General features: G+C 29.3%; 3 protein-coding genes across 7 annotated transcripts; 2 read left to right on the plus strand and 1 right to left on the minus strand.

Moving 5' to 3' along the window:
- The first annotated feature begins 52,923 nt into the window (after window positions 1–52,923).
- LOC138942385 (sodium channel protein Nach) lies at window positions 52,924–79,699 on the plus strand. Of its 2 annotated transcripts, XR_011448300.1 has the most exons (9): window positions 52,924–53,170; window positions 53,628–53,834; window positions 53,925–54,090; window positions 62,655–62,803; window positions 68,965–69,070; window positions 71,041–71,347; window positions 76,219–76,269; window positions 79,288–79,394; window positions 79,656–79,699. XR_011448300.1 is itself a non-coding variant. In XM_070312587.1 (8 exons), the coding sequence occupies exons 1-8, from the start codon at window positions 53,016–53,018 to the stop codon at window positions 78,665–78,667; spliced, it is 1,338 nt and encodes a 445-aa protein (XP_070168688.1). In that variant the 5' UTR covers window positions 52,924–53,015; the 3' UTR covers window positions 78,668–78,698. The 2 variants fall into 2 exon arrangements, 1 of the variants encoding a protein (XP_070168688.1); XM_070312587.1 differs by lacking the exons at window positions 79,288–79,394; window positions 79,656–79,699 and adding an exon at window positions 78,471–78,698.
- Window positions 79,700–90,450: 10,751 nt separating this feature from the next.
- Window positions 90,451–107,734, minus strand: LOC138942230 (FHIP family protein AGAP011705). 2 transcript variants are annotated; one of them, XM_070312311.1, is made up of 13 exons: window positions 107,046–107,734; window positions 103,352–103,563; window positions 103,023–103,274; window positions 102,803–102,953; window positions 102,467–102,712; window positions 100,240–100,287; window positions 96,772–96,939; window positions 95,370–96,674; window positions 95,024–95,222; window positions 93,504–93,515; window positions 93,268–93,418; window positions 91,815–91,977; window positions 90,451–91,161 (listed from the first exon to the last, which is right to left on the minus strand). In XM_070312311.1, exons 1-12 carry the CDS (start codon window positions 107,193–107,195, stop codon window positions 91,818–91,820), a joined length of 3,054 nt encoding a protein of 1,017 aa, XP_070168412.1. In that variant the 5' UTR covers window positions 107,196–107,734; the 3' UTR covers window positions 90,451–91,161; window positions 91,815–91,817. The 2 variants fall into 2 exon arrangements, with proteins under 2 accessions (XP_070168412.1, XP_070168413.1); XM_070312312.1 differs by lacking the exon at window positions 100,240–100,287.
- Window positions 107,735–108,287: 553 nt separating this feature from the next.
- LOC138942251 (solute carrier family 35 member G1) lies at window positions 108,288–115,646 on the plus strand. 3 transcript variants are annotated; one of them, XM_070312349.1, is made up of 3 exons: window positions 108,288–108,493; window positions 108,690–108,774; window positions 113,321–115,646. In XM_070312349.1, exon 3 carries the CDS (start codon window positions 113,323–113,325, stop codon window positions 114,367–114,369), a length of 1,047 nt encoding a protein of 348 aa, XP_070168450.1. In that variant the 5' UTR covers window positions 108,288–108,493; window positions 108,690–108,774; window positions 113,321–113,322; the 3' UTR covers window positions 114,370–115,646. The 3 variants fall into 3 exon arrangements, with proteins under 3 accessions (XP_070168450.1, XP_070168452.1, XP_070168451.1); XM_070312351.1 differs by having other exon boundaries at window positions 108,288–108,419; XM_070312350.1 differs by having other exon boundaries at window positions 108,288–108,415.
- Window positions 115,647–118,014: the final 2,368 nt, after the last annotated feature.

The raw sequence follows: 118,014 nt of genomic DNA on the forward strand, positions 1-118,014 counted from the left end.
TCGCATCATGTCACAAAATTCGAAATACTCTGAGAACTTTTAAATATTTTTGATAATCCAAAATAAAAATTATACACAATGCAAAGATATTAGAAAATTATTATTAAGTTATAATATATTAATTAATAACGTTATTTTAATTATATATTATATATATAGATATATATATCCAAAATATACCCGATTTTATCCCGAAAGTAGAGTAAAATCGGGTATATTTTGGATTTGTCTTCCTACAAAAAATCTGAGAGTAAAAAAAATTTTGCCGACCATCAGTAGTCTTTAGTGAACCTTAAACTATGAGGAAATAAGGCTAGTTGCTGAAAAAAAATCTTTTGCTTACCAAGAATAACAAGATTTTACGGAGAAGTCAAAGTACCCGGTTTTGTACTATCGGTAGGGTCAAACCGGATACCCATTTGAAAGTATGCAAAACGCCGTGTAATTACAAAATCTAGATTTATTTTAATCAAAATACAGATAAAGATATATTCTATTCGCAAACATCACAAATAAAGATATCCTCTTATGCGACATTGCTGCAGGACTTCCTTATTTAACTTTTTAACTTTAAAGGTCTCAAAAAGCTTTTTTTTAATGGTTTCGTTTTCCGAGTAGTTTTTATTTCCAATTGCTTTCTGTAGGGAATAACAGTTCTTCCTCTTTTCATAACATGAGATGTGTAAGTACCCGATTTTGCCCCAACACGAAGAAAGTAACAAATACAGCGGTTGTAGATTCCGGCGATCTTTTTGGGGCTAAAAACTTTGAACTTCTATATTAAAAAAGAAATATCGTGTTCATAGGGGCACGTTTTGTTTTAAAATGATGATGGCGCCAATCTACAACTAATAACACAAGTTAGCCATAGATAGCAGCATTTATTACGAAAAAATAGGGTACTCGGTTTGACCCGCCTACCCGGTTTTATCCAACTTTCCCCTATATATATAATAGATATATGTGTATGTGTATATATATATTTATACAGAGTGTCCCCAATTTAAATGGCAAAACTTCAGGAGTGTGTAGGGGATCGAAAAGCTAAAACAGAAAGTCCTTTAAAGGTTTGCTCGTTTTTACTCCATTTTGGAGAAAATCACAAAAAAAGAAACAAAACAAGTTTTCGTTTTTTTGCTTATTTATTTACATTTTATTTATGTTATTATCTATTTAATGCAGATATTGTTCGAAATGTTGCTCTCTTGCAGCAATGCAAGCATTACATCTAGCATTGACCTTATTAATTGCAGCTAGACATTGTTCTAGTGATATTTGGTGCACTGCATCTATGATTCGGTCTCTTAATTGCTCTCTTGAATTGATTGGCACCGTAAAGGATAACATCAAGTGTTTACATATGTAAAGAACTTTGAAGCAGTAAGTTTATTTTGTGCCAATCAACTCAAGAGGGCAACTGACAATGAGGGATTGAATTTTTGCGATTTTCTCTAAAATGGAGCAAAAACGAGCAAACCTCTAAAGGACTTCTCGTCTTAGTTTTTTGATCTCCTACATGCTCTTGAAGTTTTGCCATTTAAATTGGGGACATCCTGTATATATATTGTATACATATATACAGGGTGTAACAGAGCGCCCGTATCAGCAGTTTTTTGAGAAAACGACGCATTTTTGTGAAAAATGTTTCATGCATAAGTTGTAGAGTTCTAAGTGGCGCATTTTATAATAATATTAATATGACCTTGGATAACACCGTCAAGGTCATATAAAAATCACTTTGAATTTTTTAAATGGAATCCTTTATTTCTCATTACATATTCTTGTAGCTTACCTCGAGAGCTTTCCAAAACACTTTAATAAAATATTTTTTCTCATTAAGTACTTTTTGAGTTATTTTATATTTTAATCTGACATATTTTGATATCAAAAATTAAATGTCTCGTAAAATATTTAGTTTTCAATAATCTTACCGTAATACTTTTATATACAGAATAATGAGACCAATCAATAAGTATAAAAAATAATTATTTTTAAGAAAGTTATTTACAATGTATTTTTTTAAACAATTATTTGTTTTTTTTTGCACTAATTGATTTGTCTCATTATTCTGTATATAAAAGTATTACAATAAGATTATCTAAAACTAAATATTTTACAAGATATTTAATTTTTTATATAAAAATATGTCAGATTAAAATACAAAATAAGTCAAAAAGTACTTAATGAAAAAATACTTTATTATAGTGTTTTGGAAAGCTCTCGAGATAAGCTACAAGAATATGCAATGAAAAATAGGGGTTTCCATTCAAGAAATTAAAGGCGTCCTTGACTTGACCTTAACGATGCCATCCAAGGTCAAACCAATGACACCATCTTATGTTTTCCTCAAAATCACACAATTTTTGTTGAAAACGTTTTTCTCTAAAATGCTTAATTTTTGAAAGAAAAGGAGTGTACGGATGGTCTAGGACACTCTGTATATATATGTATATATATATGTTGTATATATATTTATAGGATCTTTAATTAATTAATTAATTAATTAATAACTAATTAATTGAAAACATATTTCAAATAAAAAATTTAAAGATTAAATCTTAAAAATTTGTTTTTTTAAATAAACAGTTAAGTAACAGAAGCTTTGAAATAAAGTATATTTCTTAAAGAGAAATTTCAATAAAAAATTGATGCTCTCAACTAAACTTTATTCATATACATTATTATTTATTATCATTATTTTATGTGAACGTAGATATGATGTTATTTGAAAATGTTTTAATCGATTGTTGCTTGTATGTATCAATTCTCTGTATAATAATAAATATTGCTTTTTTGTTCAAATATTGTCAACAATTTTATTAAGTATGAGTATATAAATGTTTGAATATATGTGTATTGTGTGTGAGATGGAACAATAACGGGTGAATTCGTATTGGACATATCAGTAGAATTCTATATCGAAATGGTCCGATAGCCGTGTGTAAGCATGCGTACATGCGTATCCAGTGCGCGCGACGAGCCGTTTCATATATTAAGTCGTATGTATACATAACTGCGTGTATGCGTTTTCCCATAAAGATAGTGCTCATGGGATAGCGGGGTTTGCCCGGGACGATCCTCTTTTTCATGAATACACTCGTATACACGAAATTATTCTTTGTCACAACAAATATGATCCATAAATATATATAGATATGATCAAACCGCGAAAATGTTATACTAAATATTTAATAAAAAGTTTAAGTAAATATTTATACATTAAAAAGTTAGAAAGGGAACATTTTTGTAAAAATATATATAAAATTTAAAAAAATATTTATCTATATAATTTTTACGAAAAAAGCGAACAAAAGAAGAAACTCTAAATATATAAAAATGTATGCAAACTTGTACTATAGACACATACAAAAACTAATTTAAAAAAATAAAATATATATATATGTGTGTGTATACCAAAAAAAAAATTTTTTTTTGTTTTTCTTTCACCGAAATTTTAAAAAATCCGGCCTTTTCGCGATACGTTTTGAAGAACGCTAACACCGTCGGTATTATCATCAAATTTTGGTAAAAAAAAAATTTTTAAATAAAAAGAACACCAAAACAAAGTATTATAAAAACCTTTAAGAAAAGTTTTTCGGCGAGTTTGTAAAACTTTGTATATAATATCAAATTTTTTCTATATATACTTGTCATATTATTTTTTTGTAAGGATTTTTGGGATTTTACTGCTTTTTGCAGCAAATTATAAAAAAAATTTATTGCTATAAAAAAATTGTAAAATTGCAAACAAGTAACCGCAAAATATGAGCTTGCCAATAAGGTGCTTAATGAAAAAATACTTTATTATAGTGTTTTCGAAAGCTCTCGAGATAAGCTACAAGAATATGTAATGAAAATTTGGGGGTTCCGTTTAAGAAATTAATGGTGTCCTTGACTTGACCTTAACGATGCCATCCAAGGTCAAACCAATGACACCGTCTTATGTTCCCCTCAAAACCATACAATTTTTGTTCAAAAAAACGTTTTTCTCTAAAATGCTTAGTTTTTGGAAGAAAAGGGATGTACGGGTGGTCTAGGACACTCTGTATAATAGGATTTCCCAGATCTGCATGTTCAAACTGAAGGAGGAAATTCAACATGCCACAACAAAACACTTTCCTATTAAGCGCTTTGGTCAAATCTTAAAAATAGCGTTTCCCCAAAACAAAATTTAATATAAATGGGGTATTACTATTTCTAAATTCAAGTATGAAAGGCGTAAAAATCGAAAAAATCGTCGCTCTTTTTTAATATTATCATTTGTTGGACTTGCAATACTTAATTGTAGCGTGTCAGATTATTTCGATTGTGGAATATGTTTCAGCATTGATCTATTTACGAAACGGCGAATAAAGTTAAATAGGTGCAGATTGAGTCGAGAACTGAAGCCTCACAATGTATGATCTGAATGAGAGAGATGGAACCAATCGCTGCCGCTTCCCTCCAACACCGTACGTTATAAAATTGAAGCCCCACTGTGTGATCGTAACCTAACCTAACTGCGGATATACTCTCGAATACTATACGCATATTCAGCGCTATTAATTCTTATTGTATCAACAATTAATTGCAAGTTGTACACTGGAATTATTAATTCAATCATACTCGATCATATTCGATCGACTGATATTACAATAAGAAAGAAAAAAGATTAAAGTTTGAATATACAAATCGTCCAATAGAAGAGTCGATATTACATTTTACAATTATTTATATTTTCATAATGTTTTTAAAACTCTGCTGCTCAATCTGTATAAAACTTTGACTTATTTTAACTTTATATTTCTATTATGACTTTGCAACATTACATTTCACACTTTAGTGTTATAATGTAGATGATAAATTTTTTACTATGTAAGTAAAAATTTTTCTGAAAATCTTTTTTTTTAGTTTTCAACCAAACATTTTATTTTTGAGATATTTAATCAAAATATATTGTCAAATATTAATATTCTTTATATAAATAAAAAATATATTCACGTGTAGAAAGAAAGAAAGAGAATTTATTAGTTTTATAATAAATATATATCCCATATATACCCTATAAAATTATATAATAATTGTAATGATAAAAAAATAAGTCGTAATTGTTAGTTAGTATTGTATTAGATGGAAAGACAACTTTTTTATATTTAAACTCAATACGTCAAACAATTAAAAAAAATATATATAATATAATAAAATCCATATGATATACAGAATTCATACAAAAGAATTATTATATCTTAAAATTAGATACTCGAGCTTATTGTTTTAAATAATTGAGCAGAAATTTTTAAATAACATTATTTCCATTATCGGAAATGAAAATGATATATTTATATTGAGACAATGTACATAAGAGAACATTTATAGAAAAGAATGACGCGTTTTGAAAGAGAAAAAAAAAAGGAACGGAGTAATACACCAAATTCAGTCTTAACGAAGCTAATAATCTTGTCACGATCCAAACGACGCGACATGACGTTCTGACTTCTGACGCGTTATTAACGTCGAGCTTCGTGACGTGCAATACAACTGTTGAACGTCACATTGACGCGTCGCGATACGTTGTACGACGAGGGTAAGCGTTAACATTGTTAAATACAGAACAAAACCGCTCATTATGATACGAATGCGACGCGCAATTCACGTAAAACATTAATAAATACAAAAAAATTTTTTTTTTTTATTATGCGCTATTGTAGATAAATAGAAATCTTGATTATAAGACAAAATATATATATTATCCAGTTTTACATTATACATTATATTACAATTCTAAATTATCCCCTACATTTTCTCTACAATCTACGTATACAAGGTGTCTATAAAATCTGTCTCCCATCCTCTATATTTCGGAAACGGCTCAAGATTATTCGGGAGTGTTATTTAGGGTCAAAATTTGAAAAAGTCAATTTTCAAAAAATCTTTATCTTGGTTTTATGAAAAAAAAAATTTTTTGGCGTCATCTTGAATTTAACAGCTTTTCGCGTATCCTTAAAAAAAAAACCCGAGGTCAAATTTAAATTTTTTTACGAAAAGGATTTAAAAAGACAAACACTTTCGCACCTCGAACGTTTTTTTAGAATTTTCCAAACGGGTGTAATCATTTTTTTAAAAATTGACTTTTTCGAACTTTGACCCTAAATAATTCCTGAATGGGTCAACGTATAAACCTTCGGTTTGCGCCAAAAATTTTCTTTTTTTATGTTCTTTCAAACGATTTATTATGATATGAGGGATTTAATTTGAAATTTTTTACTTAGATCTCCCTAAGGCACTCCTATATATATGGGAAAACAAGTTCTCCAACCCTCTTGTATATTACGTTAAAAAGTCGTTTTAATTTAAATATGTTTGTCTACTGCCATTTTTGTAAAATTTAAAAAATGTTTGGACTCTTCAGTGATTTGTAGCACTTTTTTATACTATCAATTTATATAATGTCATTTTTTTTTAAGAACTACATATTATTTTGATTAGAGAAATTCCTCTTTTGTAAACGATTTCAACATACTTGATTATTTTTATGATTTCTTTTTCACGTCAATATTTTATATTTCTATTTTAATGCAATTTTTGTAAAGAATCGCTTTTCTTTTTTTTTTTTTGCTGAAGAAATTTTTTTTATTTAATTTTTTGGAGGGAAGAGAGAGAGAAAGAGAGAAAGGATGTTATTATTCTAAAAGTATTATTTATTACCGATTAATTCATATTATTATTTCTAATAATTTTTGTATTATGTATGTATAATGTGCTTATACCCCCTCTCCCTCCCCCGCATGCAGCTCGCGTTTAATAATGTTTTTTTCTTCTTGATATAATAAACATTAATTTTATTTGTAATAAATAATACAGTCTATTTAACTGAAATACGATGTATAAATAATTTTGATATCTTATAATAATTATTTTCTTTGATGTCACTTTTTGCCTTCTTAATCAAGTCGTTTTTATGGATTTATGATAAATTTTATTATCTTTTTGTTATTTTAGTTCTTTTTGAAAAATGAAAAACATATATACATAATATCTATTAATAATTATTATCATTGTCATTCGAAAGATTATGGAAATAGTCTAAGGAGCCAATGTAGGATTTCGCCAATATCCAGAGAACATAAATGTTTTACATGCAATAAGGCGTTTGTCCCGGATGGTCGAAACTGCCCACAGTGCGATTTTATTACTCGACCGTAAAGAGGCTTTTGTGAAAGAAAAGCGACAAGATAGAAGCTGGAGGTGTTAAAAAAAAACTCTCGCATAAATGTGAAAGATGTTTTTTGTATTTGTAGATTTATATTCTGAATACTCATTATATCAACATGAGCATAATACGCATAATCTATCACAGGTAAAACCGTGACTGAATCTTTTTTTCTTTCCCTTTCCCCCTCTGTCTTTCTATCCCTTCTCACCTCTTTCTCTCAATTTCTCTTCAGCTTCCCTTTCCCTCTCTTCCTTCTTTTTCCTCTTTCTCCCTCCGATCTTCCTTCTCTTTCCTCTTTTTTGTTCTTTCTCTACAATTTATTCCTCTCTTTCCTCATTTCTTTTTCTACCAAATAGAAAAACATTTCAAAGATTACATAAACGCCGACATAAATTCGACAAATAAAATGGAATTTTTGAAAAATTGAGAAACTTTCTTAATACGATGAATACACACACACACACGCACATGTGCATATAATTTAATAACATTTACATTAATATCTCTTTTTCAAAGGTGTTTTTTTTTTTGCAAAAAAGTTTTATTTTTTAGAACATTTTTTCTTTATAGAGCATTTTGTATATATATTGTTCTAAAAATTTTGTTTATTATCGATTGATTCACACACATATATACATATATATATATATATATTGTATTCTACACAATTGGATGAAGTTATGTTTCTAAAACGTTTAAAAACAGAAAGAATGTCGACAAAATTAAATGATTTTATTTTTTAGATATTTCACACATCTCTATGTTACTTTCACAGATTTTTGTGCATGGATTTATTATAAAACGTACAGTTCCCATACAGCACAGAACATTGCAATTATGCATTACATTGCAGCAATGTTACAATCTTGCAAGTTGCAATGAAATATTGTTGAGATATTATTGGAATATGGAATTGTAATATTTTATGAGAATGTTACAGCAACATTTCAAAAATGTTACAAAAGACAGTTTTTGATAATCGCTACTTCGTTCATTTACCGCTATGCGGCGCGCGTTGCGTTATTTATCCCGTATTTAAGTTTTTCATACCTTTAAACTTGGGCTATTTTTAAACCACTGAAACTCGACGAAAAATCATTGTAGATAAAAAATTAAAACAGCGTTTTGTGAGTAGAATGTTGTAGTTTATAAAATTTGAGTTGATATTTTCGAGAAAATTTTTTTTTAATTATATATAAGAAAAAGCGGGTAGACTGGTCAAAACCGGGTACCTTCATTCGTGATAAATGTTATTATCTTTGCCTAACTTGTGTTATTAGTTGTAGATTGATGCCAACATTATTTTAAGATAAACCAAACGTTATTTCTTTTTTGAGAAAAGTTCAAAATTTTCGGGCTAAAAAACGATATCGATATCGGGACAACAATCGAGTCGTTATGGACTTTTTCTATACAGAGGATCTGTTTTGGTAAATGCAGCAGTGCATTGTGTACATATTGTGTGCATATTAAAGAGTATATCTACACTAGTTTTGATTGTCACTTTGGACGCCGAAATATACAATCGTCGTATTTGTTACTTTCCTCGGGTTGAGGCAAAACCGGATACCTACACATCTCATGTAGTGAAAAAAGGAAGAGCTGTTATCCTGACTTTGTCTCTCTAAAAAAAGCAATTGGAAATGAAAATTAACACTCAGAAAAAGAAATCACAAAAAAAAACCTTTTGAGATCCCTAAAGTTAAAAAGTTAAATAAGGAAGTCCTGCAGCAATGTCGCAAACAAGAGAATATCTTTATTTGTGACGTTTGTCAATAGAATATATCTTTATATTGTATTTTGATTGAAAATAAGTCTAGATTTTGCAATTGCACGGTGTTTTACATATTTTCAAATGGGTATTTGGTTTTACCTACCGGTAGAGCAAAATCGGGTATTTTGACTTCTCCAAAAAATCTTGTTATCCTTTATAACCAAATTTTTTTTTCAGCAACTAGTCTCGTTTTCTCATAGTTTAAGGTCCACTAAAGACTATTAATGGTCAGCAAAATTTTTAATACTATCTGGGTTTTCGTAGAAAGTCGAATCCAAAAGAATACCCGGATTTACTTTACTTTTCTCTATATATAGGGGAAAAGTAGGGTAAAACCGGATAGTGTTTTGAATTTGTCTTTCCACAAAAAATCTGAGAGTAAAAAAAATTTTGCCGACCGTTACCCATACAGCACTGAAGCTTGCAAGAACATTGCTGCAACATTGTAATATTGCATATTGCAGTTTAATGTTGCAGAAATATTGCAAAGACATTATTTTGCAATATAACTTTAGCAATGTTACAGCAACATTTCGAAAATATTACAAAAAAAGTATTCAATAATCGCTAGTTTATTGGTTTACCACTATACGGCGCATGTTGCGCTATCTACTCCGCATTTAATTTTTAATCATGATGATTATATAAAGTTTACAAAGAGCGGCTAGTAAGATTAATTTAAGTCGTATGATATGACCCTAATACAGGGGCTCAGACATTGGACTAAGAATTCTTTTAATAGTTTCCATTCTTATATAAAATCAAAAATTTGATAATAATTTTCTAATATGCAAAAAAGATACTTCAGATTTTAATAAATAAATTTTGAGATTATATAAAGACAAGAGAGATGTGAAAAAACTCGTTGTATGCGTAAATTCACCACAATCTTTTTGCATCCGGATATCTGAATATTTCGGATACAAAGAAATTGTGAATTTACACAATTGCAAATTGAGTTTTTTCTTATTTCTCTTAGATATTCTCTGTCACTGAAGGAAGTCGAATGTGTACTGAAAAATTTACATTTTATAATTTTGTTATTATTATAATACAGAAAAACTATATACACGCTAGATCCTGACTTTTATAGGCCTAATTTATTATTATTTTTTTCATATGTTAAGGATATTATGTCGATAAATATACATAAAGCATTATTGCATATATATTATATTGCTATGTTGCTGCAATATTATATTGCAATATTTCTGTAGGCGGACATTTTACTGTTGCTGCAATATCATAACAACGTTGCAGCAACATTTCGCAATGTTTCTGCAATATTGCAATCTTGCAGAAAAATGTTGCTGCAATGTTATTGCAATCTTGCGATGCTGTATGGGTAGTAGTCTTTAATGAACCTTAAACTATGGAAAAATAAGACCAGTTGCGAAAAAAAAAATTTTTGATTACCAAGAATAACAAGATTTTGTGAAGAAGTCGAAGTATTCGGTTTTGTCCTACCGGTAGGGTCAAACCGGGTACCCATTTGAAAATATACAAAACACCGCGTAATTACAAAATCTAGATTTATTTTAACCAAAATACAATATAAAAAGGTATTCTATCGACAAAAATCACGAGTAAAGATATCCTCTTGTTCGACATTGCTGCGGGACTTCCTTATTTAACTTTCTAACTTTAGGTATCTGAAAAAGTTTTTTTTTTAGTGATTTCTTTTTCTGGACGTTAGTTTTCGTTTTCAATTGCTTTTTGTGGGGACACAAAGTCACGATAACGCTTTTTTCTCTTTTCATTATATGAAATGTGTAAGTGCCCGGTTTTGCCCCAACACAAGAAAAGTAACAAATACGGTAATTGTATATTCCGGCGTACAAAGTGCCGATCAAAACTAATAAGATATACTCTCTAATATGTACAGAATGCAATGCTGCACTTACTAAAACAGATGCTTTATATAAAAAGTGCTTGACGACTCGATTCTTGCCTGGATATCGATCTTTTAGGGGCTAAAAACTTCTATTAAAAAAGAAATATCGTGTGCATAGGGATACGGTTTGTTTTAAAATAATGATGGCACCAATCTACAACTAATAACACAAGTTAGTCATAGATAGCAGCATTTATTACGAAAAAAACCATTTTGATCCGCCTATCCGATTTTACCTAACTTTTCTTTCTTTCTCTCTCTCTCTCTCTCTCTCTCTCTCTATATATATATATATATATTTAATTTTTTTGAGTTTTTTGTAAAGGCTGTATTAGAATTGACGGCGCATTTATTATGCAACATTTTTTTTTTACCTGATACACGCACAGATACAATTTGCAGAATGCGAATTGTCATAAATGACAGTCGGCGCATGTAAATACATATATGGGTTCACAGTATGTAGCACATACGATTTATGACGGTCAGTTTATTGAAATGGGCAGCCCCTGCCTTCATCCCCACGACACTCGCCAAAATCGTTTCTTGACTTTCGCGCATATATAGAAGAGACCTATAAGGGATATAACTTTTCTGTGCATCCGGCGACACATTCCGCATTCAGTTAGATCGGCCAAACTTGGCTGCTGTTGTCTTCTGCGCGCTAAATCTTTAATCTTCTATTTAATATCTCGCTTCTCGCGCATTCACTCCCCCACTTCTCTCCTCCGGCATCCTTTGCGCCACGAGTGCCCGCGAACATATAAATCAAATGGAAGATATTAGTCGTTTTTTTGCCGGCGCGGCGGTTAGAACGTACCAACGCGACCTTCCATAATTGTTTTTCCGGATTATAAATTTTCTTTTTCACCCCTGGTAGCGGCAAAACCTTCTTCCAAATAGGTAAATACTTTTTCTTAATCCGTCTATCAATTTTCTATGAACGCTTCTGCACATTTATAAACTTTCTTTGCCAATTATAATTAGCGCTGAATGTTGAGACAAAATCCATAAGATTCACTTTATCAAGAAAAATAAATATAATTTATGAAAAAGATTCTTGTAATATTTATATTAATAAAATTTACTTTTATCAAATATTTATTTTATATAGTTGATATGTTTAAAAAATATATTAATTAATTGTACTTGTAAAATTAAGTTGTTTTATAATATAGCAAAAAGAGTAAGATATCTGCTACATATTTCATTGAGAAAATGATAATATAAATGCATTCTACTTAAATCCGATTGAATTGAATTGGAGTATTAATTTGGCTATGAAAATACTATTTTATCTTGAGATAAAGAAGAAAGAGGGAGAAACACAAAGAGAGAGAGAGAGATAGAGAGAGAGAGAGAGAGAGAGAAATAATTACATAAATTAGAGAATGTTGCGGTGATTAATACAATATATCAGACGTCTTTATTTGCAACATAAAAAAAATATTAAAAAATCAGATATATTAATTCTACAAAATTATGTTAAATCGATAAATTTGTCAATGACATAGTATTTCGGAAGTGCTCCGTAATCGTCTATATCGTTGCGTAACAGACACCCATATTTATATCAAAGTAAAGGAGCAGATAATATTTATAGGGTATCCTCGTTCCTTGCCCCCTTCGTTCTTACTCGGGGAGACCGGTACCCGTGATACAATATCATTTAAACGGGAGAGTTCAGGGGGTTAAGAAGAGAGATTTTGGGGTCGCGTTAATTAATACCGTAGCACCGTTGGCGTCCCCCCTCCCCCCCCCCCGCCCTTCTATATCCACGCGCGCGATACTAACTATATAACTTAAGCTGCCATTAATTCACATCAACGTCTTTCTACCGCGTTAGGGGCCGGTGACTTGCATCCTTATTGCTGAACTGAGATAAGTGAATGGATACTCGAAAGGAGGCACATCGTAATTTTACATGTTTCTTTAAACATAGAATCAACGGCGAAAATAATATGATATCCCAAACTTATGAAATCTCTTTACGTATGAAGATATTCTTCGTTTCTTTTTTAAACATAAATTAATAATTTTTTTAATTACAAAATTTAGTAGCTAAAATTAAAAGATTATTATAAAATTTATATATATATATATGTTGTATATATTATCAAAATATTTTTTTTTCTCTACTTGTGAGGTGAATTTAAATAAATCAAAGTGATATCGATTATATATATAGGATGTCCTATTTTAAAGGACCCATTCAAATATCTCAGAAACACTGCGTTAAATCGAAAAATGTTTCAAACAAAAGTTGTGTGGCTTCAAGGGGGCCATAAGATGGTGACAATGATTTGACCTTGAAAAATCATTTGAAGGTCATGTGAAGGTCAACTTTAAAATCTTAAATAGAAATCCCCATTTTTTATTTAGTCTTCTTGTAGCTGATATCGAGAGCTTTCCAAAACACTATAATAAAGTATTTTTTCATTAAGTACTTTTTGAGTTATTTCATATTTTAATCTGACATATTTTGATATAAAAAATAAAATATTCTGTAAAATATTCAGTTTTCGATCATTTTACCGTAATACTTCTATGTACAGAATAATAAGACAAATTAATTAGTGCCAAAAAAAAACAAATAATTGTTTAAAAAAATACATTGTAAATAATTTTCTTAAAAACAATTTTTTTTTATATACTAATTGATTTGTCTCATTATTCTGTACATAGAAGTATTACGGTAAGATTATCAAAAACTAAATATTTTACGAGATATTAAATTTTTTATATCAAAATATGTCAGATTAAAATATAAAATAACTCAAAAAGTACTGAATAAAAAAATACTTTATTATAGTGTTTTGGAAAGCTCTCGATGTCAGCTATAAGAATATTAAATAAAAAATGGGGGTTTCTATTTAAGATTTTAAAATTGACCTTCACATGACCTTCAAATGATTTTCCAAGGTCAAATCATCGTCACCATCTTATGGCCCCCTTGAAGCCACACAACTTTTGTTTGAAACATTTTTCGATTTAACGCAGTGTTTCTGAGATGTTTGAGTGGGTCCTTTAAAATGGGACACCCTGTATATGTATAAATGGTTTTAGCTTCCTGAAACACAATATAAAGATATTAGTTAAATGGATTCCATCGGCCAAGATTGTTTGTCATAATGTGATACAAGTATAAATGTAGGAGCTATGCAGAAGGTTCTTTGAAGAAAAATAACAGAGATAGCAATCATGAGTGGGTTCGCAATACTTGATATCGCTGAGCGATAAGCAATTTAGGTTTTCGTCACGCACGCGTCTCATATGACCCATGAATCTAATCTTTGTCACCTTTAAAAACAAGCGACTTGCAACATCTTTATCTCTAGTCTCTCGATCGGTTTGCATCATCCAATATTGAATTAGACAATGTTTTATGAGTTTTGCTACAAAAAAAAGTAAGAAAAAATTAATAGGTAAAGATGTGCCAATCATTATTATTATATATTGCATACGTAAATTCATGCAAATTGATATATAAAAATATCTCTCTTATTTAAATTTAAGATGAAAATTCTTAATAGAAGATTATCAAAACATTCATAATCTTTCAACTATAATCAGTTGAAAATAAAAGGTATTTCATGATTTAAATTCGAAGGGGTTTATTGCGTAAAACAATTTGATTTAAATATAATTATACTAAGTTATATTGAAAAAAGAAATTGTAACAAATAATTATCTTTCTCGACATTTTTTGAAATAAAATTTATCTTTATTAAATCTTATCTTAAAAAAAAAATTGCTGCGGAAGATAATAGAAATATAAGAAAACACACAAAATATATCTTTTAACACGAAAATAAACGTTTTTTGCGATAAGACACATATACATTCACACATATGACATTTTTTAATTCAAAATAATTTCTCGACAAATTATATTTTATATTTGTTATAAAGCAATTTATGTTTCTCGTAAAAAGAATTCTAACCAAATGATTCCTCAGGAACTACATTAGAATTTTATATAAATTCAAGTATTTATTTAGATAAATCAAATCACATAAGAATAAGATTTGCACATTCGGGATCAATATCAATTTTTTCTTTTATAGGCCTTCTCGTTCAGTGATAATAAATTCCGCGAGGCAGCTTGAATCAGAACGAATGTCTCTGGCAGTCTTATGGGAAGGGAAAAACGCTGTTGACACGCGTGTCCGACGTTCCGCAAGTCCTAGTACATCTGGATGGATCTTTCCCGTTGGTTAAGCCGATCATTGCCACAGTAACAAGCCAGCTATTGACAGGTCCTCGTCTGCCATCGTGGTGCGTAGGTAGTGTGAGTGTATCCTAGGTTGGCTTTGTATAGGCACGGCCAAGGGGGACGATCGGGACAAACCGCAGTTTGACCGCCGCGCGGTGGTGTTACTACGGACTCCACATACTAATGGGGCATTACCTTAACACCCTCTATCCGGGCTCTCGTTCAGTTAGTTACTCCTCAGGGATGTGAAAGAAAGGACGAGAAAGAAGAAAGAGAAAGAATATCTCGGTATCTCTCTACCGATTCACTTCTTTTCATTCGTCGAAAACGAAGGCGGGTGGACTTCCCCCTCTCCACCACCCAGCTCTCCTCCGTCGCTTTCTTCTCTTGTCTCTGGTTTTGCCCCCATTTTACTCCTTTTTGATCGATTGCTCGGGAAATAGCGCCCCAACATAAATCGTTATCGCTATTCGACGTTCCGCTATGTTCCACATTAAAGTTGAAATGCAATCTAATTGTATAAAAATCACTTCTATTATCAACGCACGAATATATATCTTTAATCGATATGTGTCGGAGATATTTCCCGTATAGGTATAGTAATTGTGCAAATTGTTGAGGAACAATTGGTAAAAAATTTATAGCATTTGTAACTAATAAATTCTGTTTTGCTTTTCTAAAAATATTTAGATGCTCCATGTTTAAAAATATCATATCTTTAATATTGTAAATTAATTAATGAGTAATTTATTTATATATATATATATATATATATATATAAATCTTTCACAAAATTTACATGTCAAAATGATTTATATTGTTGTTTCCATATGATAAAAATAATTAGAAGAAAAAAAATAAAAATAGGTATTCAATTTTGCTTTTATTTTTCTTTAAATAAAAGTCGCCATTTGTGCGACAATAGCGTCATGGGTCACTTATCAATGTTCTCAAAATACAATTTTTAAAAAAGATCAGTCTTTTTCCAAGACACGCAAATCTTTTTATATCCTTCCGTTTCTCGCCGCCAAGTTGTGCCGATATTCCGGATTGTGATTTCCGAAGGATTCGACCGGAAACAATACGAGAGGTACGATTGGCGATGGCAATAGCCGGTACCCAAAGATAGCGGCAACGGTAGCAGGGTGACGAATTGCATGAATTTCAATCGACGTCTTATCTGGTGCACAAGTGAGACTCGAGTGCCGCTGGATCGTGATCAAGTGGATCGCCATGGTGAGGACAATACACAACCACGACCGCCAAGCGACAACGCTATCAAACTCGTTGAGGCGTATTGCTCTTTTGTTCGGGTCTTTCACTGCACCTGCCGCATACACGACGATCGAGATGCTGCCGTGAGAGCGTGCAAAACGCTATACAATGTAAATGCATAAAACAAAATTAATAATTTCTTTTTCCTCGTGAAATCTATTATTGTATAATAATAATAAAATTAGTAATTATTGATGTTATGATTAATGATATTAAAAATTATATCTATTACAATAATAATAAGATATTTATAAATACTGTTTTTCTTCATCTTATTATATAATAATAATAATCAAATGTAAAATATATACTGGGTGGCCCATTTTAATCCATTCAGTCGAATATCTCAAAAACCAAGCCCGGAAGAGAAAAATGTTTCAAACAAAAATTGTGTGGCTTCGAGGGGGCCATAAGATGGTGGCAATGATTTGACCTTGGAAAATCATTTGAAGGTCATGTGAAGGTCAACTTTAAAATCTTAAATGGAAACCCCCATTTTTTATTTAGTCTTCTTGTAGCTGACATCGAGAGCTTTCCAAAACACTATAATAAAGTATTTTTTCATTAAGTACTTTTCGAGTTATCTTATATTTTAATCTGACATATTTTGATATAAAAAATAAAATATTGTATTTCGAAAAATATTCAGTTTTTGATAATTTTATCGTAATACTTCTATGTACAGAATAATAAGACGAATGAATTAGTGCCAAAAAAAACAAATAATTGTTTTAAAAAATACATTGTAAATAATTTTCTTAAAAACAATTTTTTTTTAAACTAATTGATTTGTCTCATTATTCTGTACATAGAAGTATTACGGTAAGATTATCGAAAACTAAATATTTTACGAGATATTTTAATTTTTATATCAAAATTTGTCAGATTAAAATATAAAATAACTCGAAAAGTACTTAATGCAAAAACATTTAGTTATAGTATTTTGGAAAGCTCTCGATGTCAGCTACAAGAATACTAAATAAAAAATGGGGGTTTCTATTTCAGATTTTAAAGTTGACCTTCGCATGACCTTCAAATGATTTTCCAAGGTCAAATCATGGTCACCATCTTATGGCCCCCTTGAAGCCACACAACTTTTGTTTGAAACATTTTTCTCTTCCGGGCTTGGTTTTTGAGATATTCGACTGGATGCATTAAAATGGGCCACCCAGTATATATATATATATATATATATATATATATATATGTATGTATCTCTATTAGAATAATTTTCATATTAATGTAATGGATAAAGCTTTTGATATAGCAACACTCTTCTATTTTTTATATAAATTCTCTTTTAAAAAGTTGAAAAGTTTCTTTTTACGGTTGAAATATCACATTTATTTCTATAAAAAAAAATTCTTTCTTTTTGCTGCTATTTTATACATCGTTATATCATGAATACAGAGCTTATGTTACGTAAATATAGATTATACAATATGAGATTTAAATTCGAACATAACATTTGAGGATAACATTAACGATTTTATATATATTCCATCTTAATATAGAGATTATTTATTTAAAGCTGTGTAACATTTTAATAAATCCATTGCGATATAAGCAGCGATAAAGGATAACTTTTCAATTTTCTTACGTATATCCGAAACGTTGTCTCCTCTCTCCCTGGTCAATAGAATACTAGTTATGGATTTCGTAAAAGCGATGTGACTGCTACCGTATTAAACCCATCTCAAGACTATAGTGCAACTTTAAGACCTCACATATATTCGAAGCTCCGATGTCTCGGCCCCCTCTCCCAGACTATGTCAACCCCTATACGGTTATACGTTTCGGGACTGCTAAGGGGTAGAATGGTACAGCATCCGATAGGATTTACTGCCGCAGACATATTTCAGGTTCGATCCGAGGATTTCGGTCATCGGCGGACACACGCGTTTCCTAATGTATCTCATGTTTGCCTCTTTCAGCTGTTTTATACTTTTGTCATAATATTCGGAATGATTCGGATGAAATATGGAGTAAGTATTCGATTAATTTTTACAAATATAAATAATGAGAAAGAAATTTATATGATATAGCTTGTTAGTTTATACTAAATATTGATTAAATATTTATTTATGTATCGTCGTATTTAACTATTAGCTTATTAACGTATTAATATTTCAATAATGTAATAACTTAACATCTATTTATGATATTTATAGAAGGATTCGGATATGTTTTTGTATATTTGACGTGTTTTTCTAACTTTTCAGAAAAATTTTTAGACATACAATATTATAAGAATAATTTATAAACAATAATGAATATAACTTTTTTATAATTACGTACTAATACACATACATTAATCTAATTAATGGAATTATAGTATATATATATATATTTTTTTAGTTATACACAAATAATAATTGAATATATAACTTAAAGAATAGGAATAAATCGATATAATTTGTTTATTATTTTTCTCTTTCCGATACCAACATGTGAATGCCAATATAAGCATTAGAGAATACTTTAACAATTCTTCGAATACTCGTTCTTTTGTGAGATCATCATGAAAGTAATTAAGTAATGCACTGTGGGGAGTATGGTCCACTGGGATCGAATAAAACGGAAAACATTTGAAGATAAACGACAATCAAAAGCTTGGAAACACGCCTGATTAATCGCGTTATACTTAAAATAATGTTAGATATTGTAATGCTTGAGAAAAATAAATTGACACTTTAATAAATGATACGTTTTTTTTTTTAATTGTAATATTTCACAAATTTTATTTCTCCCTTTCAAACGTATTTAATATTAATAAATACTAAATAAAAATGTAGCAAATATTAAAAATTTTAAATACACTTTCTCTCTCTCTCTCTCTCTCTCCTTCTCTCTCTGTTCCAAATATTAAAAATTTTTTATATTCTTTGAGATATTTTGTAAATACAAAATATTTTTTTCACATTTAGAACAAGGAACTTGGAAAGTTCTTTTAAGTCTTATTATATTTTTATAATTTTCTCTACTTTTATATGTGTGTGAAAGAGAGAAAGAGAGAGAGAGAGAGAGTGACACAAAAGTTTAAAATACAACGTGTCTAGACCATAAAATTAATACATGTATCACCCGAGGAAATTAATATATATAGGTTACTCAGGAAGGGAATCTATGAAGGAAAAGCAAGTGACCAAGGATGAAAAATCGAGTTAGCTGGTAAATTAAACGACAATTGTTCGCTCTTTTCAGAACTAAGAAAAGCTGCTAATCAAGAATTTACACTTGGCCTTTTTCGCCGAAACAAATTTTGTTCTTCCACAGTAACGCTCGAGCTCTCGATTTTGTCCTCTTCCCTATCCGTTTCCCCACCGTTACGTTCCCACACTCCAGAAATCTTTAACTCGTGAGGACTCGTGAAAGTCAGAACTGGCGCTAACTTGAGTCCACTAACGGGGCAATCAGATCGCCTCTGTTGGGACAACAAACTGCTTCATCGCCCTTGCGAGCGAATGCCGATGCTTGTATGGCTTATTTATCGAAGAAGTTTCCGGGGGTTAAACAGCAGTAAATCCTTCCTCCCTTACCGCCTACTCGCGCCCCTTCTCACGAGAAAAGGATACGACGACTTAATTGCAAGAGCTTAATACTATGTTTCATTGATTGGATAACGATGATTTGTGAAACTGCTAATCTGAGAATAGAAACAAATCGACTTACGAGAGAATATTACATATATAGTATTTTCTTTTCAATAAGTTTTATTATTTTTAATTACTTAATTCTATCATATTTATTCCATATAGCACCGAAAGATTGCAAAAACGTTGCATAGATCTTACATTGAAACATTGTAATATTGCATAGAAGTTGCGAAATGTTTCTGCAATGTTACTACAAGCCTGCGGCAACGTTGAAATGTCCGTCCTCAGAAATATTTTAATGTAAGACTACAGTAATGTTACGGTGCAATGTATTTGTAATATTTAAATACATTGCTACAAATATGCAAAACGCTTCAAATTTAATACATAAACTTTGAAAACATATAAAAACATCCAAGAGAGATAAGAAAAAAGATTGTGAATTTACGCAATTACAACGAGTTTTTTCTCGTCTCTCTTGGATGTCTTTATATATTCTCCAAGTTTATCTATTAAAATTGAAGCATTTTGTATATTAAAAAATTATTATCAAATTTTTGCTTTTATATAAAAATGGGAACTATTAAACAATTTTCTGTTATCTAATTAACATCGCTATTTTATAAATTATTTACAAGTTTAAGAAATTGATAATGATTAATTAAGTTAATTCATAAAAATTAAAATTTTATTTATATAAATATTAAACTCCATATCTTAAGTAGACAATAAACGGATAATTTTAACTTTTTCGGATAATTATTTGTCCGATTTCTGAACACTCAATTCAATATCTGAATTTCCTGTGTTGAGATTGTATCTGACAAATTAATCTAATAAAAATAGTTATTATACCTTTAATATTACTAACCGCTTTTTGCAAGCTTTATATAACCATCGAGATTAAAACTTAAATAAGGGATAGATAACGCAACGCGCGCCGCATAGCGGTAAACAAACGAACTAGCGATTACCGAAAACTGTCTTTTGTAATGTTTTTGAAATGTTGCTGTAACATTCTTATAAAATATTACAATTTCATATTCCAATAATGTCTCAACAATATTTCATTGCAACTTGCAAGATTGTAACATTGCTGCAATGTAATTGCAATGTTCTGTGCTGTATGGGTTATCACAAAAAACATCTCATTGCACCGTTACAAGATTCCGATCAAGTTAGGATTGATGGTGTATCTTTACAGAGAATCCATCGCGCAAAGAAACGACCACGTGTTCGTCGGCAAAAAAATCAACCAAGAGATGATTGCGCATGGTATGGCAGAAGCAAAGAAGACCAATGGACTATGCACGATTCTTTACGAGTCTAATTGAGCGCAGAGATAACGCGATTGATTCCCACTAGGCAATAACGTTTCCTTGTTTCCGCTCTCTTTAATGGTCGAGCTAATCGCTGCTGGTACCTTAACTATACTCAAACATACCGCATTCTACCCGCGCGTTGTTATCGACTGTTTCAGAATCGAATCGTTTGTCATCAGGATTCATTTTGTGTAAAGATTGCTAAATCTATTTGACCGTATTTTATTTTATTTAAGGTTATTTTTTTTTCAAAACAGTGATTAACTTAAAAATATACAAATTTCTAATTATTCATTATTGCAACTAAATTAAATCATAACATTAAAATAAAAAAATAATATGATTTTGTTTTTTGCATTCTATCCACCCATCCATTAGTTTAAAAGATATAATGTTTTAATTTTAATGTTGCAAAGTGTAGTATGGCTTCTTAAAATTGATATTTAAAAGAACTTCCTTCCAGTCTGGATGTAAAAATTTACTTAATCCTTAAATGATCTATCAACGTTTTCAAACATTTCATTTTATTGTACTTGAAGGATTCTCAACTTTAAGTTATTTGAAATAGATTTTTCTTGATAAATTTCAGTTTTTAAATAATCCCATAGGAATAATACTTCAATGTTATTGGTATAAAAAATTATTAAACAATAAATTAATTATGTAGTAAATAACTTTAAAAAATAAAAATAAGAATTTAGATTATAATAATCAATTTATTCAGAATTTTTTAATAATATATAAGTAAAACAAGTGATACAGGCAATAGTTATAGATGACTTTTACTATGATGTTTATAGAAATTTACATACATATACATATAAAATATACATATACATATAAAACATGTACATATAAAATAGATAAGGATAAAGTAACATTTAATGTAAATCTCATAGTCTGGTCTGGTATAAGTCTGGTTATTCAGTTAATGTCTGTGTTAATAAATGTGTCAAACGTGTGAAGTAACTTATCACTATGGCATTGGTAGACATTCATACGAGAATAACATTGTGTACAAGAGTTACCTACGGGACCTCAGAAAACACGTGAAGCTCGATCGCCACTGGATATATAAGTATTCCCGGAGGCGAGGGGCAATTTGTCCCGGTCATTTGGCGAGTCCACTGGGACTCCCTGACTGTAATCCAATCACTAGCCACACTCTTTCTCTTTCCACTTTCTTCTCTCGCTCTTTCCTTTTGCCCCTTCTCCATCCATCTTTGTCACCACTCTTCTACTCCAACAACTCCCCTATTCGATCGTCATTGAGTCTCCTGCAATCTTGACCGAGTGACGCGACGACTGTTCCAAACTGTGCAGGAATTCTTCTATTGCAAGTGCAATCGAAAACCATACATGCTAGCTTTTATGTATTATGGTTATGATAATCAGTATATAATAAAAGGTATTTTGTTGATGTAGAAAAGTTGGTGATAATATTTTCCTTTTATCAGACATAGAATTCTACGTCCATAGAATTGTGTAAAATTGCTAAGATAGCTTCTAATATTTATTACTTACAGATAATAAGTATCTTTAGTAAAATATTACAGCAAGGATAACTGATGCGCAATTGATTTGTTAATAATTTTCAAAAAACGTAACTATTTGCAATAAATTAAATATGAAAAAATAAAAAACAAATGGATCTTCTTGCAAACATATATAGAGTGTATTAACATTAATAACTGTATAATAACATTATATTATTTCTAAACGATATATTACATCTTTATTTTTGCAAAAATTTATATATACATACAAAAACTTATGTATATACTTTGAATTCATCAATTTTGACATTAAGTTTATAATCAGCGGCCTAAAATATCTTTATGTTTGTATAAATATAATCGAAAACTATTTGATAAATAATCCTCAATAATCTAATTCGCAACTTTTCCTAAAAGATTCTCCTATCTGTAATCATGGATACCCATACAGCACCGAAAGATTGCAGAAACGTTGCATAGACCTTGCATTGAAACATTGTAATATTGCATGGAAATTGCGAAATGTTTCTGCAATGTTACTGCAAGTCTGCGGCAACGTTGAAATGTCCGCCCCTAGAAATATTACAATGTAACATTACAGTAATGTTACGGTGCAATGTATTTGTAATATTGAAATGCGTTGCTACAAATATGCAGAACGCTTTAAATTTGATAGATAAACTTTGAAAATATATAAAGACATCCAAGAGAAATAAGAAAAAAAGATTGTGAATTTACGCAATTACGAGTTTTTTCTCTCTTGGATGTCTTTATATATTCTCGAAGTTTATTTATTAAAATCTGAAATATCGTGCATATTAAAATCTGAAATATCGTGCATATTAAAAAATTATTATCAAATTTTTGGTTTTATATAGAAATGGAAACTATTTAATAATTTCCTGTTATCTAGTTAACATCGCTATTTTATAAATAATTTACAAGTTTAAGAAAATAGTAATGATTAAATAATTTTATTCATAAAAGTTAAAATTTTACTTATATAGATATTAGACTCTATTTTACATCTTAAGTAGAGAATTAACGAGAATTTTCTGGTTCCAGAGATACGCGATTTTAAAGTGTCATAATTTTCGTATCTACTAGTATCATTTTTCGTTATATCCTATTAATATTTAATATTTTGAAAAATATGTAATATTTTTCTTATTTTACCTGAATAGTTCATTAATATTTATCATTATATATAAAAATGACAAGTAAATCTTTAAATAAACGCGTGGGTGGGGGAGAGGCTCCACCCATCGTCTTGCATACCATTCTGAAATAATCTAACCTAAGCCAACCCTTATGCCAGAGGTGAATTATTCCTTCAAATAATAAAAAATCACTCCATGGGTTGGGTTAGGTTAAATTTTTTCGGGATGGTGCAAAGGGAGGAGCGGAGCCCCACCACTGTTCGCGCGTTTATTTTATAATAAATTTGTGCTGTATCAAGATCAAGGTCAAGATTTCGGCTAAATCCCATTTTCTTAAAGTATTATTTTTATGATATTTCAAAATTGCATATCTCTGGAACCAGAAAAGAGCGCTAGAAAATTCAAAGCATGTATTACTTAGGGATGTATCCTCTACAATATGTGTAAAAATGAAAACGATCCGTGAGGTGTAAGTTAATCCAAATATTTATCTTGAATTTTTTATAAATTAATTTTGACATGAAATTTGTTTTAGCATTTTAAGAAAATCTTTAGCCTAAATAAACATCGTATAAAACAAATTTTTAAATAATTTCTAAATAAAAATAAAAAAATGTTTGCTCAATTACGTTTGTGACCATCAACGCTCAAATTTACATCTTTCTCATAATTAATACAATATTTAATCATGAAAATCTTATTTTTTTTAATTTGAATAAAGCCTCTCTCTAATAATTTACTTTATTTTAAATTATTAATTTTTTTTAATGTACTTTACTTTTCTAACATCCCACACATACCTTAACTGTGGATGGTAAGGTATGTTAAAACAATCTTTTTTAAATTTGAACTACAAAGTTTTCAAAATTGACGTAAAAGTAAAAGATCATATTTAGAATTGTAAATCGGAATTGTATCCAATATAAAAAAAAGACAAAAATTCTTTATTTACTGAGTTTACAAAGAATTTTTTTTAGATTGTATAATCTGTTATTTTTGTAATAAAAAAAGTAATGCGTTATTACACTTATTTCCATATTCTATATGTGATACGGGTTGAAAAAAAAATATTTTTTTTTAACTCAATAAATAAAGTATTTTTCTTCTTTTTTTTTTATTAAGCAATTATTACTAAAAATTATTATTAATTTTATGAAGAACTTTTTTTTTGTTAATTCTATCATCTATATATTTTCTATTTCAATTCTATAATAAAAAAAGCAATGCGTTATTAAACTTTTATTTCTAATTTTATATGTATATGTGTGGTTCACGTTTCTTCGTCACTGAAGTATATATGAAGATATAGTCAAGTACGCGAATTTTTACCAGGATCGTGCCTGCAGGCGAACGCCATACGTGATGTCGATCTGTAAAAGGGCTGTGCTAGGAATTAGCCTTGTTGTAAGAGCCGCGGACCCTTTATGCTACCGCCTCACGTGCACTTTTCTTTTCTCAGCCTTTAAACTGACCGACCCCCGCGCTCCAATGTACGATGGAAACGTGGCTTGACGTGCCTTTCGCGCAAAATTTTATTTCTTTCCCGTTAACATGCGAATATCTTTTCCTCCTTTATCCCGATTGCGAGAAACAGAAGGAAAAATGTATTCCTCTCGATCGAGGGTGGTTCGCGTGATTCGCATTTTTTCTTTTCTCACGTGCTTTCTTCCATCGTGGCCTACCGCTGGAAAAAATTCAAATTCAATTTTAGATAATCTAGATATTAATAAGCACATTATACAAAATAAATGATGGAATATTATTGAAATACTCAAAACACATATTTTGTTTAAGAAATTGTAATGCATAATTACATTGAAAAACAAATGATAAAATATGACTAACAAAATAAATAATACGGATTAAAATAAATATAAATGTATCATTTGTGATATACTATACGCAAAATATAAATCAAATGTCGCAAATACTTATATGATATGTTAAATAAAAAACAAAATGTTTTGTTTAATATAATACTCTCATCTATTGGACAGTTCTGGTACACCGCACGCAGATCCGACAGAAGCGGTGTCGTAATTACCGTGCCGTGATTTAGGACTCACCCGTTATAGAGTCAAGCGCCTTTGATTTACGATGCTGCACGCTGAAATTAATTCGATATATACGAATAATTCACAGTGGCCGAAACCATAACGACACATACACCCACGCACACGCGTACATACGTACATATATATATACAAGTATTTAAATGAATTCACAAACGTCGTTCGAGAAATATCAAGTGATAATTTTGTACTCGATCTAATAAAGTATTATGCAGTTTAGGCTCTGGTGCAATAAACACGTAATGATATGTTCTATAATCTTATATATTATATTTATCGAAACTTGTACTTTTTACTTTTTAAAATAAGAATTAGCTATCATTATTATCAAGAATTAAAATAATTGATTTTAGAAATATTTCTATTTCACTGAATTTCTTTATCCAAAATTAATTTTGTAATTTATAAACAAATAAATAAAAATTGCAGAAAGAATATATATGTATATATATATGCATATACATATATACTATATATATACATATATATAAATGAATATATTATATTTATTTACTTAAAATTTAGAGCTTAGCTTTTATTATATTAAAAGTAAATTTTCTTGTCACCTAAATGTACGCAATTGCATATTATTATTTTTTTATTGATAAAAACTTGGAATATAGATATAACTTTGAGATTTCATTTAAACGAGTCTATTTTATCCATAATTAGACTCACGCAAGTATAATGTTACATTCTTGTCCTTTGTTAAAATGAGATTGTGGTCTTTGTTGTGCTTGCGTATACATATCCATCCGAATTTTAATAATCCGAGATTTCTCCTCTGTTATAATCTTCGAAGGAGACCTGCCCATCATCCCATACAGCACCGCAAGAGTGCAATAACATTGCAGCAACATTTTTCTGCAAGATTGCAATATTGCAGAAACATTGCGAAATGTTGCTGCAACGTTGTTATGATATTGCAGCAACAGTAAAATGTCCGCCTACAGAAATATTGCAATATAATATTGCAGCAACATAGCAATATAATATATATGCAATAATGCTTTATGTATATTTATCGACATAATATCCTTAACATATGAAAAAAATAATAATAAATTAGGCCTATAAGAGTCAGGATCTAGCGTGTATATAGTTTTTCTGTATTATAATAATAACAAAATTATAAAATGTAAATTTTTCAGTACACATTCGACTTCCTTCAGTGACAGAGAATATCTAAGAGAAATAAGAAAAAACTCAATTTGCAATTGTGTAAATTCATAATTTCTTTGTATTCGAAATATTCAGATATCCGGATGCAAAAAGATTGTGGTGAATTTACGCATACAACGAGTTTTTTCACATCTCTCTTGTCTTTATATAATCTCAAAATTTATTTATTAAAATCTGAAGTATCTTTTTTGCATATTAGAAAATTATTATCAAATTTTTGATTTTATATAAGAATGGAAACTATTAAAAGAATTCTTAGTCCAATGTCTGAGCCCCTGTATTAGGGTCATATCATACGACTTAAATTAACAAAAATAGTTATTATATCTTTTTAATCTTACTAGCCGCTCTTTGTAAACTTTATATAATCATCATGATTAAAAATTAAATGCGGAGTAGATAGCGCAACATGCGCCGCATAGTGGTAAACGAATAAACTAGCGATTATTGAATACTTTTTTTGTAATATTTTCGGAATGTTGCTGTAACATTGCTAAAGTTATATTGTAAAATAATGTCTTTGCAATATTTCTGCAACATTAAACTGCAATATGCAATATTACAATGTTGCAGCAATGTTGTTGCAAGCTTCAGTGCTGTATGGGATCTTTGCAGATCATCATCAAACGCGAATTTTCAATCGCGCAATATATATGAAAATTAATTTCAAATCTACGTAGATTGATACGGCAAGACCTTACGCCTCGTTGATCACGAATGCTGGTAAGATTGAGCCGATCGGAATGAGAAGCTTCTTAGACGGGTTCTCCTGCCTCAAGTCGAGTATATATATAAACCACCCCCTTAAGATGCGTCCGCGCAAGGAGCAGGATAGGAAAGGACAATTCGGGGAGGGGGGAGTGGTCGGTTCGGTAACGAGATTTGCTCGATGTCCACGAACGATTTAAGCTGGGATCACGTACGAACGTTTAACCCTCTTTCTCGTACTCGTGCGCTACTAAAGGACATTTCCCCCGCCCGCCGCTTCTCGTCGCCCTTCCAGCCCCTCCCCCCCCCTACCCCACCTCTTTCCCCCGCGTTCTCTTTTACTCCCTCTCTTCGCGTTTCCCCTTATTTTTTACTATCCTCGCACTCGCCCTCGTATGCGTATATGCCTGCCACCCTATTCTATCGCGCTACGATCGAGATAAAACGGATAGATCGCGCACCAAGAAAGAAGGCTCGGCGTACCGGCAAAACGCTTTCGACCGCCCGCACGTATGATTTATTCCGGCGCGAAGCACCCACCAGAAATATCAGATACCCCTAATGAATTTCTAGACCCGCGTGTATACATGCGCGCGCGCACGTGTATGTATATATATGCGTGCAAATGTCAAGAAAAAGGAAAATATATAGACACAGTAAAGCATGGCAAACGACCTGACGAAAAAAATATTTTTTTCTCCGAGTGGCTTTAGCAATATATGCATGTTATACATATGTATATAATTTAATGAAATATTAATTTATTGAAATATAATTTAATTTTCTACAACTTATGTTTCGGTACATTTTGTTAAAAGCCGCACATTTTCTATGATATTTGGAAAAATATGTAAAATAATCACGATTTCAGAGGTTTTTGAGCGATAACTTCTTAAGAAAACATTTTTCGACCCATGTTTATAGGAAACTTTTTGTTCAGAATTAAATTTCCTATAAGATCTCAAAGTCTGGCTGGAATGTTCGGGATCATCTTGTATATATACAGGGTGTCCCCAATTTAAATGGCAAAACTTCAGGAGCGCGTAGAGGACCGAAAAGCTAAGACAGAAAGTCTTTTAGAGGCTCGTTTTTGCTCCATTTTGGAGAAAATCACAAAAAAAGAAACAAAATAAGTTTTCGGTTTTTTACTTATTTATTTATATTTTATTTGTGTTATCATCTATTTAAGGGAGATATTGTTCAAAATGTTATATTGCAGCTATGCAAGCATTACATCTAGCACTGACCTCGTTAATTGCAGCTAGAAATTGTTCTAGTAATATTTGGATTCTATTGGTCTCTTAATTGCTCTGTTGAATTTATTGGCACCGTAAAGGATAACATTAAGTATTTACATATTTAAAGAATCTTAAAGCAGAAAATTTATTCGGTGCCAATCAACTCGAGAGAGCAACTGACAATGAGAGATTGAATTTTTGCGATTTTTTCTAAAATGGAGCAAAAACGAGCAAACCTCTAAAGGACTTCTTGTCTTAGTTTTTCGGTTCCCTACACTCTCTTGAAGTTTTGCCATTTAAATTGGAGTATATATTTACCCTGAGATTCATCCTGTATATATATTATATATAATAAATTACATTAATTTTTTACAAAATATTCCCCCCAAAATTTCAATTATATTTATTATTAGATTACCCTACAGTATTATAGCAATTTTTCAGCATTCAAACAAGTTTTCTATGATATCAAATAAACTTGCAATGCACCCGAAATTCAATATTTTGAATAAGTCTTGCAGCTTAAGTTTTAAGATGACTCCATAAAGATAAAAATTAATAAGGTAATATCTAAACGAGGGAACCAAGAAGTACAAGAAATATTAAATACCTTAAAACTGATATAATTTGTTAATGGTTGGTTTACGAACTCATGTTTATTAAACTTTTTTTGTTTGTTTTCATTTCTGGAATATAATAACGTTCGGCCGAATGTTTTCGAGACATCCTATATATATTAGTTATTATTTTCATAATACATACATACTTTTATAATACATTAATCTGGATAAAACGTAAATTTTCTATGTAACTTCCTATAATTTCTGTAAAGTTATAGGGAAAAGTTGGGTAAAACCAGGTACGCGGGTCAAAGCGGGTACCCCTATTTTTTCGTAATAATGGCTGCTATCTATGGCTAACTTGTGTTATTAATCGTAGATTGACGCCATTATTATTTTAAAACAAACCGAGCTCCTATGCACATGATATTTCTTTTTTAATAGAAGTTCAAAGTTTTTAGCCCCAAAAAGATCGCCGGAATATACAACCGCCGTATTTGTTACTTTCTTCGTTTTGGAGCAAAATCGGGTACTTACACATCTCATGTTATGAAAAGAGGAAGAACTGTTATTCCCTACAGAAAGCAATTGGAAATAAAAACTACTCGGAAAAAGAAACCATTAAAAAAGCTTTTTGAGACCTTTAAAGTTAAAAAATTAAATAAGGAAGTCCTGCAGCAACGTCGCATAAAAGGATACCTTTATTTGTGATGCTTGCCAATAGAATATATCTTTATATTGTATTTTGATTAAAATAAATCTAGATTTTGTAATTACACGGCGTTTTGCATATTTTCAAATGGGTACCTGGTTTGACCCTACCGGTAGGACAAAACCGGGTACTTTGACTTCTCCATAAAATCTTGTTATTCTTGGTAAACAAAAGATTTTTTTTCAGCAACGGTAATTATTTACTATAACGGACCCAGCTCCGATCATATTGACCTTGATATATGTTGTCAAGGACATAATCCTGAGTAACTTTTCCTTATAACTTAATCGGCGGTCATTAAAAAGTTATTAAAAAGTTATTAACAAATAAAGTTTGAAAAATAAAATATTAATTTTTACATAAGTTTGTAATTTCCACGCAAGAAACGAGGTCCATCTGCATCAGAACCCTGATTTAAATGTGAAACAAGATCTTTACATAATTAATATAATATTAGAAAAAATCAGTGCACATAGGAATCAAAAATTTTATTTATTCTACAGTTGCAAATGTACTGTTTTCATCTAAGGGATACAATGTTGCCATTATTTCAAAAAATTTACGTATTCGTTCACAATATTGATATTTACGTTTAAATATAAACTATATTTTTATTATTGTCAACATAGTTTCGTGAAACTAGATGACTTTCCACGTGAAACAAGGTCGATTTCAACACATTCTCTGTTTACAGGACGAAACACAACAATAGAGGGGGGAGGGGGGACTCACTACGTTCATGCATAAACTTTCCCATTCTCACAACAATTCTGGTCTAAACCTTATTTCGCATTGTAAAGTATATACATGAATACAGTGCGTTCCGCCCCCCCTCCTCCCCCCTTAACCCAAATCAAATTTTAGTTTTAAATAAGAAATAGGTTTGGGTTAGGTTATATCTTCCGGAAGTGGAGTCCCCCCGCAGGGGGGACGGAACCCACTATATCCACGCATACACTTTCCCATTCACACAACAATTCTGGGCTGAACCTCGTTTTGCATTGTAAAGTATATGCATGGACACAGTGGGTTCCGCCCCCCCTCTGCGGGGGGGGGCTCCACTTCCGAAAGATATAACCTAACCCAAACCTATTTCTTACATAAAACAAAAATTTGGTGTGGATTACGTCGTATAACTTAAACCAAATTTTTGTTTCGAATCTAACTTAAACTTTAAATATCTCAAAAATTATAAGAGACCGCCGATTAAGTTATAAGAAAAAGTTATTCAGGATTAAGTCCTTGACAACATATATCAAGGTCAACGTGATTGGAGCTGGGTCCGTTATAGTAAATAATTACCTCAGATTTTTTTGTAGGAAGCAAATCCAAAAAGGTACCCGGTTTTACCCTAAGTTTGGTTTTATACATTTTTATGACATTTAAAAGCAGTTGATATATAGATTATACACAAAAAAAAGAAAAAACTGAAACTTTTATCAAAAGACAAAACAAAGGGACGTTTTAATTATAATTATTTTACTTAAGGGGTAGTTAAGCCACCTTTATATTAACTTATGTCTACAATTTTTATTCTCGTGAAATAATGTTTTTATCATTTTTCTTACCATTACAAATCTATAATGTAATCGGTTTTAGGAACTTCAACTTGCTCGGACATATTTAGATAAAATTAATCTTTTTATTACGTAATTATAAAATTACATGAAAAAAATTATTGTGAATATAATATATATAAAATAAATATATAAACTAATTATAAAACAATAATAAAAATCAATAGCTTTTAATGTTTTATTGAATGATTACTATTTTTCATTTAATGATATACTATAATATTTTTAGTGCAAAAAATACAATATGATAAAAGAAGTCTTTCTCATAAGAGTATCAATATAAGTCTAAAATACGGAGAATAAGAATCTATAGGCGCAGTGAGAATTCCCAACTCCTATGAGATAAATGACACGTGGCCCGCATGAGATTGAGAACGAAGAATATTCAGCTTAGAATTCGCGAGAAATTAGGCGTGAAATGTAACCATGTGCTTCGAATATTCTTACCACGAACAGAATCCAGCCTCTTGTGTCAATCCCCGTGAACGGGATGATTCGTCGATAAAGTTTAATATTCACAAAGTGTTTCTATTCTTTATCTCTCAGTATACAGGATGTACAAAAAGTTCCAAAACCCTTAAATATCTTGAAAACTAAACATTTTTGCATATATATATATGCAATAAAAAATAAGAATCTCCATTTAAAATTTCAGGGTGATCTTTAAGTGACCCTGACAATGTCAAGACGATGGAACGCGTCACTTAAAAAAATGTACAGCTTTTATATTGAACATTTTTTCCAAAAATGCTCAATTGCAATGTATATATGCTTGCAATGTGTATATATATATATATATATATATATATATATATATATATATATATATATATAGGATGGCCCACGTAAAATGTTACAAGCTAATAACTCTAAGAATATTTATCAAATCAAAATTGTTTATGAAAAAGTTTCATGTTTTCGAGAGGCCTTTCTAACTACATAAACATAAAATTGCCTCCGCCCCCTCCCCCATCTAAAGAGGGCGGGGCGTAACTTTAAAATTTTAAATGGAACGCCCCCATTTTTTATTGCACATTCTTGTAGATTATCTCGAAAGCTTTTATAATAAAGTATTTTCTCGTTAAGTATTTTTTCAGTTATTTTATGTCTTAATCTAACATATTTTGATATAAAAAATAAAATATCTCGTAAAATATTTAGTTTTCGGTAATCTTACCGTAATATTTTTATGTACAGAATAATGAGACAAATCAAAAAGCGTAAAAAAAGACAGATAATTGTTTTAAAAAATACATTGTAAATAATTACATACTTTTTCTTAAAAACAATTTTTTTTTTTTTTTTTGTAATTCGAGTTAGTGCTTCCCCTTCCCTAATTCCCTCACCATTGACCTTGATATATGTGGTAAAGATCATGACTGAATATTAGATTAAATTAGGTTAGGTTACGTGCGTTCGTAATAATAAGTTAAAAAAAAAATCACTTTTATCCTAACTTTGTTTAGTAAAAGACCCTCCCACTAAACTCGTGGTGGGAGAATTAGGGGAGGGAGAGCACTAAGTCGAATTACCTAAAAGGGTAAACTCTTATTAGAAAAGTATAATATTATGACAAATATAATATTATGAAGAAATTATTCGAATACATATTTATTCCACATAATCCAAATTGCCATTGGTTCAAATTATACAATCCGGATTGGTTTTATTTTAAATGTATTGCAAAATTGCACATAAAAATAAAAACGAATTATTTGAACTGCTTAAGTGATAATTTTGAATATCAAAGTGCTAATATTAAATAATTGCGATAAGAATTTAAGAAGAAGATTTAAATAATCATATATATCAAGAAGGGCAATAAATTCTGCACGTCCATTCAGCCCTCCCAGCAGTACCACCCTAACTACTGCTTTCTATAGGCAATGGGGTTGAATCGGTGATATATGTCTTCCCTATAACAGCCAGAATCAAAACACCGATCTCCCACCATAGCAATGTTTGTTCTTCGGACACCAACTTCTGCAGTAGACAGCATCGGTAATATCATTATATTAATTACGAATAAATTACTGCGGACAATCACGTCAGAGTCATTTGCTAAATTAGACGTAGTTATATAAAATAAAAGTTATATAAAATCACAATTGTTCTACATTTTTTTTGTACAATGTATCTGAAAGTATACAAAAAATATTAAATTAGCGTCTTATTCACTAAATAAGAAATTGCGATTTAATTATTGGATTTAGTATAAAAAATCACAATTATAGTTTATTATAAATAATAATACTAATCTAATTTAGCTGTGATATAGTAATCAAAACAAAATTTTGAAAAAAAAAAGGTTGCACATCAAATATCAAAACGGTAAAAGATTATTATTAATTAATATTATTATAAAACTATTAAATAATTTTATTATTTAATACTTATATAATTATTAAAATAAACTAATAAAGGCTCATATGAATATATCATGCGGAAGAGATAAAAGGCAATAAAAAGCCAGCGCAGTAATTTGTACGCATATGTTTTATTACAATCAAATTACATTGATATTTTAACTAAGTAATAAACACAATCGCAAAACGCGTACGTTTCAGTTCTTTAAAACCATCTTCAGTTCAATTATAAAGTATATAGAATATATTATATCATATAATTATTAGATAATTTTGTAAGAAGCTTAAAAAATAAATAAAGAAGTAACTATCTTATATAAGAATGGTGTAAATATTTTTCGCATTAATATGTTAATATGTATTTTTGTGCATAGATATTATTAAACAAATAAATATATGCATACATTAATAATAAATATTTTATTCATTTGTATAAATTTGTATCATAAAGATGCATTTAAATAGTTAACTTAAATATACATAAACAATAGAGGATTAAAAGCGTTTATTCGCATAAACACTTACATATAATTTCGAATCAATATAAATACAAGTTTTAATCATAAATTATTTAAAAAAAAAAAAAAAAACATTTTATAGATGTAGCTGAATAGTAATGTGATTATTTAAAATTTTTACTTTAGCTATAGCTGTGAATAATATTGTGATCATTTAAATGAAATTTTTTATTATAGACATCAATATCTATGTATGTGTGTGTGTGTGATAGATAGAAATAAATGCTTATTGAAATAAAAATGTATCTTTAACTCGTAAAGACAATTTTATTTCTCTAATATTTATTATTATTTATTTCTGTTTATTCTTATTACGTAATCATGACTACAAATTTATATATGTCGCAATCCAGTCTTATGCTTATTTAAGTATATCAATGTCAATCTTAAATTAACCAATAAACTTATTTAAGCTTAAACTTATTTAATTTCTAGAAAAATTAAAATATTTCACTTATTACTAATCAAATATTTATCTAAAATTAAGATTCGCAGGAATTTAAGAAAATGTACATACTTATAAGAAAAATTTTAATAGAAAATAAGAGATCTTTTATTTTTTGTTTTTAAAACAAGATTTGATTTTTACAATATGAGAATAATTTAAATTTGTCTTAAATCGATTATAGAATTTAACGAAATGTAGGAATAATTAATTGATTTTGAATTATTTGGCTTTGTATAATTCATAACTAATATCAATTTTTTAAATAAAAATGTTACGTTTAGATTAGAATTTTATCGTGAAACTATAAAATTAATAAAGCAATTTTGAAATGTGTTAAGAAAATATAAAATTTGAATTATTATCCGTATTTTTAATCATTTATATACATATATTATAGATAGTACTAAATAGATAAATTAAAAAAATAAAAGTTAAAATCTATGTTTCTTATATACAAGGTGTCCCATTTTAAAGGACCCACTCAAATATCTCAGAAACACTGCGTTAAATCGAAAAATGTTTCAAAGAAAAGTTGTGTGGCTTCAAGAGGGCCATAAGATGGTGACAATAATTTGACCTTGGAAAATCATTTGAAGGTCATGTGAAGGTCAACTTTAAAATCTTAAATGGAAACCTCTATTTTTTATTTAATATTCTTCTAGCTAACATCGAGTGCTTTCCAAAACACTATAATAAAGTATTTTTTTATTAAGTACTTTTTGAGTTATTTTATATTTTAATCTGACATATTTTGATATAAAAAATAAAATATTCTGTAAAATATTCAGTTTTCGATCATTTTACCGTAATACTTCTATGTACAGAATAATAAGACAATTATTTGTTTTTTTTGGCACTAATTAATTTGTCTTATTATTCTGTACATAGAAGTATTACGGTAAAATTATCGAAAACTGAATATTTTACGAAATATTTTATTTTTTATATCAAAATATGTCAGATTAAAATATAAAATAACTCAAAAAGTACTTAATGAAAAAATACTTTATTATAGTGTTTTGGAAAGCTCTCGATGTCAGCTACAAGAATACTAAATAAAAAATGGGGGTTTCCATTTAAGATTTTAAAGTTGACCTTTACATGACCTTCAAATGATTTTCCAAGGTCAAATCATTGTGACCATCTTATAGCCCCCTTGAAGCCACACAACTTTTCTTTGAAACATTTTTCGATTTAACGCAGTGTTTCTGAGATATTTGAGTGGGTTCTTTAAAATGAGACACCCTGTATATGTAAATTAAATAAAATATAGACTATATATACTACATATTACATATTACACTTGAAATTTTAACATTCTTTTAGAAAACTCAAAAATATATAAATGCTGCCATAATCATATATAGCTAGCACGTATGAGTAAATGTTACGAGTGAAATATTTTTATTTTTCTTCAAATTAGGCAAATTTTATACTACACAGCGCGATGTATACGATCCCTGACAAATCAGAAAAAACTTTAATGTGCACGACATTATGCTCATGAAGCACTTGAGGAAAGGCGTTAAAGCGATGCAGTACCCGCCCGACCGTACCGCGAACATTATTATAATTTCAGTACGGGGTGCGACGTGCTGTATCTGGGCAAGGGTTGCGGGTCCTGGTGCAGAGGAGATTACGGCGATGGCCGGACACTGGCCACTTGACTGGTATTATAGATGTAATATCGTAAACAACGTCCCTCTCAGCTCTCTCTCTCTCTCTCTCTCTGCGCGCGAGACTGCGTTTCTACCCGCACGGAGCCATGGTACCTCGCTCTGCTGGATCGGCAACGGGTGCTCGGCAGCACCCTTTGCTTGAACCCTCTACAAGCGTAACCAGTGTTTACTGTTGAATATTCATTCTTCAGTTCGTGTTCGCTGCTGCCGCACGAGCGGAGAACACGAGGTGTCCACATATTATCCGATCTTATAACGGGGCTGACCATACACTTACCGTAATCTCTCGTTTTATATTGCGAATTATCCAGCTATACGCGATAATGCGCGTATGAACGGCTTGCGCACCTTATGTCATAGATAAGCTTGCACTTTGCGATGGATCAGTGATGTGAATGTAATAAATAGGGTTGCACGAGATATCAAGACAAGATTTTAAATTAATTATCAAGACTATACCAAAACATATTATCAAGATTCTTGATCTTATCAAGGAGTCTTGGTTTTTAAAAAAAGTTATCTAATTGTTCCCGATCTCTGAACGGAGATTTTAATTAATATGGAAATAGAGGCGAGAAAGACAAAAAATTTTATTTATTGTTAGTAAATAAAAACATTTATAAATATAAAAACTTAAAAAAATTTTAATTTAAAGAGTCTGCGCATCATTATCATTACACACTTTAATGTGTCATAAAAATAGCGCAAATCAATTACTTTATATTACTTAATTTATAAAGTTTAATTTCAATACTTACGTTTAAAAATATATCTATCGCTTTTTGTTTTTTCGACAATATTTTATTTCTCATTGCTTTTAATCCAAATAAATCTTCATACGCTTTTTTATGATCTTCCTCCAAATGTTTTTTTAATCCAGTAGCGTTACTATTTTTCATTTTTATTTCTTTAGTCATATTTTCTTTTTCACATAATAAACATACGCCGATTTTTTCATTGTTTCTTGTTTCATACTTAAAATAAGTTTTCTATGTGCATTGTTTAACTGCACTTACTTCCGAACTTTCATTATCACTTTCGGAAATGTTTGCATGTTCAGCAAAAGAACTTGGTTTAGTTTTTAGGTTAGGTTAGGTTAGGTAAAGAACAAACGAAAATCGTGCTCGGCGCTTCGGATAACAGAAGAAATCAGATATACTTACTATTTTCTGTTTTTTATCAAGCTGACAAATAATTTAGTGTTAAATAAAAACTGTTAATAAAAATCATGGCAAGACAAGACAAGACAAGATCTTTGATACAAAAATCCTCTCAAGACCAAGACAAGATTAAAATTTTCAAGACCAATATAATATTTTTGCGAATATTGTCTTGTCTTGGGTCTCGTGCAACTCTAGTAATAAAATAGATATAAATAAGATTTATTTGACATTTAGATGCATGAATGTTTATAGCTATCCCTTCAAGATACGTTCAATTTTTATTTTTTTTTTATTTTTAGGACTAATACATACATATTAGCATTGGCTTTTCGTGTATTTATACCTTTTTCCTAAAAAAAGTATATTTCTATACTTTCTATGGTTTATATATTATACGTATATATTATATGTATATCTGATTGGTCTAACATTGTGTGCTATTTTATATTTAGAAACCGTTTTGTCAGGTATGTGAAGTTGGCATCTGAAAATGCGAATTTTTATTAAAATCATGTGGTGTTCGATTGTCCACTGTGAAATTATAAACAAACAAAAACTGAGCAAATTTTGTCATAAACATTATAAACTACAAGTTTTTTTAAATCTGTACATGATGTTCAATTATTCATAATTTGATTACATTATTGTTTAATATTCAATTAAATTCATGCATTTCTTCGAAAAATAAAAAAGACATTTTTTTTTTCTAAATTGCATTTTCATTAATATCAAATTGCGAAATATATTAAAAGGATGTATATGAATATAAATATTGAATAATGTATCTCAGAAAATATTGAAAATAAAATATTAAAATCTTGATTTCGCAAATGAAAATCTAAAAAACAACAGCTATTGGCATAGGATTAATTACCATACATATACAGAGCGTCCCGAAATTTAAAAACGTTATTTCAAAATATTATATTTCAAAATATTATTTAAATATTATATTTAAAGTTTGCAGAAAATTAAGTAAAAAATTATTTGCAATTTTTCATTCCAAACAGTAGTTTTTGAGATGTAAGGCTTTATAACTGACCAAACACAGACTATGTATAATTCAATCATCTGTTCGTTAGTCGCGTGTAGTATGCTAGTAGAAGAAAAGAGGGTAAAACTGGATACTTTTATGAATTTGTCTTCCTACAAAAAATCAGAGAGTAAAAAAAATTTGCTCACCGTCAATAGTCTTTAATGAATCTTAAACTATAAGAAAATAAGATTAGTTTCTGAAAAAAAAAAAAAAAAATATTTGGTTACCAAGGATAACAAGATTTTTTAGAGTAGTCAAAATACCCAGTTTCGCCCCTACCGGTAGGGTCCATTTAAAAACATGTAAAACATCAATTACAAAAATCTAGATTTATTTTAATCAAAATACAATACAAAAATGTATTCTATTAAGAAAAATCACAAATAAAGATATCTCTTGTTCTACATTGCTGCAGGACTACCTTATTTAATTTTTCAACTTTAGAGGTCTCAAAAAGCTTTTTTCTAGTAGTTTTTTTTTCTGAGTTTCTAATTTTCGTTTCCAATTGTTTTTTATAAGAAAACAAAATCAGAATAACTGTTTTTCCTCTTTACATTACATGATTTGTCCCAATCCAAGGAAAATAATAAACACGGCGATTGTATATTCCAGTGTACAAAATGACGATCAAAATTAGTGCAATACTCTTTAATATGTACAGAATGCAATGCTGTATTTACTGAAGCAGATACTCTGTGTAGAAAAAGTCCATAATGACTCGATTGTTGCCTCGATATTGATCTTTTTGGCCCGAAAATTTTGAACTTCTCTCAACAAAGAAAAATCGTGTGCATGTGGGCACAATCCATCTTAAAATAATGTTGGCATCAATCTACAACTAATAACACGAATTAGCCAAAGATAATAGCACTTATCACGAAGAAATGGAGGCACCTGGTTTGACTCGGCTATCCGATTTTACCCTACTTTCCCCTATTAGTGATGCACATATGATTTACAAACGAACAACTGTTTAAATGTATCCTGTGATTAAATAGCTTTAAACTTTTATATCTCAAAAATTACTACTTGGAATAAAAAACAACAAATAATCTTTTTCGAAAATTTTTTTGCTACAGTATTTTATTACGCGGATTTTAGATACACCCTATATATAAAGATTGTCCGATAATAGCGTATCATGTCTCACGCGCAAGTAAAGCGGGTTACCAAATATACAATATAATATTCCAGTAAACTGAATAGAAAAATCCTCTGTCGTTTGCGATTTTTGCAATAATTAATGAGAAATTAATCTTGAAAATCGACCAATCCGTGCAAGTATAAATGAGAAAAGAATTGCTAGGCGCAATACATAATTAAACATTAATTATTAATCCCAATGCTTTGTCGCGCAGATTGGCCAATTTTTTAAAATTAATTTCTCTGTAATTTAATTATCGTTTAAATAGCGAAAATAGAGACCTTTTTTACTCCGTCTAATCTACTCTACCTGCACACAATTGGGTATTGCTGGACGTCAGGAATTTTGATTAAAGATGTTTTCTCGTATTTTCTTCGTATTATTAAGATACTACAAAATAAAAACCTAATAAATTTGATATCAATTAATTACTTCGCTGATCATAAAATATCCGGTATTTCGAGATATTATAAAAAGTTCAAGATGTTAGATAAATGTTTACAAACATACGATCTTTTAAACATAAACAAAAACATACAGATAAAAAGGAATAAGAAAATTCTATAATAAAATCAAATGCTACTTTACAAACTTATTGTTATCAAATATTTCTCTCTAAATTAAAAATTTTTCAGTATAACTTTCTAATAGTTTGGCGTGATCACGATAATTACGGCCCTCTATGTGAAAAGGTCGTTTCTGAAGACATTTTTGACGAGGAACACGGGAAAAATAGTAAACAAAATTACCGACCAATAGTTCTCGAGATATGTCACTTTGAAGTATTAGACATGATAATAAAACTTTATAAAAACGACAGTTAGATGTCACGCAACAACATTGTGCGACATGGACAATACTAGTCCATGTCTTTTAAATAAAATTAAAAAAAAAAAGCAAAGAATTCTAATTAATGTAATACAAATTAAGATATCTTATTTATTATAATATATTCTCTCTCTCTCTCTCTCTCTCTCTGTCCCCCTCTCCTGCCCCCTCTTCCCATTCACTTTCCCTCTCTGCTCTCTTCTCTCTTCCCCTACTTTTAGAATAAGGTTATGCTAACCATAAATCATTAAATAACCATAAATCGTTAAAATAAAAAAAATAACGTTTTGGATATTACGAAAAAAAATTGTTTTTAATAATTATTTTATTTTATGTTTATTTCCCAGGAAATCTTTAAAATCGATTTTAACTTGTGAACAATTTTTAAATTCTTAATGTAAAAATATTTGTATATGGATGTAAAAGACAGCTATTTATAATATTAAATATTATACAGGGTATGCGACAAGTAAGTGATCAAACGAAAGGTGGAGGTAGATTAGGTCAAACTGAGTCGAAAAGTCCTGAACCGCTTTCTTTCATAACGCTTAATAAAGGAATTATTATTGAGTAAAGTCTGGCTAATCAGCACTAACCTTTAGCCGAGCGCATGTCGGTGAATCGCGCGCCGTGAAGTGTGCGCTGCTGGAACTATCAGGCGCGTGGCTCACCGACGTGCGCTTGGCTAAAAGTTGACGCTGATTGGCCAAACTTTACTCAATAATAACTCCTTTATTAAGCGTTATAAAAAAAAAGTCTCAGGATTTTTCGACTCAGTTTGACCCAATCTAACTTACTTTGGTCACTTACTTGTCGGACACCCTGTATATAAATACCTATTTATATAAATATTTATAAAATTATACAGAACTTTTGAAATTCATATACGAATCACTATATATTATATGTATACAATATATTATAGATTTGCTATATACTGATTTAAAAAAAATCAAAATTTCGATAAAATTATTATGTACAATATCGAATGCACTTTGGAAATTTTCAGCTATTTTTTTTTTTTTTTTATATTCACCACGAAAATTCAGTGCCACCATGTCAAATTGTGAAAACAATAAAATAAATTTATCTGCTAAAGTATCTCCAGCTGCGAGTTACGATTAAAAGATCGACACCAGGGATCCGCCCAGGCCATGTCCCGAATTCTCAGTTCTTAGCAAGGCTCGGTTCTTGGCCCGTAAGGTATTACGGGAACTCTAGAAAGATCCGGCGGATCTAGCCATACGCAAGAGAACTAACCACTAGGATACGCCTCAATACCGAGCAAAATGCGATCCCTCGAAAATTTCTTCTTCCAATTTATGCTTATCGTAAACATCCCCATAAACGTAAACTAATCAGGAATAAAATGTTTTCCTTGTATTATGTGACCCTGAATAAAATAAGATAAGTAGATTTTATGTAGATATTGGATAATTAATGAATAGATTATTAGCTTTGTAGCAATAATTTAGTCTCACTATTCGACACTAATCCTGTTTTAAATCGTAAAAAAAGTAAAATCTTTTGATATAATAGAAGAATGACAAGAGAGTGTTTGAAAAATTGTAATTGCATGTGTATGAATAAAGAGTCAAAATTCCGTAGCTTATAAATACTACAAATTTTCGCTAATATATTTGCTATATAAGTATCATCAAATGTCATCTATTGGCATGTACTTTAGTTATCTAGTTCGATAAGCAAAAGAAGGGAGGTATATAGAAAAAAGGACGGAGTATATAGCAGCTATATATACCTAGGGGCTTGCATGCGATGGGAGACTTTATGGGGGCCCCTGAGTATATTTCCTGATTGAGCGAACTAATCCACGCAAAGGAGGTTTTATCGTCGAGGTATACGCAATCGAGGGGTCTCGTCTGCGCGGATGTCACATTGAGTGAGAACGTTCGATTAAGACGGAGCAATATCCATGTCGATGGAATCGCATTTCTTTCAAGACCTATTCGAGAATGTTTATTTCTAGAAACAAAACGAAATTACAATACATTTTTTTAGACACAAATCAAATGTATATACAGAGTGATTCAGAACGAGTATATAACAAACTTTGACAAATTGTTTAGAAAATCATTCTTATTGCGAGTAAAAAATGTCCATATGAGCTTATATACTATTCTCAATACTACAAAATTATGTCCAACCTAACCTAAATAACTTTTTTGGGATGATACTACCGCAAACGTCGTAGAAAGAATTAATAAGTATTTAGATGAGAATGGACATAGTTGGTTAACATTTAATAAAGTAAAAAAATAGAAAGACTGTAGTTTTTTTATTTAATTTATAGTTTTATCATTAGTTCGAATGCACTCTGCTTTAAAGTTTAAATACTTATAACTTTTGATAGAAGCATTTTTCAAGCAAATATTTCAAATAAAATTTACTTGTTTTTTCCCCCTAGAATCCAAATATGTATAACAACATTTTATAGAAAATTCTATTTAAAATTATAAAGTTACCCCCGGCCCCCCTTGAAGGGGGAGCGGGAGCGACTTTATGTTTACGTAGTTAGAAAGATCCTTATAAAAAAAACAAATAATTGTTTAGAAAAATATATTGTAAATAATTACATACTTTTAGTAATATACTTTTTCTTAAAAACGATCATTTTTTTTATACTAATTGATTCGTCTTATTATTCTGTACATAAAAGTATTACGGTAAGATTATCGAAAACTAAATATTTTACGAGATATTTTATTTTTTATATCAAAATATGTCAGATTAAGATATAAAATAACTGAAAAAATACTTAACGAGAAAATACTTTATTATAAAAGCTTTCGAGATAATCTACAAGAATATGCAATAAAAAATGGAAGGTTCCATTTAAGGAAACATCGATCACATTGACTTCACCTTCAAAACGTCACTCAAGTCAAGTCCATATTTTTCGCGCCGTTCACCGACGTGCGCCCGGCTAAAGGTCGGCACTGATTGACCAGACTTTACTCAATAATAACTCTTTTATTAAACGTTATAAAAAAAAGATGGTTCAAGATTTTTCGAATAAGTTTGACCTAATCTACCTCCACCTTTCGTTTGGTCACTTACTTGTCGGACAACCTGTATATTCAGGATGCCTCACACACAATACCTTACTTTATACAATATTTTAATAGCATATTCTAAAGGTAAAATGGAGTAAAAAATCCAAAAATAAAATAAAAATATCAGGAAATACTACAATAATTTTTGAATTATTATATTCATCAAAGTTTGCCAATGATATCGCGTAAAATTCACGCGCTTAGTAACTGTAACTACACTTGCACGCATACCGAACTGTCATCTCTTATTGATTATTATAAGACAAGTAATAAATAAATTGATTTCCATAAATATTTATCTCATCTCAAATCGAAACTAAACCTTATTGTTTAAACGTATAAAAATATTATAATAAGTTTATAATTTTATTTAAATATAATAATTAATCAATCCCAATTAAATTGTGTTATTTAAAAAAAAATTAAATATTTTACGTATAACGTATTTATAATTATTACGTATTTATAACTTGTTAATATTAGTTAATATTAGTTAACATTTATAACTTGTTAATATTAGTTAATATTAGTTAACATTTATAACTTGTTAATATTAGCTGTGAACATCATAGTATCTTCTTCTTCTTCTTCTTTGATATGGCTGGGAGACTTTCCGAAAGGAATTGTCTATACACCATTAACTAGGTATAGGTATTAGATAGGTTAATATATGATAAACTAATATAGGTATTAGATAGAATAATATATGATAAACCAATATAGGCATTATATAGAATAATGTGTGAAAACCTCTCTTTTTGAGTCATATGGGAGGATGGGACCCGAGCGGAATCGAACCTGGAATCTTTCGATTACCAGCTTGCAACTCTACGCCCGGCGCCACGCATCGCCCCAAATCATAGTATCTATATATATAAACATAGATAAAATTAGCTGTGTGCAGTAAAAGTCAATGTTATCTAATTTGTAAAAATCGATAATAGATGACAGATTGTAGTTACGGGCCTGAGTGCGCAATTTCTATGCAATATCATTGACAAACTTTGATCACTTATAACTCAAAAATTATTGTAGTCTCGATATTTTTATATTAGAAAGGATGGGTGGATAAGGATGGATAAGATCCCAAATTAATTCCAAAATAAAGCTTTTTCTTATTAAATATGTGGAATCGATTTTTTTTTATAGCTTAGTAAATATAGAAGATATGAAGAGTCTTAGAAAATATAAAAATATTTTTTTTATTTCAATATCATCTATTAAAAAATACACCCTGAACATAGATCTGATCGTCAAAAATCACGAAAAGATCATATTTTTTAGCATTTGGTCGCAATTATTTCATAAAGCGCATTTGTATACCATAAAGATTTTTACAAATATGGTATAAATAGGTATAAAGGTTAATTTTTCATAAAAAAATAGATCAAAATTGCAGAACGAATTTTTTTAATTTTATTTTTTTAATTTTAAACTTTTTTTTAGAAAATTTTCAAAAGGAAATGTCGTATCTCATTTTAATTTACATATCTTATGTTAAACTGCGTGCTGAACACTGCAAACAGAAGAGTAAGTGTAAGTGTAAGAATAGTGATTTGCATCGAGATCCGTTCAACGTTTTATTGTTAATCAATTTCACGCGTACTCAACTAATATTTAAAGTCGATTTTACCAAAAATAAAGCCCCATATAAAAAAATTTTATTCTGCGATTTTGACTTATTTTTTTCATGAAGAATCAATCTCTTGTGCCAGTTGTACCACGAATTATGGGCCATCCTATATATACAGGGTGTCCCATTTCAACTTTCACATCGTAATATCTCAAAAACCATGCATTTTCAAAAAAAAATGTTTTAGATACAAGTTATAAGGTTTAGAAGAGGCCATCAAATAAGCTGACTAAATTTTAAGTTCGGCGCCTATTTTGGACCCAATAAGACCAAACTTGATTTTCTTTAATGGAAACCCCAATTTTTTTATAATGGATTCGTATTCTACACAAAAAATAAGAAAGTTTTGTTTCGGTCATTTTTTAGGCCCAGTAAGGGCCCGGAAGGTCCCAATCACTTTTCTCGGATGAAAGTTTCCAGCCCTAGGGTTATTTTGCTATCATACTTTAACCTTTCTTTTCACCCTGTATATACATATATATATATATATATATATATATATATATATATATATATATATATATAAGTGTGTGCGTGTGCGTGTGCGTGTATGTGCGGTGGGGGGGAATATAAGAAATTTTAATGAAGTATATATATATATATATACTTCTTTAAAATGTCTTTAAAAGTCCTACTATAAATATTATACTGTTAATGATCAAAGAAAATTGTTATTTTTATCTTTGGCTTGTTCCATTTAATATAAAACATATTAAACTCAAAATTAAAAAAGAATCTATAAAAAATATATATAAAAAGAATTAAAATAATTTCAACTTTTTGCATATATAAATCTTGCAATACTGACGAAAATTAAAGTGATAACGATAATGGCATTGGTTTCGTGAATTTTTTTGCAGATTATCTTTTTATTATAAAAAAGTATTTTACTATTCATGCGATCTTAATTTCAATACGATACATTCATTGAAGAAAAATCGATTTTTTTTATATGAAAATATCAAGATTGATTTATACGATGAGATTTGGCATACTAAATATGCGAGGCTATTTTCTTATTTGTAATTAAGTTACAGAAAAGCGCAATAAAATTTTTACAATTCCCGATCAATATTTCACAGATGTCGTTTACTATACTATTATTTTATATATATAGCATAATATTTTGTAACTGAAAAATTACAAACAATTTACCGCTAACATAATAAAAATAGAACATGTCTCATAAACACAATTATATTAATATAGGTGCAATAAAACCGAATGTTACAGATATTATTGTATAAATTTTAGCGGTAAATTGTTTGTAATTTTTCAGTTACAAAATATTATGCTATATACATATATAGGGGAAAATAAGGTAAAACCGGATAGGCGGATCCAAATCGAGTACCTCTGTTTTTTTGTAATAAGTGCTATTATCTTTGGCTAACCCGTGTTACTAGTTGTAAATTGACGTCATCATTATTTTGAGATGAACCGTGCCCACGTGTACACGATATTTCTTTTTTAAGAGAAGTTCAAAATTTTCGTAAAAAAGATCGATATCGGGGCAACAATCGAGTCGTTATGGATTTTTTCTACACAGATCATCTGCTTCGATAAATACAGCATTGCATTCTGTACATATTAGAGAGTATATTGCATTAGTTTTGATCATCATTTTGTGATCCGGAATATACAGCCGTCGTGTTTGTTATTTTCTTCGTGTTGGAGCAAAACCGGGTACCTACATACCTCAAGTAATGAAAAGAGGAAAGACTGTTATTCTGATTTTGTCTCCCTACAAAAGCAGTTGAAAATAAAAATTACCACTAAAAAAAAAGCTTTTTGAGACTTCTAAAATTAAAAAGTTAAATAAGAAAATCCTGCACCAATATAGAACTAGGGAATATCTTTATTTACGATATTTGTCAATAGAATACATCTTTATATCGTATTTTGATTAAAATAAATCTAGATTTTGTAATTGCATGGTGTTTTACATATTTTCAAATGGATACCTTGGTTTTACCCTATCGGTAGGGCAAAACCAAGTATTTTGACTTCTCCAAAAATCTTATTATTCTTAGTGAACAAATATTTTTTTTCAGCCTCATTTTCTCACAGTTTAAGGTCCACTAAAGACTACTAATGGTCAGCAATATTTTTCTTACTTTTCGATTTTTTGTAGGAAGACAAATTCAAAAAAATAACCGGTTTTATCATACTTTCCCCTATATATATATTAAACGTCAAAATAGCATTTTTCTACATGTAATTAGAAGCTTTATAATATTTAAAAAAAAATTTGTCATCAGTCCTCACCAAATTCAATACCAATCGTCGTTTAATATTACTCTATTTATATAAAAAGATTTAATTCGATATTTCAAAATTTGCAAAAGTTACAACGTGTACAGATATTTCTTTAAAAACTCAAAATTTTATAAAAAATGAACCCTTTCACCGATCCTCACTAAATTCAATACCAACCATCCTTTAATGATACTCTATTCAGTTTAAATAATTTAACTAGATATCTCAAAAATTGCGGAAGTTAGCGAAGTTGCACAACAAATTGCCAATATAACAGCAATAGTTAACTTTACACTTTCAATTTATTGATGCCATGCTTAGAAGACACAATATCCTCTATATATATTTTCAATATGTCGAATATTAAATTTACGATATTATTACATTGAAAGAGCACGTGAGAGAAGGGTCATGTCCTGTGCGTTTCGTGAAACGGATTTTTTTCAGATATACGATTCGGAGATTCGGTTTCAGAGCTATTTTAAAGTCTGTGGACTCAATGTGCCGCGAAATGCGTTACCCCTTCTCTGCCTTCATCATAATACAGATGCCATATAGATGGGTACAAATCCCCGGGGAAACTCTTCATATCTATAACCGTCTTTCTTTTTAAACTACCTATTTGAAACTGCTCCTGCGATGTACATCGTGTCCTAGGGTAGTTTTAAACAATTCGCTGCTCAACTCTTTTGCCACGCGATTGAGTATATTGCCATTTAATATACCATATTACTATTCAAAGATATGATTACGATATGAAAGATTCTATTTATTTCACTTAAGCTAGAAATTTTTGTATAAATAAATTTTTTTATTGTTTACGAGCAATATGATGCTGCATTAAATTTAAAATTAAGCAATATTATATTACCAATAACTTCAACGAAAATTTTTCGAGAAACTGTAATCACAATCGGTATTTAGTGAGAGAGAGAGAGAGAGAGAGAATCCGTTTGCTTTATATATCTTTCTAAATTTTTGTAGTAAATTGTTCTATATCTTTTTATTCGCGTTAAACATAATTTTTTCTATCTTATTTTATCTATATTCTTCAATTCGGTACAAAATTCATTTGCTTCATATCCACTAAAATTAAATGTAAGCACATGCAAGCACACACACATCCTTATCATTAATTATGCCACAGGAACATTTGAAGTTCATAATTTCATCACAGTTACTTTAAATATATATATATATATATATATATATATATATATACAGGGTGTCCCATTTTAATCTCCTCAGGCAAATATCTCAAAAACCAAGCCCGGAAGAGAAAAATATTTCAGACAAAAGTTGTTTGGTTTCAAGGGGGCCATAAGATGGTACCATTGGTTTGACCTTGGAAAATCATTTGAAGGTCATGTGAAGGTCAACTTTAAAATCTTAAATGGAACCCCCTATTTTTTATTGCATATTCTTATAGCTTATGTCGAGAGCTTTCCAAAACACTGTAATAAAGTATTTTTTCATAAGATACTTTTTGAGTTACTTTATATTTCAATCTGACATATTTTGATATAAAAAATAAAATATTTCGTAAAATATTCAGTTTTCGATAATCTTACCGTAATACTTTTATGTACAAAAGAAACATTTTTCTCTTCCGGGCTTGGTTCTTGAGATATTTGCCTGAGGAGATTAAAATGGGACACCCTGTATATATAATCAAAATATATAATCAAAATATAAAGATGTTAAATACATATCTGAAACAAAACAAAATTTTGAAAAAACCATATGTTTTTTTCACAAAAAAAAAACTGCTCATAAAACTGCTCATTTTATGAAAAAAAAAATATATATATATATATTTAGTTTATTTCTGTTATATTTATATTTTGCATGATATGTAGACAAAACACATCATTCACAAGAAACAATCATCATTTAATCAACAATATGTATTGTGTGTGTGTGCGCGTGTGTCTATGACAAGTCACGTTTTAATGAGCGTACGCTTCGAAGGTTACTGGTTGAAGTCGATTCAATAGCAGTTAACAAATTGTTGGCAAGAGAAGGGTGAATAGGAAGGGCTTGTGGTTAGTGCGAGGGGGTTGACAGAGAAATATATAATACGTTGTTACCCCATCTATCCCAGATTCATCCCTTCCATGAGCAGTAATTTTCCCTACTCAAAACCTCGACATTGGGATGAACTATCTCATAATTAAAATTACCCTACTGGTGACCAACTCAATCTAAATGCACTTGAATCTCTGTCTTTTTTATATATTTATTTGATTATTTTACCTTTTCTTCTTTTAACAAAAAGTACTCTTTATATATTGTATAAAATCAGAATAAATATTTTTAAGCAAATTTATCATCTGTTGCTATTTAAACAGAAAAAGAGAGAGTATTTTTTTTCTCTGTTAAGAATATAAACTATTCAAGCTATTCGTAATTCTGATTAAAATAATATCAATTATGAATAATTATTATAGTAAAAAATATTGACTAATACGACTTTTACCCTCGTCTTTGATCTTAACTTATAATTAAAATGTTTATATACGAAATAATTTTAAAAATTGTTTATATTAAATATTTATGTGTATCGCTGTATTTTTATATCGCTAAAAATACAGTATCTGTTAGAATATCTTTAAATAAGAGAATTATTAAAAATTTTGATAATTTGCACATATAAATTTATAATGATTGAATAATTTAAAAGATCAAAAATGATAAAATTAAAAGGAATTAATACTAAATAAAGAGAGAATATCAACATGATTATTCTTAAAATAATACACATTTTTATTGAAGAAATAAATTAAATTTGCATTATTTTGAAATCTCATTATTTAAAGATACCTTCTAATATTAAATCAGAATAACAATATATACAAATTTTTATATAATACGCCATATTCTACTATGATTTGATAGTGGAAAAATATAGATGCGATCGTTTATGCAACTTACAATTAACCCAGCTCAGGAAACCGCGGTTTTCTTTAAAGTGATTTAAAATTCCTTTTATGATCCAATCACTTATCTATGGAACTTATTTGAAATAAAGTCGCACTCGCGATGATACTCGATTCTGAGAGATATTGAAGACCGAAAAGCCCAGTGATATAAGTATACACTCGTGAAGAAACTACGAGTAGTAGGACTTCGCGGCTAAAAGCGACTCTTCAGTCGCGTCGATATTAAACTTTGAAGATGTCGCTCGTCGCCATATCGCCCCCGCGTCTCGCAATGTCTGACTCAGCTACTATCATTAATAACTTCGAGGAAGCAGATAAAGTGCTAAACACCATGAGCATGTCGTGTGGCGAACATGTCATTACCATGGCTAACCAGAGATTCGATAAAGATTCTGATATATCCACGATGAGTTGTTTCGAATGATCGTATGTATAGTAAAATGCTATACCGTAGGTCAAAAAGATTTCCAATCTTAATTTTTTAAATAAGATATAAGAGATAGTTCTAAAACGTACTGTTTTAAAAATGTCTTCTTATTATTTATAAACTTCGTCAAAAATATGTATTCTGTATTTATAAATTATATATCATGATTTAAAAATGCCTTCAAAAAAATTCGATTTTTCCATTTTTAATATTAAATAAACTTTTTTTAATATCTATTTTTAAATCTCGGGAATGATTTCATTCAAAACAAAGTTACGCTGATCATACAATATTTCCTTTAGAACAAAATAACTGTAATATTAGGTGTACAACTTTGCTTCCGCCGTTTTCCTATAGATGGCTTTAGCGGTAAGTAGTGGTCGAAATAAATAGATCATAGACGTCATGCAATAAACTTGAGCATCTGTCAACATAACCCCATAGAAACATTAGTCGATTTGTGTCCGCATCATAAAGTTATTCTCGATTGAAAATGTCACTTTACGAGCCAAATTCTCGTCATTTGCGGGAGGTTTTAATTTTCTGCTTCAATATGAAGAAATCTGCGGCTGAGGTTCATCGAATGCTCTCAAATATTTATGGTGAAGCCGCTATTAGTGAAAGAACGTGTCGTGAGTGGTTTCAACGCTTCAAAAACGATGATTTTCACGTCGAAGACCGGTATAGCGGTGGAAGAGAGAAGATTTTCGAAGATGCAAAATTGGAGGCATTACTTAATGAAGACTCGAGTCAAAGTCAAAAAGAATTGGCACGATCATTGGGAGTGGACAATACTTTGAATCATAAATGTATAACCAGTTTTTTACAATAAAGCTTCGAATTTCGGAAAAAAAACGGCGGAAGCAAAGTTGTACACCTAATAGGAAAGATGCTTTTCTATAGCTACTAATTGCGAGAAAGATTAACCTAGATCACCCTATATAATAAAGAAAATTTATTTTCTAGAGAAATAAGTTATATAAAAATAAAAGCCTATGTGTTATAAAAGCTAAATGTCATATAAATATTCATATAAAATTTATATTTGTTTATAATGACAGCATTTAACAATGTTCATTTTATCTTTTCTAATCAAACCGCATTCTCACTGATATTCGATAGATAAATATTTTGTTGGCACGAAATGTAAACGGAACGTTACGATATGATGAAGGAAATAATCACGAATGGCACCAAAATGTATAATGCTCGCATTAGTTGTGCTTTAATATTCTCATCGGTTAATAATTAATTATACGCGGATAAAATCGCGACTGGGAAAGTTGAAATTATCGTGCACCAATCGACGGAAGGTCGAATGAATTTTTTATGCCATGTCGCGTGCGCGCATGTACTATTGCATTGTGTGCTTTTGCTATTTATTCGATAACCGCAGTAGTTAGCGCGCTAACGTATCGGTGAGAAAAGATACTCTTTCCAAATTTGCTTGTCCACATATCCACCAATTACCACGATGAACATTTGCAACTTATTGAAACTTCATTCATAATCGATCATTTAAATATGAAGAAGATCAGGACACAAATTCGACGCAAAGCATCGTATTCAAAAATAGGATGTTGGAATATCCTAAAAGAACAGGCCGCCGAGTTTTGCTCCAACACCGGATTACACGGTTACAAATACATCAGTCAAACTCAACGTCCCAAAACGGAGCGGTATGTATAGGCTTCCTCATTTTTGACTTTTTATTATAAACACGAGCTCAATTAATTTGATTTATATTTATACGCAACAGCGTTATCTTTTTTTATTCTGTATTTTATTAATTATGTTTCTTATAAATATCATATATTATCGTTATTAAATTGAAAGAAAATGATTTGTGAGGCGGTTATTTAATTTTAATGAATAATTAGTAATTATTAGGAAAGAGAGAGAGAGAGAGAGAGAGAGAGAGAGAGAGAAAGGAGAAGGAATGCAAACGATATTTTTTATTTTAAAACTTATGAAATTATCTATAAAATACATAAAATTCAAAGTATAATATTATCGTTGAAAATATAAAAATAGGTTTCAATTTCTGCGCAATGTGCGTGAATTTTTTTACGCGTTTGACTTAATATTTAGATGATAACAATTATGTATGTATTTATCGAGAACTTTTATTTATAGGATTATTTGGGCGGTAACAGTATTAACGTCATTATGTTGCGCTCTCGTTTTAATGAAGATGGCATGGAATTATTATGCTACTCATCCCACCTTGACAGTTATCGAATCAACGCATCATGGAATATGGAATTATCCATTTCCTGCAATAACAGTATGCGATATTAATCGCGTGTCTTACAACTTGACTAAGAATTTCGTCAATAATTTGTGAGTGCTTAGCACATTCCATTCTTGCTACTATGTATAATACTGCTAGATTTTTTTTTTTTTTTTTTTAATCAATCGTACGCTTTGCAGAAGAATAACATCCAATCTCTCGAAAGAATTCTTGATTAAAGAAATGCGATTGATGGACGAATTGTTAATACCGGGAATATTCGGATACGATGTTCAGAAAAATCTTACTCGCCTACAAGATATTATAGATGACAACGATATGTCCATTCTTGATGTAGCGAGATTGGTATGTTAAAATTTTTCTCACGTATATATAGAAGAAAGTAGGTTAAAACCGGATAGGCAGATCAAACCGGGATATCTCTGTTTCTTCATAATTTTTTATATAGATATTTCTTTTTGAGAGAACATCAAAATTTTCAAGCCAAAAAGGGATCAATATCGAGGCAACGAATCGAGTCGTTATGGACTTTTTTTTTACACAATGCATCTGGTTCGGTAAATGCAACATTGCATTCTGTACATATTAGAGAGTATATCATAGTTTTGATTGTCACTTTGTACGCTGGAATATACAGCCCACCGTATTTGTTACTTTTCTTGTGGTGGAGCAAAACCGGGCACTTACACACCTCATGTATTGACAAGGGAAAAAACTGTTATCCCAACTTTGCCTACAAAAAGCACTTGGAAACAAAAACTATCGCTCGAAAAAAGAAATCCCTAAAAAAAAGCTTTTGGATCCTAAAGTTAACAAATTAAATAAGAAAGTCCTGCAGCAATGTAGAACAATAGGATATCTTTATTTGTGATTTTTGTCAATAGAATACATCTTTGTATTGTATTTTTCTTTATATGTACATAATATATGGCTATGAAATTCCAAGCATATATTTTTTACTTTCTTTTTTTAAATCATATAATAATCTTGGAAATAATTCACAACTTATGCGTATATGAGTATATACCTATAGAGAGTATATACATAACATATAAAGAGTATGTAGGGGAAAATAGAATAAAACCTGAGTACTTTTTTGGATTTGTCTTCCTATAAAAAAATCTAAGAGTAAAAACAATTTTGCCGACCGTTAGTAATCTTTAGTGAACCTTATGAGAAAATAAGGCTAGTTGCTGAAACAAAATTTTTGATTACCAAGAATAATAAGATTTTGTGGAGAAGTCAAAGTATCCGTTTTTGTTCTACCGGTAGGGAAAAACCGGATAGCCATTTGAAAATATACAAAACACCGTGCAATATAATCATGTCCCACACAAAACAAAATATCGAATAGATATTTAGTAAATATCTATATATCTATTTTATGTCCATGTCTACTGTGGATAATTAGTAGACATCTAATAGATGAATAAAATATCTATATCTCTCAAATAACTAGCGAGAATATCTAATAGATGTATACATATTATCCGTATATCCATATCCAGCAAAAAGCTACCAAAGATATCCATTAGATATACATCCCATACAGCACCGAAAGATTGCAGAAACATTGCATAGACCTTGCATTGAAACATTGTAATATTGCATGGAAATTGCGAAATGTTTCTGCAATGTTACTGCAAGCCTGCGGCAACGTTGAAATGTCCACCCTCAGAAATATTTCAATGTAAGACTACAGTAATGTTACGGTGCAATGTATTTGTAATATTTAAATACATTGCTACAAATATGCAAAACACTTCAAATTTAATACATAAACTTTGAAAACATATAAAAACATCCAAGAGAGATAAGAAAAAAAATTGTGAATTTACGCAATTACAACGAGTTTTTTCTCGTCTCTCTTGGATGTCTTTATATATTCTCCAAGTTTATCTATCAAATTTGAAGCATTTTGCATATTAAAAAATTATTATCAAATTTTTGCTTTTATATAAAGATGGGAACTATTAAACAATTTTCTGTTATCTAATTAACATCGCTATTTTATAAATTATTTACAAGTTTAAGAAATTGATAATGATTAAATAATTTAATTCATAAAAATTAAAATTTTATTTATATAAATATTAAACTCCATATCTTAAGTAGACAATAAACGGATAATTTTAACTTTTTTCGGATAATTATTTGTCCGATTACTGAACACTCAATTCAATATCTGAATTTTCTGTGTTGTGATTGTATCAGACAAATTAATCTGATAAAAATAGTTATTATACCTTTAATATTACTAACCGCTTTTTGCAAGATTTATATAACCATCGTGATTAAAACTTAAATACGGGATAGATAACGCAACGCGCGCCGCATAGTGGTAAACGAACGAAGTAGCGATTATCAAAAACTGTCTTTTGTAATGTTTTTGAAATGTTGCTGTAACATTGTCATAAAATATTACAATTCCATATTCCAATAATGTCTCAACAATATTACATTGCAACTTGCAAGATTGTAACATTGCTGCAATGTAATTGCAATGTTCTGTGCTGTATGGGATGTGTTATCCATATATCCATGTCCATCAAGTAACTATCGAAGATATTCATTAGATATTCACATGTTATCCACATATCCATGTCCATCAAGAAGCTACTAAAGATATTGGATGAACAATATTTATTAGAGATGTACATGTTCATTTTCTTACCACTGTGCGGCGCATTATTTACTTTCTATACCCGTATTCAAGTTCTTGTCATGAACATATATAAAGTTTGCAAAATGCGGCTAATAATATTATAATTATTTCTATCAGTTTATTTTCTGATACGATTCCTATACCGGGGAATTCAGATATTGAACTGATTTTTACAAAATCGGACAAATAAATATCCGATTTTCATTTATTGGAACAATTTTTGTTCAAATAAGTGAAAACCGTTCGTTATTATCTATTGAAAATATAAAATAGAAATTAATTTTCATATAAAAAAGATCTTTAATTTTATAAATTGAATTATATAAATTTACCTATAACATATACATATTACATTAATATGTTTTATTATATATTATTACTAATTGATCTTAATTTTACCATCAAACAAACGTCAGAAAATGATGTCCCGTAAATGAGACATATCGATGTTATATTCGAGTCTTATGAGACCTAGCTTAAAACATTTAATTAGTCATTTTGTGACCAAAATTTAACAAACATGCAATGGATATCTACATGAATATCCACTGAATATCTACATAAATATCCATTGAATACTGATGTGGATGTTCTGTTAATATTGGTCTACATATCCTGTGGATATTTATAACATGTCGTATTGCGGACATTTGGATATTTAAAGCATGTCTAATAGATGTTTCCTACATATTCATGGATATCTCTAATGCACGTTGAGAACATCCAGTAGATATCTAATATACATTAATTTCTGTATGGGTGTAATTACAAAATCTAGATTTATTTTAATCAAAATACAATATAAAGATATATTCTATTGACAAAAGTCACAAATAAAGATATCCTTTTGTTCGACATTGCTGCAGGACTTCCCTATCTAACTTTTTAACTTTAGGGGTCTCAAAAAGCTTTTTTTTAGTGGTTTCTTTTTCTAAGTGTTAGTTTTCGCTTCCAACTGTTTTCTGTAGGGAGACAAGAATAACAGTTTTTCCTCTTTTCATTACATAAGATGTGTAAGTACCCGGTTTTGCTCCAACACAAAGAAAATAACAAATAAAAACTAATATGATGCACTCTCTAATATGTACAGAATGCAATCCTGCACTTACCGAAACAGATGTTCTATATAGAAAAAGTGCACGACGACTCGATTCTTGCCTCGATATCGATCTTTTTGGGGCTAAAGCTTTGAACTTCTATTAAAAAAGAAATATCGTGTGCACAGGGACACGGTTTGTTTCAAAATAATGATGGCATCAATATACAACTGATAACACAAGTCAGCCATAGATAACAGTACTTATTACGAAAAAATAGAGGTATCCGGTTTTACTTAACTTTTCCCTATATCTATGTATATATGTATAAACTAAAGTATGTCTTTATTTATAACAATTTCATGAAATCATTAATTTAGTAAACTAATATAAACTAAATCTGAAATATAATATAATTTAATAAATAATATAAATTTTACATGATTTTCTTTATACATTCACGGTATATTCGTATAGTTTATATTGATTTTTAATAGATGCCATAAAAATATTTTTTAATATACGAACATGATTGATGTATTGTATATATATACATATATACAAGCAGGACCAGTAACTCTTGCCACTTCAAATATCTTTCAGTGTAGAACAGTTACGAAAAATTTTTTCCTACATAAATTTTATAGTTTCAAAGGAGCTATCGAATGATGGTAACACAGTTCGTCGGGATAGCGGCGCTTCGGAGATCTCAAAGTCAACTCCACTTTTTCAAATGGAACTCCCTATTTTTCATTGCACATTCTTGTAGCTTACCTCGAGAGCTTTTCAAAACATTATAATAAAGTATTTTTTTATTAAGTACTTTTCGAGTTATTTTATATTTATCTGACAAATTTTGATATAAAAATTAAAATATCTCGTGAAATATCTAGTTTTCAATAATCTTACCGTAATACTTTTATGTACAAAATGATGAGATAAATCAAAAAGTGTAAAAAAGACAAATAATTGTTTTAAAAATATATTGTAAATAATTACATACTTTTTCTTAAAAAGAATTCTTTTTTTTTTTTTTTTTTTTTTTACTAAATGATTTGTCTCATTATTCTGTACATAAAAGTATTACGGTAAGATTATCGAAAACTGAATATTTTACAAATATTTTATGAAATATTTTATTTTTTATATCAAAATATGTCAGATTAAAATATAAAATAACTCAAAAAGTACTTAATGAAAAAATACTTAAGGACATTCAATCTATTAATATTATCCGGGAAGAGTTTTCGCATTAATTTTCCCCCTTAAATGATTGAACTAATTGTCTCTTGAAAAAATTTCCAGTCTGTTCTTTTTAAGTGAAATCTAGATATGTCCGTATAAATCTTGCAAACTACTGTGTTTTAACATCCATGTGATACAAACGGGAAAGTGATCACCCCATATCATCACCAACATTCCATTCAAAATCCATATAATATACGGCGTTGATAAAAAAGTTAAATCGACACAAGATTCTATATTATAATCAATTGAATTAATAAAAGTTGAACTACCTGTATTGAGACAAAAAAAAATGGAACTCAAACTATACATTGAATACATTCAGTTTCTAGAATGTCCTTACAGCGGATGTGATGAGCGTTAAAGTCTCCCTCTATAAGAATTTTTTCATCAAATTGGGAAAAAAAACGTTTCCAATTTGCGTCTATTCTATAGTATATCTATATAGTTTAAAGCTCTATAATATAAAATTAGCAAAGTATCACCATCAGTGTCAGAAATTTTAATTGCGCAGATTTCTAATTGTCTATAACAAATAAATTGGATGTCAATCTCCGAGTATTTTATTCTCGATCTAATCACAGGATGGCGACCTCGTCATCTTGCTAGCCTACACGGTCTCTCTCCTGATTATATCAAAATTTTTGATCATAGGATGATCTTCTACAGACAGCTAGATTTCTGAAAAAACGGCGACATCAAAGCTAAATATTTCAAAAATTCAGACCATTTAGCTTTCAGGTTTCTACAATTTCACTATAAAATCTTTTATAGTATCTTTTATTTAACAAATTTCCTTCTGCAAAAAGAAAGAGAATAAAAGGACAAATTTGATCCTTAATTTTTTAAGACTTTCAGCGTTTTCTATGAAATCTGATAAGGAATTTTCAAATATTAATGTAATGATTTTTCCCGTTTCATTAGAGTTTTTCGTCAGTCTTTCCACCCGGAGTGATAGTTTTTATAATAAAGATAAAATCCTTGCTGAGTCACTTCTTTTCTTATTGAAACCTTGTCATGGAAAGGACAGGATATTAAGTAGAAATCTTTGACAAGAAGTCCGAGTTGGACCAGTTGATTTTTTCTTGTCTGTTTCTTGTCAGGTTATCCACAATTCTTTTTGCCTTCGAGGAGCCATTATCTAGTATCAACATCCTGATAATAGCTGCGTTTTTTATATACTTTAGACAGAATCTGTCAAGTGCTAAGTGCATCATCATAGTTAAGATATATCTTTTATTAGTTGTGCATTTTACCTCTTTAAGTAGAGTGTGAAATTCATTACATGTAAGACATTTTTCTTCATCGTCGTATATTCTTCTAATATGACCAATACGGCCACATTTAAAGCGGATTCTGACTGTTAAGGTAAAAAAAGCAGCGCTATTCTTACCATTCAAATTTTAATACTTTAAGTTTGATACTTGGTTTGTGTTTGTTACACACATGAATGAAATTAAAATGAACGGTATATTTCGTTGATATAGAATTTAAAATGCTCATCAAATTTGTTCAATATAATTTGTACTGTTAGTTGATCATTTTCTTGCGTTAGAGTAATAAAATGCAAGTTGACGTTTTACTGGTTTACTGTCCATTTCTGTGGCTGTTAAATATATTTCGAAACGTCTACGCTACTTTGCCCATGCTTTGGCTGGATTAGTTCCGGATATAAATTGTGGTTGAATGAGTGTAATTCCATACTGTACTTTCTTTATTTCCAGACTTCTGACACCATATTATATTAATAAAGACTATGACTAAATGTTTATATGTAATAAGATGTTTATTAACCTGAATGCTTTACAATATTGATCATGGATGCAAAATGTGCTCATCGTATATTGCTATATAATAAGACGCTTAGCGCCATCTATTGCTACGTACACTGATTAACTCTCAAACCATGTTTAAACGTTAATTACATCTATCTATAACATATACTATTTTTAATTACTTGATTAGTCTCCAAACCAGAAGAGAAGATAATTTTTCAACAAAATCTTGATATAAATTGTATTTGCTAAAATTTAATTTCCATGACAAATAACCCATACAGCACCGCAAGATTGCAATAACATTTTTCTGTAAGATTGCAACATTGCAGAAACATTACGAAATGTTGCTGCAACGTTGTTATGATATTGCAGCAACAGTAAAATGTCCGCCTACAGAAATATTGCAATATAATATTGCAGCAACATAGCAATATAATATATATGCAATAATGCTTTATGTATATTTATCGACATAATATCTTTAATATATGAAAAAAATAATAAGAAATTAGGCATATAAGAATCAGGATTTAGTGTGTATATAGATTTTCTGTATTATAATAATAACGAAATTATAAATTGCAAATTTTTCGGTACACATTCGACTTCCTTCAGTGACAAAGAATATCTAAGAGAAATAAGAAAAAACTCAATTTGCAATTTTGTAAATTCACAATCTCTTTGTATCCGAAATATTCAGATATGCAAAAAGATTGTGGTGAATTTACGCATACAAGTTTTTTCACATCTCTCTTGTCTTCATATAATCTCAAAATTCATTTATTAAAATCTGAAGTATCTTTTGCATGTTAAAAAATTATTATTAAATTTTTGATTTTATATAAGAATGGAAACTATTAAAAGAATTCTTAGTCCAATGTCTGAGTCCCCTGTGTTGGGGTTATATCATACAATTTAAGTTAATAAAAATAGTTATTATATCTTTAATCTTATTAGTCGCTCTTTGTAAACTTTATATAATCATCGTGACTAAAAATTAAATGCGGAATAGATAGCGCAATATGCGCCGTATAGCGGTAAACGAATGAACTAGCGATTATCAAATACTTTCTTTGGAATATTTTTGGAATGTTGCTGTAACATTACTGAAGTTATATTGTAAAATAATGTCTTTGTAATATTTCTGCAACATTAAACTACAATATGCAATATTGCAATATTGCAGCAATGTTGTGCAACAACATTTCTTTAGTGCTGTATGGGAAGATTCTAGCGATATCTAATGCTGATTTTAGATTTGGTAAATCTTCAGATTTCGATCGTTTTAAAAAGACAAAGTTTTAAAAACACTGCGATCCGTTCTAAATCGCAGTCTTTTGAGTCAAAAAGACTGTATTATTGTGTTCAGTACTAACACTGTTTTGGACGTGTAAAGTTATTGGCGTCAAATTTATCTTTTTCGCAATGCACGTCTGAATCAGAATATATATTTCTGTTTGTTTCTTTATAACATTTTTGTCTCCTTCTCTTCATCTTACTTGAATCAACAGATGACGTCGTATTTGCTTTTACACAATTAATGACAGAGTTTCTGCTCGTTTAAGAATCTCCGCTCATTGAAGAGTATACTCATTTTCTTGATGTATCTTTTTCTATGTCCATCGCCGAATTTTCCATAGATATTACTTGACATCCAATTTGACCATGATATGAAAAGTGTTTTGCCGCAAAATTCTTGAATACATGTGAGGGGCAACCCTCTCCTTCTTTGAGGATCCGAAATTTTGGAATTTTTATTAATAATACAAATATGTATATTAATATTACAAACCTCAAAATATATACCAATTGACACGTATTAATTTTTGAGAACAAGAAATTTAATGATAGTGCACACTGCAATAACCACTAAATCAATAAACGAAAAATTGACGATATACATATATCATGCGCATGCTTCGCTCATTCTCCCTTAATGAGCCTTATAAATAAAAAAATGTTTTAATGCCACCTATTAAGAATCAATATAAACTTTTCAAAGATGACGTGAATGTGTAAAGAAAATTTTGTAAAATTTACATTTTATCTCACACATATATTTAGTTTACTAAATTAATGATTTTATAAAATTATTATAAATTAAGACACACTTTATAGTTTATATATTGCATTTTATCTTCCAAAATTGTTCTAAAAGAACTAATCGTTATTATTTTTTTTCAGATTACCCAAAACTGCAGTACCCTATTGAGTACGTGCAAGTGGAAGGGCATAGTTAATGAATGTGACACATATTTCCAGCAAATTTTATCGCGGGATGGCTTGTGCTGCAGTTTTAATTCTTACACTTTTCCAGATACGATACCGGAGAAGTATAAATTTTTACAAAATCAAATTTCACATTGACGTAGGCATGATGTTTAAGACTTATAAAAAAACTTAAGCCTTGTTTGGTTCCTATTGATTTCAATAAAAAAATCCGCAGTTACTTTGTTATTATAACTTTATTGTGTTATTTTACACATGTGCCAAGTGGAATGACTGATAAGCGATAACTGCAATTATAATCGTTTCAAAAGCTCTTGCATAATTTTAGAAAAAAATGTGCTTTAATTATTCTAACCTAACAAAATAAATTTTGTTAACAAAATGAATTTTATAAAGAACATTCTAATTTAAACGTTTTGTTTAAATAAATACATCATTATTGCAATCTATATTTACATGCCCAACAAGACTTAAAACAGATAAGACTTAAAAGATAAAAAAATTGAAAACACAAAATAAAAGAATATATGTATAATAGGATCGTATATATGTATATGTGTATATATGTATAATAGGATACGACATTAGTGTGAGTAAAAATAGATATGGAAGAAAATCATAGTTGTGCAAGGAGCGAAGTTTTCGCATGACAACTTTAATTTTTTTTCACACTTACTTTTACTCATGTTAATATCGTACCACCTTGATATTATAATAAGCTTGCAAATAAATGATGCGGAAAAAATGCGAAAATAGTGTGAAATACGATACTAAAGTGATATGAAAGCAATGGTGCAATAGAAGAAAATATTGCAAAAACGATATAAAAGCGATGCAGAAGTGGATAGAAGAAGTGTAGAAACATGTGAAAACTGTGCGGAAATGATACAAAAACAATGCAAAAACAATACGAAAACGGTGTGAAAATGGTGCAATATTACATATTAATATCTAATATATAGTGTCTCATGACTTCTATTTAATATTTTAACAGCGTATTCTAGAGGCAAAATGGAGTGAAAAATCCTAATACAAAAATATCGAGGCAATAGTTTTTGAGTTATAAATGATTATAGTTTGCCAATATTGCGCAGAATTCGTGCTTTGACTGGTAACTAGTCTTACACACATATATCGATCTGTCATCTTATTGATTATTACTAGACAAGTAATAAATAAATTGAAACAATAAAACGAAATAAAACGATTATTATTATTATTATTTTTAAATAAATTGATTTTCATAAATATTTATCTCGTGAAATGAAAAGTAAATCTCATTTTTTAAATGTGTGAAAATATTAGATTTATAATTCTATTTAAATGTAATAATTGATCAACCCCAATTAAATTGTGTTATTAAAAAGGAATTAAATATTTCATGTACAACATTTATAGCCTATTAATATTAGCTGATCACTATATATAATACCCACACACATAAAAAAACAATAAAATCAGCTGTACAGTAAAAATCAATATCACTTGATTAAGTAAAATCGATAACAAATGACAAATCGATACGTACGTATATGTAGTTACAGATCTGAACGCGCGAGTTCTACGCGATATCATTGGCAAACTTTACTTGCTTATAATTCAAAAACTATTACAGTCTCAACATTTTTGTATTAGGATTTTTGACTCTATTTTATCTCTAGAATACACTATTAAAATATTGTACAAAAGTTGTGAAACATCCTGTATATCAAGTGCATTTATCTCTGTGTCGTTATGACACTTGGAAAACTTCATGTTTTTAATAACGAGACGTATCCAAAAAGTAAATATATATTGTATCTAGGTCGATAGGCCTATATATCTTTACTTTCTTTGACGGTGGTAGCTATTTAACCTTGATTCTCGCGCTTCCTTTTATCAGTATGAAAATAAATTACTTTGCTTGAGTAGTTCGCATTGATCTCTATAATTAAGTAGGAGGGAAATGGGGGGGGGGGGGGTTAAGGCGGCAGGAGGCACGAACCAAGCATCCATCTCTTCCATGGCAGCGGCACTGTCATATCTGTGTAGGGCATTTATACATTTCCTCAGCTCGACAAATAATTATTAGAAAACATTCGCGGATCTGAAAAAATATGCGAGGTACGAGTGGCTGAATCGGGAATCGAACCCGAATCTTTCGCTTTCCGGGTAACTGCTCTTATCACTGAGCTATTCAGACCTCACACCTTATGCCACTTTTAGCACAGTTTTATACGACTCCAGAGCGATGTTGGAATCTCGCTCAATGGATCCAGACCGCCACGAAGAGATGACATAACTGCAAATTAACGGTATGCTAGCAATATGCCAGCTAAAAAAACTATAGGCCGTTTTGCAGCTGATCGTCTGCCTTATAGCCTGGATTTCGCCCCCAATAATTTTTAATTATTTTTTCATCTGAAGAGAAAAAGTTTGCCGGAAAAAGTTTGATGACGATGATGAAGTGAAAGTGAAGCGATGATGAAGTGAAGTCATGATGTGGTTCAAGGGATTGCAGACCTCTATATGACTCGGAAATAGCTAATTCCTTGAACTTAATAAGTGCTTGGATCATGGCAGTAACTATGTCGAAAAATAAAGATATATGTAAATAATTCTTAAAGTTAAAGATGTGTAAATAAATTTGTTTTTTTAATTTTGAGGCCTTTATATTTTTACTTTCCGAACGCGCCTCGTGTATCTTCATCGCTGTCTCTATTAGGTGTATAACTTTGCTTCCGCCGTTTTCCTATAGATGGCTTTAGCGGTAAGTAGTGGTCGAAATAAATAGATCATAGACGTCATGCAATAAACTTGGGCATCTGTCAATATAACCCCATAGAAACATTAGTCGATTTGTGTCTGCATCATAAAGTTATTCTCGATTGAAAATGTCAGTTTACGAGCCAAATTTTCGTCATTTGCGGGAGGTTTTAATTTTCTGCTTCAATATGAAGAAATCTGCGGCTGAGGCTCATCGAATGCTCTCAAATACTTATGGTGAAGCCGCTATTAGTGAAAGAACGTGTCGTGAGTGGTTTCAACGCTTCAAGAACGGTGATTTTCACATCGAAGACCGGCATAGCGGCAGAAGAGAGAAGGTTTTCGAAGATGCAGAATTGGAGGCATTACTTAATGAAGACTCGAGTCAAAGTCAAAAAGAATTGGCACGATCATTGGGAGTGACTCAACAAGCACTTTCAAAACGCCTCATAAATGTATAACCAGTTTTTTACAATAAAGCCTCGAATTTCGGAAAAAAACGGCGGAAGCAAAGTTGTACACCTAATAATAAATGTTGAAAGATACACACTGTAATACAATTAAATTTCGAGACTCATTTCGCATTTTCAAACATTTGGTCCATTTGTGCTACTATCTTAGAGGATTATTCATAACTCAATACTCAATACGTGGTGCAAGTTATTAGAACGACACAGCTGCGCGCCCGTTTTTATTTATGGACATTTTCCAATTTTTTTAACTTTTCTTTCCTAACTTTAACTTTTTCTTTCACAAATTATCAAACTGTCAAAATTGATGATTTGGCAGTTGCAAATAACACGAATGAAGCAAGTCGCAGCGCACAAGCAAGACAGCCATCAGCAACGCGGAAAAGAGGCTTCAACGCTTCGATATATTCGAGTTCGAGGTTTTATGCCTTTTTTAGAAAGGGCTTTGGTTCAATAATTAATGAAATATAGTTACGCAAAATTATGTTACAAAATTTTGTTTAAAAATCGGTGTAATAGAAAAAACGCTTGAATAACGCACTAGCATTAAATTTTGCGTTAAATTAGAGAAGTCACTAACAGAAACGTTACAAATGATTTAACAAGCTTACGGAGAATCAGCTATGCATAAGAGTAAGAGACGTTCAAGATACAGATGACATAAAAAGAAACGTGAATCAAATTTTGAAAGGGCTTGCTTCAGAGGACTATCAGAGCTGCTTTGAGCAATGGCGGAGACATTAGACTAAGTGTGTCGAATTAGATGGTGATTACATTGAAACTTTTTAACTGTCTAAGATTTGTACGATTAAAAATAATTTTTGTATGATACAAAAGTCTCGAAACTTAATTGTTCCACAGTGTATTTGGTCCAAAACACTATTGCGTCTCTTGATGCAATGTTACCTGGAATATTCAGTTTAGACTGTCTCACAACTTCCATACAATACTTTAATAATATATTTTAGAAAAATAAAATGGAGTTAAAAATATTTTAATATAAAAATATCAAGGCTACAATAAAATTGTTAAGTATTATAAGCGATCAAAGTTTGTTAATGATATCGTGAAGAATTTCCCGCGCTCAGATTTGTGATTACACTTACTACAAAATCTGATATTGATTTTTACTGTACAGTTGATTTTGTCGTTTTCTATGTGCATGGATATTATGTGTGGTGGTTAGTTAATATTAACGAATTGTAAATGTTAGGCGTAATAGTTTAGAATGGACTACTCGAGAGAATCATCCGTAAAGGCTTCGAACTTTCTCGTAAGCGACCAACTAGCCCTGGCATCTGGACCATATATGATTTTCGCTCTGATGCTGGGCATGTCATCTCTCCATGGCGGTCGGCACTGCATCCATTGAGCCTGATTCCAACATTGCTCTGGAGTCGTTATAAACTGTGTTAAAGTGGCATAAGATGTGAGGTCTGAATAGCTCAATGATAAAAGCAGTTGCCTGGAAAGCGAGTAAGACTCGGGTTCGATTCCCGATTCAGCTACTTGTATCTCGCATACTTTTTCAGATCCTCAAATGTTGTTTTTTAACAATTATTTGTCGGGTTGGAAGAGTGTGTAAATGCCCTATACAGATACGACAGTGCCATTGTCACGGAAGAGATAGATGCTTGATTCGTGCCTCCTACCTTAAATCCACCTTTCACTTCAGTCAAAATGCAAAATATTTTATTCTTTCTTAAATAATAGTTATACACGCACAATTTAAATGCTTAATTAAAAAATTATTACATATTTAAATAGATTTATAAACCTAATATTTTCACATATTTAAGAAATAAGATTCATTTTTGTTTTGATCATGCAGAGAGAGAGAAAGAGAGAGAGAAGTATTTGTGACAATTCATTTATTTATTATCTGTCTTGTAAAAATGAGTAACAGATGACATGCGTGTAAGAATAGTTACAAGCCTGAGAGCATGAGTTCTATGCGATATCATTGGCAAACTTTATATTACTTATAACATAAAAACTATTGTAGCCTATATTTTTGCATTAAAAATTTTACTTTTAAAATTAAAATTTAACATTAAAATTTTACTTAACATTAAAATTTTACTTTTACTTCTGTACATATTAGAAAGTATATCATATTAGTTTTGATCAGCACTTTGTATGTCGGAATATACAACCGCCGTATTTGTTACTTTCCTTACGTTGGGGCAAAACCGGGTACAAATTTGATATAATGAAATAAGAGAGAGAATTGTTATTCTGAGATTGTGTCGCTACAGAAAGCAGTTGAAAACGAAAACTAATGCTCAGAAAAAGAAATCGCTAAAAAAAAGCTTTTTGACATCCTTAAAGTTAAAAAGTTAAATAAAGAAGTCCTGCAGCAATGTCGAACAAGAGGTTATCTTTATTTGTGATCCTTGTCAATAGAATACATCTTTATATTGTATTTTGATTAAAATAAATCTAGATTTCATAATTACACGGTGTTTTGCACATTTTCAAATGGTTACCCGATTTGACTCTACCGATAGGACAACGATCGGATACTTTGACTTCTCCATAAAATTTTGTTATTTTTGGTAACCAAACATTTTGTTTAGCAACTAGCCTTATTTTTTTATAGTTTAAGGTTAACTAAAGATTACTAACGGTCGGCAAAATCTTTTTTACTCTCAGATTTTTTGTAGAAAGACAAATCCAAAAAGGTACCCGGTTTTACCCTACGTTCCCCTATATGTTCAAGTATACATGTACATATATTTTTCTAGATACAAACACAAGCGCACACATACATATAAAAAAAGTGGAACCGGAAAATAAAAGAGCAAAAAGAAGATTCATTTTTACAATTTAATAATTTGCAATAAAAATATTAAAATAGATAAAAACACAGTTTTTTTATTCATTTTAATATGTATCAGAATAAAAATATGTAAAACCTACAAACTTATGTTATACAAACATTAATTAATACAGTCCTATGTTTAATATATTTAAATATAATCATTATGTGTGTATGTGTATAATATTGCACATATTATCCGATTAACATAGTTTTTTTCTTGTTAAAGTCTGAAATGTTCTGCTGCCTGCGGATTCGAGACTGGTATGACTATTATAATAAATTCTGATCCCAATGATTACCATGCTGCTCTTATCGGAGCATATGGAGTAAAGGTAATTTGAACAATTTTCTTTTTATATCTTTATTTAAAACAATTTTTTTTAGAAATAAAATGTCATACCATTAAAGAGAGACAATAATTAATAATTATATTACATAATTACAATTAACTGATTTCTTCCCGGTTAATTGTAATTACGGTTATCACTTATGAACCTGTAATATTAAATCTCATTGCATTTATATGTTATATATTATATGTTATATATATTTCACATACACATGCATGCGCGCACCCCCAATCATCGTACATCACATAAACACGCACGCGCGTGTTGAAAAAAATTTGTATATATATATATATATATATATATATATATATACACTTACAAAGTAAATAAAAAACAATAAAAATTTTTGTTAAAACATCTTTTTATATATCTTATTGTTTCGACGATAATTACTTACGCAGATAGCATAGATGAGTACGATAGCGTATATATGGTAGAGATGTTTATAATTAATTCTCGAAAATGATATTTTGTAACGTATCTTTATTATACATTTATTATACAATCTAAAAAAAAAAAAATCATTAATACAGTGAAAAAAAATTACAAAATTTTGAAAAAAAAATTTTAGTAGTGGGGGTTTCTTAAAAAAATATAAAAACGAAAAAATTTTTTCTCATAACTTTAAAGTACTCTCCAAACCGTTAAACTTTTGTTTAATAATTTTTTTTTCTATCTCTTATAGTTCCGACGATATTCGACTTCAAAGAAAACATCGGTTTTTTTTAAAAAGGTGTTCCATCTCTCCTAAACATGAAAATAGGCACGTGTATATAAAAATACGTATCTCTTAGATTTTTATGTTTAACAATATATTTCAAGGAGAACCAAATCAATTCCGGGCAGTTGTGACATGCCCCTTGTTAGTTAACTTCATTGATCTCAAATTTGTTTTTGAAAAGTTAAATTTTTAACAGCTGTTTAACAATTCTTTATTTTTTTAACTTTTTTTGGTCTATATATAGGTTTCAATATTTTTTTATATTATAGAGTCTTATTATAGAGCCTATGGTTTTTATATTTTTTGGAAATATTTTTGAGAGAATTTTTTTAAGTTCTATTTTTGAGGAAATTTACAACGATTGAGCAGAAATATTAATCTCCAAACAATTAAAGCTAAGAAAACTATACAAAATCAAATTATACATTCTGGAATAGAAATAAATCAATAGAATAATTGTATCAAGAAACAGCTTATATATTACAGAGTGTAACTAAAATAACAAACCTCGAGGATGAGCTCTCCATACCAAAACATGAAAAAGATTCATATCAACATATATCCGCAAATCCACTGTTACTAAGATACAACTCAAACAAATATTTATTAATGAAAAATGAGAAAAAGCAATATTTACTATTATTTATTTTCAATTTTTAATTACAACAAATGTTCAAAGTGTCTCCCATTTAATTCAATACACGCATGAACACATTGGATCATGGTCGCACTCTTTCAAAAATCTCAGGACGATTGCGAATGGTTTCACAAGCAGCAAAGATCCATTGGCGTAGCATATCTTCATTGCCGATTTGAACTTCATAAACTAAACACTTTAGTGTCCTCACAGATAAAAATCTAAAAGATTGAGGTCGGGGGATCATGGCGGCCATGCAATTGGTCCTCTTACCTATCCATCTATCGGAGTAATTATAAACATTTTGAGCTGTGTATCTCAGTAACAGTAGGTTTGCGGACATATGTTGATATGAACTTTTTTCATGTTTTGGTGTGGGAAGCTCGCTCCCAAAGTTTATCTCCTTATTTTAGTTAGATCCTGTATATAAGAATTTACATACTTGTTCAGTTTCAAAAATATTAGCCTGTTAAAACACCCTTAGTGATTCACCTTGTATAATATAATTCTATCTGAATTTTACCTTAATTTCTAAAATTTTAATTATTCGTTTAATAAATATATGTATTATTGTGTACATATTATGTGTCGTAGGTCATGATACACCACTCGTTCGATTATCCAGATTTTAACGCCGAAATTCAATTAGTACGATTAAATAGTGAACATTTCGTGAGTATTAATCCCGCAGTAATGTATTCAAAACCTGAAGTGAAGAATTTGGCGATTTCTACAAGAAAATGCATATTTACTGATGAAGCAGACAAAATACTATATGCAAATGTCAAAGAGAGAAATTTAACTTTCGCGCGATATTCATATCACAACTGCCTTGCAGAATGTCGTGCTAGTATTGCAAGAAAAAAATGCGGCTGCATTCCTTATTACTTTCCACAAAATAGTAAGTAAACAAAGTATGTAAGTACACGAATAAAAAATTAGTTCGAGAACTACATATTATTTGACTGAAAAAAGTTTATAACTTATAATCTGTCTTTCTTCTGTCCTATTCATCGTAAAATATGTTACTAAACAATAAACTTGCTAATAAAAAGAAAACATGATAATCATTTTTATAAATGAAATATATGTTTTTACTTTCTTGTATATTTTTTCAGTTAAAGTTAATTGAACCATATGTATTTAATCTTCTATATTATTAAAACAAATACCATGCTATTTTACCCTATTTCAATATCGATACTATTATAATTCAAAATAATCCTATAATTTTGTATAAAACAATTTTTTTAAATTCAGATCAGTAATACCAGACCAGATACATGACTAGAGATGCATAAGTTTAAAGAAAAATTGGTTTTTCAAAAGAAAAATCTTTACATCCAGTCCCCGGGTCATCTTGCAGTAATTCTTTAAGCTTTTAATCTTATTTTGGGGCCGCAGTCCGTTTTGGACCCAATAACTTTTTTATTAGGCTTAAATGGTTGTAAGGTAAATCAGGAAAGAAATATGAAGATTTCCATTCCAAAAAAAGTTATCCGAGCCTTATTGGGTCCAAAACGAGTTTCGGGCCCAAAGTAAGATCGAAAGATTAAAGGATGACTGCAAGATGACCCTGGGACTGGATGTCAAGACTTTCTCCGAGAAAAGTGATTCCGGGGCCTTATTGGGCGTTGGAGAGTTAAGTAAAAAATGACCGAAACTTTCTCATTTTTTGTGTATGTAAGGTTTGAAATAATTCAACTCAGTTGATATCGATGTATACTTCATTAAACCGAACTCAAATCACGGCCGAACAACAGTCTTACGCTCTCATTGCACGTTTCCCCGTAGATTAGCGAAAAAAGACTAGACTAGCGACACTGCTGCCCTCTCTAATCTACTCTGCTCATTCTAGGCTGCGTTCCATTTAACGACCGCAACGCTCACGGTATCATTTTATCTTTGTTGTTCACCGAAAGTTAAACAAAGACAGATGATGCTCGCGAGCATTGCGGTTGTTAAGTGGAACGCGCCTCTAGTACATGCTCTCTGTGGTGCTATCGGCGCGCAACTCAAATCAACTGTTTTAGTTTACCTCACAGTTCGGCTCTTCCTGATCTCTCTGTCCGTTCTCGGACACATTATTACAAAGTATTATTATTACAAAGTAGTGAAAATACAGCGGTAGATTACAAAATACTCTTAAAACTATTTTTTTATCTGCTAAGTTTTAGTTTTTGACGCGTAATGTTAACTAGGTTAACTACTTTCGTTTTGCTCCATGCCCCTGACTACATATTTATCATTTCTAAGAACTTTGGCTATCTCGTAGCGTCCCTTAAATTTGGGAATGAGTTTCTTTGGCGCTTCAGGGGTATTATTAAAGTTTCTTATTCCCATTAATTGCCTTTTTTATACTGATGTACTTTTTTCCTGCTCTTATCAAAATAACGCTGATTATACTTTTGATTCTTGAGGTTATTTTTTTTAGCCTTCTCATGAATTGTTTCGAGATTGCGATCGTCCGGTATGATTTTTTCTTCCAGGTACTCTTTAATTTTGTCGATGCTCAGACCTCGTTGATTTATTCCGAATAACAAACAACTTGGAGTATCTCAGATAGACTTGTTCATCGTATTGTTAATTGCAAACTCTACTTTTGTTAGTACTTTATACCAATACTTCCCGATGGAATTGTTAACTATTGTGGCGAGGAGTGGACCCAGTATGAGATTAATGCGCTTGACCTGCCCATTTGCTTTCGGGGAACCTATGGCTATCAGTACACATCGAATGTTATTTTCCTTGAAAAATTCCTCGAATTCGTTTGAGGTGAAACTGGTTCTTCTATCATTCACTATCGTATGGGGGTGACTATAATTCGCGAAATGTTGCCTCAAACTTTCAATTGACTCTCTTGCAGCCGTCGTCTTTGTAGCATACAGTTTTGTATATTTCGTAAATACATCAACAACTACCAGGATATATTACTTTATCAAGTGTTTTCTATCTATGAGTCCCATATGGTCGATATGAAATGTCTGAAAAGGTATGTGATCTTTAGGTATGCAGTGCAGAAATCCCTCTGACTTACTTGTGCATGGTGAGAACGCAATGCACTTCAAACAGTTTCGGATATGATCTTAGTGCGCATTTGCAAAAACCAGATCTTGTCTATAACACTGTATGTCTTCTCCGCGCCAAAATGATGCAGTTCATCATGATACTTGAATAATACATGACCCTCCTCATTTTTTCCGGCATGTAAAACGTTAAATCGTTATCTTATTTTTTATACACTAATCTATTTCGCATCTCGTACTGTTTATCTTGCGTCTTCTCCAGTTTTTCCTGTAGTCCTCAAATTTTGGGATCGCGATTCTGACTTAATACTAACTCTAATTCGAATGGGTTGTCCTCAATCACAAGAGTATTCGTAGCGCGTTTATGTTGCATTTTTGCGCCGACTCTATGCTCTAGAACATAATCATATTGCATAAGTTCGATCGCCCATCTCTCTATTCGCGGACTTATCCCTTTCTTATTTAAAGTCATTCTCAATGATGCACAGTCTCGGACAATCTTAAATTTGATGCCGTGCAAATAAATACGAAAACGACGCAGTGTGTAAATGACTGCGAGTGTTTCCAATTCGAAACTGTGATAGCGGCTTTCAGTATCCGTTGTCCTTTTGGAGAAGTATAAAACTGGGTGAAACTTCATGTTTTTTTTGCATAAGCGCAGCGCCAAAACTGTGCGAACTAGCATCTGTGTGGAGCTCCGTCTCGTCATAAGAGCTGTATATATTGAGTACAGACGCCTCTTGCAAGGCGCCTTTTGTTTTAGTGTCTGAAAGGCTTTCAGTTGTTTCCCGAATTTGAATTTCACATTCTTACGAAGCAGCTCATGAAGTGGTTTCACGATGAAAAACCCTTAATAAATTTTCGGAAATACAAAGCCATTCCCAAGAAACATTGCAAGCTTCTCATGTTTTGTGGAATCGAATATTCCTCGATCGCTCTTACTTCCATCTCATTCGGCTGGACTTCGCTCAGAAATACGGTAACCTAGGAATTCTACTTGTATACATAAAAATCTACACTTGTTGATTCGGAGTTCCAACAGATTTTCAACCAGGCATTTAAATAGCTGTCCCAATACTCTAAAGTGGTGCTCTACGGTAATGGTTGCGACCAATATATCATCCATATATATTACGATATCTCCGATTCTAATTAATTCTGTTAACGCTTCGTTTATAAACCTCTGGAACATCGCTGGTCCCACCTTGAGCCCGAAAGGCATCTTACGATATTCGGACACTCCGAAAAATGTCATAGATACGGTATACTGATTCGTCCCCAGAGAGAAACGTGAAGTCGAATAGATGTATAGTCGACGTCTATTCGACACATCTGAGATAGGTCGACTTTCGTATCTAGATAGACGTCATGGTGGCCACATTCAGACGTTTAATAAACATCCCATTTTCTGAAATTTTTTAACGTCAAAAATAAGACCGATTACAGTGTTAATATATAATAACATATTAATGTGTAATATATATATAGATAAATTTAAATGATTTAATTCATGAAATTAAAGATTTTATTTATACGGAAGTTAACTCTTAATTTCATCTTAAGTAACAATTTTAAAAAAACAGCGCATAAAATAATTAACATGTTGTATATATGATTTTTATACATACAATAAATATTTATTAAGTGTATATTTTTAATAGCTACAAAAATCATAAAAAAGTTGTTTTATTTTTTAACTTATTTTATAAAATACATGTACATTATATATATACATATATATATATATATATATATATATATATATATATATATATGTATGTATGTATGTATGTATGTATGTATATGTATATGTATATATATATATAATATGTATATATACAGGGTGATTCAAAACAACCTTCTGTCCTTACAATGTCATATACTTGACTCAATTCTAAAACGATTTTTCCTTTGCCAAAATTGTTTTCGAGGCTTAGTTTTCAAATTATAAGCCAAAATAGTTAACGAATTACGGGCCGCGTACGCGAGACAGACAGGAGCGACGCAACTCACCGTCCGATGCTGATGATTACGTGGCCCGCTCGCTGCGATCAACTGTTTGCTACATGCAATGGAGTGTATATATGACAGAGAACATATACGCGTATGCACACGCATATACATTCTCTCTCTCTCTCTCTCTCTCTCTCTCTCTCTCTCTCTCTCTCTCTCTCTCTCTCTCTCTCTCTCTCTCTCTCTCTCTCTCTCTCTCTCTCTCTCGCTATCTCGCTATCTCGCTATCTCGCTATCTCGTTATCTATCTATCTATCTATCTGTCTCTTCCTTCCTTTTACGCACACACTCCGCCATACACACATCGCGTGTAGCAATCAGCTGATTGCAACGTCCGACGAGCGGCAATCCGGAACAACTTTCGCTAAAGTGACGTTATTTTAAGAAATATGTATTCCTAACGTAATTCTAAGACATTTTCTTCTTTACCAAAATGTTATTTAAAGCATAATTTTATGTTATAAAATATAATAGTTAGCGACTCATGCGGCGGTAATCACGCGTCGGACGGTCAGCTGCGGCGCATTGCGCCGCTCCTGCCTGCCTTCTGTACTCGACGCGTGATTTGCTAACTATTTTTGCTTATAACTCAAAAATTACGCTTCAATTCAAATTTTGGTAAAGAAAAAATTGAAAGATTGTTCTGAAACACCCTGCATATACATATATATACATATATAGACAGAGAGAAAGAGAGAAGATACTAAAATGAAATAAATATGTTTTATTCCAGATACCAGAGTATGTAATCTCAGGGATATCCAATGCTTACAGAAATATAAGTGTAAGTATGTATTCACATACATATACTTACATTTGGTCATTCAATTATCAAATCTTCCAAATGCCATCTATAATAGATGCATTTAGTGCTCAATGCTAGCATACTTCATACTTACCAATAATAATGGAACGAGTAATCGCATCTCATTCTTATAAAAAAGCTGTAGGAAAAAAAAATTATTATAATAGCTGTAATAATTCAACTATATTCTCGGAAATATTTTTTATAAATATGTATTATAGCTTCAATATTATATTAAGTAAAACATGTTTTTTCATAGTTTAACACTAGAAATATCAAAAAATTATTTTTGGCCATTTCAATTTTTTAATTTAATATTTTGTTTTTTATCCAAAATTTATTGTATTTACTCATTTTTTAACTAGTTTAATAAAAAATTAGTTTAAAAAATTGAAACGGTCAACAATTATTTTGTATATTTCTAGTGTAAAGGCCATTTTACACAATTTATAATTCATGATAAAATAAGAATCTAAGTATCTATTTATAATTTTATGTATGATGTAAAGAACATTTAATGATTTATAAATATATGTATACATACATTTACATATACACGTAAAATATATGCATGTATTTATGTGTATTTCTAATTTTTTTAATATTTTTTTATATATACAATTTTATCAATTCTATCGTGAGTTAAAAATTGTGTAAAATAGTCTCAAATTAAAAAAAAATATTTTTTTTCTCTCTCTATTTCTGTCTTTTAATATTCTCCTGATATTTTTTATATCTATTCTTTTATCTATTCTTTTATCTAATCTGTGTCTATCCTTTCTCCTATCCTTTATTCTATCTACATTCTTTGGAAATGTAAAAAAATATTTTTTTACGTTTCCTCTTGACGGAAGAAACCACCACCTTTCTCACCGTGGTTTCCGTTGAGCAACAACATGTACGTTGACCATTTATAAAAAATATAAATAATAGAATAAGTAACGTAGAACAAATGACATATGATTTAATCGGCGGTCTCTTATAGCTTTTGAAATATTTAATGTTAACGTTTGATTTGAAACAAAAATGTTTGGATTAACTTACACCTCACAGATTATTTTCATTTTTACATATATTGTAAAGGATACATTTCTAAATAACACACATTTTGAATTTTGTGGCGCTCTTTCCTGGTTCCAGAGATATGTGATTTTAAGTTTCAGAGTTTTAATGTATTTTCGGTTATAAAATAAGGAAAAATAAAGTTTGTTTACATTTTATTTGTGTAGAGTAGACATGGAAAAAGGGTCTATTTACATTTTCAGGGACAAAGTTCCTTGGGTTTTTCCACGCAAAACGAGGTTCAACGCACACCTATGTGTCTAATTTTTTGATAGTGAAGCCCCCCCGCAGGGGGGGGGGCGATATGCTGCCTCCACGCATATACTTTTGATAATTATCCAGAATCATGGCTCCACCTGTAAATGGGCTGCAAATTTTTTTACAGACTTTCTATGTTTAGAAAGAAATATAAATAACCATTTTTAGTTGGGGGAGGCCCAAAGAAAAAGTTATGAAATATACCAAAGTATATGCATGGACAGGAAGCACGCGCACACACACACACAGGGGGGGGCCTTTGCCTCCCCCCCCCCCGCATCCATCCCGCCGGTAGGCAGGGTGGACTTTGCTATGTAGCATGTACTTTGAAAGTTGTAAAGCGAGGTCCACTGTACCTACCGCCGGGATGGGTACGGGAGGGGGCCGAAGGCCCCGTTGCACCCCTTCCCCCGTGTATGTGTGTATGCGCGCGCGCGCGCGGTGTCATTTGGAAATATACCCCCTATTTTTGATGGGTTTGTAAATGTAAAAATAAGAAAGGTAAATATTAAAACGAATATTTTTTTAACTATAATAATATATTTTAAAATATATTATTGTGATAACAGATATAATTTAGACATAATATCGAAAAATGCGTCAATACGCTCGCAAAATGTAAATTATCTCTTAAACATTTAACTTTAAATATCTCAGAAAGTATAAGAGACCGCTAATTAAGTTATAAAAAAAAGTTACTCAGGATCATGTACTTGACAACATATGTCAAAGTCAAGGTCATCGGCGAGGTGTCTATTAATGTAAATAATTACCAAAATAATAAATTATTTCTCCATAAATCATCTAAATTGATTAAAATAGATCGCCTGTTTTGTTTTACATATATTTGTTTTTTACAGCGTTTTTCGATACTTCATGGCCAGATATGGATCAAAGCGATAAAAAGCTACCAAATAAGATAGAGAATATCATAAAGGGACCTTGTGGATGCATACCTGATTGCTCTCTATATCAATATCCCATAGAAAGCTCTTTTGCAACGCTCGATTCTACTATTTATTATAGCGCTAGCGGTTTCTCAAAAAATTCTCGGTAAAAGATCAATTCAATTACATGAAACATCAAAATTATACACATATATATTCTGTAATTAGAATTATTCGAATGATTACCAAATCTGTTTAATTAGAGTAGATGTCCTAATTATTGCCACCTTAAGTCTAACTTCATTTACCGTTTTGGCTGAAGCAAAAAAATGCCTCACTTTGAAGCATAATGTTATTTAATAATTCTATTATTATAAAAAAAAATATTATGCATTACATATAAATACTTAAATTAATAGTAAATACAAATCTATAGAAATTTGCGATGTTTCCATGACTGTCATTTAAAAAAAAAATGTCGGTATGACTGACACCTGACGATAATACCGACAGTTCCGCCATTACCAACATAATTATTTTAAACATGCATAATAGAAAACACAATCTTTTGCATTGTGTTCCATATATTGAAATGAGACAATGTCACAATATATTTTTACTGCTTTATATACAATAATTAATTGATAAATTACCAAAAAGACACTTAAAAAACATTCTCAGGATCTACATGTGCAATATAGAAAATTACAACTTGAAAAATCTAATTGATGCAGATTTAAATATACAATATTTATGCATATTTTAATAATATTGCTATTATATTTTGCAGTAACGGCATCAGCATACGCAATCATAGTATAATACATATATTCTTTAACGATTTAGTCGGCTTTCAGTATCGACAATCAGTTAATTATAGTTGGCGTAATTTGTTCGGTAAGATAGATACTGTTTATTACTATACTCCGTCCAGAGGGAGAATGACCTCGATCTGCCTGCGCATAGGCAGGCAAAGTGGGGAGAACATAGCGAGATACTCAATACCGTATATATAGATACGGCTTCCGTGGGTGGAAACCTGCGCGAAACAGATGAGTTTTTGTCAGACCCGAGGTCATTTTCTCATTGAACAGAGTATACGCTTGTTTAAAAAAAAAAACATTATATAAGAATAATAATATCTATTAATATTTTTAGCATCATTCGGCGGTTTACTCGGATTATTTGCTGGTTTCAGCCTCATGTCAATCTTTGAATTTTTATATTATTTTGTAATACGAATGATAATTGAGGCATACTTCAATTCAAAAGAACACAGCAATGTACAATAACATGTACTAATAAACTTATGCTAATAATGCGTTTAGAAATAATTAATATTTAGAAACAATTGATAATAATTATAATTTATTGTCAGTATTTGAAATATCTCTTTCTATTGCATCACGCAAGAAAATGAAGTTTAACACACATAATTTTTTATATACAAATGTATGTCACAATGTTTTAAATGCTTATTATTAATATAATCTGTAAGTATTTTTCTTAATTTATAATACAAATAAAATCTTGTATTTACACTTTTCACATATGAAACGCTTCCTATATTTACAAATAGTTGTAATTAGCATATTTGGAAAATAATACACAAGACAAATATTTATAAAATATAATAAATTCTCTCTTAAGAGTAGAATATAGACATAAAATAACATATTTTAAGGCTCCTGAGTAGTCGCTGTGAAACTCCGAGTTGACGGTAGCGACATGGGAATAAAGATGCTGCGGTAGGTATAAAAACCCTGTCCAACGACTTATCATATAAGTTATAAGTGAACTGGGATTTATATCTAATTTTCGGCTGAACTTTTTAGCTCACGCCTACTGGTCGCTGCTCCCCTCTTTCCCCTCGCTCCTTAGCAACGCATCATCGCATCGTAAATCGTAACTAAGGAGCGCATCACTTATTGTTAGTCTCAGAAACGTGCGTATCATAAATATAATAGCACAATACTCTAGTAAGCATTTAACATAAATATTTTACATTGTTATAGAACGTACATATACATAATTAATAATAAAATAATTATTATTTTTATTATTAGTACAAAATAAAATATTGTATAGAAATTTTTAATGAGAACTTTTACTATTAGACTAGAGTATCGTGCTACTATATTTATGATGCGCACGTTCCTGAGACTAACAGAGGAGGGCGCGACTTTGATCTCATCGAATTAAAAAAGGCTTTTATAATGTAGTATTCTATTAGAAGAATACTTGAGCAAAGGGATAGAGTGCAATGTTCAGACATTTCCAAGAAAATGATTTAAACAATATGGCTTTCCTTATCTGGCTGCGTTATATCAATTAGCGACAAAGCAATGTAACTCGGGCATTAAGCGCGCGTGACTATACGCATCCAACCCTGGTTCAATTCTTGTCCCTGCCACTCTTTTTCTTATTCTTTTTTCATACAATCTAGCAATGAATATTTATTCATGTAAAATAAAATTAATTTAACTAAATTTTTTTTTAATTTGCACTTTCTGAAGGCAATTTTCTTTTAATTTCTTTTAATTCACGAAACTGGGCATAATTTTTGTTAAACTTACAATCTTATTATTTTATGCATTCTACTCAAATATTCTATAAAATGAAGCAAATAAAACGTCACTGTTTGAACATAGTTATAATTTAATACAAATTACAAACAGCTGTGTCAAAACTTTTATTCATCCTTGTTATCACTAACATCAACAGATAACTACACTAACATCCTTGTTAACACTAACATCTCTACAGATCGATTACAACTATTCAGATGATACTTGTCGTGATTACTTGTTGTAATCTTGTATTAAATTATAACTATGTTCAAATAGTGGCGTTTCATTTGCTTCATTTTATGTTGAATAGAACGTATAAAATAATAAGATTGTAAGTTGAATTAAAATTATGTTCAGTTTCGTGAGTAAATTAAAAGAAAATTGTTTTCCAAAGTGCAAATTAAAAAAAAATGTTGGTTAAATATTCGTTGCTAGATTGTATAAAAAAAAATGAGAAAAAAAGTGCCAGGGACAAGAATTGAACCCAGGTCTGATGCGTGATAGTCACCCACTTTAATGCCAGAACTACGCCACCTTCTCGCTAATCGATCTAACGGAGCTGTATATAAGAAAAGCTATATTATTTAAATCAAATTTTCTTGGAAATGGCTGAGTATTGCGCCCTTCTTTTGCTCAAGTATTCTTCTAATAGAGTACTACACTATATAAAAGATATATAAAAGATATATACTATATATATGTTACGTCTTAGCTACAAGTTACCAGCATGTTACCCATATGTCAGAATTTTTATGCAGCGCCTCACGTTGCAAGTCGATAAACTATGAAGCGTGAAAAGTGACGTTTTGACAGCCCAAATTAATCTTGCGTGCCATTTCGTAATTATTCACTTTATGCTAATGCTGTGATGTGTAACGTATTTGTGAAACTTATAAAATTGTTCGAAAACTAAGCTTAACAAGTTAAGTATTATGTAAAAAGAACATTTTCCACTTCTTTCGACAGCTGTCAAACTACATGTTTTCCCGTATGACTAGGCTTACTTTGACACTCATTTTACGGTTATTTATTAATTGTCAAAGGAAAAGCTTAGTTTTCGGACAATTTTACGAGTATACTAAAGCGATCTGTAGTCTTGTTTCTTTAAAATATTTTTTTGTTTAAAAATGGCACGCAAGAATTCTCAACGTGTCATTTCTCGCTTTTGACATCATCATTCCAATATGGCCGCAACGACTACTCAGGAGCCTTAAAATCTACAAATAAATTATTTTTTTTGAATCTATATTTTCAAATTTATTATATTACAGTATTTATCTTATACCATTTTCAAAAATTAATTTTATATACAATATATCAATATACATATATGTATATTATATCAATATATATGTAAATTTTTTGCATATGTACATATAGAAAAAACGCATAATATTTAAAATGTTTAAAACGCATAATTACTACTTAAAGTGCAGGGTTAAATACACTTTTTAATTGAAAGTCTGAATCTAAACGATCATTGCGTATTTCTGGCAATTGCACAACTTGAGTTCCTTCTATTTTACCATTTCTTTCTTGCATAGATATCATTATTTTTCTAATGCATTCAATGAAAGGCAACTGATTCCCATAAGTTTTAAGAATTTTACAAACTTCTTGTATAAACCATGAACCTAAGTAGAATAAATAGAATATTAATAGAAATAAAGAATATTAGAAGTCTCAATTATTAAGATATATTAAGATATATTTAAAGTAATCATTTACCTTGATCTTTATGACGTACTGATACAAAACCTTGTATTGTTGACATAAATATTAAAAATTTTCTAAATTGGCGAACGTCTTCTGATACCAATGCAGGAGAATCAGATAAACCATCAGTTGTCAAACAATTATTTATACTTCCTGTGGAAATAAAATCTGCTCTTTTGTAATTTCAAATATATACAAAATAAAATTATATATATTAAGGGATCTTCCTAGTTTGATGCTCTGAGAATAAAAGATTTTTGGTAATTTTTTTAAAGAAAAGTATAAAACATTAATTCTAAACTTTGTAGGTTTATTAAATAACATTTCAAGTATATCCTGAATTTTTTTCAAATAAAAATTTTTATTTTGGAGTTATAGTAGTCCAACCAGAATGGCTAAAAAAAATGGCGGACATAATTCCAGCCGTTATAATCATCTGAAATAAAAAAAAATTAAAAAGATTCTTAATCTGTAAGAGTGATTATCGTGTGAACTAAAATTTAAAAAATATAGAAAAATTAAAAAATGGCGTCTAAAAAAAAATTCCATTTTTCATCAAAAAATTGATTAATTTTGTAAGTCGAAAAATTTGAATTTTGCAAATATCGGTTTAATTCTAATTCACATGATAATCACATTTGTACAGATTAAGAATCTTTCTGATGTTTTTATTTCAGGTGATTATAACGATTAGAATCATGTCCACCATTTTTTTTAGCCATCCTGGTTGGACTACTATAATTCCGAAACAAACATTTTTGTTTAAAAAAATTTAGGATATATTTGAAATATTATTTAATAAATGTGCAAAGTTTAGAATTAATGTTTTATACTTTTCTTTTAAAAAATTCCCCAAAATCGCCTTTATTTTCAGAGCGTCAAATTATAAAGATCCCTTAAGAGAGAACATTAATCGAGGCATTTTGAAAAATTTAAATTTCTATAACATACTTTACAATTTTGTATGTATTTCAAAAATTCAAGAGTTTTTGTATTTTATAAAATAATAAAATTCTCATTATCAATATATACAAAACTGTTTATAACTTTTTATGGATGTAATTTAATTTTTTTCAGATATACGTTTTTTCTTTCTTATTGCAATTTTCATTTTTGTTTAATTTTGTTGTCTTACCACGTATCTTTCCTTGACAAGCTTGTATGATAACAATTTTTATAACATCTTTCAATTCCATACAACAAACAGCTCTTTCAATTTCTTCCAGTGAAACTTCTTTTTCATCTGACGAAATTACACCTCCTGTAATGTAAATTTATCATTCACAATTCATTATAAATATAAAATATTAATAAAATATAGAAAATAAATATGATACATTTGGATAGTATGTAATATATATGTATATTGCTCTCATCACTATTATTTTATAAGACATACATATTTTATGTAGTTTAAGATGTAGACATTTCTTCAAAAAAAATCTTTCTACTATTAAGTATATACCATAATTACACTCTATTCTTACCTCTATATCCATGACTTAAAATGCAAAGAAATAAACAATCATACTTGTTATCATGGTCCTTTGAAATATTTTTTATTTTTTCTAACATTTCTTTTCTTTTTAGATTTTCAAATATCTCTATTTTAAATCCAAAAGTTTGAAATGTTTCAGATAAATTATTACAATCCGTACTACTTCCAAATCTCGTCTCATACTAAAAAAAAAAAAGAAAAATTACAAAATAAAATAATTTCTTTTGCATTAAATATTAATAAGATACCTCTTTTCCAAAATATATCTGGTTTATAATAATACATAATCCATTACTAATAGGTTGTATTTTCTTTTTGTTATTTTTTTCTACAAGAAATGATCCTTCTAGGAAAATTGGATGAAGATAGTTTTTGTCACTTGTCCCAAAATTTCCATGAGTATCAACAACATGTAATCGATTTTCAAATTTCTCCAAATCAATGGAAATTATTTTTAAATTTTCGAATTTCTTCAAATGTTTTAATAATTTTTCCATATTATGCTTTTCATCTAAAATAGAATTATATATAAAAAATTTATGATAATGAAATTCATATAATTAGTTATAATGCTCACATTAAACTTGCTATATCCTGTCTGATTCTATAATAGTATTTATATATAGTGATTATATAAGCGTTTTTTAATTATAAAAATTATCTTTCCTTTACATTATATGTGTATTATTTCCAGATATTCCCTTTTAAATATTAAAATCTTTTGCATAAAAACATGTAATATAATTTATAACAGGTAATAAATATATATATTGAGCCTATATTGGGTAGATGAAAATGAAAGAGTATTTATTAGTCATATGAGTGGTCTAAACTTTTACTGGTTTATACTTTATTATATTTTATACTTTATTATTTATAAATTATGTCATAGCTTTGTCATAAGAATAAATTGCTACAGGATGATATTAGGGAATTGCTGAAACTATTTGGCTATTATTTGAGAATAAATATAGATAAAATTATAAAAGTCAAATTATTTTGAGTACAAAAAACCTATCGATTTCGTTAATATACAATACAAAAATTATATAAAGCAATTTGATAATTAAATTTTGCCTATAATCGTTTTTACTTTTTTTATATAAAATTTGATTATTAAATTGCTTTATATAATTTTTGTATTGTATGTTAATAAAAATGATAGATTTCTTGTACTCAAAATAATTTGATTTTTGGAATTCTATTTGTTCTTAAATAATAGCCGAATAGTTCCACAATATACATTCACATATGTGGGTTGCCTCTTCCGTATAATAACACTCAATGAAATTTTTTTGTACACTGTGATAGCACTCATAACTAATAGTATATAATTTCGGCAACAGTTATGAAATAGACATGTCTCTAACTCATAAATTGATAGATGAAAAAAATATGCAAAAATATGCACAATAGAAATGAGATATATAATGCTTTAGTGTCAGCAACTTCTTAAGTCACCACATATATATTTTAAGAAATGTATACAAATAAAATATTTTTATCAATATTATATCAATAAAACTTCTATATTTTAAATTTTATATTTTTAATTTATCTATTTGCATTAAAAGCTTATTTCTCAAAAATTAAATAATAAATTAAATGTATACCTTTTGAAATTGTAATGTATTTAATTTGCATCCAATATAGCATATGCAATTCAAGATAATCTATATCATCCAGTAGTGATTCATAATTAGAGTTATCAGATTTAATATAGCTTAATAATAGTTTTTGCTCACTTTCATTAAAAGATTCACATAGTCTATATAAGCACTTTGCAACTACATTTATATTTTTTGAATATGATCTGATCTTTGGAACATATTGTAAATCTAAATCATTAAATGATATTCTTAATTTCCTTGTTACTTCTCGATTATTTAGAATGCATAATGCTTCTAAAATTTTATCTTCCCAATTTTCTGGATACTTCTTTACATAATCTATAATTATGTATGAATCTTCTGTTTTTGCTTTTTCAAAAAGATCAAAAATATCTCTAAATGCATTTGCATAATCTTCTATTATTAAAAATAATATAGAAATTTTCTCGTCTATATCAAGATCTTTTTCTATCTGTCTTAAAATATTCAAGTTTATAACTGTCTTAGCTGCGTTATGGGCAATTGCATCCAATGACAACAACATCACGAATTATATATTTTTTTAATATAACGTTGCTGTTTACCTGAAATATATATTAGCAATTTTTAGCAATCTCGTTATACCGCTTTATATATAATTTTTTTAAATCGTAATAACCACAATAATTTGTTGATTTTTAAAATATAAAAGTATATACTTACAAAAAATAAAAAATCTTTTCACAACTAAAAACTTATTTCTTAATTGCATACTACGGCTAGAGAGAAACCCGGAGCCCAGAGAAGCCTGTCGATCTCGGTTCATGTCCGTGTTAGGCCGATATTACATTTGTTGTACGACAAACTTTTTAAGCGCATTGATTAGCTAATATCTAGAGACTCAAAAAAGTTTCTATTTTGCAGCCAATCAATATGCTTAAAAAATTTGTCGTACGACAAATGTAATATCGGCTTTACATCCACTTTTCGATATTGTTGATACTGGTAGTACACTGATCGCTAGACAAAGAAAGATTGCGCCGTCTTTGTCTCTCTTTTATCGCGTATGTGTGTAGCGTCCATTCGCTTACGCGTTTACTCGCGCTTCTCTCCCTCCCGCCCTAATTTAATGTTAATTACTTCAAAAGAGTATGCAGTATTCAAAAACTATATGCATTGCTCAAGAAGGACCAGCAAATGCCTTAAGCCCGTATCAGATTTATGCATTGAGATTGAAATTTGATCAATCAAGACAAGAAAATTTTAGTTCTTTTTACCCTGATTGGTCAAATTTCAATCTTCAATACGTAGTCTGATACGAGTTTAAGGCATTTACGGGCATAACGACGAACCAAGACCACACTTAAAGCCCGTATCAGACTATGCACTGAAAATAAAAGATTAAAGACTAAAGATTGGAATTTGACTAATCAAAACAAAAAAAGATCAAAATTTTTTTGTTCTGATTGGTCAAATTTCAATCTTGAATCTTGAATTTCAATCTTCAATGCGTTGTCTGATACAGGCTTAAGACAATCTTAAATATGAAGCAATTAAGGAGCAATCATTTTATGTTGGATATATTTGCAGTAGACTACAGAAAATATGTTTTTACAAGAAAATGATTGATTTTTTTGCTAATATATCATAAAGAGATTATAATTATACAAGTGGAGCAATCGCGAATATCATAATAGAGCAAGCGAGGTGCAATTATTCTACCAAAAAATCAATAAGAAACGTTGATTAAACTCTTTGAAATATAGTTATAAACAATAGAGCTGTTATATTATATTTGAATCATAGATATATAGAATGAACTGAGCGTTGCGATAGACAAACGCGCGCTCACTTTAAAAAAGGAGATACTACGTGGGAGGCCTATTTTGTCTCTTTTCCTAGCATCTCATTGGTGATTTTGTCTCTCTCCATATAAAAAATTACCAATGAGATGCTAGAAAAAGAGACAAACATAGGCCTCCCATATAGTACCTCTCTTTCTACAACGGGCGCGCGTTTGTCTATCTCACAATGCTCAATCCAGTCTATATATCTATGATTTGAATATTCTCGCCATTGGCTACTGAGCCATATAGTTCCGATAAGCGGCCGATAGGTGGCGATGGCATCGCTTGGAAAATGATTAATTTGTTAATTTTCGATCGAAAATGCAATAAATCATGAAAATGATGATGGAGCGATATAGAGAAATCAAGGAGCAATCGTTTCATGCTGGATATAATTGCAAAAAACTATTGGAAATATGTTTTTGAGTGAAAATGATAAATTTTTTGTAAATATTTCAAAAACTATTAATTTTAAAAGGGGAACTATTGTAGATTCTGACGAAACAATTAAGGAGCAACCGTTTGAACTATTAATTATTAAAAAATATGAACTTCCAACGCCAACTTATTTCCGGTGTTTAGAAGCCTAATAAAAAAAGATTACTATATGTGCAAAATTTTGCAAAATTTTGCACACAGTAATCTTTTTTACTAGGCTTCTAAACACATTTCTAAATGTTCACTTATATTCTTTCATACATTTCCGAGTGGAGACCTATATTATTTTGTACATACAAACTGCAAATCTTTTATATTAAACAAATATATAATTATTATAGTCGGTAAAACAGAACGGTCCGACATCCTCTTAAGTAGACAATAAACAGAGAGATGATTTAAACTTTTTCAGACATTTATCTACGCGATCTAAAAAACAATCAGTCCAATATCTGAATTCTCTATGTTAGGATTGTATCAGAAATTAAACTGATAGAAATAGATTTTTAATCTTCTGCCAGTTGTTCTTTTCAGACATTATATACTTCTTATAACTAAAAATCAAATACGAGATGGATGCATAGCGCGTCGCATAACGTTAAACAAACGAATTACTGGCAGAATACTATTTTTTTGTAAAGTTTTTATATAAAGTAATATATTCATTAAAATGTAAATTTGTAACTTCCCTATAATCTTATTGCAATGTTCGGTGCTGTAAGGTGTCAAGCTTCTTGCATTAAATTTTTTTTTTAACATAAAGAATATAATATTTCATAAAACAAATCACATATTCATTTTGTATTATTATTATAAACAATATATTCATATATTTTATGTACACATTCATTGTTATAAGCAAAAAGATTTCAAGTGACAAGCTCTCTATATCATTACTATAAAAATATAAATAATATTTAACATGTTTATATTGTACATTACAGTTTCTATAGCATAATTTAAATATAGCCAAGTGTTTATATACAGGGTGAGGCATTTATATTGAGACATCTAAATATCTAAAAAATAAAGCAAGATAGAAAGAAATATTTCAGACAAAAGTTGTTTGGTTCTAAGAGGATCATAAGATGGTGCCATTAGTTTGAGGTGGAGGCGCTTCGAAGATTTCAATGTCAATCTTGTTTTTTTAAATGGAAACACCCCAATTTTTTTACATAACTCGATTTCTTGCAATATTCTGTATAAAAAGTTATAGGGGTATGATGGCCAAAAGTTTAATAGTTTACGAGATACTTTATTTTATTACTTTACTGCGATATAATTTATATAAAGTATAAAATATCGCATAAAATTATTTATTTTGGAATAATGTTATCTTAATATTTTAAGCTCAAAAAATGAGAGACATCAATTGAATCGATAAAGAAATTGAAACAAGATTGACATTGAAATCTCCGAAGCGCCTCCATCCAAGGTCAAACTAATGGCACCATCTTATGACCCCCTTAGAGCCGAACAACTTTTGTCTGAAACATTTCTTTCTATCTTGCTTTATTTTTTAAATATTTAGGTGTTTCAATATAAATGCCTCACCCTGTATATGATACAGTGTATTCTTCACTTTCATTCTCAAAATGCAATTAAGTTTTTAAGATGTGCATAGAATAGATAAATATCTGAATCGCGATAACAGTATTAAGTACAACTAAATAATTTATAAGATACATAAATATATATAGATAACAGTGGTATAAATATACTTGAAAATTTTACATGCATATTTCAATAATTTTCTTGTAATAACTAATAAATAATATCAATTTTTTGCAATGCATTAATGTTCGAATTAATTTGCTAGTTGTAACATTATTAAAACAAAAATATATGCATAAATTAACTTAACAATATGAACTCGCCAATTGCAAGATTAAAATAATGCCATCAATAAGCCAATACGAGCTGAATATAAAAGATCGATTTCAATATAAATAAAACGCGTTTCGATTTATAAAAATTATTTAGAAAAAAAATGTTTAAAAAATGTTAAAAATGTTAAAATAAAGGAAAGAAGGAAAAAGATTTTCTCTTAATTTATTATCTGCGTTATCTTGCATTTGGTTTCTAGTTAGCATTGCTTTGATCTTATTCCTTGTAACATTCAATTATATTATATTGAAAAAAGTATAATGAATTGCCAATCAGATTTATAAGTTATATAAACATAAAGATATATGTATAACAGATATAATATTTACGTATTTAGTATAATTTGCAAAGAAATAACAAATTATAGAGAAAAAATTTAATTTGTTTAAATCACAGAATATATACAAATAATATTTAAAACATTTTTATTTTAACAAGTTGATAACTATTCTGAACAATAATAAGTAAATCTGTAAAACAATAATTTATATTAATGCATTTTTTTAGTTTTTGTATGTACATAAATATCCATAAAATAGAAGAATTGTAGAAATGTTTTGTGTTGTGCTGAATATTTTATTTTAGTTTTCAATTTTGTTAAAATATTCATCATTCATATATATACAGTGAAATCTCGAATTGGCGCATATCTTTTCCATATATGCTAGACTGCTCCCGAGTAGCGTGACTGAGAGTAACGATCCAATCGCGTAGCAACGCATAGATCTGTGGGCACAATGTCCCAATGTCTTCTCCCAGTAGTGTACTTGAAAAGGTACATTCATGCAAGTCTTTCATGCGGAATTTGACGGAATTTAGGAATAATCTTATTATAGCGTGCCAAAAGTACAGTGCGCTATTCCGAAAGGTTTCACTGTATAGGGAAATTGCATGATGTTATCAATTCTTGATTTTGCAAGCAAAAATCAGCATTAGAGCATATTTTCTTAAATATATGCTGCACAATAATAATATATATTTAATATATGTATATTTAATATATATTTCTATTTCTTTACTTTTGCATTATTTGAACTGTTGTTATAAATATTTACATATCATAATTAAGGATATACATATATTATTGTATTATATTACTATTGTTTAAAATATATAACCCTGTCAAAAAGAGAAAATTTAAAATTATTATATATATAATAGAATTATATTCTATTATTTTTCTATTATTCTTTTCCATTCTAATGTTTGAAATTCTCACTTAATTTTGATGAGCTTAAATGCATATTTCAAAATTAGAAATACGTGTTTTTTTAATAACAAAATTGTGCTATTGTGTATATCACTGCATTCATATTGTCATTTTGCTAATTGATTCTAACCAATTTTTAACCAATAATGCAATTTCGAAAAGTAATTTTGTAATGTATAAACAAATTCAGCATAAAAAATGGTCTTAAAATTCTATTCTCGTCGAAATTTTTTACTACTCAAAAATAATTAGAGCATTATTTTAAAAAATTATGTTTTTGTGTGTGTGTACGATCTAAATAACAATTACAAATACATTAAATACTATATAAAACTTTTGCTTAAAATATATATACATTTTATAATTTTGATAATTATTCACTCAGAATCAAATATGCCGAATAAGTTTAATAGGATTATTTTAGCATCTAGATGTGTAATTAAGCACTTATAAAAAATATTTCTTATTTGAAGTTGTTTTGAATGTATCTAAATCTCATAAAAATCAGATGAGACTTTCAAATATTTTCTTGTGTATAAGTTCTATATTTGCATAAACTTACATGTTAAGCTTTAAATCCAATACCATCTGTAAGAGACATAATTGCATGTTCCTGAGTTATTGCTGCAAGCTCTTTAAGCCATTCATCTAATATAACAGCACATAGAACAATATTTTGCACTGGACTCACTTCATTCGGCGATTCCCATGAAGTTTTCACATATCTATTAAAGAAAAATAATTTAAAGTTTAATCAATATTTCTTTAGATGAAGAAAAAATCAAAAAATTTTTTATGCCCATCGTAATAGTATCGAAAAGTTGCTAGTTGTGAATAGAAAACACATTTTTGAAATTAGTTAATATATTTTTTGCTTGCACATTACGCTCAAAAAATTTTGTGAATTTATTTCAAATTTGAACTTTTATCAACTATATTATTAGCATCTTATTTCTTTTATTTAATGATTCCTAAATGTTAAAGAAGAATTTATTTGAAATATCTTTGGATTTTTATCTTAATATATATCATTTCACAGTCTGCAATGTGCAGAATAAATATAATGTGCAAAAAAAATTTACAAAAGTTGTTTATAACAGATCAAATCACTATCTCTTCTGAGAAATAACTTATTTCATACTTTGATGTGATAATTCTTAAAATAAAATTAATAGTAATGTTAGAAATAATTGAAATAAAATCAAGGTTATAATCTTTGAATTAAACATTTTTAATTTAAGTTTAAATAAATTAAACATTAACATTAAAAAATCACGATGTACTTTAATATTTAGTTAGTTAGTCTCTTGTTAATTGCTTCTCATTAATAAATAAATGTATAATTCAATATACATACATGTCTTACATCTTGAATAAAAATAAATCTTGTACTAATTGATTAAGATTTACAGCTATTTATAATTTCACAAAGTGAAAGCTTTTTGCCGATTTTTATAAATTTATACTAGTTTGTAATGCACAAGAAATTCATTTTTTTTTGATGTTATATAAAATTATACAGGGTGTCCTAGACCACCCGTACACCACTTTTCTTTCAAAAACTAAGCATTTTAGAGAAAAATGTTTTCAACAAAAATTGTATGGTTTTGAGGGGAACATAAGATGGTGTCATTGGTTTGACCTTGGATGGCATTGTTAAGGTCAAGTCAAGGACACCTTTAATTTCTTAAATGGAACCCCCTATTTTTTATTGCATATTCTTATAGCTTATGTCGAGAGCTTTCCAAAACACTATAATAAAGTATTTTTTCATAAAGTACTTTTTGAGTCATTTTATATTTTAATCTGACATATTTTGATATAAAAAATAAAATATTTCGTAAAATATTTAGTTTTTGATAATTTTACCGTAATACTTTTATGTACAGAATAATGAGACAAATCAATTAGTATAAAAAAATAACGATTCTACACTAGAAGGTATTCGAGGTGGCAAGAGTTACTGGTCCACCCTGTATAATTACAATAAGAGAGATCAGTCTTCAAAAATTTACCTATATCCAGAGCCAACCATTTGTAATTGATCTTCCGACATAATGGACGGCTGACTGATAGAATTTGTTAAGCTGCTTATACCTAAGCTATTACTTGATCGTTTGAACATTTGTGTAAATGATAATGTTAAACTTCTCCTTTTCGATTCCCCTGTAAATACAACTAACATAGTATTTCAAAAATATAGATATGTATATATTAATTATATGTAAAAATATTGTATTAATATACATACGTTTCTTAAATACTTTTCCGTATGCACGGCACAAAATTTTAAAAAATTTGATTAATATAGTTAAAGTTAAACAAAAAGCGACAGAACAAGAGAAGAAGAAATATGAAAACAGAAAAAAGAAACAAAGGAGGGGAAAAGAAATCAAGACTTCTACATCCTCACTATAGTCATATTGAATTATGACATTACAAGCAAGGAACCATATAAATTTTTTTCTTGCAAAATATATCGAGATAAATAATTTTTTGTATGCAATCACTCACATTTGGTAATATCCTGCATTAATAAATAATTGTACAACTCATCTGCATTAGTCCAACATTTTCAGCAAAAATAGATCTTATGATAACACAATTTAACAACAACAACAACAACAAAACGAGACGGGACTACCCGTTTTTTATAAGTTTTTGGACGCTGAACACAAATCCTGTTATGAAATTGCTCCACCACGTCAAAATTTTGAGAAATTTGCAATTAAAGTTGTAAAAAAGGGCTATTTTCATGAACTTTGTCATATTATAGCTACAATATGTGACGTGCTAGAGAAGTTTTATTATAATCAAAGTAAAGTATGTTGTTAGAACTTTCAACCCTCAAAAGGAATTTTTGTTGTCAGTTATGGTTAATAAGATATCTATGGTTAAATATAGGGTGTACTACAGAAGTTAGCTGTGACTTAGGTCATTGACGATTTACCAAATAGCTTTTAATTATTACTTAAAATTTACAAGTTTTTTAGATCGCTGAATACGAATCCAATGTCAAAATTGTCAAATTCAAAATAATAGACTCAAATGTTTAGATTGCAATCTAAACATTTTTTAAGATTTGTCATCCACCATATTGACTTCACTATTTTGAATTTGATAATTTTGACATTGAATTCGTATTCAGCGATCTAAAAAACTTTTAAGTTTAAATAAATATAATTGAGGCTAACTTCTGCAATACATCCCATATTTAACCATGGATATCTTATTAACTATAACCGACACCAAAAATTCCATTTGAGGTTGAAAATCCTAACAACATACTTTCTTTTGATTGAAATAAAACTTTTCCAGTATGTCACATATTGTAGTTATAATATGAAAATTTCGTGAAAGTTCATGAAAGTAGCCCTTTTTTGCAACTTTAATTGCAAATTTCTCAAAATTCTGATGGAACAATTTCACAATCGGATTCGTGTTTAGTGTCCAAAAACCTATAAGAAAGAGATAGTCTGGTTCTGGTGTTCGAAAAAGAATCATTTTTTGTTAAATAGTGTAATTTTGATCGAGATGTACTTTTTTTTTATTCACGAATCAGAGAGAATTAAAAAAACATAAAAAGCTTATTTATTTCAATGTATTTCACAAACTCATATGATTACATAATAATATGAGATTAGAAGCTTTAAAAGTTGAACATATTTTTAAACCATAATAGGGAAAGAAAAATATGTATATATATTTAATTTTTAATTTTAAAATTTATTGTTTTCTACAATTCACTATTTACGAATAGATAGATAATACCTCTTGAGAATGATTCACTAGTCAGAGAATGCTTTTTAACAGATGAGGATTGAGCAGCAGCTTCTAATACATTTTTTCTCGCATTTACTAGCTTGTCTTCTCGACTAATCAGAAATAATCTTGCTTGTTCAACCAATAAGTCTACACTGTTGTGTTTTGAGAGAAATTGATCTATTTTGTGTTTTAATGATGCAAGGACCTGTAATATAATAAATTAGCAAATGTTATTTTAATTTAATTACAATGTAATTGGTAATAATTATCTAGATAATAACAATGTTCTTTTAAGAAATATACAACTGTTTGCAGCAATTATTGTTCGGAATTGTAATCGATATATATATACCTGAAACAAGGATCTGATGCTAGGTTGAAACACAAGAGAATGATTCAGCAGAAAGGATTGCAATAAAGGTTGCGGATATATCGCCAGTCTACTAATAAGACCTGTGAGATGTAAATTGACATACAAGTTATTACTAGTCATACATTCAAGCTTTCGTAAAACCACGTCTAAAAATATGCCGACGTTTGGCTGTCCATTAAATATATCTTGTCGATACGAAGTATTACTCTTATTGGATTTACTCAGTAACGTTTTTTCAGTTGTCAACGGATTCGATTTTATAAAATTATATCCAACAATATCAATAATATCCTTCTTAATTACGATATGCATTTCTTCGTGTTCATTCAAATGATCTTCGTTTGTTTCATTGTCCGGCGTTGACTCCGGCGATCCTTTAAATGCAAAGCTTTCATAACCGCTACTCTCTGCTAGCGACATGAGCGAATTCATGGTTGTAGCTGAATCGTCTATACAGCTATCAGATTCCTTTTTATCTAAATAAGTTTCTTCCGTATAATTTGTCATTTTTATATCTTCATTTAATAATTCCGCAATATCAGCATCCAATTGTGCCTGTTCGTCAAGAGATAATACAGCTTCCATAGTCAATTCATTCATAGTCAATTCACTTTTAATATTATGTTCATTGCTGTTTAAATCTTTGCCTTCTAATAAACACTGAAAATTATGTAATACATTATCTATTAGTCCACTCTCGTCATTTTCGCAGAAACTCGTTGCATTCTTAATTATTTTTTCCAGTGATGATGTTTTAGATTCTTCTGTTTTTTTCTGCAATTGATCAGATGTAATATTTTCATTTATCAATGTGATTACGCTGCTGGTATTACTATTTTCTGATAAATCACCATCGTACCGACAAGACCAATTGGAACACGCAATACGGCAAGTTTTTATTTTTTGTCTGGCATCACAGAGATATGCGTGATAATTTCCATATAAGCTGTCTGATAATCTCGTACTATAATTTATCGATGCTGGTAACGATTTCATTGAATCAGTTGCGATATATCCATATTTGTCATATGTATATGATGTAGTGCTAGGTAAAGAATTTGTTTGAGAATCCAATGATATAAATACAGTAGAACAGCAACATGGAGTTAGAGATAAAAATTTTTCCGCCGCACGTCCAAAGGGATCTATGTCTCTCAATCGGCTTCGTTGGGAAAGCATTATATGCGAACATGGACTTAATGCACTCAAACATAGTTCTAACATGATGTCTTCGCAGTTTAAATTAACAAGAGTTTCAAACAATGCTAGAGTGACTATGCATAACTAAATTAGGAAAAAGCAAATATTTTAGAGATAAGTTATGTTTAAAAAACATTCTTTTAAAAAGATTGTAAGAGAAAGGATAATTTTTCCAATTTACCCTCGATCGAGAAGAAATCCTTTGTATCAAACTATCCAATATTCTACAGTCATCATAATTATCTTCTAATAGAAATCTAATAAGCGACCGTAACAAGCCAGGATCGGTCACAGATCGAAGAAATAAATCAAAATAAGCTGTTGCTGCAACTAATTCTTCCACAGTCGTCTGTAAATATTTTTCCAAATAATTAGAATTTAAATTAGAAAAATATAACAATATCATGCTTTATTGACAAATTTGTTTCTAGTAACCATCTATAATGTATTATCTATAGTGTATATATATATATATAAAATTGCCAATAAGAGCAAAAAGAATTATATATTTTGTCATCGCCACCAAAATTTACATTTTTTTTTGTTAAATTCTTTTTACAGATAGTTTTAGTTTCTGTTACTAATAATATATAATTTTATATTAATCTCACATTAGAAACATATCTTTAATATATCGAGCGAGGAAAAAAGAACAAATCAAATAATTAAAAGTTAGTTCTTACATAATTATTTTCTTTTAGTATTCAAATTGTTTATTTTATAGTGTCATGGTTATAAGTCTTCTCTCTATGTGGTCAAAGAAGGTTATAAATTATTATGTATAATATGTTTATATGTATATGTATATATATATATGTATATGTATATGTATCTGTATATATGTATATACAGGATGGGGCATTTATATTGAAATATCTAAATATCTAAAAAATAAAGCAAGATAGAAAGAAATGTTTCAGACAAAAATTGTTCGGTTCTAAGAGGGTCATAAGATGATGCCATTAGTTTGACCTTAGGTGGAGGCGCTTTAGGGATCTCAATGTCAATCTTGTTTTATTTTTTTTACACCAATTGATGTCTTTCATTTTTTGAGCTTAAAATGTTAAGGTAACATTATTGCAAAATAAATAATTTTATGAGATATTTCATAGTTTATGTAAAATTATGTCGAAGTAAAATAATAAAATAAAGTATAAAATATCTCGTAAACTATTAAATTTTTGGCCATCATACCCCTATTACTTTTTATGCAGAATATTGTAAGGAATCGATTTATATAAAAAATTGCGGTGTTTTCATTTAAAAAACAAGATTGACATTGAAATCTCCGAAGCGCCTCCACCCAAGGTCAAACTAATGGCACCATCTTATGACCCCCTTAGAACCAAACAACTTTTGTCTGAAACATGTCTTTCTATCTTGCTTTATTTTTTAGATATTTAAGTGTCTCAATATAAATGCCCCATCGTATACAGTGTCCCAGACCACCTGTACATCCCTTTTACAATAAAAATAAATGACTTTTATCAAAAATAGTGAATATTTTTTAAGTAAATCAAGTATACTCTATCAAATGGTGATATTTTCAACTATTGATTCTGACCGGAAATACGCCATTCGGACCGGAAGTTGAATTTTTTGAACATAATGCTTTTTATTACAGATTCGAATTGTACGTGAAAAAATAAGAAACTTTTGTATCAAACGTTTTTTCTGAAAGTGCCTCTGTCAACCTTAAAATTAACCTTGAAGGTAACTGTGATGAGATTATGAACTTACTTTCAAGGTCAATTTTAAGGTTGACAGAGGCACTTTCAGAAAAAAAACGTTTGATACAAATGTTTCTTATTTTTTCACGTACAATTCGAATCTGTAATAAAAAGTACTGTTCCCCTCAAAAAATTCAACTTCCGGTCCGAATAGCGTATTTCCGGTCGGAATCAAAAGTTGAAAATATCACCATTCCATAGAGCATACCCGATTTACTTAAAAAATATTCGCGATTTTTGATAAAAGCCATTTATTTTCATTTTAAAAGGAGTGTATGGGTGGTCTAGGACATCCTGTATATGTGTGTGTGTGTGTGTACGTGTGTGTGTATATATATATTAATATGAGAAAAAAAGCGTACAGATATTATACATATATAATGCATATTTACACAAACTGTATCATAATATTTATATTAAATACTTCATGATAAATTATCTATCAACTTTCATATATTACATAAAAATAAAACTTGGAAACTAGATAACTGACATTTATCAAATGAACATATTAATACCAATATTGATTTATAACAAAAATGAAAGCGATAAGTAGAGATGGATAAAAATTCTTTATTAGTTACATGTGAGAATAAAATACCATATAAATAACATAAAATTACAAGAAAAGCAAAAAATATATCTTTGTAAAGTTAGCACTGCATTTTCAAAATTTCGATATATAGAGTTTCAATCACTTTTTAAAAAGTTGTAAGTTCCTATTTCGAAAAAGTACTATCAATTAAATATAAAATATAAGGATACGAAAATTGGCTAACTTTTTTTTATTTCAATAGAGATCAAATCTGAATATTTTTCAAAATAGGATTTATATATGTAAATACACTATATAATATACATTAAAAAAATATTATTTTCAAAAAAAGATTTATTTAGAAGATTTTAATTTGAAGAACAAAAAATCGCGAAAATCTTTCCAATTTCGATTTTATCTACTCGAACTTTAAGAATAATCATTAGAATTCTTGGAACTATCTTGGAATTTCGAAGAAATCGCTCAATTATCGGAAAATTTCACTTAGCATGGGAATTTAGAAAATTTCTATCCGAGGACCAAAAACTCGCAAATTTGTTTTCAATTTTATTTTTATTGATTTAAGTTATAAAAATAATCATTATAGATATTTTGACAGAAATGTAAAATGCAAGAATATTTTACAGTCGATATAATTCATTTTTAAATATATCAGGAACTCTTTCGAAAAGAACCAGAACTCTATTAATTATATTGAATTTCTGAAAATAGAGTGCTAACTTCACAGAAATAGAAACTATAGCTGCAAAGCAAAGCAATAATAGCGTATATAATAATATATATATTGTATTTAAATATCTGTTATAAATTTTATAAACCATATGATCTAATATCTTTAATTATAAGTCTTCTTTATATCAGATATTAAATAACAATATATCACACATAATTTGATATGATTAACAAACATGTTTGTAATTTATTATTTTAAATCACAAGCGATTTATTATTATAGATCACACGTGGTTTATTATTACAAATTCATTTATTTGTAAAAGCATAACTTATTCTTTATGCTTTTAAATAAATAAAATAAGTTATATAACCATAAATATCAATATTTCAATGGATACTTTGAATATATATATATTAAATTTTTTAATTATATTTAAATAAAAAAATTATTAATTTAATGTTGCAAATAATTTAGTATTTTTTAAATATAATATCAATTTTATAAATTTAATATATCTATATAAATAAAAAAAATAAAAAGTAGAAATATGTATATCAAATATATATCAATATATTAAAAGTTATACTTATAGAAAATAACACAATTTTATAAAATAATTTAGCTTTATTTTATGTATAAAGTATGAATTGAAATACTGTACTGTAAAAACTGATAATTTATACTAACCCAATATTGTTGTACATCTAGCTGTTCTAGGGTTAAGCCAAGAGAATCCTATGAGCATCATAAAAATATCACCAAATAAAAAAAGATACTAATACCCATAAATTATATATAATACATCAATGATTTATATATTATTAGCACCAACACCAGTGCACTTAATTTTCCCATCACCACATTGATGAATTCACATGTATTTGTTAACATAAGATGCATTATGCACATGAAGTCATTAAAATCAATAAGCAATTTTAAAAAATCAATAAATTAATATTCATAATAAAAAATTATACAATTTATAGCAAATTATGCAATAATATAAAAACATCCAAAAATTAAAATTTAAGCGATTCTAATGATTCATGAAAAAATATATTCAATATATTTAAAATTTTCCATAAAATAGTAAAAATATGTATTTATTGCATCGAATAAAATATTTTATTAAATATTTAAAGATTTTTTTCTATTATTTAACATTTATGAATTATTTAAAAATATAATCTCTTATTATTAAATTTTAATGACATTTGAAAATTTACAAATGTTTTTCATCATATAATAACATTGAAATGCATTTGTATGTATTATATACCATATTTGTATGTGCAAAAGTAAATACCTTCTTTCACCACATGCATTAATACTAATTAAATTAATTATTTTAATTTATTACTAATTAGATTAATAATAATCAAAAAAGATATATTACAAATAAAAATAAGTCAATGCTCTTATGTAAAAAAGGATAGCCAAATCATATGGGAAAAGGCCTATAACGCTATGTAAAAATTAATTATAGCAGTCGATAAGATGCAGTGAGTAGATCAAACATTCCAATGGGAGCAACTTTGAAAAACGCCGCCATTACGAGTTATAGACCATTTTCAAAAAACAATTTTTGGACTATAACTTTGCTTCTTTACATCGTAAAGTAATTATTCAAAGCTCAGCAGAATAAAAATAATGAACTTCACCTAATTCTATTGTAACACTTTTCTGAGAAGAGAGTCTGAGGGACTAGCCTTTCATATCGTAACACGCATCGTGGCTTAAAAAGCAACACTTTTTTTAGAGGTAGCCAGCTAAAGCTAAATCCTTCAACGATTCCTTATAAATCTAATAGATAAGATATTCCTACTATAATCTATAGATAAGACCTACAACTTTTATTTGAAACAGTTTTCTAGAAAATGCGTAGTTATCCTAAAAAACGTTTGGCACGGATGCTCTGATACAGCCTATATATAATATATATTATATGTATATAATATATATATATATATATATATATATATATATATATATATATATATACATATATATATAATACATACACGGGCGTTCTGATACATCTTGTATATATAATATAAATATATAATATATATAATGTAATATAATATAATATAATATATATTATATACAGGATGTATCACACACACAGAGCGCCTGTGCCAACGTTTTTTTAGGAAAATTACGCATTTTCGAGAAAATTGTTTTAAACAAAAGTTGTAGGATTTAAAAAGGGCCAATAAACGATCTTATTAGATTGTAGATCGAGGATTCGTGTTGGATCCAGTAGGGCCCAAGTCACTTTTTTTAAACGAAACCTCCTATTTTTCATTACATATTCTTGTAGCTTATCTCGAGAGCTTTTCAAAACTATAATAAAGTATTTTTTCATTAAGTATTTTTTGAATTATTTTATATCTTTACATATTTTGTGACATATTTTGATATAAAAAATAAAATATCTCGTAAAATATTTAGTTTTCGATAATCTTGCCATAATACTTTTATATACAGAATGAGACAAATCAATTAGTGTAAAAAAAAAACCAAATAACTCTTTCAAAAATACATTGTAAATAATTACATTTTCTTGAAAAAATTTTTTTTTTATGATAGTTGATTTGTTTCATTATTCTGTACAGAAAACGGTACAATACAGTCCAATACTGTACATATTACGATAAAATTATTATTTATCTTGTGATGGTGGCAATTTTCAAGGTTGTGCCCGTATGAATGTTTGATTTAATCGCTACGCCCTATCGACTGCCTATAGATTATTTTTAGGTAACTTTGTAGGCCGGTTTGGGCATCCTCATAACATTATTGAAATATGAAAAAAAATTTTAATTTTTTCAAAAAACAGGAAGAGCAATTTATGTTATTAATAGTAAAATGTTGTTCCCCCTCTTTTATATTTTATTAAATAAATATTTACCTGTAATAATGCCGGTCCCATGACAGGAACTAAAAAACCTTGGTATAAAAATTCAAGCAACTGCTTCTGTACCATTGGATGCGCCACTTGTGCAACTGCGTTGCAGAATTCTAAAGAATTCATGAGCTGCATAAGTGCAGGTAAGTCATTCACATCATCCGGTGTCAATTGATACCAATCGTCTGTCTCAATGTCAAGTTTCCTTGGAAGTACAGAATAAAGCCCACTCAATCCTGTAGCTAGTACCTAAATAAATACAAAAATAATTATTTTATCATTTTGTACACATTCATCTTCTGTATATTCTGTCCTAAAGCAAGTGACTAAATTACTTACAGGACATATATTGGAATGATCAGCAATATATAATCCAACTTCATCATTCTTCTTTGAAAGCGACATGCATAATAACATAGCATCACGTGCTTGCTGACCAACACCACCCTCTCGATGAATATGAGGTATTAATAAGTTAAATATAATAAATCTAAAATTATTTACCCATCTTAGTAAAAGTATATTTATGTAAAACATGTCATAATAAATAAATTATTACTTATTCTTTCCAATTGCATTTGGTTGAAAAAACAAATCGAGTAAAGCCATATTTTGCATTAAAACAACACACAGCTGATTCAATAATATTACTAATTTTTTTTCTACTTCTAATGGCATAACATCATTTGCACATTCTTCTAATAATCGCAAGAGTGGTCTAGTAACTGGTTCATGTGCAAGAAGGGTATTGCTGTGCGAAATAAGCAATTCGTAAAGCTTTATTTGTTCCAATCTTACAGCATTATTAAATCTGTAAAAAAAATCGTAGTTTTACAATAGATATACACAATAAACTTTTATTACAAATATTAAAAAATAAAAATGTACCTTCCTGTATGTATGCTCCAATCGTACAGTTTAACAAGTAAATTTTCACTTAATAAATATTCTAAGCATGGAGAATGCGTCGCAGTGTTGCTCTGTTGATAGTGATTATGTAAATTCGAATCCCGCAGTTCCAGCATCAATAGTGTCACCATCTGGTCAATGTGATTAACAACTCCAAGCACATCATCTTGACTAGGTACTCCTTTAAGAGGCTGAAATTAATTCATTAGTACAATATGATTCTCCTACTACAAAACAACTTTAGTTTTTAGTTTAGTCTCTATATGACTAATGATAATATATGTTCAGATGTAAGATTTCTTGATTAACATAGTATAAAAGCAATGTATACATATATAATAATATAGATTCAAAGTTAGAAATCTGTATTTATAACATACATCTAATGTTATGACTTTTTAATTCTTAGAGAGATCAAACAGTATACACATAATTTGCATATTTAATAATTATTAAATATATGTTAAATATTAGAAATGTTGAATTTCATTATGTTGGATTTAATATATTTTTTTTGGAATTTTTACTTTATAAATAATATTTATTTTTGTATTTTTATTATGATTTTATTACAAAATTTAAGATATTATATATATAATTTTAAATTTTATAATAAAATCATAATATAAATACAAAAATAAATATTACTTATAAAATAAAAATTTCAATAAAATATATAAATAAATCCAAATTGAAATTTAACATTTCTGTTTTGTACAAATTTTGTAACTTTGAGGGGGAAATAAGGGTATCGATTCTGTAATTCAAGTGAGAGTGAAAGTTACAAAAATTAGCGAATTTATTAGAAAATTTATAATTCCATTGATCCAAACCTAGTAAATTAGCTCATTTTTGTAATTTTCCCTCTTACTTGAATTACAAAATCGATACCCAGTTGAGTATCGTCTTGTCAATAATCGATATTGATTTGTTGGTTCTAGAAGTAAGAACCAATCACATTCGATTGCTACTCAACGGTTGTTGAAAAACTTATAAGAGTAGTATCGCCAAAAATTTAATAATTTACTTTACGAGATATTTAAAAAAATTATATAGCTGGTCGTTACAATTTGATATTTTTCTTTAAAAACAACTATATGTTTCTTACACCAATTGATTTCTATCATTATTTTGTGCAGAAAATATGTATATTAAGATAATTAAAAAATAAATATTTCATAAGATATTTTATATAGTTTAAAATTGTCAAATTATGTCACATTAAAGTATAAAATATCTGAACTATTAAATTTTTAGCCATACTATCTTTATAACTTTTTTTTTATGCCGAATATTGAGAGGAGTCGATTTATGTAAACAAATTAGGATGATTTCATTAAAAAAAATAAAGATGGCTTTAAAATAAACCTCAATCTTCATCTAATAACAAACCAATAGCACCATCTTATGTCCTCAAAGTCACAAAACTTTTGTTTGAAACATTTTTTTGTAGACGTGGGAAAAAAGATATTTAGGTAGGGACATTTAAAAAATTAATTATGATAATAAATTGTGATTATAATCTAATTAACAATTTAGAAATTTTATAACTTCTTATTATAGAGATTATCAAATCCGTTTAAACAATATCTATCAAATATAAAACAGTATCTATCAAAATTGTAAAATCTAATTTCTAAAAAAACAACAAGTTGAGTATTTAATATTTTACATATAATTTTCAATGTAATTTGAATTATTTTTAATTATATTTTTCAAACAATACATTTTTTTCATATATTTTGATATGATAAATACCAGATTATATCTTTTATCTCTTACAGATACACACATTATTGTTATCATATTATACATGTATCACGACGTATTACCTGTTGATGAAAGATTATTAAAAAAAAGCTTCTTAAAAAAAATATTAATTTTTCAATCCTTAAAACTATTCTCTAAAAAAAAAAAAAAAATAAATAAAATCTTATGACAAAAATGCTTATCTCCATATGTGTGCCTCTGTGTGTATGAGAAAGAGAGAGAGAAAACCAAATATAAAAAATTATCGTTTTCTATTTTATATTATTACTTATGGACAATTATAGAATGTTATATGTCTCTATGATCTTTCTTAAGTTTGGATAATTTTTCAACAATCTTGTCATATATCATTAAATTTATTTTAATACCAGAAATCAAAATTTCCATAAAAAATATAACAAATTCCTATTTAAAAAATTAAAGTAATTATATTTTACACTTAACTTTTTTCATGCAATTTAGATTATTTTAAATGGAATGTTGCACTTTTTTTATATTTGCCATCATGAGTTTAAGAAGATGATGACACAAGATGGTTCAAGATAGTTTAAGCTTAAGAAAATATAAAGTTGCTAATCTTTCAATCATATCAAAATTATTTTTATCAAAAACAAAATCTTGTTTAAAAAATTTTAATCTACATTAGTTTTTATATATAGAATTGCTGCCTTGTCAATTGTACACCAGAGAATTCTACATATAACAATAATATAATAATTAATTATTTTACAATGATTAATTATTTTACTGAACTTTAATTTGTTTAATATTCAAGAGAATAGATGATCTTTGTATTTCAATAATAAAATATCTAATTCAAATTATAATATATAATCAAATATATGACACAAGTTATATCAATGCATAAATATTAAAATTACAATACAAAAATTTTGCTAAAAAATATTTGTAAATAAATAAATATATATATATATATTATGTATAAAATAGAATGTTATAATACATATAGAATGTTTTAATATTAATAAAACACAAGTAAAAAAATTCTGTGCTTTACAAGGCTGATCGCGTTTTGATCAGATTGCATAAAGCAATACTTTAAGTACTATTTGTTTATTTCTAATAATAATAAAATGTAGCATACATACTGTAATAAGATAGATATATTATACAAGGTGTTGCAAAAAAAAAGGAATCACATATTGAGAACAGGTAATATCGATAAAAAAATAAAAAAGAAGTCTAATTAACATGGGTCCTACAATTAATATCTTCAAAGATATACGCTATCTTTTTAATTGAGCTCTTTGTCCTTTTCTATTGTCCTCTTTCTTATCGGTTGTGTCACCTCTACAATGCAGTAAACAAAAGAGTACTTATTAGTTTTGCAGTCAATATAGAAGGTGCTCTGTGCGATTCCCATTCATTGTCACGCATTTTTCAGCGCTACATCTCAGACATACCTGGCTGTTCTCGAATTTGCTACCTACCTACCTACAAACTCAACGTTATTATAACCCAATGTTACTATAGCAAAACTAGTAAATACTCTTTTATTTACTGCATTGTAGAGGTGATACAACCAATAAGAACAGAACAAAGAACTCGAATAGAAAGATAGCCTTTAGCTTCGAAGATATTAATTGTAGGATCCATGTTAATTAAACTTTTTTTTTCTTGTTTTGATCAATACTATCTGCTCTCAAAATATATGACCCTTTTTTTTAACACACCGTATAGAATTATATTGTATTTTTCTTTTATTATAGAATTTATAACCATCAAATTATTGAATTTAAAAATACACATTATAAATAAAGATAAAGAGAAAAAAAGAAGCGACGTTTTAAAAAATACGTTCAGTTTTGATACCCGGATAAAATACACGTGTGTAAATATGAAAATATATATAAGATTCTGGAAGAGAAACTTATCTCCTTACTAAAGAGTGCAGAATAATTTCATAAGTCTGTTGCCAATGTTTGCAGAAGCTGTCATAACAAGCGGATGGATCGGCATCCTTCGGCGGAGAGTTTCTGGATCGCTGCTTGCTGAAGCTCGTTCGCAGTGGACTATTACGTAGCCAACTCATTTTTTTTGCAAAGTATATACAAAATGTTCTTCACAATGATATGGTCAGTTTTGAAATCATCACGGCCCGATGATCTTCGCGTATGATCTTCTCAAGTAAAAAAAAAATATATATATATATACACGAAAATATAATGGAGTTCTCTCTTTCACAGAATCGTTATCAGGATTGTCCTATTAATGTATCAATCATACGTATGTAAGGCCACATAAATATGATACGATGCGAATTGCATGATATTTACGATCCATGATTCACGTTGATTCACACATTCAGTAAAAATACTATGCGCGTAAAAATATATCATTGTCACCGGTGATATCTTTAGTTCATCCTTTTAACGAATGTGTCGCAGTTTCATGAATTTTACTTGAGAGTTTTAAATGTTTCAGAATCACTTTCAGTTTTTTTAATATTTATTTTGTGTATCTTTTGGTTTTTTTTTTTTTATCGTATGTTTTATCGTATATTATATTTTTGTGTTTTATTACTATGTACATGTTTGTTTCTCGTATGGACATAGAAAATATCTGGACGGAGCGTATTGCTACGGGATTGATGACAAAGGGGAAAAGGGATTAAAAATTCTAGTGTAAGGCCGGATCATACCTTGGCAGAAAAACAGAAAGCAGAAAAGCAGAGGCCAATCAGAACTCGCGCTAAAAAAAGCAGAATTTCAGCGCGAGTTCTGATTGGCTTCTGCTTTTCTAGCACAAGTTCTGATTGGCTTCTGCTTTTCTAGCACAAGTTCTGATTGGCTTCTGCTTTTCTGCCAAAGTGTGAATTCTTCCTAAGTTTGTCGTACGACAAACTTTTTAAGCATATTGATTGGCTGCAAAATAGAAACTTTCTGGAGTCTCTAGAAATTAGCTAATCAATGCGCTTGAAAAGTTTGTTGTACGACAATATCGGCCTTACGAGAGATAGGTTGTCAAACAGAAAAATTTTCGAAAGCTCCCTCTCGATTGCAATTGTCGATAACGCAACTAAAAATGTCGATAATATATCGACATTTTTAGTTACGTTTAGATGAGGGCGTGTTTTCGTGTTGGAATTCAGCTGTCATTTCGGGATAAGTCAGGATAAGTTGAGTTTAACGAAAAACGTCGACGTATGTATGGCCGTTCTTAAACTTCTCTCCGATATATCCTATCAAATGATAGAATTTTCTATTATCGGAACATACAAAAAAATTATTAAGCTCTTGGTACTAACTGTGTGTATGTATGCGTATACGAGTAATTTAGAAAATAAAGATAGAGAACAGTAAATATAAAACACAATCACTTTCGTCAATAGTACGTATGTACATACAGACTTAACAAGATAATCATTAAATGCAACTGACAGCTAAATATAAAATAGAGAAATATAGAATAAAAAATATAAAGAGACAGAGAAACATAGAATAAGAAAAATAAAATAGAAATATAGCATCTAATATTGTGCTAGAAAATAAACCACGGTTGTTAACATTCTTGGTCTTCCATCCAGGCTATATTCTGTGATATATTACTGGTCATGTAATTCCATGGTTATTTACATACGACGTATATTTAATGTGTTGCAAGTGCTATAGGTAAGTGGCAGTTAAATTCTCTGCATGCAATTAATGCTGATGCAATATCCAAATTGACCTGAAATACAAAACGATGGAACTAAACCACCCTTTATTATTTGATTACTTTTCAATATTCTTGACATAACAAAATATTCTTTTATATAACAAAACTACTCAATATATCTAAATCTAAAAAAATATCTCTTTATTATACTTAACATTAATAAGATAAAATTCTTAAAAATAATGCAGCTTTTAGTTTGAAAAAATGTGAATAATTAAAAGCAAATTCGCAATATATTACACTGATGCATATTTAAGGTTATTATAAAGAATTTATTTAAATATAGAAAGTGATTTGATGGGTAAAATACATGTATTCTGCCAAATAATATGAAAAATAACTCGTATTAATTTTATCCTACTGTTGTAACTATTTATTATTTTTATTATTGTTAACTTGTATATGGCAGCTTTTAATATATATATATATATCAATGCACACTAGTGTCTCAATCATGTTTACTATAAGAAATTTAATCAAAACTGTAAAGTGTAAAATATTATAAGTCTAATGTTTGGCACTATTCCACTTATTCCTGTTAGCTTGTAATTGTTAGAACAACAACAAAAACATTCATATTGTTTATATAGATTGATTCAAACAACACAATCAGAAATAGAAGAATCTTATCTGGTAAAATGAAAAAAAAATATATAACATGTAAAATAAAAATAGATATAAATATAAGGCTCTTAAGATTAAAATCCGTAAGATCGATGGGAAATAGTGATACGCGCCAAACGGAGTGTCAAGGGCGAATAAATATTTATTATAAAAAGACAATACAATTGAAATTGCGAAAGGCGGATGTTTCGGCCCTTTTTTGAACCATCTTCAACGCACGAAATTAATAAGAATTAAACGTAAACGTAGATTTGAGTCTTAGTCGGTTAGCAAGTGCATAGGCACATATATAATACGATGAAACTGGTAATAGATATAAAATGTAGATCTCTCACGTCATCAAAGCAAGGACAAACAAGGGATTCTCCGAAGCATCTATGTCGTTGAAAGTTTGGTCGGAAATTAAAAAATCCAAGAACATAGCGATACGTTAATTTCAATTATGTAAGTAAGAGAAATAACTCGGATCAACAAATAACGGAAATAACTAACGGACAACGAATAGCGGAAATATATAAAACTGGAGAGTACTCGACTCACTGACTATCGACGGAACAATTTACGTTTACGCTTAATTCTTATTAATTCCGTGTGCTAAAGATGGCCCAACAAAAAGGCCGAAACGTCCGCCTTTCGCGATTTCAAAATGTATTGTAATTGTCTTTTTATAATAAATATATTTATACGCCCTTGATACTGCGCTTAGCTCGTATTGCCATTTCTTTTTGACCTTAAGGATGTAAAATAAAATTTGTTTTATATAAAGTATCAAAATTATATAAAAATACTTTATAAAACAAGATTTGTTTTATAAAGTACCAATTTTAAATTAGAGTAACAATTTTAAATTAAAAAATTAATTTGATGTTTTGTGAAAAATTAATCTTTTTTTATTTTAGCAAATAAGATATATTAGACTTTTTTATTCATACTTTGTAATAGAAAGATAATTAAGTGTTCAAACTTATGAATAATATCATTAATTTTTGGTACTTTAAATTCAACTTTCTTTAAAATAAAGTTTTATGTAAAAATATAGTTTTTTTTTGTGGTTTTACATACACACACAGATGCGCGCGCGCGCGCGCGCACACACACATATATAAGGTGTCCGGTAATAACTATTATAAATATAATTATAATCGTTGCTGTCTGTATAGCGCTTCCCCCTCCCCGATTCATCACGCGCGTCACAGTGGGCTGTGATGGGCTTTCTTTCTCGTCACGCACTAATATCTTCGGGCATTGGTTGATCTTTTTTAATTAATTTGTCATTAGTTATCGTCAAGATCGCAAAACAGTAGAGGATTTTTTTACTTAGTTTAACCCCCTTTACCTGCACACGAAAAATGATATGGTTATTATCGAACACCCTATACAAAGAACACAATTTTGATATGTTGGTCATGGTGAGAATGGATTATATATATATATATATATACAGGGTGTCGGTAAAGATTGTGCCAACGCTCATGAGCAGGTAGAGCACAGTAAACTGAACAGAAAAGTTCTGTAACATTTTTTTCTATAACACTTAATAAAGAAGTTATTATTAAATAAAGTCTGCCAATCAGCTCCGATCTTTAGCCGCGCGCCTGATAATATGCGTTAACGCTCCGTCGCTATGGCGTCACTACCAGGCGAGCGGTTCACCGACGTGCGTCCGGCTAAAAGTCGGTGTTGATTGACCAGACTTTACTCGATAATATCTCCTTTATTAAGCGTTATAGAAAAAAATGTTACAGGACTTTTCTGTTTAGTTTATTGTGCTCTACCTTCTCACGAGCTTATCTCTATCTTGGCACAATCTTTACCGGATATATACAGGATGGGGCATTTATATTGAGACACTTAAAAATAAAGCAAGATAGAAAGAAATATTTCAGATAAAAGTTGTTCGGTTCTAAGAGGGTTATAAGATGGTGCCATTAGTTTGACCTTGGGTGCTTCGGAGATTTCAATGTCAATCTTGTTTTTTTAAATGGAAACCCTCCAATTTTTTTTACATAAATCGATTCCTTGCAATATCCTGCATAAAAAATTATAGGGATATGATGGCCAAAAGTTTAATAGTTTACGAGATATTTTATACTTTACGCGACAAGCATTTATAATATGTTTTTTTCATATTTGCCGGTGTAGTACGACTCAATAACTCGAGAAATATTAGACAGAAATTATAATAATAGGTGGATAGGATGAGAAGGAACGGTTTATTGGCCTGCCCGTTCACCAGATTTAATATCTTTGGATTTTTTTGTGGAGGTTTCTTAAAGGAATCGTATATCAAGATGTACCAACTACGCCAGAAAATATGAAAGAACGTATTAAAAATGCTTGTCGCGATATTGATAGGATGACTTTGTTAAACGTTCATCAATCTCTCATTAAACGTATTCAAAAGTATATTGACGTTGATGGTCATCATTTTGAGTATTTAATAAAATAAAATTTATTTCTTAAAATTAATTGTATTATTTTCTTTACATCAATTGATGTCTCTCATTTTTTGAGCTTAAAATATTAAGGTAACATTACTGCAAAATAAATAATTTTATGAGATATTTCATAGTTTGTATGTAAAATTATGTCAAAGTAAAGTAATAAAATAAAGTATAAAATATCTCGTAAACTATTAAACTTTTGGCCATCATAACCCTATAACTTTTTATGCAGAATATTGCAAAGAATCGATTTATGTAAAAAAATTGGGGTGTTTCCATTTAGAAAAACAAGATTGACATTGAAATCTCCGAAGCGCCTCCACCCAAAGTCAAACTAATGGCACCATCTTATGACCTCCTTAGAATCGAACAACTTTTGTCTGAAACATTTCTTTCTATCTTGCTTTATTTTTTAGATATTTAGGTGTCTCAATATAAATGCCCCACCCATATATATATACAATGTGTTCCGAAATTAAATGTCGAAACTTTGGAAGCATATAAGGGAACGATAAACTAAAAGAAAAAGTTCTTTAGAGATTTGCACGTTTTTACTTCGTTTTGGAGAAAATCGCAAAAAAGGGAACAAAAAATATTCAACAAAAAACGTAAAACAACACTAAAATTATTAGAATTATCGAAAAGTACTATAAGATAAAAATTGTAAAAAATGGGATTAAGAAAAGAGTAAATTAAAATCCTTCTGAAGTAAAATTAGAGAATTGTAAATAAATACGCGATAACGCGAAATTATTGTATTCTGTTTACTTTAGTTTATATTTACTTTAGTATGTATGTATATATATAATCTTTTTTTCTAAATGTTTTTATCATCAATAATAGACTATCTTGTGTATAAAAAGAATTATTTTATATTATTTAGTATTATAATAAGATTATATTTATACAGAAATACTTTATTGTGTCAAAATGTTAATTAATTTTACCTTATTATATTGAATGATATCAGAAATCAGTCCAAGAGGAATCATGTGAATCATCATTTTGAATTATTAAAATAAAATAATATTTTATATGCCATTATCCGCGTTCAATAATAGATAATAAACTAGTAAAATATACAAAAAAAAATGTTTTCCCACTTAATAAATAACTGTAAATTTTGATCAATTATAATGTTAATCTTTGTTGGAAATGTAGTATAGATTGTGCTATTTGCATAAAAAATGATTTTGACGTATTCTGCAAGAAAAAAATTTGTATGAATCTCTGGTTTTGTTATAATTCAATATATAATGAAAATATAGGAACGTTGATAAGATAAAATTTGTACAAAAACATTTTATTTTCTAAAAATCTTAATTTATATAAACTAATGTAATTTTTTTCAGATTTTTTAATCATTGTCATCTTAACATTTGTTGCACATTTTTTGCATGTTTATCTTCAATGTGGATTATCTTTTTTGCAGATATGTCAGAACACATGGAATTGCAACATTTAGTTGATGCTGATGTGGAGAGTAACACAACAAATTATAAAAGAAAATTCTCTAGATTGTTATGTAAATCATGCCCTTACCTAGGTCTAGTATTAGCGACATTCTCGTCTCTATTCTTTTCGTTATGTAGCGTCATTGTTAAAAGCTTGGTTGAGATAAATCCTACCGAAATGGCTATCTTCAGATTTTTGGGGGTATTGTTACCAGCTATACCAATTGTGATTTACAAAGGTGATCATCCTTTCCCAAAAGGACGTAGACTAATACTTATTCTAAGGAGTTTCATTGGTACAACAGGACTTATGTTAAGTTTTTACGCGTTTAGACATATGCCATTGGCCGATGCTTCTGTTGTTGTATTTTCTGTTCCTGTATTTGTAGCGATATTTGCACGGATATTTTTGAAAGAGCCCTGTGGGCTATTCAATGTTGTTACTGTGTGTCTGACATTGATCGGTGTGATATTAATAACACGACCATCTCTAATTTTTGGCAATACCGTAGAATCTCTCTCAGATGGTAATATTAAACCAGGACATGCGGATTTATGGGGTGCTGTGGCTGCTTTCTCAGCTACTTTATTTGGTGCAAACGTATATGTCCTATTACGCGCATTGAAAGGTATTCATTTCTCCGTTATAATGACAAATTTCGGTTCGTTTGCTTTAATACAAACTACATTTATATCATGGATTATTGGTGCGTTATGTTTACCACATTGTGGTACAGATAGACTTTTGGTTGTTGCACTCGCATTATTTAGTTTTGCAGGTCAAATCTTACTAACTTTAGCTCTTCAGCTAGAACAAGCTGGTCCAGTGGCCATAGCAAGATCCACAGATATTGTTTTCGCATTTTTCTGGCAGGTACTATTTTTTAATGAAATACCAAATCGATATTCTATAGGAGGCGCTATATTAGTCACAAGTTCAGTATTGTTAACAGGATTAAGAAAATGGGTTCTCTCCTTACCGGAAACATCTAATATCAAAAAGTCTCTTAAAATTTTAATGATGTAAATAATATTTTTTTTTATTAAAGACAAAATAAAAAACAGCTTAAAGTAGATTATACTTTATACAAATTAATATAATTTATTTATTCTACATTTTATTTATATAAAATGTGTGTACTATTGTGTTCGTAGTTGTGAAAAGGACTTTTCGGGATTCGTATGCCTAAAGAATTAGAACCTATGCACCGAATAAGACCCGTACTTTCATAGTAAAAAAGTGTGTAAATTACACACTGACTGTTGCTGCGAATTGCGGTTATAAATGGTCGGACTACGTGCGGTAATTTATGATATTCAGGAGCGATCGTCAGTTCATTTCACGATCTTATTTATATAATTAATTAGGAAGGGAGGAAGGGAGTGTAATGACTGCCCGGAGCACGTGTCATGTTCCGTTTTAGTCTCTCTTCCGCTGCTTATTAGGCTTCCGAGAACTTGATCGTGACTTACTTTTCCTTGATCACGTCTTGCTTCATACTATTATATCTTTTTTTTATCTTTTTGATGTTTTTGTAATATTTTTTTGTTAGTTTAATATTTCTTAATCCGTTTTCCCTATTTAATATTTCTAAAGTCTTGTGCTATATTCCTGGTTTTAATATTTAATTTCGTGAATTTCTTAATTTTTTTTTTCCTAATTTTTCCTGCTCTACTTTTTATTTTTTCATAAGAAATTGGTTGGATTTAAATAGTATATGTGTGCGTATGTGTGTGTGTACGCGCGCGCGCGTGTGTAATGTATGTATGTGTGTATAAATATATAATACAAACGTGTACATATGATATTTTTAATTGATTATGCGCAATATTTTTATTTCTATTTATGCATGGTCACATGGAAATGTGAGACAGTAAAAAAATATGAAAAAGTTAAGAGGGGAATTAAGAAAAAGAGTCAATGGAATTAATATAAAAATTCATCTTTTTGTTATATAGTCTCTTTATTCAAAATGTTCCATTATTTTGAATCAGTTAGCTCTTTGTAAAAAAATTTTTCTCTTTTGCTATGCATTTATCTTGTAACTATGTGATCATGAATAAAATGAAAAATGGATAAAGAACATTTTTATTCTGTGCATTAGAATAACAGTGAAGATTGAAAGAAGATTTCAGGAACTTGATATGGATGATTCTAAAGTAGCGGAATTCTATATTCTTTATAAAAAGATTATGGATATATAAAACTGTATCTTGATGTAACTACAAACAGATATGTAAGAGAGAAATATCTCTTTTTCAAATATTTTTATTTTATTTTAATTTTATAATAATAAAAATTTATTCTATCACAATTTATTGAATAAATAATATCTACGAAAAAAATTATTACATTGTATGATAACATTTACACAAATACTTACATTATATAGCAATTAAATAAAAATGACAAAAATAATTGAGATATGAATAATATATTGTTTATATAATCATATTAAATAGTCAATTAACTATGTATTTATAATTTATAATCATTTTTATTTAGAAGCTTTTGATTATATGCATAAATACAGACTTTGCTGTATTTGCTCAGTGTCGAATGTTAAAAAATGTGTTAATACTATCATAAAGAACTAAAAATCACCCCATACAAAAAATAATGTATATTAGATATCTATTGGATATTTTCGGTGAGTATTAGGGATATTCATGAATATGTAGGAAATAATTATTAGATATGTTTTAAATATTTAAATGTCCGCAATCTCGTAAAACGAAATCTTATAAATATCCACATGTAATGTAAGCCAATGTCCACTGGACATCCATATCAATATTCAGTGAATATTTATGTAGATATCTATTATATATTGGTTGAATTTTGGCCACAAGATGACCAATTAGACGTCCTAAATTAGGTCTCATAAGACTCGAAAATGACGTCAATAATTGATGTCACATTCACAGGACGTCATTTGCTGACATTTGTATTAATAACATATAAATATATAATATTAATAACATATTAATATAATATATATATATATAGGAAAATTTAAATAATTTAATTTATAAAATTAAAGATTTTATTTATATAGAAGTTAATTTCTATTTTATATCTTAAGTAAATAATAACGAACGATTTTCACTTATTCGGACAAAAATTGTCCGAATAAATGAAAATCAGACATTTATCTGTTCGATATTCATAAATCAGTTCAATATTTGACATTCCTCTGTAATTGTATCAGAAATTAAATTCATAGAAATAATTTCAATATTATTAGCTGCATTTTGCAGGCTTTATATACGCGAATGACAAAAACTTGAATACGGGTATAAATAGTGAATAGCGCGTATAGCGGTAATCCAGATAGCAAAATGCTAGCAATATGCCAGCAGTATGCCAGCAAATTCAATCATGACTTTGCAGCCGATTCCGCTCTGCTGCGTCATCATTAAACTTAATTTGTGGCAGCACGGATTCCGAAATAATATAATAGAGGAAATGAAGCAAAAAGCGTTGTCGCATTTGTGCAGAAGGCATAATATTTATTTTTACCAGCTTAATTTCTGAATTCTAACAAGAATTCTTCTAAAGACTCAGAATGTTAAACTGAAAGTTTGGAAACAGAGTGGATTAATAGAAAATTGTCCATTTATTGACTGGTTGAAATAAAATAATAAGTTTAATTTCCATACAAATCTTGAAATTTACGAATTATTAATAAATTAATAATTTATTTAAATTTATATATTTAATTAATTATTTATAACTATGTTAATATTCAGTTTTTATTGCATCTATATTAGTAATTATGCTTTGCAAGCATGTTTTAGTTTTATATCATTGTTTTTATCATCACATTGTGACAGCAGACAATACTCGACTTTTGCTGTGTTTCTGCCGTCACGTTGTAACGGTAGGCCATACTTGATTTCTGCCGTCAGATATGGCATTCGCTCGATTTTTGTTACGATTTTGGTATCGATATTAGATCTGCTGTTACGACATAATAGCAAATAATTCTCGATTTTTGCTTCATTTTTTTTTTTTTATATATTATATCGGAAAACCGTGCTGCCAGAAATTAAGCTCAATGACGACGCAGCAGAGCGGAATCTATTGCAAAATCATGATTGAATTTGCTGGCATACTGCTAGCATTTTGCTATTTGGAATATTGTGCCAACACGCAATATTTTAAATGTTTAAATTTACTATTTTTATGCCAAAAACTTCTGATTAAATTTTATAATGTTTTCTTTAGCATATAATGATGTAGAGATTGCTTGTTTTTTGCTACATTTCTGCCAACACTAAATAAAACGGCAAATCATGTGCGGCTGCTACCAGAGTTCTACCCATATAATATGTAATGCATAATTTGCAAAATAATGCTATATAGTGATCTGGCAAACTTGGCTATCTTGGAAACGAATGAAATATAATCCCAATACAAGTTACATAAGGACTTTATTTCATAGGATGTCTTCAAAATGACGTCTTTAACTACTCTAAGAAATGACATTCTTTAAACGTCAATCATTAGGCGACATTCTATAAATATACTAATAATATACTGGGCGACGTTCTATAGATATACCAATAATATACTGGGCGACGTTCTATCCCAAGTAGTAGAATGACGTCAAAAGACAACATAATGACGTCTATTTTTGGTCTATAACGTCGGCGATTAATAATTTTC

The sequence above is a fragment of the Polyergus mexicanus genome, unplaced genomic scaffold (genome assembly GCF_030449975.1).
Source record: "Polyergus mexicanus isolate NDT 795.1 unplaced genomic scaffold, iyPolMexi1.0 SCAF_22, whole genome shotgun sequence".
Lineage (NCBI taxonomy): Eukaryota > Metazoa > Arthropoda > Insecta > Hymenoptera > Formicidae > Polyergus > Polyergus mexicanus.

Bases quoted from the DNA above. Each gene is read 5' to 3' on its own strand.
- LOC138942385 (XM_070312587.1), top strand. From the start codon at position 53,016: ATGAAGAAGATCAGGACACAAATTCGACGCAAAGCATCGTATTCAAAA. The intron at 53,171-53,627 runs GTATGTATAGGC...TTTTATTTATAG, and splicing joins CAACGTCCCAAAACGGAGCG to GATTATTTGGGCGGTAACAG. The intron at 69,071-71,040 runs GTAATTTGAACA...TATGTGTCGTAG, and splicing joins TCGGAGCATATGGAGTAAAG to GTCATGATACACCACTCGTT.
- LOC138942230 (XM_070312311.1), bottom strand. From the start codon at position 107,195: ATGAGTTGGCTACGTAATAGTCCACTGCGAACGAGCTTCAGCAAGCAG. The intron at 103,564-107,045 runs GTAAGGAGATAA...AATTAATTTCAG, and splicing joins AAATTATTCTGCACTCTTTA to CCTCTTAAAGGAGTACCTAG. The intron at 103,275-103,351 runs GTACATTTTTAT...TTTTTTTTACAG, and splicing joins TGGAGCATACATACAGGAAG to ATTTAATAATGCTGTAAGAT.
- LOC138942251 (XM_070312349.1), top strand. From the start codon at position 113,323: ATGTCAGAACACATGGAATTGCAACATTTAGTTGATGCTGATGTGGAG.